Source organism: Pithys albifrons, chromosome 7, assembly GCF_047495875.1.
Source record: "Pithys albifrons albifrons isolate INPA30051 chromosome 7, PitAlb_v1, whole genome shotgun sequence".
Classification (NCBI taxonomy): Eukaryota; Metazoa; Chordata; class Aves; order Passeriformes; family Thamnophilidae; genus Pithys; species Pithys albifrons.
In genome coordinates this window covers 13,610,746-13,754,924 of record NC_092464.1, presented here as the reverse complement: position 1 = coordinate 13,754,924, position 144,179 = coordinate 13,610,746, and the positions used below count along the sequence as shown (strand labels likewise).

Sequence of the window (144,179 nt, the reverse complement as noted above, 5' to 3'; positions counted from 1 at the left end):
AAAACATTCACTCTTTACCATTTACAAGAACATGTGTCCAGATATCTAAGAGGACTTTCATTTCACTGTGTTCATTAGCTTGTGTCCTTTATTTCCATGTCATACAGTGTGCTATGACAAGTTGTCTGAATATATCCAGTTCAGAAAGAAAATGAAGGGTCAGATTTACCAGTGGACTAGAAGATATGTATTCAATAGAAGCAGCACCTGTCAAATGCATGGTTTTAACTGCCATGCTAATCTCTGTGGAAAGTTGAAGCAGAACATTAAATTCATTGGTGTTAATATCTCCTTACTGTAAAACATACAGGGTTTTAAGCTGATTCATTGTGTTACAGAATTTAGGAGGCGAGAAGGTGAAAAGAGAAGACACATGACAGAGATATTAAAAACAGAAAAAAAATGTGTTATCTGCAAAACTTCAATCACAGAGTATATGAGAATAAAAAATATTTAGGATGCTTCAAAAGGACTGATAAATTATGAACCTCTTGGAGTATCTAGAGAACTTGTAAAAACATCTTAAAAGGTAGGCTGGAAAGAGCGAGGAATGCATACATAATCATAGGGGAATCATGCAACCTTCTGGCAAGAATCTCTTGTTTGGTTGGAAAATATCACAGAATTCAAATAAAAGTAAAATAAATTCTATCAAACTGAAGTTTAATTTAACAACAACAACTAAAAAGTTTGAGTTACTAGAGAGGTAGTGGGCTGCTTTAACCAACACACATTACAAATTACAGAATTATACTATATCCATAGAAAAATGTTCAATATTACACCATTTTTTATAAATATGAAAATTCTTTTCTGTCTTACCAGATCTGTAGTTGGGTGAAAGTTATGGTTCCATACTTTGTGCAATATTCATCCTTAGGCTTACAAACCTGTTCTTTAAAGGAAATCTAACCTATAAGAAGAGGAATGTGATAATGAAAACAGTGGAAAGAAGGGTGGTCCATGAAAAAATGGAAAGAGAAAAAGAATATAAAAAATAAAAAGAAAAGAAAAAGTCATTAATATTAGAATTCAATTAACAATCAGGAGAGTAATCAGTGACACTATATATTTCTAGGAACTATTTGCCAGTGATTTAAAAGAGGTAAGTGATAAGTCCTTTTAAATCAATAAGACTGACAAATGTCAGTAACACATAATCTTATGAGAACAGGCAGCCTCTTCAGAAATAGGACATAACTGAAAAGCCATCCAGGACACATGTTCTTCTTCCCTGTCTGCCAAGCATGTACCAGGTTTGCCAAAAGGGATGATAAACTTTAGAGACTTTTCACTTCTGTAAATAAATTTGACAGTAGATACCTCCTAGGTATTTTTATAGTGCATTTTCTGAAGGATTGTACAATTAAAATTTTGTAAATTGTTTGTATTTAGAATGCAACAAAAAGGTTTATATATACATTCAGACAAAATTCCTCCCATCTGAGGAATTGGAGGGCTTGAACGACTGACAAGCCGATTGTGATTCAGCTCATATTGGCACTAGGAGACAGAAAAACTAAGGAAATTTTGTATATTGGGAGGTACAGCCTCAGTGGCAATGGGACTGTGAACTTGGCAACAGCTGATTCAAGCATCCGTAGTGGATTATGTTCGCTCCTAGGCTGTTGTGAGAGGGAGAGGAACCAAGAGCATAGGCAGTCATCTGAGTCAGCCAGTAACACCAAGTGGCATCTGTAACAATATCTATCCAAAGCTCATAAAGATGGACACTAGAGGTGGGCTGAGTGCACCATATTGGCTTCTATGTGTAGCCTTCAGGACAATGGCTCAGGTTACTCACCCATCCTTCTATGCAGCTGCTTCCATGGGCAAGAGCTCTGTCTGGGAATAGTAAGTGCATGCACTGATGTTGCTTGGAAAAGCAGCAAAGCAGTTCTTGGAGGGTATTGCTCTGGGGGTCACCCTTGGCAGAGAACAGGAATCCTCTCTTAACACCCCTGCCCCTCCAGGCAGGCCTCATTCCTTGTTGCTGGGAAGGAACTCAGCCTCTGGTGTAAAGATGTTTAGGATGGGGATGTGTGATGTAAGTAATGCTTCTCTGGGGTTCAGGTTTCTGTTTTGCCCCTTTAAAGAATAAACATCTTCCTCCAATTAAAAATAAAGATGTCAACTCCTTTCTGATAAAAATAGCTTTTTATTCTTACAGTGCACACAGAGCCTTTGCTAACTGATCCACCTGCAGTTCAAGGAATTTATCAGGTAGAGGACTGTACAGGCAGAGGACTTTATAGGACTTCACAGGATCATGATCATACAATTCTGTTTAACTGTCTGAAGATCACTCATCTGAACTTGGTTCCTGTCATAGCCACTAGGGAGATAGAATGACTTTGGGAGGGTCACCATATAAATGGCATAAATCATTCTTTCCCATGGCTAACTTTCTCCATTGAGTAGGGATGACAGGTTTACACTTGGCACTGAACTTTAACCCTTGCATTTTAGCTGACAGAAAAAAAGGGAGTGAAACTATGATCATTTACAATTGCAGACTAAATAACATTTATCAAATTTACGTGAGAATGATCCAGCATCTGTGACTTAGCAAGTGATATTAGCCAGGTTCCTTCTGAACACATTAATAGATCTTACTCCCAACAACTGAGCTTTAGAAAAGACTTAGCTTATAATAATACCATTGTTTTTTCACATTGTCAATAGAATGTTGCCTATACTCCCTTCAGTGATTTATCTCGTGATGGTGAATATTCCCTGCTTATAGAAACTTTCTCTTCAAAGCATCAGAATCTCTTATGCAAATGCTGAATCCTGTTTTTCTCAGATCCTTTTTATTGCTGAATTTTTTAGATTGGTCCTTTATAATTTCACTGGCTTTGGTTTAGTTTGGTCAGTACAATTTGTCTTCCAGTCATAATCTTTTTCACTGCATATGCATGCAGGCAAGAAAGTCTTTTCTTCCCTTGCAAAGAAAGAAAATTCATAGTCAGTTTTTACAATTTCAAACTGGTTTTGGACTACAGAAATTAACACTGGTTTATTTATTCCCTCTTCTCTCCTCCCCCAAAAAAAAAAAAAAAAAACAAAACCAAAAAAATCTCAGACCTAGTTCACGTTACCAGGGTCATTTTCAGGGAAGTTGGGGCCATTGGATTCAAGGTAAAGTTGTAAAATATGTATGATGTAAGGAAGTTCTCTACTAAACCATAGTCACATAGTTTATAAATTTCTTGATGACGTGCCTCCATAAATCACAGTTATTATTAATGTGATGTAAAAAATTGTGTCTTAGAAAATCACAAGAATTTTTGTCATGAGATGAGAAATATTTCACCCACTCTGAAAGAATTCCCCAAGCTGTTTTAGTTCATAGCGACATGAATGCAAAGCAACATGGGTGGTGCTTCCAGCATACCTTACTGTAGAGCTCAGCATTGTTTGTATGATTATGGCAAAGTACTTTTCATCTATTGGAGATTGGAGATGGTTAATTTGGAACAAACCATACAGATATTTGCTTTCACTACCCATTTGCAAGATTTTAGAGTCAGGGTACCTGTAAAACACTGTCTCATGAGCTGGACTATTTGATCTGTTTCTCACTAGATGAATGTCTCAGACGTATATATTCAATATATTTGCTCCAATTTCTCTAATTCTCCTTCCTTTACTGTCAGTGTCACCATTAAGTTCTGTTTCTCTCTCTATAACCTCTATATATCCTCTCTATAGCTCTATACCTCTGAGCAACATCATCTGTATCTAGATCTGTAGGTATCCCATGGATCATTACTGGTAGTTTGTAGTCACCTGCTGGTCTGCAATGACTTGTGGGATCCCTGCAGTGCTGATTTAGCACCACTCTAAGTAGCACTGCCATTACTCAGTAGGGATTTTGTACAGTACAAGAACATATAGACTGGTTGAACCAAAGTATTACAAGAGAGTTTTAAATAGAGTACAGTCAGTGGGTGCCTGTGGCCTCATTTATTTTTGAAAGACTGTATTGATGTATCTCCTCCCCAGAATTCAAATGGAAATCTGGGAGAAGATCCCTTGAAAGACAAGCCAGAGAATGAGGGAGACCCTCTTTACCCCCTGCATTAACATTTCAACCTAGCCTCAAGTGCTTAGTACTGAGTTTGAGAACAAGGGAAATGGTGTCCTGAGGCTTCAAGGCACTGCTTCGCCTTTGTTCAGACTTAGGCCATCCTGTCGATATAGATTACTGTGCTTTAGCAGGAAAGGCTCCCTCATGTCCTAAGAAGGTAATAACTTCACATCATCACTGTCTCACCTCAGCAGTTGTATTGCTAATTGACCTTTGGTCTCTCTGATTGAGGAGACCATGTTAAAAAAGCCATCAGCAGTTAACCTCTGAGTGCCTACCTATTCATCAGGGCTAACTGTAGGTTAATGAATCCTCAAATCTGGTGTGTAATGACCAGTGGATAGTGGATAGTGGATTATAAAACCAAGGTTAATAAAGTCCAGCTTGTGATGGATAGTGATAGGTTTTGGTTTTGGTTTTTTTTTCCATAGTTCTGTGCAATATTTCATAAAACAACAAACAGGAAAAACCTGAGTGATTTGCAGCATTCACAAAAGTGAAACTCACAGGAAATTGATAATGGGTAAAGTTTGCAGTTCATCTCCACATGATGACTTGGCAATTCAAACCTGAGAAGTTTCAGAATCTGAATGTTTGTAGTGTTTCAGTGGGAGTTTTTCCACCCAGGCAGACAATGACTGAGCTGATACTAAAAATGCTGAGGCAGTTGTCTAGATGTGAACCAAATATACTGACTGCTATTGAGGACAGACTTACATGTAAGACTTTCTGAAAATCAGGGAGGAGGGAGAAGTCGCTCAAGGATGCTCCAGAAATATCTGTGTGTCCCAGATCACATGTAAAGGAAGTGCAAGTAACTTTCAAGATATACCTTGGTAGATTGCTTCCTAGATATGAACGATCCTAATTTTTTGGTTTTAGTGGATGTTAAAGATGGCAACCCTTAGGATTCTCAGTTTAGTAAACCAAAGAGTTAGATGGACATGAGTATGTCAGTAGCATATGTTAAATGGTACGCAGGTGCAGTCACACAGGGAAGGTGTTGGGCAGGAACACATGCACAAGAGGAGTGGTAGATCGGGCATGAGCATGGATTGGCTTCACATTTCTTAAATAACTCTGTGCTAACTCCTCTGCTCTGCTAACACTAATCAATACCCTGAGACTAGAGCATCTTACACTAATCACCCAGACTCATAATGTAACTCTAACAGTAGTGTTCAACTCCACATTAGAGAATGATAACTCTGTCTGATTGGAATCCACAAGTTTGGGCCCTGTCTTGTAGTTGGTTGCTTATTTTGGCAAGCATATTCACTGAGAGAGAAGACAAGGAGATACAATTATCAGTGGTTAGAGCAAACACCTATATCATGGTGGTCTCAAACTGAGCACCTTCCTTTAACACAGTACAACAGAAAACAAATTAGAAAGCTGGTTGTCTACAGATAGTTTTGCAATCTCCAAGAAACAGTCAATTTAAAAATGAAATAAAACTTGATATTATTTGTTATAATAAATATGGATTTTGTTACTTTAAAGACTTGAATTCTCCAGCTAAGTGACTAGATGCTGCAGAGATTCTTTAGATTTCTGCAGTTTGATATCTACAGTTCTGTCATCTGATTTATGAAATTTAAAAGTGACTTTGGTTTTGCTCATGTTGCATAAATCAGCAAGTTTTGGCTTGCCCATTAACTATGATGAGGCACTAGACCACAGATTTGATGAAACACATTCACTTTTTAAATTTTTTTATTTACCCTCAAGATATTTCAAACCATTTCAAAGTTGAGTAAAATAACAGACTCTAATCCACTGTTTTATTTCCCTTTTTTAAACTAGATTTGGTTAAATGTACTTCATATTTAGGATTATCTGGATTATAATACTGCACTGAGACCAGAATATAGGATTGGATCAAAATATCAGATATTTCTTTTAAAAGATAGCACATTTCTCAGTAGGAAATGATAGCCTGGATGCCTAACAGACTTCTTAGTGATTATCACTCCACCTCAGATATACTTTCAATATGCTGACATTTCTTAGTGTTCCTGTAAGAGTGAGTGAGTAATATCGGGGAACTAGAAGAATGAAACTTATTTTTAGTTCTTTGTCCATTTTATTTTTCACTTTACATCCAGGTACACAGTAAAGTGAAAGGGTAGAAGGTACTATAAAAAGCAGAACCCAAGAAATAGTTTCCCATATGGAATAACTGTGATATCTTCCCTCGTAATAGTATTTTTAATGATGTTAGTGTAGTATACTGTAGTCTTATTAGTGGCAGATACAGAATTCATATGTGCAAATCACCTGCTTGTATCTTTGCTAAGATACTAGTGCCTTGCTGTAACAAAATACTGCTTGTTCCAATCTTACAGTCTTGATTTCGAACAAATTCAGTCACCAGCCTCTTAGTCAATGGAAGTCAAGGATGTGTTTTCTTTTCAAACTTTCAGTGGCATATATGAAAAGCCCAAATTTTAATCCTTTTCAGAACTCTCTGACAGCAGATCCACATGCAGAAAACCAGTCCTGTTTCAAGTGAAGTGGATCACAGAATAAATTATCTTGGAAAAAGCCTTATAAATTATCGAATCCAACTGTGAAAAGACTCCAAACCCCCATCTCCTCCCCCCCCCCAAAAAAAAAATTGTCCTAATCCCTGTTCATATAGCTGTCCATTTGCTTTTCTTTTTGTTTATATGAGCCAGTAATTGATGACATACATAATGTATGAAATGTCATATTGAGTGATTACTTAGAATTTTATTTTGCAACTCTACAAAAAGATTCCTTTTTAAAGAATAACTGTAAGAAACCAACCCACACTAATCAATTGAAAGATTTCTTAGTTGTTAGGGTTACCTTGAGCAAAGAGTACACCAAGTCCTTTTTGCTTTTTGTGTCCACCATGTATATTACATGTACATATGTGTGTGTGAAAGCTGTTCACTCTTTTTTTTTTTTCATAATGAATAGAAGCTGTGTTGGAAAGGTGGGAGGTCAAAAGTTCACATCTTCCTGAAGAATAATCATGAAAAATGAGTGTATACAGACTGCTGCAGTAAAATGCTTTATGAATGGTAGAGCAGTTGTAGAAAGTAACCTGTTGAAAATCTTGCACCATTTTCAGGATATTTCTGTCATATTAAAAATAAACATGGGATATACAATGCATTATTTTATGTACATAGTTGAAAATCACTTTCTCCCTTCTCTACCTGCTAATCTTGTAGCTATACAAAGCTCTTTGTGTCCCCTCTGGTGGTGATGATAGTTCTGAGGCTGCATAAAGATGCAGGAAATATAGCTCTTGGTATAATTTTAGGTGATCCTAATCAAATGCTGCGAAAGAAACACAAAGCCATGAGCGTGAATTCTCACTCTCATATATGCTTGCTACTAGCTTTTAAATTAAAAAGTCATCTGTGGACACTGAAATAGTAGTGAATATGTAGTAACAATAGTTTTTTAGATGTAAATTTAAGTCAAATACAATATTTCTAATATCTTAAAATCATATATATGTATGTATGTTAAGAGTGAGGAACTGACATTGATTAACTATGAGTTTTGTACACTGTTGTGTATAATCCAGCTTTACCTAAAGATCCCAACTGAGCTATCTTTGTATTAGGTACTTCAAAGGTCTACAGTAAGTCATTAGAGCATCTTTGCAAAGAGGACTTTCACTCTAACCTTATAAATCTGAGAGAATTAGAATGCTGTCCCTTTACTGAACAGATAGGCAGCAAAGGCACAGAAAGAGGAAATGACTTTTTATAGAACACATCACAAAAAAAAAGTATGGCGAATTTTTTTTTAGCCCTGAATATATAAGAGCTTGTCACAGTTTATGTAATTAATTCTCATGGTATTTTGTCATCCATTACTTCTCAAGACACAATGGAATCTTGTTGCTGTTATCCTATTAGATCACAAAAGTGTTAGCAACATCCTCAGGACTGGATCTCTAGGAACCGATTCAAATTCAAAGTGTGACTCTGACCACATTAATGTTACAAGTTTTGCTATTGGTTTCAGTTCATTTCACATCTATCCTGAACAAAGCTTTGGGCTGATGTATATAGAAGTTGTAGGAGGCTTGGCATTAGTGTAAGGCCCTATGATGTGATAGCCTCTGGATTTAAGGCATGTACCCTTTATTTTCCTGACTATACCACGTGTCTCATCATTGACTGGGTTATTCATTTGTCTTAAGTATTAAAATCTATTATGTAGAAAGGCCCATCAGAAATAATCATTTTAGTCCCCCTTTTTGGTCAGAGAGTTAATCTCTATTGTTGTTTTACCCTAATTTTAAAATTGGACAGCAGAATTTCATCCTTAGAGTACCAGCTTCTTTCCATCAATTGCAAATGGCAAACATAGTATCTGACTCAAATGTAGATGTCTGAAATATAAGTGAATTGGATAGTTCCCACCAAAGACCAATGAAATCTATTAAAAGAAAGCTGTTATTATAAATACAATCTCTGTAAGGTCTGAGCCAAAGTGAATTACTTACACTGGGAAGAAATCATCAGTATCTTTTTTCCATTGCAAAATTCTATCTTCTATGGAGTAACTGAGTGGTGACTGTGATGTCTTCAATGGCCATGTTTATATATATATTTAGTATACAAAGGGTTAAACATGTTATTTCCCCCCCCCCCCCCCCATTAAAATGTAACCTGTATGTTATTGATGGATGTTTCATGATGCCATAAGAAGTCTGAAACAGCAACTTTTGCATGGGCTTGAATATTTCAGTACTTGAGTATATTCATAAAATGTTATCCTCTAATAACAGTCTATAATATTCCATAATAACATTCTAACAGCACATTCTATATTCATAAAATATTATTCCTCTAGCTGTTACAATACTATTCTGGCTATCACCTCTTTTCTCTTGTAAAGGTACAAATAAAAAACATGAGGGCCTGAATGAGGCCAACCTGCACCTTCTAACAATTTGGGGTTGATATGCAATGATTCTAGAGTTGTATAACACCAGAACAGGAATTATTGACCATTCGAAAAAGAATAGACCAAACCACAAGAGATCCACATTATGGAAAAGCTGATTTTGTGGGTTTAAAAAGTCCACTAATGAACTTTCTTGAAACAAAAAGAACAGAAAATGTCAACTTTGCCTCTTAGACATTATTGTTAAAGGTCTACTTACTATAGTTTGCATCTCCAAAACAAATATAATAGCCTCTCAGGATAAATATTCTATACACTGCGGAGAATACTGAATGCTGCAGAAAAATGCTGTAAGGGCATGAGAAGGATGCAGACTGGCTGTAGTCCAGCTCCCCATTTGTAGCTTATTGCTGTAAAATTTCCATATACTTCCCCTGAGTACAATGAAAAACTGTGTAAAGTGATACTTCTGGCTTCGAATGAACTAAGAGCACCAGGGAATTCTAACAATAAAATGGAAGAGGGGCAGCTTATACAATTCAATCACTTTTTTCTTGGAAAAATGGATACATAAAAATATTGCTAAGGGTCTGTCTGTAATATTTTCTTGGTATAGTTAAACCTTGTTTCCAGACATTAGGGAACTTTACAAAATGTGGATCTGGGTACTGGCAGGACGGAACATGCCTGAGACATTATTGAAGCTTTTAAAAGGTGTGGTATGCAAGGAGTCCTACAGATCTGCATTTTAGGCTAAGGATTTACTTAATACTAATAATACCTTACTAACACTCAGGCCTTGAAATTGAAAATTAGAGTGTGGTGCTCTGTTTAGAAAGGCACAGTCCTCAGAAAGTCGAAAGAGATAATTAGCTGGGTTAAAAACAAAATGTTTTCCAGAGGCAGTATATACACAGCCTTAAGGTCTATATTCATCAGAGAATGGGAAGTTTTAAGCTCCTGAAACCTCAAAAAACCCCCACTCATTTACTAAACATGTTGCAAACCTTATGTGCAAAAGTATTTAGATCTGGCTTCATTTAATGTATTTGTTATGAGGCAAAATACCTGTATAGACTGGTCCTGGAGGATGTGGGCATGCCCTCTGGTATGAGTTGTGTGAGGTGCAGTTCAGAGCACGTTGTTAGGGTGTGAAAGTCTGCACAGAGCCCATCCACACAGGGCAGCTCAGACATGCCTAGTTGAGTACCTTAGAAATGTAAGCGATGACTGTATTCCTGCAATACAGCTTAAAGGCAAAATGCTTTGTTTAAAAAACTGGTCAATAGAACTGCAAATGGAATGATATTAATTTTCCCTGACAGACAGCAGATTTAATTTATTTTAGTACAGAAAAATGAAGGTCAGATGCATAAGAAAGTCTTCTACTTCCTTAGGTTTTTTGCCTTGGTCTGATGAAGAATTTTCTTTGTCACATATCAGTGCAAATGTCTATATACCCTGAAATACTTAACTACAACTTGAGGTTGTGACTATGTGTCTGTAGGAGAGAGCGCAATGAGGCTGCATCTCTGGTCTGTGTCCACAGCCTGCCCTCTGCCCCGGGGATCCAGAACTCTATGATGATGTTTCTTGCTATGGCTGAGCACAGAAGAACCATGGGAGCCTCTGCTTATCCAGCTGGAGAGGACATTTTAGTTTTGGTTTTTTTTCCTCAGCTTGATGTTATAGTTTTTGCATCCCTAATGAAGTTCTTCCTTTTACACATGGTGTCAAAATATTTATGGGCGAGGAGATTCTTTTAAAGGCACTCAGTGTAAGGGGAATTTAGGACTCTGCCCTTTTTGTTTGTTTGCTTGAGGTTTTTTTGTCAAGTAATAATAAATAAAACAGAGAATATTTGTTGTGAGAGGCAGAATTATTAGCTGAAAAAGGAAATATTCTGCTTATCCAAACTCTTCTTGCAAAATGCTCACACTTGACTTGTCATACTCTGGCTGGAGAGTATTACTAAATTTTTTTAGTTATTATTAATTTTTAAAACTCTAGAATGTTGTTGTTGTTTGCATTTTCCAGATTACATAATTTCATATTGTGCAATTTATTGGAAAAGTATGTGGTTTTGTACATGTATATATTTGTGTGAAAGGGAAATGTAGTCTCTAATTGTTATGTTCAGTGTAGGTCTTGTTTGTGGACCCATTTATTTCTGCATTTAAAGTTACAAAGAAAGAGAAAAATCAAGATACCTTTGCCTTGATTTTAACAATGAATATGAATTGTGACCATCAACGGATATTCATATTTATGTATGAAAGACCAGTGACATTAAAAAATATGATACTTTAAAGCATATATTAAAATCCCAACAAACGAACAATGAGCAGAAGATGCAAGTAAAATTTGATGTCAAGCAAGTAGTTTTCAACCTGATGTGAAAAATGAAAGAAGGTAGGGTTCCTTGCTGTCTTACAAGGCCCTGGAAATTTGCAGCAGCTGGTATCTACCCTGTGAAGCAGCTCCCAACTTCCATGGAGAACAGACACAAGAGAAAACACCGGCATAACACACTTAAGAATCTTACCTTTGTGCAAATCTGTGGCTCTGAAGTTTGCTGTGCGCTTGACTCAGCGGGACCCTGCCAAAGTGGAGGAGCAGCTGCCTGACAGTCGGAACAGAAGCTGACTGTGATCAGGAAGGTGCCTGCTGAGATCCCCCGAAGAGCGCTGTGATGCTTTAGTGGGAGCCATGAGCAACCGCTGGGCACCTCCTGCTCTGAGCATGGCTGGGGACAGACAGCCTTGCGAGGGTGTGGGTGCTCACCCTGATTTGATTTGAAAAGCAACCACTGAGACCGAACAACTAAAAAGATTTAATTTAGGGCCTTCATCTCCAGGTCAGTGGTGCTGGAGTTGAGTACCTGTGTGAAGGTTTGAGTTGAACACCCACATGAATATGGCTCAGGCCATTGGTGTGTGGTGGCCTGGTACCCAGTGCAGTGCCATTGCTGGGAGACTCAGAGAAGCACTGTTTAGGCAAGGACTGCATTTGGTACCATCAGCTAGCCATGCCTTAAATGTAAATTCCTTTTAAAAATTATCGCAGGCACAAAAGCGGTTTGGGACATAAAAGGCTTAATAGTTTAAAAGCATGACACATAATACATATAACTATATTAATGCTATTTTTATTTGCTCTCAGCATAAGCCTTTGTTTTGCTAAATTTCACTCTAAAGTCAAAACTTACAGCTGAATCATAACCTGTCAAAGATGGAGTTGGTTGGTGGAAACTCTGAGACAAGTTTAACTATATTAGTGACTAATGAAGGATGACCAGAGTAAAAGATCTGGCCTACATGCAAGCCAATTTTGGAGGGTTTTTTACAGCATTTCATGGGGTTACACGGTATGGAAGCCAAAAGTAAATTTTTTTACTCAGCAAACTTTATAGTCTTCTAATGAAGGATAACTGTGTAATGTCCTGGAAAAGTTCCCTCAATCTTTCTAACCAGAGTTTCGGACAAAATAAAATGAGTCCCCATAGAATTCATCTCAGTTTCATACAAGAACCACCTGACATTTCTGTGACAGAAATCCAGCTAAGATATCCAGCTTTGTATGGTTAAAATGGGGTTAAAATACTTGGAAGTGGGCTTTCACTAAGATGTAGTTCCTTAGGAGGCCTATTTTCAAAGGAGATAGTGGATGAATTTTTAGGAATCCTTGGCTGAAGTTTTGAAATATTTTCAAAATATGTGCTTTTACTGATATTTTTTTTTTTGGTAATTGTACAATTAGGTACCAACTCTGTGTACAGATTAAGTCCTATCACTGGACCTATCTTATTATGCCATTTTAAGATTTATATTGATACTGAAGTTATGAGTATGGAAAAGGCTGAGCAACACATATGAGAAGGCAATTCTAGTCTTAATTAGTCTCAGGTAAAATTGTTCAGTGTTAATACCTCATGTAGAATCTTGAAGTTTTTGTGTCAAAAGTGCTCTGGGTCAGCAAAGAGGGCTTTTTAGGAGACATTTAGCAAAAGAGAGAAAACTTTTTAACAGGGGAGGGCGAACTAATTAGTAAATGCATTACAAGAAATGAGTGGAATTGCAATCATCTCAACTCAGGCAGTTGCAGCATTGTACAACATACTTTACAGAAGCACTTTCATAATCCCTACGCAATCCAATTATTTTGGATGTAGAGTGATTATATATCTTATTTTCTTTTGGATTCACTAATCATGATTAATGCTCTGAATGTGAGTGCATGTTGGGACTAAAAATGTAGTATTGTTGCTTTATAGGAGGCAATTTTGGTGGGGAAGACCATGATTTGCCTGAGAGGAACACCAGGGTGCTCCAGGATCTTGAGCTTATAAGGAATTTTGAAAAGTTTTGCTCTACGTTTGAATTTGAAATCAAATACCAGGCAGGAAACCCTGCTTTTGGACCACATAGAACTAGTAAGGCCCTGAATAATTTTTATTGGTGACCTCCATAATAATTAGGATGAATATTTGCTACTTCATTTCACATACTTGCTGACCCACCCCTTACCTTTCAGGCAAAAAAGACACAAGACTGATATATTGTGAGACTCGCATTACTGAAATTGCTCTAATTATGCAAAATATCTAAATTTATTACTGACAATGACAGTTTTCAAGTGTCCTTGGGAATTTAGATTTCCATAGTTCAGAAATGCATCATCCTTGCCAGAGCTGAATGTCATAAGTAAATAGACAGCAAAAGAAGTTCTAACTTCCAAACAGTCCAGAAGCCAAACAAAATATTACGGGCAGAAAAAAAACCCGAATCCAAACATAATTATATAGCTGGAGTTCAGGTTGTTTGGACTTGGAATGAAACTGCTTGCCCAATCCTGTCAGGGGTTCTTTACAGTTCCAAACCCACATATGCCTCCCATTTACTATTTCTATTCTATACCAGCCTGCTATTTTCTGCTCAGCTGGTAAGCAAAAGTTACTTTAAAATTTATTCTTTGGTCTGTACTTATCGTCAACGGTCAGACAACAATAACAGTCAGAAGAGTGTGCTAGTCCATCTGCTGTTCAGGCAATCTCTCCACAAGAGGCTTTCTTTATCTAGATGGATATTTCAGTCTGTTCCAGAGACCAACCCAGAAAGAGTGTTTCTCAGTCAGACAGAAATAACAAAGACAGCAATTAAAGTAGCCTAATGCTTCTACAAAATGTTTGCATTCAGACAGTCATGATTAAGGTAGCTTAGAAATAAACATATAATATGTATATAAAAAAATCCTGATTTTAATTTGAGATCATTAAAAAGGGTGTAGAGGTAAGGAAGTTATAATTTGATTTTAATTTTATTTAATCCTCTGATATTGTTAGTATACACTTAAGCTGAGATTATAAAAGTATTTTAGATTTAGAGAGGGACAATAGGATTCACAGCAGTTCTTAGAACTATTCTAACCAATTAAAGAAATGGTTTTTCTAAAGGGGAATCACTACACTTAGTATTTCCTGGGGCAGAGATGCCCCTTTCAACAGTCCTGCACATGGTATGAAGTTGGCACCAACCTTTCCTTCCTTCAAGGAAATATTTATTTATGTAGAAATAGAAAATGCCATTTCCCTGTCTCTTGACCATTCCCTGGGTCCCCAGGAGACACTGCATCTGTGTGTCTGTGGCTTGGCCACGAAGAGTCAAATCCCAGATGCACAATGAGGTCAAGAATTGATTCGGGGGTGAGGGGGTGTATGGGGTGTGTGGAATTTGAAGAAAAGGAATAGCCAGTGAGTTACTATTGGAAAAAGTGAGCATATTAGGCCAGTGACCAGCATCCTAGCTGGGGAGAACTGATGTTCGTCAGTGTGGGCACTTATTTTAGCAGGAGAAACTGTGCAGGCAGATGGCCATAACATAATCAGGACTGGATGGAATTGCTGTACAGATCTGCACTGCACTGTGCACTGGGCAATGGTAAAGGAAGGAGGCTTTAGAGCTTCCATTGTCACCCAGGTCATCTGTTGTGTTTTGCTTTCTTATTAGAAATAGCAGTCTGTATCTCTGTCAAACGGTAATGTGCTAAATCAGAAAGTATTAAAGCACTGTAATCCAACAAATTATTTCTTGTGTAACCTTTGTTTTTAATGACAAATACAAGAGTACTCATGTGAAAAGGTGTGATAGGTATTAATTTAGCAGAATTCTAGATTACATAGACTAATGCTATTGAAAAACACTTTCTCTGACTAAAGTATTATTACCAATCAAGAACAGGTAATGGTTTCAAACAAATAAACTAAATACAAATATACATTTATGAAATTTATGTAATGGCTTCTTCCATATCAGAGAATCAAACAAACAAATAAAGATAAACAAAAAAGTAGTATAATTAAATTTTATAGATTTGCTCTTTGTGCTATACAATTAATGAACATCAGAGATTTTTCTTCTGATAAGTGAAAAAATGGTGGTCCTATCCAAATGCAGAACAGATACAGCTGAAAAAGCAATAGTGAAGTTACTTTTTTCTCAGTTTGCAAGCTTATTTTTCAATCCTCTCCTGTGCCACAAGGTCTTTTTCTTTTGTTTCCACATTGGTGCCCCTCTGTATAAGACTTTTTCCTGTTTTGCACACCTGTCCTTGCTATGAAGCCTCCATGATGTGTATATACAAGCCACAAGAAAAACTTCTGGAATCTGAAGCCTGGCTTTGCTCAGCTTTTACCACTGGGACAGTTGTTTTGTGGAAAAGATTCTGGTTTTCACAATAGTGGATTCCATAAATGCACTGGCTTATGTTTTTCAATTAGCCTGAAAGAGAATGGGAGGGACATCATCCATTACAACCAGGTGTGGAATTAATAGAAGTCACTTGTACCTTTAAGGAGATGATTAGTTGGGGGGTGGTTGGGGTGGGAGGGTGGTGTAGAATGATCTATCTGTTACTGAAGTTGCCTGACAAATTTAATGATAAAATTCCATTTTCAAATGCTGATATGTTCATCATACTTCATTCTTAACTTTTCCATACTCACCGACTGCCTCAGTCTAAATTCTTTAGGAAAAATTAAATGAAATTTTCTCTTAACTGACTGAGCTTGAACTCTTTCCAACTATTAGAAATAGACAAGCTCCCTCTATTTCTGCAATTAAATGTTCCTGTAGTAATATGCTTTTCCCTGGAAATGCTCAACAAATTCCTTACTTGGTGAAAGAAAAGAACACTGGTGATGGTAATAGGGAGGGGTGATTTTGGGCCACTAGGATTTTGACCTACCATATGGACACAGGTCTTTGTAAGAAGTTAAAGACTGCTACCATCACTTCTATGGAACTGCAGGGAATAGAATGCTTGATTATTTTTTTAAATTTTGTTTTCAAAGTGAAGTAATGGGCATTGATCTATGGATACGATTGTATTCTGCCTGACCACAAGGAAAAACTGTTTGATTTCAGTCTGTCATGGACTGAAAACTTTGATGTATTTGCTAGAGATATTTCTAAGAGAAATACATATTAAAAAATAGTTAAATTTTTATTTTTGTATTAATTGATCTCTGAAACCTGATTAGTGAAGATATGAGAGCAGTAAATGTGGCTTTGTTCTGTTTTATCTTGCACCTCTAATAAAAAATTAAAAATCTCTCTGACATTACTCTGCCAGAAGAATGAAAGCGAGAATCTTCCATACTATTAAAATGGGTCTTCTTTCATGTGCAACTTCTACAAACATTCACAGCTTCTGTGATGGTGATACCACTTAACCCTATTTTGAAACCTCATTAACCTCTTTCTTGATGCTTGTGAAATGAGATTTGTTAGATACTCCACTCTTTAAATATTTCTCTTCTGTAAAGCTAAAAGCAAAACAAAATAAAAGCAGAATATAAAGACCTGGAAAACATCTCATCAGCAATGTGCTATTTGTTTTTCAGTAGAGCAAGCATAAAATATAGACCTTCAGATTTGTTGCTAACTTGTGATCCACTGATATATCCTCTGTACCAATTCTTTAGCTCTTTTCCTTCAGATAAATGTAATTTTATAGACCTTCTCCTCAAGTGTACCTTAAAAGACAAACATAAAAAGATGCTATGAGATACAACAAAAACCCACCAATAATCCCCTGATAATGGATAATGTTCTCATATTCTGAGTAGGGGGTTGCTTCCTGAAATGAGACGTTTCCAATATTTTTTTTCATTCCTCAACCTCTTTGCCTTTCTCACTGTATATTTAGTCCTACATCATTTCCTATACTATAGGTCTCCAATGAAAAAAAAAAGGGTTGAATATTAGTCTGAGTAAGTGGAATTTTGAATCTCCATAGAATTCAAGACTCTTTATAACAAAAATATGCCACTTTATGGTGTCACCTAAACAACATGTAATATTCTTGGAGCTGCATAACTAGCTGTGATTACACCTCATGAATTTGTTCAGATGTTTTGACAACCAAGCTCTATTAGATCAGGAGAAATGTCCTATTTCTCGAGTGAGCCTACAACAGTTAAATTTTAAACTGCTTTTCCTTTAAATCTGTCAGTCTTTTTGATTAAAATATTTTGAAATGTGAAGCTTCTCAATTTCCATGTTTCCATGAAAGTTTTTGCTGGCTAAGTGATTATCCAGGTTTCCCGATGTCCTTTTGAGAACAGACCTTTATTAAATGGGTCTAAAGATAACTGAATGTGCAGCTGCTAGATTTATGGAGCTGCTAGATAAGGAATACTATTTTTTCCTAGTGATAATATATATTTGTGTGATATCCTTCTGAAACCTGGCTGAAGTGTGTAGCCTGTACCTCATGCTCTAATAGAAGAGCCCATGATGAATGTACAGTCTAATACCCTTAATATTTTGCAGATGCTGCGAACACCAATTATAGAACACTGACTGCAGTGAAGGGGTTAATGATTAATTAAGTATGATGATATGAATTAAGTATCAGCAGGGTCTAGGGTAATTGATGTCAGGTGAATTGGAAACTCCCCAGGATAATGTCAGTGCCAGAGGGAGTGGTGATTAGTGGGGATAAATGCTGGTGTGATCTGCATCTGATGAAGGCAGAGTTGAAATGTTTGTGGGACTGGGCCCAGCTGAGAATAATAAAGGCTTTTATGTTCCCAACTGAGAATAAAGGAGATTTTGAATCAAAATATGTAAATACAGGTAGAACCCTTTCCATCTTTAGAAAGTGCAACAAGACAATCTGGACAAAGCTTTAGAAAGCAATTCTAAACGTTCATTGTGAACCATGTAATCCCTGATTTTAAATAGTTTCAAGAAAGAAAGAAAAGTAAGGTCTATTATTTTTCTCTGTTTGTTACTAGTCTTCAAAGTACAGGTGAAGACTTTGCTGTGATTCCACTTATTTGTAAACCAGATTCCAAATATTCTTGTAGAACTTTGTATATCTTCTTAAAGATCCCAAATGGAAAACACTATTAAGGGTTGTTGTTATTTGATTTTAGATAATTTTCTATTGTTATTGGATAGGCACTTGTAAGAAGAGCTTCCTCTGACAACTCTAGACAATTTTGATTCATTTCCAGAAAAAAAAGGCTGCTGTGTGCACTGTAAAATGCAATAAAAGATTTGTAGTACATAATTACTTAAGATAGTCTCATAATGTATGTACTTTACTGGGATTAATTAAGGTTGTGCAAGAAAGCTCAATTATTCCATTACCTAACTTAGATGTGCTTAAAAATGTTCTTTATTGAGTAACCTGGTACATTAATCTACAGACAATTGTGTGTCTTGTGCAATCCCTCCACACGACCTACAAGGGCCATGACAAGGAGCTTATTTGTTTACTGTAGGCAAATCCTATGAACTGTTGATGTGAATCTGGTCCATGTAAATTTATTTGACATGCCAAACAAGAAAATCAGGCAGAAATTAGGACTTCCCTGGGGTATCAATAAAGGATTCCTGTGCAGAAACTGGCAGAAGTCTGACCATGGTCTTTGGATGATACAACCTAAACACAGGTCACAAAGAGAGAAAGGAAATTTTTGCTCTGTGGCTTTACAATCATAATTTTAGCATGATTGTGGAATGGCTGGATGGCTCGTTATTTATAGATACTCTATATGTTGACACTGTACTACTTTTGCATAATGTAAAAAGGTAGCTTTAAATGTAAAGGTAATGTAAAACAACGGTAAATGTGTCAAATTGCTACTTCAGCAAAGATTGTTCTAAAAGTACAACTTTACTGCTGTATATTAGAATGGATTCTTGATGGCTGTATGTCTGGATAGTGAGATGTGTAAAATGTATGATTAACAATTATAGCAGACTGTTGATATTTTATAAGTATTTATATTGGACATAAAACTAAGTTGATTTACCCCATTTGAGGGGTTTCATCCTTGGAATGTGCAAAATTTACAGTTATGTTTTGTGAAGAATCTTAGTATGGAAAATGCTTGTTTAATTTTCCAGCAGATTGTTTCTATAACTCCTGAAAATACAAGCTTCATCTGATTATGAATAAATATTAATGACCATGAATAAATTTTTACAAATTTTTTACACCTTTCACTTCACAAATCGTTCAGTTTAGTCACATATATAATACTATAAATGGAACATTTCTGCTTTCATTAGAGGTGTAGATACTCTGCAGTGATGCCAAAATTTGTCACTAAATTAATTTCTTGCCTTACTGTTGAAGTTTTTAAAGAGCTTTATGCAACAGACTAACATTCTTCATTCCTTTACAAAAGGAAAACTCGAGGAAGAGATTGTTCATGGAATGCAATTCTTTGACATGTTTAGTTCAACAGATCCTTCATGATGGTCAGTTGGAACTCCCATTGACTTCTTTGGAGCTACATTCATGTCAACACAAAACAGTTGGTGCACTGTAGAACTAGAGAACTGATCCCTAATTTAAAGCCAGCTTTTGTAGTTTTATATCCCACATGTTAGAACAAGAAGTGTTTGTTTTTCTGACTCTTTTCCTCAACTATGAATACATAACTGTTATGAACTCAGCTTTCTGGATTCTGTGACTGCTCTGAGATTCAAGTCACCTGGCTAGCAACACAGTGCTCCACAGCTGCACCACGAGTTCACCAGGCAGCCCTCTCCAGCAGTGTTTATTGTACTTATGTGTGCAGCAGGTCTTGCTGAGTAATGCACACAGCCTCACTGCTGGCAGACTCTGTGTAGTTCACCATTTTAGTGAGTTCATTACAGCTGTCATTGTCTAATTTTCCTAGAAAAAGAAGGGGAAAAATACTTTTCTGAAATTGTACATCTGATTGTATAGATATTCCCCTCCTGGCAGTAAAGTGCAGGAAACATGGGACAATCTTTGGAAGAGAACGAGAGGTGACTGAATGTGCAGCCATACAGCTAACACATGGAGTGGGCATTCCAGCAGTCTGGGTAACAATTATTTATGTTGTGACTATGTCTAAAATGACCTGGGCACTTTCCAGATACAAGAGAAAAAACAATACTTACACCTAAGAACTGGAGCATAGGAAAACAGGCAGACATGAAGTGAAGGCTGCTTGAGGACAGAGCGGAAAAGCCAGGTGTTAAAACTGGAGACAGTAATAAATAAAAATTTCTTAAGTCTTTCACTTTGTTTAATGTGAACACTGGCAGCTTTACTAATATTAGTAGTATTACTATGAAAATCCCATCTCTGTTACAAGTATCTCCACTGTTTACCTTCTCTCCACAACTAAGATCCCTATATTCTCCCTTTTACCAGGTTGTGTGTTTTTTGGGTTTCTTTTTTTTTTTTTTTTGTTAAAAGACAAAAAAGCAGTTTATATGTGCCTGAACTACAAATAGATGACAATTTGCACTTCTGGGGGCTTGGGCAACTTACAGCTACCCAGGATTTGACAGCTGATTAACCCTGTGCAGCAGAAATGTACCCCATGATCTCAATCCTGATGACTGGAGACAGTCTTTAAAATATGAGGGTAAACTGGCAATGTTATCACAGCATGAGGTTGTGAGAAGTTTGAAATTCTCTGTTTATTATGCCTGGTGCCCTAGGGACTGCAAAACAATACAGCCTTCAAGTGTTCAGCAGAGTCAAAATGTAAGAATTAAAATATCATTTGTGATAGGGGAGTGGAGAAACATAATGAATTGGAATGCCTGGTGAGCTATTACCAGCTGAAATCTGTAAGAAGTGTCACTGATGCCATTTATAAATGCTTAGAAAATAGCCGCATAGATGTTTTTGGTCAGGGCTGGATTTCCTGGATAGATCCTTGGATTAAATTCTTAACTTTTAAACTCTGGACAATACTGGAAAGATGCATCAAAAACAACCAGGGAATGTTTTGCACAGACATACAATTGTAACTTTATAGTCACATGATTCTAGATCAGATTCACTGCTGGAGGCAACAAGGTGCAGTGACACAGCCCTGAGTCAGGCAGGGATGCTCATGGTCACTGTGTATGCTCAGGCATCAGCGGGACACTGAGTTGGGAGCTACCTCTGACATAAAGGACTGCTTTGGCCTTGCCTCTTGGATGTAGGTATATAACTTGCAGCCTGGCAGAGCTCTCTCTCTCCCTTATTCCAGTTTCTTGGCTTCCAGTGCTTCCCTGAGGATAGCTGACCTTTTTTTAATAAGTGGAGATATAACTAAACCTGTTCTTCAAAGAAGAGCCCTAAGGATATTTTCAGAAATTTCCTTAGGTGCTAAAATTGCTTCAGGCAGTTTAGGAGCTCTGACCATTAGAGAAGAGTTGCTTGTGGGTTTTGATAGTCACAAGTTCGGTTTTAATTTCCTAAATTCTGGCAATCTCAACCTTCTTTAGGGCTCAGGATCTCACTCTGGACTATGGCTACAGAATAACTACATGTTGGAGTAACTTCTGTATCAGGTGTCTTGCATTTCTTTTTATGGTTTAGCAAGGATGAAAGAGAGTAAAATTCTTATTGGAATCAAAACTTCTGCTGGTAGGAAGCAGATTTGGAAATCGAACAGGGCTCTGAGGGAGAAGCAGGACAAGGCAGTTTAGAGGATATGGAGGGAGCTAGTGATAGAAGTAATGAGCTGTGCCTGTGAAAAAACGCTGAAAGTTGTAGTTCTTTGGAGCTTATCTGTATGTATAGTTTTCAGGGAAAAGACAGAGAAGGCTGAAGGGTAAGACTGAAGTCTATAAATTTGAGGTGTCAGATTTATTTTCTCAGCCTTTCCTGAGACAGAGGTAACACCCACAAAGTGTCTGAAGTTCATTTGTATGACAGAGAATAAGCTTTAGACAATAGAATGAAAAAATATAATTGGAAAACTAAATGGCATGACCTCATAGAGTATGTGTTGTGATTAATTTATCAGGTTTGTCCCCTATAATGTCCATCTTCGCTCGTCATAATGCATGTTTCTCAATTCATGCAACTCCTGCCTAAATAAGAGATGCCTTATTTTATTGTTTAGGACCAGAATTTTAGAAAATACATTTTTAGGCTGGCATATTTAGTAATTCTCAGAAATAACTATACTCAGAAATTATATTGATTGAAGCTGGAAGTATCTTAAAATGTCTTCCAGCTATTAGAAATTACTTTGGACACTAAGTGAACACCAATCAATTAAAACTCTAAGATTGTTAGTAACTAAAATATTAAGGATGATTCACCATGTGCATAGCACTTACGTTTCTATGATGGTTCCTTAAAATGTTGCTACTGTATAGTTATGACATTGTGATATTATTTCTAGTAAAGTTTTATGTCCTTATGCATTCAAGAAAAGTTTTCAATAAAATATTATATTTTTTTGCATATTAGTATGACTGAGATAAATACACGTTACAGTGAAGTAGGAAAAAAAGAAAAGGGATGCTATTCAGTGTTATATATTAATTCTTATTTACCTGCTTTCTCGCTCTGATGTCAGCACACAGAAATGCCTTAGTACCTTCCAGTTAGCTTCATCCAAAAAAAGATACAGTGACATTGTAGAAAATGTTAAGTATTGAAAGGTGAGGGTTATTCTATGAAGAATACGGTGTATTGAAATATTCATTCTATTAGTTGTCAGTGGTTCAGGATCTTGACTTAGAAAATGGTGAAATTTTCTAGCATTAATCCTGGTTCTCTGTTTCTTAGTGAGTAGGAGGCATTATAACCATTCTTACCTCACATGAATAATGAAAATATTATTTTACACAACTTGGACAGGTTCCAGTAACCTCCTAAGTATTATTCTGATATGGCCAAGGTTCAAGTTAAAATTAATCACAGTTTTATCCATTAAAGGCTTTATACATTTTATATAAGTTAAAGGCTTAGAAAGAATTTAGAAGGTACTTGAATGCATTGTACCAGTACTAAGTACCAGTAAATACCTTGTACTAGTTGAAATATTTTTTATTCTGTTTTTCCCCCCCCGCACTTGACTTCATGGGCTGATACAGCCATCACAATTGCATAAAACAGTATGAAGAAGCATCCAGTGTTGCAATGTAATCTCAGTGATTTAACTTTTCTCTCAGTAACATGAACATTATTTAAACTATCAACATTATTTAAACAAAAAGCAAATTCAAAGCTAGCCATGATTCCACTTACAGGAACCTACTCTGAAATTAAAACAGTATAAATCAATTCTGCTGACCTTTAATTGACAAGAATATATTTTATATGTTAAAATGGTGTCTGTCTTAAAAATTGTAGGGTGCTGTAATCTTATTAAGAAATTGAGAAGCTTTCCTTATATTTCTGGGGAATGAGTTGGTGATAAACATTGTTATAATAAGAATTGAAAGGTTGTTGGACCAAACGTTGACAAGACATGAGAAAATAAACTCTGTATTAATCTAATCTTTATCTAGAACAATGCTTAGAAGGGACGTCATTTGCTGTAATTAAAGAATGTGCTTGTTAAAGAAAATATTTAGAAAATCTTATAATTAAGAGATGAGCTATAGCCTACTTACCTGGATAAGTAGGTAATATTTAATAGATTTTAGAGGTAAATTTTCCAGTGTCCCAGTGGATTGTTTTCTATTTAAACTAAGCTTCCTTTGTTTGGAGTTTGTTCCATTATTTCCTTCAGTTGCAGACCTCACATGGAGCTATTACACAAGCTGCATATGTGGAACAGTTATATTTGCCAAGGCTGTCTATGTAGAGTGATTGAGTAATGTTGTTTTGTGAGCAGTAATTTCATAGCTAAGAGAAGGAAAAGCAAAGTCAAGAAAAACTTTCTTCTTTCCAGAGTGGCTTTATGAAGTACAGAGATGTAGCTGTGAAACTGAAAGCACTGCATTTACTTCCGAGATATGGATATTAAAGGGGTTTTGTTTAATTTGTTATATATAACTCCTTGCTATTGTCATCAGATGGTTTTAGAAAAAAAAAATCGAACATCATAAATATAAAGGAGAGGTCTATAATGGCTCCTTAGCATAAGTGAACACTGATGGTAGAAACAGAATTAGGATTTTGCTGAAGCTAAAGGAGCTCTATTGATAAAGAAGAGAATAGGAGGAGGAGATAAATTTCCAACATTTTTTCATGCCTTTGCAGACATGTGAGGGGTGTTGGGCATGTAGGTGGGCCGGGCCAGACTGTGAGTCCCTGAGTCCTACCCAATAGGAATGGGCAGGGACCTTTCTGGCCAGGAGAGGGTATAAAAAGTTCGGGTTTTTTTTTTTTTTGGTTCTCTGTCTGTCTCCTAAACCAGAGGGACACACCTGATTCAGCTGAATTTGTTAAACAGAGATTTAGTTTTGCTTCGATGACTTTGTCCCCTCTAAATTTTATTGGTAAATGTGAGCATTTCTCACACTGGTGACACTAAACACATCTCATCAAAAGTGTATGTTTTGGTACAAATGTTGGACTAAGCAAAAGAAGGGGAAAAAAGATTCTCCAAATATCATTTCTAAGGACTTCTTTGATCCTCACTTGAGAGTACAGAGCAAACAGCTTTCATCTGTTGTAAACTGAACTATGGCAGAAATGGGAGCACTGAAGCAACTCCAGTGCGGCACAGGACATGAGCCCATTTGCAGGCAGCCTCAGGGATACACAGTGGTCAGGTCCCAGGTCAGCACTTGCACTATGTTGTCTTCAACAGAAGTGCACCAGATCTCTTGGTCTTAGCTCCCTTTTCTCTTTCCGGTGGCTTCAGGTGGTGTTCAGACACACCCCTCCTATGGCTGATAAATCTGTATCACAGTGGAGCTGCTGGCTCTGTCTCCCACCATTTAAGTGCTGGCCCTCTCCCAGCCCTCCTAGACACTGTGGAAGCCCCAGCAAAGTGCTGGTATGTGACCCTGACAGCACAGAGATCTCTGAAAGTAGGGAGAACAATACATTTATTTTAACACATTAATTATGCTGAGAACTATACGTGTGCAGAAATCATTTTGTTGAGAAATCAGCACGTGGTTGCAGGCAGTCCAGAAGTAGACAGATTGATACTCCAGCTGGTAAAATGGTAGATTTCTGCCGAATGGGCTGTGGTTTCCTGAATGGACTTGACACATGCCACTTACAAAATGTGAAGGTTTTGTGTTCTTTCTACAGAATGGATGCTTTTTCTCCCCACCTGGAGGTGAGCAAGCAGAAATAATGAGTGGGAAATGCTCTTGATATCTAAAGAGTCTGCACTAGTGATTTTTTTTTAACTTTTGCTAGTTTTGTTGCTATCTGTCTACAAAAAGGTCATAAACCCTGTCTATTATTAAAGGGTAAGTAATTCTTCTCTCAGTAGTTAAAGTACCACCAATAAGCGATCTAACACAGATATATCTTTATCAAAGTTTGACTATATTGTTAAGTCTTTCCAACTGCATGAAAGACAAAAGAATTCTAAATAGCAGAATAGCACAGAATATGTTTTCGATCATGAAAACCTCCATTAGTAGGATGCCTGTCTAGTCATCTCTAAGTGGCTGAACTGTATAAAACATTTTACTGTGGTACTCATGGATATTAAAACCTCTGTTCAGGGTAATATTTTTCTTAACTGATTTTGGTTCTGAAAGATTTAAATTGTCTGAAGAGATGTTTTGAAAGTGCCTAGGCAAAATGGAAGCTTAATTTTACTTTGTTACTCAAATTAATGATATATATTTTAAGTGTTGTTACATATTTATATAAATATGAAATGACAGAAAAGCATAAATCAAAATATTCAGTTCACTGAAGTTTTGAAACCTAGGAATATTAATTTTCTTCACTTTTTCCAGCCTTAGGGACAGGATAGCACATCTGTATGCACAGCTGCTCATGTCACATTCTAGCTTCCATTCTCCTGTGTTTTTCAGTACCAATATAATGAGGCTCATTTTATAAAAATTTACATTTTTTAAAATGAGATGAATTATTAAATTCATTATTTTGGCTTTCACTTCACTCATTGTTTCAAACTTCAGCCTGTAAGTTATTTATAGAAAGGTTTTTCTATGAGTATTTATAAAACAAACCAAATGAAAAGAATTCAGATCTAAAAAGGTAGGGGTCTAAAGAGTTAGTTATTAAATCCAATTTGATTTAAAGCTTTAGATTTCTGTGGTCCTTGGCGTGCTTTAGAGACTCTTAAGAACCTGTGGTATAACAGATGTCTCAATGGGTAAAAGTGCTGCTCAGAAAACTTCCTCTGAAGTCGGCCTTGATATTGAAACAACATGATGAGTGAATGAGCAGACAGTGTTCTTTAGAATTTGACATTTTAAAGAGGTAGTTATGTGTGAGTAATTTAAGAAAGAACTTTTCATAGGCAGTTGTCTATCAATAAAAAAGGGAGGAGTGTGTGCTGTAGTGAGAAATGATACAGTAGTAAATGTTTGCAGCAAGGCTGGAAATGGCTCAGCCAGTCCCTAACTCATAATTCATAACCATGCATAACTCAGCCCAGCATAACTCATGTGCTGGGCTTTGTAATCAGTTCTGGTGAGATTTTTATCATCACCTTACATACACATCATGTTATGGGAACTTTTTCTCTCTTACCTGGAACTGCTAGGGCTCTTTTGCCCACTCTGGAAGAAATTATACAGATATACCTAGTTACTCTGAGTTCTTTTAAAAGCCAGATATAGCTGCAGTTCCCTGGTATACAAAACTTGGGAGGGAAGAGTGATGAGCCATGGGGTATTGAATCCCCTGGAGGTAGGCAGGTGTTTACAGATGTTTACAGGTGTTTAACAGACATGCCAGATGAAAGGGTTTTCAAAAGTAAGCCTTCACCCCTGATGAATGATATCCTAAGGTGCAGATATTAAATTTTTCAAATGTTTTTCTGTGCCATTCTTTTTGATGGCACTGTCAGAAACTTTAACTTATAAAAATTTGTGCCAGGACTCTGTCAGATCTCTGTGTTTCACTATATCTCTTTCTATGTCATACCGATAATGTATGACATGAATAATGAGACATGTGAACTTGAAAATTTCTCTGGTTATGACTTGAGTGTATACACAGAGCAAGTGTACAGCCAACAGGGTTAAATTTGCATTAGATAAAACTGAAATAATTTTGTTCTTAAAAAATCCTTAATATAGATATGGTTTTCTTTGTACAAATTTCTGTTGCTGAAGATGGAAGTACCTTCATGAACCTAATATATAATTTTGTAGGTACTTTTTGGGTTTGTTTCTTTAACATTGTATAGAACATTTTGGACAGCAAACCTTTGTGAAACACCGCTGCCCACATTTCATATTTCCATTGGTAAATTTTTACACTTAAGTCATTCAATGGGATTAGAAAATTACTGTACAAGCCACAAAACCAGCTCAGAAATCTCCCCTCATTCTTTGAGCTTGTAATTTCTATAGTTAAACCTTTACCCAAGAAGTTATAAATGGAGATTTCAGACTTTTGGACAAAAGCATTTTCATATAAACACATAGACTATTGATTGATTAAGAAATTATGGCAAAACAAATAGAGTCAATTTTTTGAAGTCTTAAGGTTGGTAAACTTGGGGAAGGCTGAAAGAGCAGATTGGTTACCTGACAGAATTGAAAACTAAGCAATCAGCCACCTGGGAAACATTTCACTGGAAACAATTGTTTCTTGAATACTTGTCTGTATTTTGATTTGTTGGAATACAGTTTGTGAAATACATAATGCCCCAGTAAACAAATTTTTGGAATTATTTAGGGCTCATTTTTGCTGAAGGCCATGTGCTGCTTAGCCTTGCACAGTCTGCTACTGCCAGTCTTCTGTGTTTTGCCTACCTAAATGATGGAGCAATCTAGAGTGGCATTTTTCACAAGTTTCTGACAAATTAGTTAATAGAATGTACTTAGAAATGAAGAAGATAATTTCATAAAAGAAACAATGTACAAAAAGCAATTAGCTTTCAAATACAGTGGTTTCTTTTGAAAGCAATGCAGCAAAACACTGAAAAAAGGGCAAAGGTATTTTGTACTTTCAAAGCTACATCACTTATATGTGTCTTGACTTGGAGTGCAAGTAATAGAATATGGTAAAAAGACATTTCTCTTCATGAATCATTGCCATTCTGCTCCTCTCCCTCCTCTGTGTTCTTCTTCTATTTTTTTATTGTATAGATTTCAAAAGAAAATGAGGACAGAAATCAACAAAGAAAAAGGGAGAAGCCAGAAGAGGACACACAATATTACTCATTTCAAGTAAGACTGAAGGAGATTTAAAATTATGTTTAGCTGATTTCCTAATTTTCCTCCACAAAATTTAAAAGAGAACATTCTGAAAAAAAGAAAAACTTTCAGTAAAATGTTGTTCAAAGTTTTAAATCAATTCTAACGTTCAGTTGTTCTGTGAAATGTGGATCTTAAATAAGTTACTCAATAAATCTAGGATTTGCTCTCAGAAGACAGCTGGCGAAGCACTGGTCCAGTTGAAGCCAATGACAGAACTCCCATTCACTTCAGCAACGCTTGGGTTTCTTCCCATCATTTTATACTTAAAGAAGCAGTCAAAGTTTCAGCAGTGCATATTGTCTGATTCTACATATACAGTAGTTCTCATTCCAGGTGGAGGTCGTATTTAGCATATTTTGGTCTCTTTAATGCAAACATTATAGGGGAATGCTAATAAACCCACAAGATTTTCCAAGTCATTCTGCAGAAATTTTCATCTCAGGGAAAAGTTTTTATTTCTGCTCTAATAAAAAGAGATATACAGCTTTTTATATAAATAAAAAGGTGCACTCACTTTGGAAGTCTGTTCATGTATTCCTTTCAAAATTTTCCTTGAATGTCAAGGAATAATTGTGAATACAATTCATAGGGAAGACAATATCAGTTGTTCTGTTGGTGAGAACCAGCATGTAGCCAGGTTATAGCTGAGTCCTTTATGGCTATTGAAGAAACAATCACAGGGCTGACAGCTGGAGTTTACTTGACTGTATAACAAAGCAGCCCTATAGGTATCTTTTGTTGTATTTAAAATGCCAAATGTAATCTTAATGCACTTTTTTCTTTGCCTTCTTTTCTTCTCCCATTGAGTATTATATCCTTAAACACAGAAATGAAAAGAATATAAAGAAGTAAAAGACATCAACATGCACCCCAAATTATAGAAGACACTCTCTGGGGAAATTATATGTTTTTCACATATTTATGTTTTATTCTTGTGTTATTGGTTAGACAGTGAAGAGCAAGTCCAATGGTTACTTAAGTTTTGTGCCTAATGATAGTATAAATGCATAGAAGTCTGTACGACAACCAGATCTCTTGATGCTATTTCGTATTGTCCTTCAAATTCTATGCATTAGCACTGCTTGAGGACAGGCAACAACTACATAATAACTGGAAAATAGGCGTTAAAATATTGAAACTCAAGGAAAAAAAACAAAATCCCAATGAAATCGCAAACCAACTGAATGAACTAATTAAATAGAAATATTTTCTACAGTTTTGAAAAATATAGTACATTTAAATACACTTTGAAAACACTTTTGCTATCATTCTAGAAGGCAAGTGTGTTTGTTAGTTCATATTCCCTATGCAGTTTCCAGTCACAGGACTTGCCATAATGATCGTTCACTTACCATGTTTTGTTAAAAATGTTAACAATGTCTCCAGAATAGAAGGAACTTGTGGCATCTGTATTGCTGTTGAAATGAAACAATCTGTAGATAATCACAATATGTTGTGATGCCCTTATTGTATGACAAGAAGGGAAGATACATATGGATGAAAACAGACATCCATAGTCTGGAAAATCAGTATGTGGACTTCCTAGTCTTTTTGAATGTGTGCTGTCATACCATGTTGTCGTGGATGACAGATATTTTACCATCATATTTCAGAGAATGCAAATCATCAACTGTATGAAGTTTAGTGAAGGCAAGTGCCAGATTCTGCCTCTGGGACTGGACAAACCTGGACGTCTGTACAGACTAGGGAATGAGAGGCTGGAGAGCAGCCCCACAGAAAGGGATCTGCAACAGAAAGGAACAACAAGTTGAATATGAATCAGCAGTGCCCTGGTAGTCAGGAGGGCCAGCCGTGTCCTGGGGTGCAACAAGTAAAGGGCATCACCAGCCAGCTGAGGGAGGTGATTGTTCTGCTCTGCTCTGCGCTGGGGCGGCCTCACCTTCAGTACTCTGTGCAGTTTTGGGCATCACAATATAAGAAGAATATGAAACTTAGAAAGCTTCCAAAGGATGGCTACAAAGATGGTGATGGGGAAGATGCATGAGGAGTGTCTGAATTCACTTGGTCTGTTCATCCTGGAGAAGACTGAGGGGAGACCTCACTGCAGTTATGACTTCTTAATGAAAGGAAGTGAAGGCACAGGCACTGATCTCTTGTTTCTGGAGACCAGAGACAGGGCTCAAGGGAGTGGCCTGAAGCTGAGTCAGGGGAGGTTTAGGTCTGATATCAGGAAAAGGCTCTTCACTCAGAGTGGGCTGGGCACTAGAGCAGGCTTTCCAGGGAAGTGATCATGGCACCAAGCCTACCAGATTTCAAGATTTTGAACACTGCTTTTAGGTCCATGGGGTTTTTCTGTACGGAGTCAACAGTTGCACTTACTGATCCTCGTGTGTTGCCTCCAACTCAGGATATTCTATGATTCCATGATTTATTTTCAGGTGTGTGTTGGAACTTCTTTGTAGATATTAGATAAAAGAACTTCCAATGTACTTTATGCTGACTTGGGATCTTTGTCACAATTTTGCAGGGAGATCACATAGGGCACAACTAAAATTCGTAGTAACATTGTTCTTGTTACCAAATATAGTAAGTATTCATTTTTATTTTTAGATATCAGGAAGCCAAGACTGCCCTTTGACAGTCTTTGGCCTGAAAGAACATATAGAACAAAATGAAGCTTCTTGATGAAATGCAGAATTACATCTTGTGTCAGCTCTTTGTCTTCATTAGCATCAGCTGACAGGGTACCCTTTTGCAGGACGTTAGCCAGCAAATACTCTATTTCTATCAGAGCTGTTTCATGCATGTGAGTGGGTGCTTGTGGATGTACAGGTGTTAATTATGTCCTACTTTATTACTCTATTTTAAGTCATAAAGCAGAGTGGGAGTTCATGGGCCTCATACAGGCAAGGATCTTGCAGAAGTAACTCTGCTAGAGACACAGATGCTGGCCAGGAAAGGTCTTCCACAAGGCCCCTAAATACAAGTGAGTGCCTACTAAGGAAAAACATGTGCTAAAGCATTTCAAAAAGGGTCACATCTTATTGAGTAGGCTTTGTCAATGCTTGAGACAAGTATACCTTGTTTATGTCACTGTTCTTCAGATCAAAAGGTTTTAAATGCAGTTTACTTCTAATAGAAGAGATAAACAAGGTCACTTTGCTTGTTTGTTTCAAAAGCAGAACTGAAAAATAACTTTCACTTCTACACTCACCATTGATAGTTTAGGTTTTGAAGTTTGGCCAGGAAAGATGCTATGTAAGAAGTGGACCTTAATGGTCATTTAAGTGTTTGTTATCCGCAGTAGCTGTTGGGCTTAGGTGAGTATTGTGAAAATCTCATGAGAGTTTTGACTAAACTAACATGCAACCCTTTCATGAGCTGTGAATTGTAAATATTTCACATTTCTTGACAGCTCACAGGCACTTCTTTAGATTTAAATAGGTAGATTTAATTACCTATTCCCCTTGTACCCTTGGCAAATATGGATATAGACAGGTTGTAAAAGGCTACCTTGAAAATTATTATGGCAGCAGGAGTACCCTTGAGTCTCTGGCCTTTTGCATGGACAGGACAGGCTGTGCCATCTGAAGTAAAGGCTTGTGAAGGAGTGGTGCCTTGGAGTCCTTTTACATCTCCACGATATTGCAGCCACTGAAGCTGGCTCTTAGAGTAGAAGAGAACAGATTATAGAAAATTCTGCGTTGATCTAGTATGCAGTGGTCAATCAGGTTGGCAGAAAGTGATAGTCTGGCATAACCTCTTTTACCATCTTGTTCAGTATTTGGCTTAAGACACAATCTATTTTAAAGACATAGTATTCCTGTAACTTTCCTCACAAGATCCCATTTCTATTCAGTACATTTATAGGGTTCAGAAAAAAAGTCCAGAAATTGGCATTGTGGCCAATGTTGTCTGTTATAACCAGAGAGGAATGTCTTGAACTTAATATATTTGGTTTGGGAGATCTGTTTTTGTCCGCTATAGCCAATTGTCCATTATAACCATGGCCATCATAAGTGTGGTGTGCACTATATAATTTAACAGCAGTGGTTAGTACAGCAAAAGCCAACTGTTGAGGCTGGGTGGGAAACCTGAGATATTTTGTTAACCAAATATGTCCTAAAATAATCTTAATTTTTTGAGAAACTATCAATCTCTGCATTCTTGGCTAAGTGCTGTTGTTGAAATTTTAAAATGGTCTATTCATCCTTAAATACAGACTTTACCAAGAAAAGAAAAGGAATTTTTTATATTTTCTAAATTCTTTCAGTTGCTTTATGTACTTAGTAGAACTTGGCACTCTTGAACCTGAGGAAAAAACCTTAAAATGGATGAGGAACAGACCCAATCAGTTTCTGTGGAAGAAAGTGGAACCTTGAAAAATTAGAAATATAAAAATATGTTGTATCTTATGAACAGAGAACAAATATATAAGACTAAACTTTCTCACCAAAGTTAAAATAGGTTTTCTGGACATTTCAGGATCTCACTAAAAGTTCCCATATTGTTAATTTATTAAGCCTTGCAGCATGAAGAGCAAGCAAGAGAATAGGTGTTAATTCACAGCACAACATATATGCCAGTGATCTTTAAAAAATGAAAATCAACTTGGCTTGAGCTAAATCTAAATAAGTATGTCCTTATTTTTGCTTTTTGAAAAAGAAATTAAATTGGTTAGGATTTTGGGGGACAGAACGTTTTTTTTTTTCTTCTATGAAACAAAGCATTTTAATTTTACATAGCAACATTTCCATTAAAAGCAAAGCCAGAGAAATGGCACTCTGGACTTGCACACCATTAATAAAGTCAGCAGGTGATGCAGTCCATCTTGCAGCCAGCAATCCCCTGGCTGTGGAACTCGCCTTAGGAGTGGGGAACAAGGCTCTCCTGCCTTGTGGAGAGCCCCTGCCTCTACCTTTCAAGAAATACCCTGTGGAGGAACAATTTTGTCTGTTTTTTTTTTTTTAATTGACTATTAGAGTGGTCTGAATTTGCACAGGATGCAACTATTGTATTTTAAGGACTTTCCAACCTTATAAATAAGAGCTTAAATCATTCTTTCCTTCCTCTTATCTCTTCCCTGACCTCCTCAGAGCCTTGGTCCTCTGGACTCCAGTGAAGGTCCTTGTTGGACTTCAGGATCTGCGCATGGCCTGATGAGTGTCAGAGAGTGTCATGGATGTGTCCCCATCTGAGGGAGCAGGATGGGAGGAAGGAAGCAACTTGCTCATACTTAGCAGTTTTTGAAACATTCAGACATCTAAATGCACCAAGCAGCTGTGGAACAGAAGAGCAAGCCTCAGGCACAACCCCTCCTTGGGTGGTAGTTTGTGAATTTGGCAGTGAAGAACTGTGACATAGCTTGTAAGAGAGCTCTGCTGTTTGGGGGCCACTAACCAATCCTTATGTAAACTCTATCTGAGAACTTCCTTCTACCAAAATGAGACAACAAGAGTAGTGTCTTTTCTGGTTCTCCAGTAAGCTGCACATAACACTTTTCAGGATTTTTTACCCTGTTTTGCTGCCCTTACTTGTTGCCAGTAAGGTAAAATGGTTTACAGGCAGTTTAGTTCTGGATCCTGACATTTTTCTCTTTTTTTAAGTCTCTGCTGTGAATGGAACAAGACTCCTCTTCTTGCTGCAAAAATGCAGTTTCTTGATGAGAGGTATTATGCAAGTTACTGTAATTACTTGGCCAGAGCACCCCAGGGACCTCTTCTGAACCACAGCTCTTCTGTTCTTGCAGGCAGGATAAAGTCAGACTTGCTCAGCAGTGAAAGCAAAGCTATAGAACTGTGAGTTCTACCCCCATTCTCACTAAAACACCGAAAAATATTCCTCTGCACTAAGCTGCAGCTTGTCTCAGTCCACCCAGATATAAACTAACTCATCTACTGAAAGTTTATGACAAATGAGATGCAGACAGTTCCACCTTGGCCTTTAGGGCTGAGAAGTAAAGGCCTGTCTTTGTCCAGTGATAAATGAGATGCTTATTCCAAAATTTTGCTCTGCCAGTGAATTATAGTTGGAACTGTTGGGAAAGGAAAAATTGTGGTTGGAAAAAGGATTGTATTATGTGTGAGTGACACAATGTTTGTTCATGTATGTGTGTGTTCTGAGCCGATCCTTATGATGCATAAAAGAATAAGGATGAAGAATGCCTAAGTGTTGCCAAGTTGCCAAGTGTTTATCTTTTCAGATATATAGTAATATTGACAGTGCTTCTTACTGGATGGCTTCTACAGTAAGCAGGGAAAAGGAAAAAAATTGATAGAATCCTAACATAATAATGTGAATTTTTTTTGAAATAGAAAATAGTACAAATGAATCAATAATTTGCATATGTATGTAATTTCTTACTTCATAAAAGGAAAAGTTCTAGTTCATGACATGAGAAAAATTTTACAATGGCAAAATTGTAAATGTTTTGAATTAAATCTCTAGCTGAGGTTAACCTATTCAAGCAGATTGGCTCCCTTTTTAAAAGCCATTAACATGTCTTTAAGTTCTTATGGTGCTTGTTTTTCAGAATTTCAGTGCCTTGCAGCCCTAAGGCTTGTCTTGTCATCTATCTTCTGCCCTTGCTAGGTGCAGCCACTCACAAAGTGCTTATCTCTGACAAAAGCAATCATCCTACTTCATGGCTTTACCTTCCTGCTTCACAGTTTCAGGTAATTTTTTTCTTACGCCTTGTTGAAAGAGGTGATTTTGCACCTCTGAAGATCTGCATAGCCTTATGTCTATCCTCCAACCAAGATGAAACAACTGACTTTCCCACCCTAGAATACAAACCACCTGGGTCCACTTGGCCTTTCTGGCTTGTCTGCTCTGTGGATCTCTTTACAGACACGAGAGGGTCTTTCCCTTGTTAAGCAAAGCACTTGTAATACCAATAATTTGATTAAAACCGAAAGGCCTTTATATGGTCTGTCTGACAGGGATCATACTCCTGGTTAAATGCTCCCTGTCATGTCACATATACCCTTATGAGACACCCCTTGGGCTCTCCTACACAACTCTCAGTTTGTCAAAGAATCGTTGTCCTCCTTATCGGAATTTGGAAACTTAGGTATGGCCAGTCTGCACATCCACACGGGAAGACTTCTGAGCATTCTAGGGTGGTGATTTGGGCAAATTTTAAACATTGTATGACTAATATCTAGTATATTATTTATAAACCGAGCACCTGTGATGCTCTGTCCTCTTAGTACACTGAGCAGAACTCATCTCATATTTTGCAGTAGGTGTGTGTATGTACATAGGCACAGGCACCAAGTATGAAAGCTTCTGCCTGCTGTATTATTCCATGACACTGTACAGATGGTCTTCTGGATTACAAAGGAAATGCCTCTGGCAAGCAGTGCTCTTCAGTGTGATTGATGCTACGAGGTATAAGCTTAGGGTTTCTGCAAAATGTCTCCTTTTCTCATGTCTCTCTCTTTTTTTTTTTTGTTTTGTCTGCTAATAGAATGATGTAGCACAGGAAACTTCTAAACAATTAGGAAATATTTGTAAACTTTTTTAGAGGGTCACCTATGATATTTACAGTTTGTAAAGACTTCTTTAACTGTGACTTGAAAGGGACATCCTGAGACCATTAAGCACTGTATCTTCAGCAATGACTAGTGACTATTTTGTAGTAAAACAACAATACATAATCCTCTGCTCCTAGCTTCTCCGTTTGTTCTCCTAACCAGCAAAACATATATTTTTCCAGTTTATTCTCTTTTCTTGAAATAGATTTCAGAGAATGGTGAAGTATCTTCTCTGAACAAGAGATAAAAAGCTGCCTGCTTCATATTTGGGACTAGCTTTTATATGTTTCATATATTTTTCCTTATCATTTTCATCAGTTTCCAAAATGTCAAACATAGATTCCTCACCTTTTCCTTCATACAAATTTTCAATTTGGAATGACACTTTAGTCATCATTCAACTTCAAACAATATTGAAATTCCTGACTGCAGTAGACATATGAAGGGTTAAAAAAATCAGATTATGTTAGCTTTAGAATTCAGGTTTTAGTGTAAAGTTTTAGCTTTTAGACTGGAAGAAAAAGGGTATATTTTTCCTTTTATAAAATTGAAGAGAAATGTGCTGAAACATCTTATTAATTTAGTGCTTTTTTAGACCTTTGTATGCCAAATTATCTCATCCCCTGAATGTCATGTTAACAGTTAATGAATGCCAGTTGAGACCACAACTTTGATATCTGACAACTGATGTCCATGAATTTCATTATGAAGATTCTAAAATTTCACTAATTAAGCATATTCCTACAAAGGAAAGTCCAAGAAATGGAAGTGGAACTTTTAAGCATGTTATTCTCTGACTACTTCATCTCCGCTCCCACTGATCTGTGTGGAAATTTTTAAAAGAGTATATGGGAGATAGGTACCAGGCAGTCCAGCTTTATAAACTCCATCTTGCACTTGTTTACTGTTATTTGAATGATGTTACAGGCATGGCATTCATAGAACTGCAGGTCAAATCTGAGACAGAGTAAAGAATATGATTATTTTTTGAAATTACAGGTGGCAAAGTTCTTTGTCTTCAGGTAGTAGAGTAATCCAAATTCCAAGCATTCTTTCCAGGTGAACTCTTAAGTCAAGGACTTATTTGGGAATAGGAAGGGCTGGGTTTTTTTTTTTTTTGGTATTGATCTTTTATTTCAGAGAGAGTTAAATGGGCTGATTTTTATATTTGATCAAAGTCTCGGTTTTTCATCTATTGAAGTTAATGGCTATGGTCATATTGATTTCTTAGAATGCTGGATATTCTTCCAAATTAATTCTGTGCTAAAATGGGGCAATCTGTTTTTTTATATAAAGTGAGATTTGTGGTCAGGCCTGGCTCAGTATATGTTGTTGAATACTATGCAGGGCTTCAACAATCAATCCAAAAACAATAAAAAATTGAAAGGTAGAAGCACTCTGTCAATAGCACTCCCATAACAAAGGGAATGCTTGTTTTATATTGATTAGCTTCTGTTAAATAATGCATCATGGCTTCACAGCCATGTAGGCTCTTGCAGGGTTGTTTATTGCAAGCAGTGGCAGTACAGAAATGCTCTTACTGAGTAAGGAAATCAATACTGTATCTGTAAACACACTTGCAAATGCAGTCCCATGGCTCACCCTCCAATCTGCAGCTCCCCATTAAACCAGAATAGTGTGAAATAAGCCTGAATCTTACATTCTATATTTCTTTCTGCACCTCTCTGGACAGAAATAAGCTGTTAAGGCACTTCAGTTACAATCCATAAGTAACTTGTACGGTGTACTTCTACTGACCTATTGAATGTATGAGAGTACAAATCAGCTAAGTCATTTTCAACATGCTAGATTTGCAAATTTGAACATACTTTTAGCAGCTTCCATTTGTTCAGACACCAAAAGGTTCTGACAACAATTTATTTGTAAATCTACCAAACAATCCTGGTTAAATTTGGAGCACTCTCAATTTAGTTAAGAACCCTCTCCAAGTAGTTAGATACTCAACAGTCATCGATTTAAGATCCCAAACCAGTGATATCTGTCTGTAAATTTTCGAAGGAAATTCCTTAGCATGGCTAAAGAAAATGACTCCATTCTTTAAAAAAGTGGTGTGAATGCCAACTGAAGAGCCAGGGACAGTAGGGACCAGTGAAGCACACATATTCTTGGGCACCTGATGCTATATCATGTATTTAGTGGCAGCTGGTTTAACACACCCCGGTGAGGCTCACTGTGGCTCGGTCTGGCCCTGTCCACTGCACATTGCGCTAAGGTCAGTACTCCAGGACTGAGTCAAGCTGAGTTTTCTTTTTAGGGAGCGGTTGTTCATTTATTTACAATTCATCACAATTTGAGGTCCTTTCAATTACCACAATCCAATCCCTCTGAGCCAAATTCCCAGAATTTAGGAGGGCTATGATGCTTTTTCCATCATGACTTTGATTACCCTTGATAGGATATGACTAGTCCAGTGAATAATACAAAAATTTCCTGGTATAGCTTTGTGCATATTAAATTCAAGACAAAATAAGTACGGTTTCAGATATGGGCACTCACAGTTCCCCCAATATAACCAGAAATATGTGAACCTTTGAAGCACTGGACACCTGTAAGAAATGATAAACAATAAATAATACTGCTAAACTTATGTAATCATTTCAGACAAGCTGTATTACAGTGAAGTTCGGTTTATTTTCACAACTGATTCTGTGAAAATGCATATTCTGTATCTGCATAGTTTTAGGTTATGATCATTATTTTATAATACCTTATCTGGACACAAAGAATGAGATTTATCTATATGAATTTTAGCCATCTACAAGTCAGATGTGTAGCCTAGGCTGATAGTCTGAATTTTCCTTGTAGCTGATTGAGATATATAGTAAGACAGCAATATAATAAGGTGGAATACCTAAATTTATACATTTATTTGCACCTGCCTTTCTTCATTGGCTCTACAGGGAGCCTTGGCAGCTAACCTATACTAGATGACACATTTTAAAGCATTAGTCAAACTGTGGGAATCCTATTATATGAAAAATAATGACCAGCAAAGATATGAGGAGAGCTGGAGGTGAGGGATTTCAAGTTAAAAATAGATGTTATGCAATAATTAGTAACATTTGGAAACACTAATACTGAACAGTGCTGGTTCATTGGTCTCATTTTGAATTCTTCCAAAAATGAAAGATTATTTTTGAGGTTAACTGGTCTTTCAGAGCCAAATTTCAGTTAGGGAAGTACAACTCATTTTGCAATTACATTAATAATATTGCTTCAGAGGAAACTGCGTGGCTATTTAATAGACAATACTTTACAGAAAACTGTGGTGACTGAGAACTGGAGTCCAGAACACTTTACTGAGGTCCATTACTTTTCACTACCTATATAAAGGTTTATTGGAAGTCACTGATATTGCTCCTTAAATTCTAGTGGAGTCCACATGACATTAGTAGAAGAAGTAAGGGAAGAAGGGTAACTTCTAGAGTTCTGAGATCCATCCTAAATCTTTTGGAAAAGGTATACTTGGAAGATCTGGCCCCAAGCCTGGTGGAACAGTATCTGGAATAACATCTTGATGGCTGCAAGCCATGGACAGAGAAAGGGAATGACATCCATCTTCTGACCACATAGACATGCTCTATATTTTCTTCTCTCCCTTAGGAATTTTTCCAGACAGTGTCACTGATATTTAAATGGATAACCAGCAGGCCATGGCTGAGTGTACAGTCAGTTTGGGACATATTTTTTTACTTTAAACATTCCTAAGAAGGTATCTTCCTTTAAACCCAGTAATATACATAATTACCGTGTTGCACTTTGCTGTCATGACCAGACCTGTTTGTGCTCCTGAGGGAGTTTAGCTCTAGTTTGTCTATTGACACATCACACTGCAGAATACAGAACCTTTGAAACATGGGGTAATCTGAAACTGCAATATCACCACTATGATGAACATAAGAGTAGATTCTGCTTAGGAGAAACAGTATCTTCATAAGAATGGTTTCAGCTTATCTCTGTTCTGAAAACTATGAATAATAAGGGCCAGATTTCACCCACCTTTGGGTTGCAGTCTTATCCAGGCCATCCAAAAGGCAAATGTATTGAGCTGGAGAAAGGGAAAACATTTAGCACTGAATACATACCTCCTCTGAAGTTATTTTTCCATAACCCAACACATGGATCTATGTATATAGCTTAGCGTGTAACTTTCAGGGACTTTTACAACTATTTAATGCACAAGTGAAAAATGGTTTATTACATCTGTAATAATAACTTTAGATAAACCTCACTGTGAGTGATATGTTTGCAAAAGTCTATCCATGTTAAAGTTTCATAATTTTAAACATTAGCCATTAAAATACCAGTTACTTGTATGGTTTATTGCAAATCCGTGAGCTAATCTTTTGCCTTGGTCCTGCAGCAAAAAACATTTTTGATAGCTCTTTGCAAAGAGCTAGTCATGGGATTTCATCAGAGGGAAAGAAAATAAGCTGTCTTTTGTTAAAGCATTCTATAAGAGAAATGTGTATTGCACATTTATTTCTCAACTCGTGGGTGCAAAAATGAAGTGAATTATTCTTTTCCATCCCTGCCTTCAAATCAAAACATTTCAGCATTCCTTACTTACTAACATCAGTGGATCGTGTGAACCAGAACGCTATGTTATAATAACCTCATGATTTTTAGGCTGAAGGATCCTTGAATAATATTTCAGTCTCTGCTTTTCCCTGGAAACTTCCTTAGTTTCAACAGTCCTCCCCTCCTTGCCAGCAATGACCTAACTCTAAAATTATTTGCTACATTTGAACAGGGAACAAAATTAACTCTTAGGAAAAAGGGTGGCCTATAGCATCAGCCAGAAGGAGCTCAGACATATGTCCCAAAGAGTGCACTAGCAGGGCTTATAGTCTTTGTGAAGTCCCCTTGGTCACTGAAAAACAGCATTGTGCCCAGAGAAGCCACTTTAGCTGCATATTACTATTATGATTTTTTGTCAAGTAATTGGAATACTTTTCACATATTTAAAGAATTGCCAGAATTATTATTTGTCATTAGTTTTCAAATATACATTTTCAGAGTGGGAGTCAGGCTTTAGCATTATACAGCACAGCATGGTCTTGCAGAAAGAAGCTTTACACTGAGGACATGAATTCTAAAATGTCCTTGCTATATACACTTACCTAAGTGTTTGTTTTATTAGTACTGGGAAAACAGATCATTTCAGAGGAAAGAAAGGAGGAGAATTTCTTGCCATAGATTTCAGGGCACATTTCTTAGTTTTGAGAACTGCTCAGACATTCAGTGAACATCATACTCTGAAGGCTCTTAGGTTTTGGCAGGTACATTTATCCATGGAACAACACACAAAAAGAAACCCTGATGGTTTGGAAGGGGTCGGTGAAGGTCTGAAGGTTAACTTAAGCCAAAGATCCTGAGGGAAATTATTCTTAATGAAAACTGACACATGCATGCCCCTGACAGCTTTAGAAAAAACAAACATATATTTCATCTGAATCTCAAAAAGCTCAAATATTTAAGCTCTGCAACAAACCCTGAACAAATTTTGCACTGAATAATGTTAGCTGCCAAGGAAAAATTAATTCACACACTTTTTATTCCTACTGCTCTGGTACCCAGCGGAACAGTTTTACATTTATCTGACCCTATGCAATAGCTTTCTTTCAAAACCATTACATTTAATACATTTTTATAAGGAACAATTTGGAGTGTTGCCCAGTCATTGTCTAAAATGAAGCAAGAACAGAACCTTTAATACAACATGTGCATATACTATCCCCACAATGTGCATGAATGCAAGAGCAGCCATGCTTTAGAAGCAGTAAAAGCTCTGTCTACCTAATGAGCTCCAAATGGCATTTCTTGCTGTCATGGTTTAACCCCATTTGGCAACTAAGTCCCACACAGCTGCTCATTCACTCCCCACCCTGTGGGGATGGGAGAGAGAATCAGAAGAGTAAAAGTGAGAAAACTTGTCGGTTAAGATAAAGACAGTTTAACAGGTAAATCAAAAGCTGAGCACACAAGCAAAGAAAAATTAACCACTTCCCATTACAACCGCACATTCTCCACCCTTTATTCCACACCATTTATATCATGTTCAGGTCCCACGCTATCTAATACATCATTATTCACCACCATCCTCACTCCCATCTTTTGTTGTAATATATGGATATAAATCCCTTAGTTAATGGACCACCCCTGTGAAATGCCTGTAAAATGTCCACTGAGTTAATTTAGTCCATTACTTTGGGCCTTTGTAGTGATCACTCAGGACAGCAGAGATGGTGTGTTGTGGGGAGTTACTGGGCACCAAAGCCAATTCAAGTTGAGTCGCTGCTGCACTTGCAATGCTTCTTTTAAGGCTTCTCCTCCATTTTTTCCAGGCAGTTCCTGCTATAGTGATTCCTAAACTTGCAATTCAAATACCAAGTTAGAACCATATAAAGGTACTTCTGTTATAATCTCTATTCCTGATTCTTTTGGACAGGACCATAGGGTTTAACATTGGAATTAACTCCTTCCATTACCACTTCTATGGCTTGCACTTTCTCACAGACTGCAATTCCTTAGGTGTGTACTTCCTCCAAGAAGAGACTTACCTATTAGCCACCATCTCTTCAGGTGTGTACCTGCTGCAGCATAGGGTTATCTGCAGCCACAATCATTTTAGGGTCACCTTTTCCAAGGGCCACAATTCCTTAACAGATATACCTGCATCAGTGTGGCCTTACCCAAAGCCACAGTCCCTTCAGGAGTGACCCTGTTTCAACATGTTCTTACCCATGACCAGAGTCCCTCAAGGGGAGGGCTTATCTATGGCAGTACACTTTGATGTGCTTCAGCAATGACCTCATGAACAGCCACTTATGCTTCAGGGTGTAGCTGCTGCAATAAGGCCTTACCCACAGCCACAGAGGTGGCTTTGAGGTGTGCTTTTGAGGTGTACCTTCTCCAGCCTGGACTTACTGCCGGGGCACAAACCCTTCAGAGGTACACCAGCTTTGACACAGACATAACCACTGATACAGACATTTTGACATATACCTACTATGATGACTTATCCACAGCCACAGAAGCTTTGGAGGATCCTTCACCCACATGGACTCATCTATAGGCCACATCCCTTCAACTTCTTCATGCTGTAGTTTCAGCCTGTCCAGTACAGCAGCACAGAAACAGCAGCAATGCCCTGGCTGTCTGCCAGCCCAGCCACATCACCATCGCTATTATCAAAATGTTCCCAGGCACAGTAGAGTAAGATGATAAGCAGTACAACAAACACTATAGCAGGCAGTGAAAGCAAAAAGCAGCTACTAACAAGCACAAGTCTCTAATAAACAGTGAGGCAAGCAAGCCCTATGGCAAGTCACAGAAGCCTGTCAATTAATGGCTAAACAGCAATAACAGCTATAAATTCAACTTAGCACATTCCAATCAAATATCTTGTTATCTCAAACCCTTCTAGCCCCACACTGGGTGCCACAAAGAACTGTTGCCATCAGCTGGCAAACAAGCACCATGCAGCTGTTCACTCACTTCCATCAGTGCACAAGGGAGAGAATCAGAAGAGTAAAAGCAAGAAAGCTTATGGGTTGAGATAAATACAGTTTAACAGGCAAAGCAAAAGCCATGTATACAAGCAGAACAAGGAATTCATTCACCAATTCCCATCAGCTGGCAGGTGCTCAGCCATCTCCAGGAAAGCAGGGCTCCCATCATGCACAGTGATGACTTAAGACAAATAGCAAACTCCCAACTGCCCTCCTCTTCCTTCTTTTCCCCCCAGCTGTTATTGAGCATGATGCCATATGGTTTGGGATACACGTCTGGTCGGTTGGGGTCACCTGTCCTGGCTGTGACCCCTTCCGCACACTTGTGCACCTCCATCCTCCTCACTGGTGGGGTGGGACGAGATGCAGAAAAGGTCTTGACTCTGTGTAACTCAGTAGTAGTGTAGCTCAGCAATAACTGAAACATCCCTATGTTATCAACACTGTTTTCAGCACAAATCCAAAGCATGGACCCATACTAGCTACTGTGAAGACAATTAACTCTATCCCACCCAAATCAACTCTATCCCAGACAAATTGATTCCACTCACATCCATATTTGAGTGTACATGCTTGCAGAGTCAAATTTCCCACTGAAATCTATGGGCTTTTTACATGTATAAAATCAGCACAGTACATGTAACTAACTACACGTGCATATATATACTACACTATGCCATCCTATACTGTAGAACTATTTACTGTAATGATAGGAACAACATGGACTTTTAGAGAAATTATTTATAAAGATTTTTTGGGTGTACGCTCCCACTGAACATTAACTGGTACTGTTCTTACAAGTTACTTAATGAGAAGTCTGTGTCTCCTGTAACTGAGTCTTTATTACAAAAACAGATAAGCTAAGACAGGAAATAGCTTGAGAAAGGAATACATGTCTTTCAGTAGGTACCTATGACAGAATCCACTCACTAATTAAAAGAGGTTGAATGCTTCAGGGATGTTACAGTTCATTCCAGACCTTAAAAGATCAGATAGCCTCGTGAGATACCTATCATATTGCTCAATATGCCATTACAGACCTCAGACACATTAAGCAAACCATGCTGCTGATAAAAGCCTCTGGCAGTCAGAAGGCATGTTTTCATAAAGGCGGCAAGAGCTGGTGAGTGTGATGTCTGATAGGAGTTATACAGGTTTGTAGCAGTTGAGATTCTGCCTGTAATCAGCGCAATGCCAATGACTGACAACAGCATCTTGAAGGCTGGGAGCTGCACAGTGTTTGTTCATCCGAGCCTGGGTTAAAAGGGAGCACTTCTAATGTTTGCATCACAAGGATGCCCAGAAACCTATTCTAATATCAGAAGTCCACTTTACTGCCCTACTGAAGAGTTTATTTTCTCAGTTGATTTATCTTTAGGAAGGGTGTGAGAAAAACAGATTGCTCTCTGCAATTGAATCACAATTGGAAGCTGAGAGAGTTTAAAAGGTTTCTACATCTGATTATAGGAGATAAGAAAAGAAACTCTTTCCCAAAAAAATAAAGAACTACTGGAGTAATTTATCAAGGGTCAGCACTTTATTTAAAAGTTTTTTTTAGATTAAAACAAGTTTTTAAAGTTAAAGCTGCAAAAGTGAAATTTATGTGCAACTGTAAGGTAGAAAATCAACTTTTGTATGCATTTCTAATGACAGAAACTAGTTGGTTTGAAATGTGGCAATAAAGGTTTAGGAGAAGCTTTATAACACGGTAAAAGAATGAGCCAGAAAGGTATAAGAAGTATAAACAGTGGTGTAATAAATACAGGTGACAGAAAAATCTCTTAAAAGTGGCTTACAGATTCTCAGGGCAGGATGAAGGACTGTGTTGCCTCCATGTTCCATCTGAGACTCTTTCTGTCCTCTGGTGTCCTATTGCCTGTGTTGCAATGCAGGTCGGACAATATGATTACGGCTATCTTGTTATAAATCTCTATCTGCAAACATTCAAAGAGGTGTGTAGCTGAAGGCAGATCTCTCAGTTCCAGTCCAGGTCATGACCATAGAAATGGTCACCTGTTTTATAGCTGTTTTTACAACAGTGACAAATTACTTTAAAGAAAGAACTTGGCACCTTAAAATGGGACACAAGTGCCTATATTAGCAAATGCAATGGTGTACTTTGCCATTCAACTACTCCTTAGCTATGAAGATGCCTCAGTTCTCTTAGCATTTACTTTCTTATCTTACTGCTATCAGTGTCTTGATTTATCTTACCTTAGTGTCCTAAAAAGCTGCTGGTGCATATGCCCTGAAATGGGCACAGAGTCCATTTGATACTCAAAGGTAAGTGAAGCTCTGCAAGTATTTCTGCACGTGTCCTGGAAGGACAAGATACCCTGTAAGTTGATGCCGAAAGGGTTTTTTTTAATTTTTCAATTTTCATATTTTGTAGATTTTAGGATCACAGTAGATGTAATGCTGTAGATTTTAGTGAATTAATATTTAGCAGCTTGTAGCATAAAGTCCTTCTATCTCTACCCCTGTTCCAGAACAGGCAGCTAAGATCTGCTAGCTATTTAGTCTCTTCCTCAAGGTACCTGATTAAAGCATATCAGAAGAGAACATAAACATGGAGCAGTGTGACCCGAAGCCCTGGAAAGCATCCAGAGAACCTTTGTGTGCTGAAGAAGAGGAGGTGGTTGAAGCCATAGGGTCCCAACGACCCCAGCCCCAATTCAACAGGGGTGGGAACTGGGAGGGGACAGAGGTGGAACTGGACATGTGGACAGTAGTGATTGGATAGGTTATATTATAAAAGCTATAGAACTTAGAGCTTGCTTGCGCGCGTGTCAATGTATTCCTGGATGAGCGGGGTTGCTCATTAAAGTGCCTGCCCATTATCTTATCTCCTACAAAACTTGGCTTGAAGTATTTTTTTTTACAGACTTTTATGGCAACAAGTAAAAAGAACTTACAGGACTTTGGGGGCTTGAACTAGATGATCCTTAAGGTCCCTTCAGGTGCAGGTCATTCTATGGTTCAATATCACACAATATATTCATGCCTATTTCTTATTGTTAAAGGATAGTACTTTAGAAGTTTTAACGTATTACTTCATTTGTTCGTTCCTTCCTTCTTCCCTCCCTCCCTTCCCTCCCTTCCCACTCTTCCCTCCTTTCCCTCCTTTCTCTCCCTTTCTTCCCTCCATTCCCTCCATTTTTTCCCTCCCTTCCCTTCCCTCTTTCCTTCTTCTCTTTCTCTTTCTGTAATTATTAAGATCATTATTAAAGATGTGGCAAAAGAAGGAAGAAAATAATTTGTAGGAAAATAATGACCAGAAGAAAGAACAAGACATACCAGAAACAGTTCTGTAGCATTTGAAGGGAAGAATTAGGGATTCCTTGGCTATGATTATCTTGGATTTAACATAAATTTTCTTTGCCTATGTGATTATTTGTGCATCAAACACATATTAACCAATAAGAGTCCTGAGAATGAAATCCAGGATTATTTGTCCCATGTGGGTTCTCTAATTCTGTAATCAAATCTCTTTCTCTTCTGTATTCCTTTCCACATATCAACACCAATTCAGATGGAGAGGTAGAGAACCTCCTTTACCTATGATGAACGTTGTAACTGCACAGCTACATTTTTTGGATCTAACCTCAGGTCCTCTTGAGGGGATTTGCATTCTTTTCCTGAATATGGAGAAAGAGGAATAGTATTTCACAGCAGCATTGAAAAGACATGGATATTCATTTTACTCACAATGGTCTACTGTAGTGTATATATATGTATGTGACCTATAGCAGATTATACTAATTCCAGATGGCACAGTGTAAATTTCTCAAAAAATTACTATTACTTGGAATCTGACACTGAATTTCCTTAAAAACATCTGGAAATGTATATGTATTTTGTAAGCATGTAGTATGTTTACAGAAGCAGAAATGATTAAAAGAATTTTATTAATTCAAATATCTTTGACTTCTTATTTAATTTTATTCTCAAGATCGCTTTATAGTCTACACACAACTCTTGCTAATTCCAGCCCAATAACAATGAAGGACATCTTCATTTGCTTAGCTGAACATGTTTGTGACAAGGCTTACACTGCTTCCCTGTTCAAGAGCCTCTCCTAATAGTGTGAACATGTGCTGTCCTTTCTCTGGTGTGACTAATCCTGATTCCTTGCATGTAGCAGCTGAATATACAGCTAAGTTCCATCTTGACCCAAAGGCCTACCCATACTTTGTTCTAGTGGTAGCTTGACACAAGTTACAGGATTTTTTTTAAAAATAGTTTTTGAGGAACCGTGGAATATATGTGTGATCGAGGTATTTCAGCTTTCTTGCAGACATAAAGGCTGTCTTCCTTTCAGCTGTGAAACTGGATGATGCCGTTTGCCATTGCAATTAACTTCTCAAACTCTTTTAAACTAAATTGACTTTAAAAGTATTTTCACCTTTGTCTTATTAATATAGTAATAGAAAATAGGGCTGGAAGGTGGTCAGTCTGGCCACCCTGCTTCCTGAAGACAAGATTGTCTGCATTTCAACTGTTGCTGACAGACGTTTGGTAAACCAGCTTTTAACAATGTCAGTGATTGAGTTCCCACAGCTGTTCAAGGTGCTAACGAGGATTTTCTAATTTTAGGTATCTTTATAGTTCAGACAATTGCATATCAACAAATAAGAGATGGTTTAAAAGGAATTTTTTTTGAAAGTGGGATATGGACTCCTCTCAAAAAACAAATCTATGTCCAATCTTGAAATAAAAATTTTAACACCTGGTTTTGGCACCATTAAAATATTATTAGTCTTTAGATTACCCAGTTATGAGGAAACAATTCAGTTTCTTACTGGACAACAGCTCTAAGAAAACTATGAGGCTGCTCTTAGGTTAAAGCTACAAGACAGAACTTGTGGACTGTGCTCTGCCACATTGTTCTGAGTGATTATTTTGCTCTTGTGTAATACAGGGACCACAAGTTTCTTTAGATGTCTAAGTAAAACAACCCAGCTGTTTTTCATTGATACATAAAAATAAGCATCTTCAACTGAACAGCCCCTCACCTGTCTGATATTAGTGAATAAAGCTGATTGCATTTGTAAGCCTCTGATAAACAAGGAAAAAGAACCAGTGCAGTTAAATAGAACATCTAAACAAATATATGTCTGTATTCCCTGAATTATACTTCCCATATAAGATGAATCCTATTTTATCAAAGTTGAAAGAAAATTCTATCCTAAAACATAAAAGGAAGTTATTCTATATTCCTATAGCATGAGAAGCTGTTAATCAACTATACATGACATTAGGGTAAATGAGAAGAGACAGAAAAGTTTTCCAAGAAACTGAGTAGTAGTGGAAATTATCAAATCTATTTCTTGCTCTACACCTTCCCTGAATTTTTGCGCAGCATCTTTACTACAACAAAAGTTTGGTGTGTCTTAATTTTCAATACTAGCAATAGTCTAGGATTTCAGGTTTTCTTTTCAGATCAGCTCCCTGTGAATGAGATCTGTCCTTCAATATTTATTTTAACTTTCAAGGTGGAAAATCAAACTATTGCAGCAAAGCTGAATATCCCCTTATATCTTCTTCATTTGTTTTTGTTTGTCTGTTTGTTTTGTTGTTTTTAGGACAAAAGACATAAATTTTTCAACGACCTCCACTGAAAATTTTCTATGTAAAAGAAATGAATAATATTTTTCAGATGTGTGTAAAATCAGGCACATAACCTGTGCTCCACTGAAGCTGTAATCACCTATAAGAAAATACCCATCCCCCCATACCAGGTTCTTTTGGGTCTCTTCCATTCTTTGGGTTTGTTGTTTTGTTTTATTCCCCCTGTATTTGCTGTTTAAATCACACCTGTACTTTTAAATATATGACAAGCAGAAAAGTTAATGGTGGTAGTTGCAGTAGAATCCAGACCTATAATAGTTTAAAAAACACTGAAATAATTTATTTTGTATGAGACAGGAAAGGTGAGAAAGAGGTGTACACAGTAACATTAAACCTTCTACTTATACCTTCTGTTCAGGTAAGTGGGGACTGAAGTTATACACCATCACCAGTTTTGATGTGCTATTGCTTTTTCTATGTAAAGAACATATCTCTGTACAAAGGAAAGATATAATTATAAGAAAGTGTGTGGTCGGGCTTGTATCTCTTAAAACTCAGTCAGGAACAAAAGATACAGAACTTTGTGAATTCTCGTTCTGTTTCTGTTGTCAGTCTTCTCTTTCATGCCAGGCAATGAGCTACTGGTGTGACCCATGGAGAACAAAGTCAGAGAAACAGTAAGTAGCAGCCAGGTCAGCTGCTAACTTGAGTGAAAATGCAAGCCTACTAGCTAGCGCTGAACATTGCAGCAAGAGAGGTACGTGCCCAACAGCTCCATAAGTATACCAGTGAGAAATACTTGCTCTTGATTACTAGGCAGATGTTAAGGGATTAATATGAAAGGCAACATTTAATTAGGAAAAATGTTTTGCAGAACAAGTTAGGACATATGAATGGATGGAGAAGGAGAAAACAATTCATCTTTAAGGTGTCACTTTTATGTACTGTATGTCTATGATGTTTTAAGTGCAGAACTGTGGAAGAGCGTGAAAGAACCAGTGAAATTAAAACTTAGTTCAGAGAACAAATGTCACTTGAACATCATCACCAAAATAAAATAAGGTTTAACCCTAAAAATTGCAAAATATATGAAAAAGAAATAATGGAACTTACACATTTATTTGTTGAAAGTAAGATGAGTCTTGTTTACAAACACCTCCCTTGGAGAAGCTGTACCTTTATAAATGCCTAGTCCAGCAGATGCTTATCACATATCAACAAAAATAGGCTTTTCTTCTCATGTTCAGGGAAAGTGATAGCTCTCAGTGTCACTAACGCTAGCCACTCCACAAGGAGCAGGCAATGTCAGTTGTTTCATTCACAGTAGGCACCATGTACTTGGATTTTGTCACCTGGGCAACAGTGTACATATTCCTGTTTCCAAAGGCACTTCAGAAAGCAGTGTCTGCTGCTGTTATAAAGGACTGTCCACTGGACTTTCCCCTCCTTCTGTGTTTCACTGACTCATGCAGGTTTTAGTAATTCATATTCTTGTATTTTCAACATTGTTTCACTCATCTTGAAACCTTTTTTAGGAGGTGTAAATCAGTGAATTCTGTGCTGGCCAACTTTAAAGCTGGAACAAGGAACTACAGAGCTAGGTCTGATGTCCTTTATAAATTTTGGTGAGAAGTTCATGCTGAGGTACTGTCTGTTCTAAAAAGTCCTGGGGACCTGTCAGAAATGAAAACAACATGCTTCGATGTAAAGGAGCTTCTATAAGAAATTCCGTACAGTTAAAACTGTTCAGTTCCAATAACTGGATCATGTTCTGATAAAGCCATAAAGCAATGCTGAAGTTGTTTTAGGAGTTATTTAAACAAAATGATTTTGTAGACTAATATAGAAAACCACAGAAAGATTCTCATTCTCTATTACATTTAAGAGAATATTTCCATAAGTGTTTATTATCCAGATGATACAGGGCTTGAGGGTGAACTTTCTATCTCAGCGTAATTTTGCAATTTACTGCAAGGTCCATTCAGTGCCTCCTTACCCGACACTGAATTAAGGCTTGCAGGATTTGGCAGCTCATGCCTCTCTGTCCTCTTTGTGGCTGGTGCATGCAGCTAATTCCTCCTGGGAAAAGAAGCAGGCTATCAGTTTGTTTACCATCCAGTAAAGATATCTGGCAGTTTCCTTGCACAAAATGAGCTGCTCTCTTGTCAGGAAGGTGTTTGATCCTCTCACAAGCTCTGCCATCTGTTGAATAAATACAGGCATGTGAAAGTTCAAAGTGTTACTGTGCGTAATAACAGTCAGTGGAACAGTGCATAGAATTGACTTGTGGAATTAAGACACATACAATCTCCAATTGTGCCATATTTACAGTACTGTTATTAACAAGACAAACTCTTTAAAAACGCCACCCTCTCAGATTTCTTTATTCACTATATTTCTATATTTTCTTCTGGTTATCACACGCCTTTAATACTTAATCACTGATTTATCTCTGCCCACACCAAATTAATTCACAGTCTGTTTCATTTACTTCAGCACTCTGAATTGACCTAAAAAAAAAAGCATTTAAAAATGCAAAGTTAAAGAGACAGAATTACAATGAATAAGGTGGAAACTTTCAATCTATTTCTTAGTCTGAGATAGACTGTTAAATATCTTGCACAAGCTCTTGGGTAGTTTGATAGATTTGGTTTTCTCTCCAATTCAGTGTACAGAGAAAAACCCGCATATTACTCTGCTCAGAATCAAAATGTTCTCTAGTCTATATGTAAGTGGGTTTTTTGCAAATATTCAAATAGACTTTTTTATTGTTGATATAAACTTAATGCTATGTCAAATAATAAGTGGAGCAAACAATTTTGATGATAAATGTTGCATAAGAAACATCATCAGTTTTTAGTATAGCTTTTCAAAATTTCCCTGAAAGATTATGTTATTATATCATCAACCTTTGGTGTTCTAGGAAATGCTCACGATTTGAAGCACTGATTCAGCCAGACTTTTAAACACTTGCTTTCTATACTAAGCTGAGGACATGCAGTTGAAATTTACCATACAGGCTCAGAAGCTTTCACCTTTAGGCCATTATATATGTTTTGTTATTGTTTACAAGTAATAATATTGTAAGTTGAGATAAAAATGAATATTTATTATACCTCTTGTAATTATTAATATAATAATCTGATTTTCTTGTCTTTTTTTGTGGAATTTTGCAGGAATACTCAGTTTTGGGACAGGGTTGTTGAAGAGATTCGTTGAAAGTGGAGTCTCACACTTGGGAAAGGTTACAACCTCATTACTAATCAAGTGGAAGCAGAAAGCAGGGAAAAGCTTATAACAAATGAGGTAGGAAAGTAAAACAGGAGACTATTAATTTAATTATTATTTTAACATGGCGTCTCACACTACTACAAGTAGGATCTATCTGACAATGTAGAAATCTATATGAGTGACACCTAAACAGTCTAGATGATGGAATATTTTAACTAGTGTAAGACTTTTCTTAAAAATTTTAACCATGTGTATTCACATATTTTCTAAATTATTTGCCTCTGTGTCCTCTACGGTCAAGAGACAGAAGTACCTCCAGAGGATGCCACTTTCCATGTTAAAAACATATGTAAACTAGGGATCATGGATTGTCCTCTGCAGTGGCCAATCTCCTTCAGGTGACTGAAGAAGAGCACAGAGGACTTATCTAAATTTATCTAACTTTAGATAAGTTCTAGACAGCTCAGGTTGGCTCATCAGAATCCAACCTTTAACTTGCAGTTTATTTTAATGATCTGCTGATTGAAATATCAGTGACTACTCTGTTCTCCAACTATTTCATTGTCAGAGTAGGGGGAGATCTGGTTCTTTCCCCCAGCAGTGAGCTTTAAGGAATAACTCTGCCATAGCTCACATGTATGTTCTCCTGATGAAAAGATATATGTTGTGACCTGTGGAGCTTTATCAGTTATTTGCTAAGGGATGAGATTAGCAGACAATAAGAACTAGTGATATATTCAACCAAGAAAAAAGACTTTATTGCAGTATAAATCCAGAACAAGTGATTGCTTTAGCTCAGTACAAATTTATAAAGTTTATCCTCCAAGCTATTCAACACAAATAGATATCTACAGGCATCAGAAATCCTTGGATGTCATTTGAGTTCTGTCCATGCTCAAAGAACCACTCATGAGGAGTTTGTGATCCTAATTTAAGCATTAATTTGCTAAATGACTTCAGCTAGTCAGTCTCCACTGCATTTTTTATTTTCCCATATGTACAGAGGACTGGAGTCATAATTTCTGTAACATTCCTTAAGATTTTGAGCTAAAAGGTGCTTTTTAATGCACCACTAGTATAAGACAAACAGCAAAACCAAATAGAAAATAAAAGATTTTCTCCTCTAATGTCATCAAAGCGTTAGGGTGATGCCTTCATTCTATGACTCAGGCATAAAATATAGATAGCTGTTTTCTGACATAATTTGGTTGGATAGGATTTTTTTCTCTTTTTCAAATTAAAAAAAGTGGACAATCCTAAGGAAAATTTTATTCCTTAGTGGCCTGGATATATTATACAAATTTTATTTATCTGCTTATGGGACACACTTAAGAAAAAAAGATTATGATGTTGGCATTCTTGCATTAAAATCTTGCACGCTGTTAACACTTGACTAAAGGAGACAAAGAGCTGGGAAAACAAGGTTAGTGTGAAGTGAAATATGATATAATATTAACCTGTTGTTTTCTGTAGCAATTTTTTTTTTTAGTTCATACAACTGACAATACAACTGACCATTCTTATACTTTTATAGCCCAGATTGTTCAAAATGGTTTCCTGGTTTGTGGCTATTATTTTGAATCTGCACTTCATTATACTCAAAATTTGCATATGCAATTCACTTAGGTACTTATACTGACTCCGGGGAAATGCCCCATGAACATTAACTGTGACAGAGTTTGAATGAATAATGAAATGCTAATGGGAAAATATGGGCCCAACTGATAACAACGAAACCTTGTGCACCATAAAATGGGCTGGATCAAAGATCTCCATAAAAAATTCTTTCCTATACCGTAATCAGAACACATTAAGATTTGAGTGTAATTTTACATAGGTATTTCAAGTGAGTCTTCTAAAACTGCTTCCTTCAAATTTTATGATTTGATTCTTATTCATAGATAATGAGGGTGATGTACAAATGACTGGATTTCCTTCTCCTTTTAACTACAGCAGAGTAGAAGGGGAAGTGTAGTGCCACCCTTCCCTTTCCTTATTTCTTCAAGATTTGTGATCTGATAATAATTCAAAATTACTATATTAAAATTCAATTTATTCAAGAAGTATAGAATCTAACCATTTCCCAAGTGAATTTCTGCCTGAAATGGGCACTGCTTATTTTGTAATTATCAGTGATATACTATTTAGACTTTTGCATTACTTTAAAATAAATAAATAATAAGTATGTCTACACATTCTTTTGCAACCAGACCATTGGTTCATACATACGGGCTTGCTTTTCTCCCATTCTAAGCTTGCCAAAGAGTTGTACTGGTACCATAGAGCTGCATCATTTGAGAACTGCAGCCAGGCTAGTAAATCCTACTGTATGACCTGCCTTACTTTAGTGCACCAGCATGACAGCATGACTGCTGTTTTCACATATCCTGAGTATCCCATTCAAAGAATAAGAACAAAAAAATCTCTTGAAAAACAATAAATTACCTTCAGCAAGCATGACATGAAAGGAAGAATGTGTTATAGCTGCCCTGACCTCATTCAACTGTATCTCCCACAGGCTGTGGCTAGAGATGACAATCCTCACACTTTGGTGGGAATCCTGAGAAGGTGTCTATTGAAATATTGTTTAGTTCTGGTAGGAAAAAGCCTTGGAGTGGCACAACATGAGAACAAAAACTTTTCAGGATGATTACAAAGAAACAAGAAAGGGAATATATCTTTCTCTAAAGGGAAATTAAATTATATACAAAAACATAAAGCACAAGGGAATTTGTTGCATGTGCCAACTGCAGGCATAAGACATGGATTGTAAAAGCACAGGTGAACACAGCTTGGGGAAGAATTTGGAGGTGTGGCTTTAGTTTCAGGCATGCCAGAGACTGCTCTGCAGACTCTCTCAGAGGCCAAACAGGAGAGGGACAGTAGTGATGCAGGTAGCCCTACAACCCCCAGGGTCAGTAGAAGTGACCTGCCATGAAAGGAGCTAAAATAATATCTGTTAGTGGCTCTTATTTGTCTTTGCCATATGTTACTTATATAGTATTTTCTTTAACTGTCTAAATAGCATCTCAATGAGCATCAAGAATCTCTGGAACTCTTGGGAGAAAGCTAAACTCTGCCCTTTCTCCTCTCCTGACCCACTGGTATCTGAACTGCTGAGCCACTCTGCTCTCTGTAGAGACACTTTCAGTAGCTCCAGGCAAGGCACAATTCAATATTCAATTTACAGGAGAGAATAGATAAGAGGATCACTCAGCCCCGGTAACACAAAACTGGCAGTGGACTGTCAGCCCTCTGGAAGTTGTGCTTAGTCAATTCAAAGTATTCGGACAATCACTTTAAACTACTGTGCCTCAGTCATGCATGGGCTAAAGTTTCCTACCCTATAATTATTTATAAGGCAACTTTTTCTATGAACACTGTTTATAAAAAAGACAATTACATTCATATATTTTTTTCCTCCCAATTATCACAAAAAGACAAGCTTCATTCTCAAACCTCCAGATTATGAATATCAAATACAGAATATGCTGAGTTGAAAAGCACCCACAAGGGCCATTGAGTCCCTGCACGGGATCATCCCCAAGAGTCACTCCATCTGCCTCAGAGTATCACCCAAATGCTTCTTGAACTGTGTCAGGCTTGGTGCTGTGAACACTTCCCTGTGGAGTCTGTTCCAGTGCCCAACCATCTTCTGGGTAAAGAACCTTTTTTCCAATGTCTGACCTAAGCCTTCTCTGAGACAACTTCAGGCCATTCCCTCAGGTTCTGTCACCGGTCCTCACAGAGAAGAGATCAGTGCCTGGCCCTCCTCTTCCCCTCATGAGGAAGTTGTAACTGAGATGAAATCTCTCCTCAGTCTCCTCCTTTCCCGTTGGAACAGTCTATTTCTGTATCAGTAAATGTTTTTCTACAACTGTCAGAGGTGTGTTATCATGTCCTCCTGATGTCTTTTCCAGAAAGCTGAAAAGGACAGTGGTCCAAACTTACCCTGGACATTATCATAGTCAACATATGACAGCTACCACACGGGTTGAGTCAGTGACTCCTTGTGGTGATTTTTGAGTAATTTTTCTTCACAGGGAGAATTAAACAGACTGCAGCAGCTAAGCACATAATCCAATGGTCTTCATGAGGTATTTTTTAATTCACAAAACTCAGGGAATACAAAACCAAAACTAAGCTACAGCTGTTCTTAACTAAGTGGAATTCAGGCATTGCATTACAATAGCATAGTCCATTTTACAAGAATAATATTTCAATCCTCTGCTAAAAGTGTGCATTTCTGCAGTACAAAAGACCTCTTCCTCTATCAGGTTTAGCATATTTCTTTCTAAAGTAGTACATTTCCTTTGAGCAAGAAATGGTATCAGGCCCAGATTCTCTCTTGTGTGTGCTCTAGACTTTGTATTTTCCCTCACTATACCTAATAATATCAAACACCTCATTACACTTGAGATAAGGAATTCTCTTAACCTAGGATTCCTTATGCTCTACCTACATTTTTCTGAACTTAAGATTTGTAAATTTACTCCTTACCTGTAAATGGTTCTTTTATTGTCCTACAAATAGTTATAAATGTTGAAGATATCATTAGTCACCCTCTGAGTAATTTTGAGTCATGCCCAAATATGTTCTGGTTTGTCAATGTACTTCTGTCTGCTGATGTGTCCAGAAGCATACATCATATTCTTGCCAGTAATTTTTAGCCATCTATGGTCATCTCTGAGCTATCTGCAAAAGCATGCTAATCAGCACTGGCTAGCCTTCCTGCTAAGGCATCAAGGAGACACTCATCTCAATATCCCATTTGTTTGAGATTTGGGGGGTTTTTTGTTTTGTTTTGTTTTGTTTTGTTTTTTTGGGGTTTTTTTGGTTTTTTTTTTTTTTGTTTTTTTTTTTTTTTTTTGTGTGGGTTTGGGTTTGGGCTTGGGTTTGGGTTTTTGTGTGTGTGTTTTAGATTTTTATGTTTTGATTTTGCTTTTTAATCAAAACTAGGTTACCTAGCACTTTCTTAGTAGGCTGGTACAGCTGATAAAGGAGATGCAGTCACTTAGTGGAAAGACTATTCCCTTGTAAGACTTCATATTTTTTTTTTTTACTCAGACCATTGTTGGAGGCTCCAGGATTGCAGGTCAAGCAATAATTTCAGCACCTCCTTGTTGTCTGCCTCTGCCCTCTGTAAAATGTTGGTATGTCATTACTTTTAATTTACAGATTTTCAGACTCTATAGTCAGTGATCAAATCAAATTACTTTAATTTTTCAATTATGATTTTATGCAGGCATTTTATTAACTCAGGGTGCATCTGGAACTCTTGGTAGAAAGTGAGATGTGACTTGAAGTATCCTGAGATTAAGGAAGATGTATGACAATATGATTTGATCTACCACAGCAGAACAGTGCAGATCATCAATTATATAACACTCTTTATATAATAACCCCATAATGATAACTTTTACAACAGGACTCCTGCCTTTCCATTTTTAGATTGCCCTTTTAGCTTTGAGGATAATGCTGTTAAGGCATCTGTCAGAAAGTAGTTACTCCATTGAAGATGAAGAAAGAATGAACTTTTTCTGTTTCTAGTTTCTACATTGAAATGTGAACAGATGTAATCCGAATGGGCATCAAAAAATGACAAGTTTTTAGGTCCTTTAGGAGAGGATGAATTCACACCATAAAGACAGCTCCATACATTTCAAGTGGTGGAATAATTTTTTATCTGCAATAATAATTTTGAATATTTTTGGTAATCAGACAATTTTTTCCATCCTATATTTTGCTATAATTGAAGAATAACAGTTACAGAGTTTGCTACCAGCATAAAAAGGAGAGAACTTTTTTGAATTTCTAAAAGCTCAGAAACTTGTGTTCCTTCCATTTTGGGCTTCATTTTTCTTATCTGGATATTATTGTGTATTGCATTGTGTAAGACAGATGGTGTGAGATGTTGTTGTTATTTGTAAGCAATGTTGTGATCCTCATAAAAGAGCAAGAGCAATTTCTATTATATGCAGTAGCAGTCCAGAATGACTGACTAATGTCTTTTCCTCACTTCTCCAGCCATTTGAATTACTGGAGTTTTGTGTTTATAAGTCAGGAAGTAAAAGAAGAATCTGACCCTCCTTCTGCTTTAGAAAGCATTTTATATAATGGAAATTAATGTTCTCAAAGTGTAATTCTACCTGAGTGACAGGTTTTTTGCTTCCAAACTAAATGAAATGCATGGTCTGTTGCCTAACATCTGGTTACAAAATGCAGTTCTCTGCTAACACCTATCTACATACAAACCATATTAAGTTTAACCTAGTTTTCTCTCTGGGACAAAGGACAAGATCTAAGAAGCACATTGTTGTGTAACAAATACATTATGTTCTCTAAAAGCTGCCAGTCTCCAATCAAGCTTTACAGCTATGGAGAGTGTCATGCAATATTTTCTCTTGAAGAGTAATAGGGCTGAGTAACCTTGATCTTCCTAATTTTTAAATATATATGACAAAACCCCCACAGATATAAAATAGGTACATCATCATACAAGAGGTATATAGACACACTCCTCAAATTTTTCAATATATTATATACAAAAATAAATATAAATACTTTGGGGTTTGGCCAAGATATATTTTTCCTTACACCTATTGCTAAGAAAAGTATCTCTGTTGTTATTAAAAAAATAAAATAAAGAGAAAGAGAATGAAAGAGAAATTTGCAGCCTTCTAGCTGAAAGAAAAGTTTGCAGGCATGTAAGCCATCCTTGAAAACCAGAACACAACTCTTCACATACACAGCACATGTGAAGAGTTAGGGTTATTCATATCCCAAACTAAACAAGAACCTGAGTAAGGTACTGCCTGAATACAGGCAACAAAAATGTTGAAAAGAGCTCTCATGGCCTCTGTGGAGTGTACATAATCCATCCCATGGTGCAAGAAAATGCTGCCATATGCTTCTAATCCTATTTTAGTGGGTCAGAATCTATCTTTCAAGAAAATGAGCAGACTATGCTTTATTTCCTTTGGAAAAGTGTCACCAGAATTTCTGCAGTTGAAAATATATTCCATCCAAATTCCCTTTTAATTCCTTTGGCAATAAAAAGCCTGAAGAAAATTTCACAGATCATGTAATACATACATCCATAATTTTAGATTATTATACAATTTGGAGAGCTATTAAAATGCTTACTTACTGGTTCAGTGAAATATTAAGAAATGTGGCCCGTTTGCTGCAGATAAGGAGGCTAATTTCAAGGCAAACTGAAAAATGTAAATAAGCAGTAACTGAGGCATTCATTTACTCTTTATGTTGTTTTTTTCTGTCATCTCCAGTTTTTTAAATCACATTTATTTCCTCAGATGCTACAATGCTTTTAATGTAAATATTCCATTGCCTGTACATTGTTTTCATAAATCAATATATACCTTGACATATGTAAGAGTGGATCTCAGGGACTTAGCTGGAATTCTGTGTATATCCAGACTCATTCTATCCTTTTACAAATATTTTGTAATTGTTTTAGTGGGGTATTTTCATGGTATAAAAGTATGGTATTTCAGCATTTAAAGAGAAAACCGTGTTGAAACACTAGTGTACCCTTTACAAAGTAAGGGTACCCACAGATTTTAGGGAGATCATTTCTTTACATCTAATTGAAATTTTCTGTTTTCCTAGTTTTGTTTGTTGCCCCTTGTCATATCACTGGGAACTACAAAGATGAGTGTGCTCTGTGTTACCTACATTCTTGCATTAGGTATTTTACTGAAAGAAATGACATCTCCCCTCAGCCCCCTTATTCTTGACTTCTAAATAATGACCAGATCCCTTTCTTCTTTTCTTTGAAGACCTCTGTGTCCTAACCATCTCTTGAGCCTTCAGAATTCTTGCTGGGGTAATCACCAGAGGTTTTGCCACACTTCTTCCATATAAGCTGTTCAAACTCTGAGCACACAAATTTTCCCTGCACCTCTGTTACACGTGGCCTATTAATTTTTCCATTCATAAAATAACAAATGCTTGACTTTTGTACAGGTGGAAGGATTTTCTGTGCTGCAGAGTCCCTTCTCCATCATCTCCTTTGCCGAACATGGAATAGATTTAGGGTCAGATATAAAATTTCTAAAATGAAAAGTTAGTAAGAAATTTAGTGAGACTTGCTCAACCCAGGGAAGATAAAAAGAGTCTTGAGTATCTAAAATATGGAGTGTTTTTTGTGAATACTATGAGGTATTTGATAATAACCGTGCCTGTAATATCCACAGTAAGATGAAAGTCCTGGGCTTCTTGTACCTTCTTTACATGGTGTTTACATTAGACAAGTTTATTGAATTTGGTTTCATAATGAATTGAAATAAGTTTCTTTTTATTCCCTGTTTTTTTTCTTTCTGTTATCTTCATACTGCTATTAATCTACTCATTGGGATCATAAAGCCATAACCTCCCATCTTAACAACAACAGGTGTAGTAATTGTTAATATAGAACACTGACAGGCATCATTACACAACTGAGTTCACATTTTAATCCCTTAACACATAATTTATCTTACTTGCAAATACACATTTCATAGGGCTACTTAGACATACTTCTGTCAGTCAGTTATTTCTTTGGGCATGAACTTTTTGGTTATTTACTATAACAGATACCTGGCATTTAATAAGATTTACATATCCTTATCACCATCCATAACAAGTATGATGGTACAGTCTTTTACTAGGATACTACTCTTGCCAGGCTGCATTTGCGGTGTGAAATTTAGTCTGTAAATCAAGCACCTATAATAGCAGCACTGACAGTGCCAGAGCAGACAGAGGATAAGCATCCTGTTGACTCCCTGAACTGAATCCCTGAAGAAAGGGAATAAGTAAGCACTATGAAGTATCCAAAATTACTTTTTACCTTTTGTTGCATTTCTTCACCATCTTTGAATAGTTGTCCCAAATAATGCACAAGAAATTGTTCCAGATCTTGTACTGGAACGAACGAGACAAGTAGGAACTCGAGGAATTCAAGGTCAAGCCCAAGGCAAAGATTAAAGTAGAAGCTTTGTTTTTCGTTTACATTCTAACTCCACCTTGACTGAATCAGGTGAAGCAATCAAGGCAATCATCTACTTTACAAAATTAATAGTCAGAGAGAATCTGGCTCACTCAGATGTGAGAATAAATATTTCCACACCTGATTTAACAGAGAATATATTTTGGACAGGGAAGCCAACCAAATGCTTACTTTAAAAGACAGAAGAAAAAAAATTCTTTTTCAGAATGTGACATTAACTCTTTAGCTTTATATTATGAAAACTGGAAGACATAATGAAGCATATATTGCATTACAATGTGGTTTGTACCTACATTCTGAAATTTCCTGCTCACCTCTAGCACAGACTGGTGTCACTTACTATTACATTAAAATGTAAAGACTTGGGAAATTTGAGTGAAATTTTTGCTGCTTGCTACTCTGAAAGCTAAAAATTTCAGTCTCTAGTTTGGAGCTTACTAAAACAAAGTAATTGGCTCTTTCCCTGCACACAGATCCTACACACACTCAGCTGCTGTACATACTGGCTTCATGAATCTTTTCTTAATATTCCCTTGTAAAGAGAAATATACTGACATACCTGCAGGGTGTAACTGAGGAGAGTGGGACACTCACAACCTGTTTCTTTGTGCCTTGACCTCCTTAGTGTTTTGGCTATCAGGACTCATCTTTGTATCTGGAAGTAAGAGAAGTAAGGCAGCACTAAAGCTTTGTATGTTACTGTCACCCAGACTTTAGATCTGGGCTTAAATCAGGCCAGAGAAGAAGAAACCAATAGGTTTGTGGTTCTGGTTTCTGAGTAGATTTGAAATATCCAGCGTATGGTTATGTTTTTGCAAAGGCATTTTGGTTTGGATAATCTTCTAGTAATTCTCATCAATGAGGAGAGATCCAAGAAAAAAAATCCTGGGCCAAGATATTTTAAATGCAATTCACCATGACTGGCCATATGATTTACACTATTAACTGCATCTTCCATCATTGTAAGGACACGTAATCTGAAGTTGTCAGCACTGGGCAAAAATAGCACATAGGTATAGCCAAGTCATTGGGTACAGAGTTATTGGCAAAGTTAGAGGAGCACACAGCCCATTCTAGGATCTTGATTCATGTAAATATATCTGTTGGTAAGAAAGTATATAATTTTAACTAAGAATTATATGTCTATAGTAGAGATATGACTTTAATTCTGTGTAATCCAATTTTTCTTTTCAATAGGTAGGATGCCAAAAAAGGCTTATTAATGATAGAGAATGGATCCAAGATTTCATTCCTAATATTTGTGGACACAAGGATGCTAAAAGAAAGCTAATAGTGAACAGAATAATCTAAAAGCCAATATTATCATGAGCCAGCACTAGCACTTGCTGAGTTATGTAGAGTTCCCAGATGAAAGCATCTTTAATCTTATGATTCTAGTGAGAAACAGTTATGAATGGGTAAATCGCACAGGAGATACTCTGCAAGATTCAGAATACTTCCACATGGTCTTAGACATGAAAAAAAATACATAGAATATAGTGATTTTAAATTATGAATGTTCTTTTAAAACTTCCCCAAAACTGACAAGACATTTTTTGAGACAAAAATGGTGGCATGAGTATGAATGACTTATCATTTCAGAACACAAAATATTCTTTATTCTTTCTTTTTTGCCATTGATAACCAGATACTGTTGCACTCGCTTTTTGCTTTGCCAACGAGTTTCTGAATATCCATCTGCATTTCTACCTCTGGGACATTACTTGCACAGTGGCAGAAACTGTACTCAATCCTGAGATGGATGTTTTGTATAGGTATAAGATTCCACTTCCTGGGAAAACTTCACACATATATTTAAATGATAGTATTGTTTACAGTCATGCAATCTTAGTCTCTCAGAATCTCTCTCACGTATAGATTTTTATTCACACAGTTCAATTAAAGACTGAACCAGCTATTATCACAATTTCAAATTTCCCCTGTGTCTCTACTAAGTAAAATACAATGTGCTAGACTTAAATGTGCATTCTGAAAGGAATCCAAGCAAAGTTCAACATCTCACAGCATCTCCAAATAAGTTGATTCATTAATTAAGCAATTTTTATGTTGGAAAAGTGTCCTTCATTTCCACCTTTCATTCCTCAGGTTGCTTACATTTAGTCCTTGCTAAGCATGATGATAGAGAGGTAAAAGGAAAAGTAATAAGTCTTAAAGATAATATCAGCATTGCTAGTCAGAGTGCAGAAGGAAATTTTAGTGAAAGAAGAATTTGTAAGTAATAGTGGTTATTAGTCAGACCATAAAATTTAGGTTGCTTTACTTATTTTATTCACCAAATTCTCAGGTAAAATTGAGAATACAATTTTACTATTTTTTGGTTTGCCTTTAACACTTTAAGGCAATCTCCTTTCTATAAAATGATAGCAAGTGTTTCTGACTCTTTCATGTAAATAATATAATAAATACCAGCATTTTATTCCCTACTTGTAAGTAGGGAAAATTACTGCACATACTGTTTTGTTTTTTGGTTGGTTTCTTTTTTTTTTCCTGGGATATGTGTCAGTCTTAAATCTGTTTTTTACACAAGATATTGAAGAACTGATTCATATAATGATTTGCAGATAAAGAATTTATAACATTGTGTTAATTTGTCACTCTTTTTCATTTTGATAATCTAACCAGCATTGTAAAACTAAACTAGATATGGAATTGAGACAGAAGTGCAGGATGTTATCTACTCACACAACACAGCTATGAAACAGTTGCAAAACTTCTAAAATCCCTGATCAAGGCTTTGTTATACTCTTTTCTTCTGTAATGGTAAAATTAATGCACTATTGTAGCACAACTGAGATGAGAAATAGCACAATTTTCGGCATCACCAATATGACTCTCTTTAGTGTAACATTTTTTCGATTGAATTGTGAACTAAGACCTCATTGGATTTATAAAAAAACAAGTTCCTGGAAGGGGAGATGAAGCATGTAGTCATGTCTGCATAACCATGAGTTATAGAGTAAATGAACACATTTGCCTCTGAAAGTAACAACTGACTGCATTTTACAGGGACTATTTGACTGCTGCCTTCTTCAGTGTTTGCTTTGCAAAGAGTTGCAACACATGACCTACAGATTCAAAGAGGAAGTTAAATTAATAACATTATTAAATAGTTTCTGATTTTTATTTCTCAAACAAAAATCAAGTTGCTTGTTCTTTGAACTTCCATCAATTGTCAATGTTTTACTAAGAGTTTTCCCGGACAGTCAAAAAGGAAACCAGACCAGAACAATGGGTAATGTAAGCATTTATCTCCACCACCATGCATGCTGATAAGAAAAAACCCAAGTAACTGTTCTCTCTCATCTTTTTAATTTTCTGTTTATTACCTCCTGAAGTAATTTACTCCATCTAACACAGAAAATTAGATATTTTGATCTGCAAATTTCCCCTTGTTCTCATCTTATTATGCCATCTGCTTTTTCTTTGTCATGTACAGAAGAACCAAATGCATTTTTAATTGGTAAAAATTTTCTTTAGATATTTTATACCTTTATATCCAAATTTTTTTTTCTAACACAGGTGGCAATGGAAATTACCTTACACAAAAGACAATAAAACTGCTTGCAGCAGAGAGCACCTCTTGAGTTCTAAAGATATTTCATGGGTGAACAGACACAGTGTTTGGACACTTTTTTGGTTTACTGAACCAGAATACTGTTGTCCTAATTTTTTAATGAGTTTTGACATCTAATAATAGCTCTGTGTGCTTTAACTTTTAGATTTACAGTGCCAGATATAATAAATGGACTTGGGTCTCAGGAAGTGGACATGCAGCACAATCTGGACAGCGGCCTCTGCAATGCCACCCAGGCACTGGTTATACTGAAATTCCACTGGTGAAGTGTAAGAACACATCTCTGCATATCTGCTTTGTCCTTTTGGTGTTCTTAGAGCATGCTTGCTTGACAGTCTCAAGCTTGGTTTAAAGTACCCCTGAGTGCCTGCTGTCTTTTGGTTATAGTTGCCCAGAGGAAACCTAATACACCCATCTTCAGGATGTGTGTGTCTAAAGCATGCGGACTTGACAGGAGTGGCAAATTTCAGTTCTCTTGAAATAATCTTAAATTCATAATCTTAATTTAGATATTCAACATTCAGATGTTTTTTTGAAATCTATGTCAAAGAAACCAAAAGTGCAACTTTAACTCCAGATCATTCTTCCTACTAAGTATATAGTTGATGTAATTTTTGAAACTAGTTTAATTACTGTTTCTAAGTAAACTATTACTAAAACTCAATTGATTTCATAGGAGTCTTGTGTCTGTGACCATGCAGTCTTGAAGAAAATGTGGTGTGACAATGGGCTCCTCTTTGCTGCTGAGTGCCTCTTTTGCAGTTTTTCTGTCTTAATCCAGTCCAGTGCATAAAAGACATGAGAGGTGGTGTTTGGACATGAAAAGTTCATTTAACATAATCAGTACTGGAATTTCTAAACACCTTTTTTTTTTTAAAGGAGTGAGGGCTGTCTAAATGAACCTGGAAGTGTGTCTAAATCAAAACCACTGTTAGAATATAAAACTATGTAGCATGTCAGCATCACATTGGTATTTGCCACATAAAGCAGTGGAACTAAGTTATTAAAAATGTCACAAAATTTGTTTCCTGTGTACCTCTGAAATAATTCTAATTATGTAAAGACTAAGCAGAGCTGACAACATAGCACACAATGGGAGCATCTTATGCTTTCAGCTCCAAAATAATAGAGAAACTTTAAATAGTGGCTTTTTATGCTGGATGGCTCTGTTCCATAGCAAAGGAGGATATATGTTTGCAGAAATTCTCAAGACATCCTGTCATCCAACACAGTTGGATGCTGTTTTTCTCCCTTTCATGAGTACTAAAGAAGGTTAAACAGTCATTCATTAAGGTCATGAAGGAAAGCCACCATTTATGTAGACTAAGTTGTTCTGAGGTCCACTGAGAACTACCTTTTAAAACAGCTGTGACCACATTACATGTGATGTGGGCCACAGGACACTTCTCCACTGAAAAGAAACCCAAATAAGAGTTTCATTAGAAAGCTATAAACTTAACACAGCTAGCTTAATAAAACAGCAGGCCATTTAAAACAAATGCATAAGGTTCTTGAGGGTATATTTGGTATGCAATAAAATTCTGACACTGGCAAAATATTAATGAAGAATTCTTTATAGTTTTGAGAGTCACCTTAAAATACCCAAAGAGTGTTTCAGGAATTCATCCCATTTGTGCAATAAAGAATGAAGGACCTCAGGACAGGCAGGGAAAAATGGTGATACCCAAAGACAGCTTCTGCTTTTGATGAAGTTGATATAAACAATTGCTAAGTTTGGTTGGAACCCCTTGCTCATGTTGACTTCATTTCACTCCATGATGAAGAAAAACACCCCACCCACACAGGCACCTCATTCATTGTCAGAGGTACATCTGAAACAATAAACTCAGGGTTGCAGTACAGTTTTAAGCAGTCTCCCACTTTGTTGACTCATTAATTGTTAGTCTTCTGCCTGGCACAAAACCTGGGCTAAGACTTTCCCAGACATACTGGCGTGTGCTTCAGGGCATAGCACAGGCTACATACTATTTGCAACACACAGTGTAGGTGAAGGTGAGAGAAAAGTCTTTACCTGTAGAGATGTGAGCAATGCCATCTTATTTTGAGTGAGGGAACAACCTTTCATCTGTTTTATTTACTGAACCCCTGCCATCCTTGCATGCAGACCTGATCTTGCAGTGCTCTCATACACAGTGGTGAACTTGGAATTCAACATCTTCTGTTAGCATGGTGCATTCTTTAGCCAAGAAGTCCTGTTGAGACACTGTAAGAGTGAAACAGATAGTCCTCAAAGGCTTTTAAGATGCTACTTTCTATACCTCAAATGTGAGACACAGCAATGATGCGAAAATAAAAGGCTAAGCAGAGGAAGTATTAAGGAACCAGCCCCACCTTATTCTTTGGCTACAGAATGAGCAATTGTTGAACAAAAGTAAACACACTGTGCTTGCCCCATCTTGCTATAATGCAGATTGTACTATGCAAATTGTCTTTAGGTCCACACATAGATACACTAATAAGAACACGGGAACTATCATCTAGGACAATCTAATTTACTGTTACTGAGTTATCCTAAAACTTTCACAACTTTTAAAGAGTTTCTCAGCTGGAAAGTGTTCTTGAGATATAAATCAATATCTAATGATGTGATGTTACTTTTACCCATATTTACTATTCCATTTCCAAATTTGCTTTCAAAGAGATTTTGATTTTAAAGGTTACATGAGAAAATTTAGAAACTTAGCAATTTCTTAGTTGTATGAATCTGTATATTTTTTCTTACTAATAGCATAGTCGGTGAATTCCCTGAAACATTTTAGTTTTCAAAAATTACTTTGGTCACACTAGTGTAGACTCACTGAAACATTTTTACCTTTCCCTGTAAATTCACTCATGCTCTTAAAAGTTCTCTGAGGACTTGTTGAGGCACATTTGACCATCATTAACTCTGACTGTGGGTTTTATTGCCCACTATCCATGCATCCCTGGAGCATGGATTTTGGTGCACACAAGGGAGCAAGTGCAGCTTGGCAGGGAGTGGTAAGGTGGGTGGAAGATCTTGCCTACATGGCAGGTCAGAAATGATGTAATTTTGGGTGTGTGAAATTTGCTAAGTAGGTTTATTCCAGCATTAACCTCGTACTCAGGTACCCAAATGGCAATTTAGACACCTTGATTCAGGAGAGTTATCAACCCTTCTCCTCCTCCAATCTGTTTAGGAATGACAAAGGTATTATTTTGAATCTCATGATCTCATGCTAAATTCCTAACTTTCAGACTAAGGCAAAGGCACAGAGGAAATGCAACCCAGTGCTGTGCAGCAACTCAGAGAGTTATCTCAGAGGTAAAGCTGAATGTTTTATACCAAAGTCACAAACTAGAACCTGCAAATAAGAAATGGATGAATTTCCTTTCTTGTTTGTGGTCATAGCCTCCTTCTCTGGCACCCATTCTGTGGTAGGAAGTTTGAGAGACATTTTTCTCACACATTTGGCTTAAATATTCCTCCTCTATCATTCATTCCAGTGCATGAATGAACTTCCTCCAATTTCTACAGATCTTTCTACATGTGGAGCACAAGGACCCAAATGCTTACTTCCTGGTATTGGCTTAGTGGGAAAAACCATTAATCCCATCATCAGGTGATCGTCATAAAATAAATCCCCTTTTGTGATGGAAAAATAATCAGTAACTACCTGCAGAAATCAAAATACACAGGGCTCAAATTAAAACATAGCTCTGGACCACTCTGCAGTTAAAAGAGATGATAGAAAGATAATTATGTCAGAGAGGAATGCTTCCTCATAGAATTATATTTGATGGACTAAGTTCTACAACCTAAAATTAGGACACAGCTACAGCTGGAGGAGAAAGAAGAAAATTATATTAAAGACAAAATTAGTGTGTGGAGAGTATTCAAAGGCATTGTATTTCTGCAGGAAGATTACTTTTCCATACTACAAAAAATAAAAATAGTCACCAGATCTGTAACATAAATGGAGATCTGGGAATGGAAACTGTCATGGAGGGATTTTGGATGCATGAAAAAGGAAGATTATTCCTGTATTTCATGATGAAAAAAACGAGGGAAAATTGCTCAAAATTTAAAGCCAGAAAACTAAACCAACATGTGTTGGGTTGTTTTGAGGAGCATTTAGGTCAGATGGCACATTCAGAGGAAAGAAAGAAAGGAAATGATCTATCTTTTGCTGCAGACACTATGTTCAGTTCTGGGCAGTACATAGAAAAAGTGACGAGATTTCAGGGACAAGTGTGTCTTTGTATGTTTAGCTGCATGATACTTTTGCTATTATTTGACAGTGCAAACTAATACACATATTTCATCCTGCTCCATATGCACAACATGTGTGTATATGCACTGAACAATGTATATATTCACACATATGTACACATACATGTGGGCACATATAAATATAATGTGCTTTCTCTCCAGAAGATTCTTTTTGTAGTTTAGAAGCATTTCCATGCATATATATTCTACCTCATAATTCTTGATATTTTAAGCCCATATAGAAGAATTGGATTTTTTTCATTTTTTTTTATTCATTTCTTGTCAGTAATCTAATGAGATTTGTTCTATTCCCCATTTGCTCTATCTCTACTTACTTTTATACAATTGCTCACACTTTAACATATTTCAGCAACAGTAATTAATCAATTCAGAAATTCTTGATGAGCAGAGACAGATTTTGGCCTTAAGGCAAACAGAAAATTTAAGGTAGCTATGACCAGCATGGGAAAGTAAGAGACACTAAAACAGAGGGTGGGGTCTGTGGAGTTAGGAGTATCTAACTGTGTATAACCTATCTGTGTGAGAAAATTTCTTACACTGGATGTATGTAGGTTTGCATGAAAAAACTGAGATGATGAGAAAATTTTGGAATGGGTTTTACAGGTGCACATCAATTATAAGAGAAAGACCCAAGAAAAGAAGGATTCACTCTGTATGACTAAGATGTTACAGATATGGGAAGTGTTGCACACTCTGGTGATACCAATTCTACTCTGTAATGAAAAGACTAGGAAATAGAAATCCTGGACTAGATAGCTATGGTGAAGGTGGCTAAAACTAGTCAAGAAGAAAACTGTTCTTAGTCCATCTCTTTAAAAAACAGTCTCTAGTTCATAAGATCAATATTCTGAGAATATAGTGTCATACAAAAATTGTGAATTTTCATATTTTTTCACTTGTCTTTCCATGAGAAAAGAAAAATAAGATCGTTCTGGGAGTCACTTCCTAAGGCTTGCAACACACTTTACTCTTGTTGTTACAATATTACTGCAGAGATCATGGGAATGTATGCATAAAATGTTCCAGGCAGTAAAGTCAACAAATGTCTTTGACAGTGTCAATGCTTCATTATAAATCCTTCTCCACTCTTCAGGACAGGAATTCACCTTTGGTGAACAAATATAGAAATATTCTCAGGAAATTTTTCCGTTGCTTTTTTAAAAAAATAATTTGGTTCAATTTAAGCTATAAGATTTTTTATGCTGAAGAAAATATTCTTCCATTACTGTAACTAAAACTTTAAAATTAATTAAGAAATTATTCACTGGATTACCAGAGTTTGAGTCAACTTCACCTTCTCTTGGTTGAGTCTATGACCTGTGCCATCACTGGACATAAGGAGGCTGATAGAAAAGGCTTTTGAAAAAAGCACACATATTACTTTTTGATGCACAACATCAGACTGACATAACACTGGATTTGGAAACTCTGCAGTGGTTATAGGTAGGCAGAGGTGGAACACTGGACTGATCAAATTCCATACTTCATGTGATGCAGTGGCATTAGGTAAAATACAGATATCTGCTGTGTTACATGGAGTCATGCTGCCACTAGATGTAGAGATTGTCGTGGTTCCAGGGTGGACTTCTGTGCAGACCTCCATATATGGCAGAGATTGTTCATCTTTGGCATGAGAATTCAAGGAAATCTTGTCACATGAATACTGTAAGTGACACAAGCAGTCCTCTGATGACACTGCACCATAGATAATGGTGCCTAAATTTAGCAGTGATGTCAGACAATTGTCCTTCAAGGTACACAAATGGAAATACCCACAGTAATAAGAACTTCTCTTGCATGAGTGAGGAATCCATAGCATGGCCTCATATTGTATACAATTAAAATAATAATAATAAAAAAACTGCCCAAACCAGCCAAACAAAAAGCCTGCCTTTTTTTTTTTTTTTTTTTTTTTTGGTCAAAGTGTTACGATACAAAAATACAAACCCTTTTAAAAATATACCTCACTTAAGACACATTCATTTTTGGGGGGAGTAAAAAGCATCTGTGTAAAGAAAAAAATAGACCTTTGGCTAGTTTAGTTAACAAATATTTAAATGTAATCATTACTTTTTTCAGGAAAAGGTTTGTTTTTCAACAGGCAAGGACTTCCCTCCACTGCAGTTTTGTTTTTAGTGGAATGCTAACATTGTTTCTATTCATACAGTTAATTAGGAGAAACCCTGTTTGTATTTTCACTGCAGTAACTTGTTCTTCAATAAGAACTCCACAGGACTCTTTGCTTGGCAGCCTCTTGGGCTTTTTAGTTAATGCACAAGTAAGATAAGAATAATCAATTTAAATATTTACATTGGACATTTCCAATGGCTTGTTCCAATTTACAGTTTTCCAAGGGGCTGGAAAAGACTCTGGACTGTGGACTAAAGTGTGTATCTTGAAAGTCTTTCAGTTGTTAATGTTCCCATTGAAATCGTGATACTGAAAACCCTTAAGTACTTAACGACATACCCCCAAAGGCAGGCAGACTTGTGGATTTCTACTTATTGCTACTAAGATAGCATTACTGGGAACAGAAGTGCTGGCAGCTCAGCTGCTCAGTGCAGCACATCTCTCTCTATTTCTGTATTATTTTCTTCCTGTGAAGGTTATTACCCACATATACTAGATCTTCCTCGCAAGCACTTTAAATTAGTTCACTAGCAGCAGACTTTACATCAAGCACACACAGACTTTCAAATTGCTTAGACTTAGACCAAAAAGACCAAGGGTTCCTTCTTTTTTAGAGTTTCCTTATTAAGGAAGAGATCGTATAACAGACACTTTATGGTACCTTTCAAATACTCTCTATGTAAAGAAATCATTTTGTATTGCAGTAAGTGGAGAACAGTGAGTGCTTGGCACCTAGATATTTTTGAAAAAAATAAGGGTATTTTCAGTAAACTGCACAACATCTGAAATATTTGAGCTTTTAAACATTTTTACTGTTACATACAGAACATTTTCTCAAGGTAAAAGCTATTAATAAAGAAAGGGATTTAATTATTGGGTAAATAGACACTGGACACACATTACTAGATGGTGCATTCAGGTCCATCTGTTGTTAAATGTCTATGAACAATTTAAGGTGGGGACATAACCTACCCCAACTCAGAAGCAGTCTGTAGACAACTCTGCAGTGGAATAATTTTGTCTTTTCTCAGGGTGCTAATTCTTAATACCCTTATTCATTCTGACTGCAGGAAGGATCTGTGAGTGTTTAGCAATTCTTGAATTATTTTTCCATAATTCCCATTGCAAATTTTGTAAAATCTGGCAGAGGATGAAGTAAATGAGGGGTATTGCTGCAGCAGAAATAAATATCTCAATAATTACTCCCAAAATGGTGTTGGGTTCCATTAAACTCAAACCCTTCTGTGCATTCATTAATATCTTTGCCATCCTTGAAATGAACAAGTTCAAAGCTACTATCTGACAGTCAGCTATTTTCTTGTGTTATATTTTTGTCCCCTGAAAAATTAAATTTATTCTTGTTTGCAGCACCCCTGCTCTCATTGCCTTACAACATGCAATATATTGTTCAATCATTTGAGAGTAAATTTGTCTATATTCCTTTGAAAGCTGCTTCATACTCATTCCTCCAAAATTATGACAAACAATACAGTATGTCAGTTCCAGATTATGCCTTCAAACAAGACCCAAATTGGCCCATCACAGCAACATTGGAGCCATTTATAATATTCTGACTGAATTCTGACTTGAATATCCCAACTTGTAGTGGGTCAGGTTGCACTTTGTGAGGGAGATGCTGGTTAGAATTTTGTGTGCCAGCATGCCCTTTGGTAAGGTATCTCCCATACTCCTCAGGATTTAGTCTGTCCTACAAAAGTTTAACTTTTGGTTCTTATTTCATTATAGGTTTCTTAGGCCTCTTTCTGGGGATCATCTATTATTCAAGTTGTTTCTCTCTGCTCCCATAAAACAGATTCTTAGAATTGCTTTTTTTGTTGTTTTTTTTCTTTATTTTTTTTTTTAATTATCTTCAGAAAAAAAAATTGAGTAAAGGTAGTGAAACTTCCTTTTTATCACCATTTCCACAGAACTTTTGATTTATCAGATTCCTTGGTTTAATCTTATTATTTAGGTGTTGAAATCTGACAATGATAATGATCATTATAGAAGTCAGAGAGAATGACAGTATCTAAGCAATAATTACACTAGAAAAATATATTTTAATTTTAAAGGACAGATACAAAAGAAAATAAGTGTCTGGAACAAGCTTGGTTATTGTGGATATGATGCAAATGAGAAACCAAACATTGGACACCTGTTTCAAAACGAAGACTTGCTCAAGCAATGAAAGTGATTGCTTTTGTTCATAAAGGAAAATGCCATGTAAAACAAGGAACAAAGCTAATTTTTAAGCAACACCCCTCCATAAGAGTTTTTCAAAACAAAACTTTTTGGTCTGAGATGTTTCTGTGTCTGTTGGATATCATATACTGCATACACTGGGAATGGCTGCTTACCAGGCTTCTAACAAAGAATAAGGCCAAACTTGGGCAGAGGTGACGACAGAATATTATACCTTTTTTCTTTTTTTCCTTATAACTTAGTCTTTTTTATTTTGGCAGAATATATACAGATGATAATGAAATCATGCAGTAACCCAAATTTAGATATGGATGTTTAATACTGTGTGGAACTTTAAAGCACGAAGCTGACTATATTCAGAAAATCTAACCAGTCAACTAATGAACCAAATATTTTGTAAGAGTCAAAATTTTGTCTGTCATATTGTCTATGAATACAGTGTTCTCTTTGCTCAAATCACTGTGGGACAGTCCTTCTCCGTTTCAGAAGCTGTGATGCAGAACAGGTGCTGAGACATAATATATCCACCCATAAATCCTTCAGCTAAGAGCTGTGACCAGCTATACTCTCTCTGAAGGAGTCTGTGCTCATATATAACTTCCTTATGCAGACACCAAAATCTGTGTTCCTTTGTGACTGAGAGGTAAAATGGAAACCTGAACTACTAAGTTCTGAAGGAGTTATATAGTACCCCTAGATGCCTTCTTCATAGCTTGCTTCTATCCTGAAGTAGTGAAATCATGATAATTCAGCTCATTTCTGGAGATGTGGACAGTTGTGCAAGAATTACAATTGTGTGAAGTTTGTCCCCATTTGAAAATAAAGCTCTACAAATTAGGTCTATTCCCTAAGCTCAAATTCCAGTATTAAAATAAGTGAGCTGGAACAGGATTCAGTGTATCAATATTAACATGAGAACACCAGGCATTCTGTGTTGTATCCATATTCCCAGAGGTGCAGTCTGTACTCTCAGCACAACTGACAGCTAAATAAAGTCCCTCCTCCCCATTTGTTTCAACTGGCTCAGAAATAAGAAAAATGATTGATGTATTTAAGGATGAGCTTACATAGCTGGTTAGTGCTGACACTCCCATCTTAGATTGTGATCTCAATGTGAAGGACTGTAATAGAAAAGGGGATCAAGACATACACAATTAACTGGATGACTGATGACAGGTTCACTTGCATCAGAATGGTATTGGAACTCTCATATAAGTGAGTCTCTGAAAGCCTAATATTATGGCTGCTTTGAAAAAAAAATCATAATATGAAGTTTTGCTCCAAGTTGCTATTAGTATATGGTTTCTGCAATGGACCCAGATGAAAATGGTATTAAAAAATCCAATTGGTTTAAGGCAGAACACTAATGCTGCTGAGAATTAATGTTGATGATGACTTAAATGAATAATCCATTGTGACAGAGATGAGAAAATAAAGAGGAAACTGCTAAAACTCAGTGAGATCCCATTTGAAAAAGCTATAAAATTAATTTGAGCACATTTTCGTCCAAAACAAAAGCAAATGTGATTTTCTTTTTTTTTTTTTTTCAGGAATTCAGTATGTGTGTATGGAGACAGATAATTCTTTAGAAGATTGGAGAAATATAACGCAGTGGGAAAGGCAGGACAGAACAGCATTGCATGGGCCCCTTTCACACAACACACAGTTTTGCGTGCTAAGTTGTAGCATGTATTTGCTCAAATTCATGGTACCTATAATGATTGTGTTAGGAGAAAGACATTAAGGTTAAATGCTGTTGAAGAAATGTTTGCAAGGATACTTGAAGTGCACAGCTAAATATAAAGAATCAAGAGCAAGGGTAGTAGTGTCTGACCATTATTTTTCCTGCTTTACACACTCTGCACTAAATCCTTCTTTTAATATAGTTTTATGTGGTGTCTGTGAATTTGGCCTAATACTTACCTGTTTAAGTCCTGTTTTGATTTATGCCTTAGGACCAACCTTACAAGTATCTAGCAAACATCCACTAAGTATTAAAGCTCTTACTAACTATTTCACCTCTTCCACACATACACAAAATTAATTTGTCATAATCATCCAGTCTTGTTCAAGGGAAAAAGGTCAGAGTTGAAAAGTTGTTCTCCAGATCATCCAAAAAATAATTTCAAGTCCCTCAGTCTTTAGCATGGCCTCATTTTACACTAAATCTTTTTTAGAAGAGACTGTTTTCAAACTGTCTTGAAATATCGTGACCATATTTTTCAAATGCTGTAAACAGTGCAGTGTTAACATAAATATGGCCTTATCTAGGACTGCTGAGGTTGTATGTGGCTTCCTGAGCATATCCTAAACTTGTATCTGCTCACTCACCAACTGTTAAATAACATGGCACTTTTGAAATGAAAATAGCAGCATTTAAATAGACCTCTTTAAAATAAGAGTACTATGATAAAATATATATTTGAGATTTTTGTACAATATCTGATTTTCATCTGTGTCAAAAGCAATCCTGGTTGTATGGGAGAATTAGAATAAAAAGAAAATGCTCACAGAGTAGGAAAAATTCATAGAATGAGCTGAAATATCTGTTTCTGGGCTAAAGGACCAGCAGCGACAGAGTAACTGTACAAAAACCTGTGTAAACATTAAAAGTGGAGAGGACAAAGCTAATACAGGAAGAGATGTCACAGTTGGGGAGAACAGGCAAAAAAATTAAGAAAAAGATATATGGAACAAAATACCAATAAGAACTTTCTGCTCATCATACCGAAGCAAGTAGTTGATTTTACTACTTTTTTAATGAATATTTCATTAAGATCAAGGGACAACAGTATATTTGTGTTAGGTACTGTGTTTACCACCCATTATTTTGTTGAAATTCTTACATGGAGGCACAGAGGAATAGTCTGATAACCATGCATGTTAAAAAATGCAAATCAAATATAAGTGTACATATCTAATTCTAATAGGAGTATAAATCACCACTTGTCTCCGGATCATTAATGTTCTGCAAAGACTTTCATGCTGGCTGTCCAGTTAGGCAGACTATTCAGATGTGTGTTAGCATTTTCCTACCTTGGTGGCTGAAGCTTAGACAGATCTGTACATAGACTTTAGAGGAAACTTTGAATACAATTACAAATCATTCTTCAAACATCAGTAAACACAAACATAAGCACCATATGATGAGCTGCTGCTATTTATGAAGGCATATGATGCATGTAATTTCACCTGCTCGCACTCAATATCTTGCTTGTTAGGAGCCCTTGTGGGACAGAGCCAAGCAGAACCAGCTGTGGATGTTTTAAAATTCAACATATGGAGGTAAGATTGGGAACACCTGAAATGGAAATCAGAGTCTTACCTTTGCAAAGAAGTTAATCTGGAAGCTGACACCAGCTTCTTTGCTGATTTACATGTCAAATTCCCAGTTAGCCTCTCTGCACAGGAAAATAATTCTGTTTCTGTTTAAAGGGCCCTTGAAGTATTCACACCTTCTGTTTTCAAGTATTTCTGATTATTTCATGTTAGGATGGAGAGAGATATGATATGACAAATTATACCTGAAACATGAATTTAAGGTATGTTTTTGGCTGCATGATACTACATATGCTACAGAGTAAAATATCCCTAATAAATCTTTTGGATGAGTAAATTAAATAAGTATAGCAACTCATTAATATAGCCAAGCACATAACAACTGGATTTGTTTTTAGCTTACTCTGAAAGCTATGAATCATATTTGTATTTGAAGCATGTTTCATTTTATCATATTTGCTTAGCATGTTATTTTACATTTAATAATTTCTCATTTTACTGTTTTGTACATATCACATTTCACAAATGCACAGGATGACAAGTTCTCTGCTTAGGTGAGTGTGCAATAAGCATCATCAGACCCTTCTCTCAAAAAAGAGTCTTACTGCAAAAGAAGAGAGAAAACACAATTACAGTGAGATAGTATTAGGCTGAGAGACAAATCAGACAGAGATATTCTGAGGTAAAAGCACTGAAGAGCCATCAGGAAAGAATCTGGGATCTAATACATAAAGAATGCAGCTCAGTGTCTCGATGACAAGAAACCATTTAGGGAAAAAATTCATGCAAGAGACAGACTTTTATATCTCATAATCAGTAACCTCTGGAAAGGAAGTTTAGAAAACTAGCTGAGAGAAACAGATCACTTAGTGCAAATAATAAATTCAGCCCTAGAGAAGCACTGATTGTTAGAATATGATTGACACTGGCTCTGGAGACAGATGTCCTCCTGCCCTCTCAGCTGGAAAGGCTGACTGGGTGGAGCTTCTTTAGAAAATTGGCTGCTGCCATTGCACAGCTAAAAAAAGAGTGGACACGCAGAGGTAAATTTTCAGAGTGGTGTGTTTATTAACTACCCATTGACAAACACAGGTAATTGTTAGTGAGCCTTCTGCACATCCCTTTGAAAACCTATGTGGTTTGTCTGAGGTGATATCACAATTTATGCCAGAAAAGGTGGCTTCCAAGATATAGGTGGGCCTTTCTTTACAATGGATAAAATGGGTAATCTCAGGAACTCTTTGCCTTTTCAAAAAGCCGTGTGAGTTCTCCCATACTACAATTCATGTTCAATTTAGAGTTTTTGCTCTTCTCACTAGATCAAAGAATTTGTTGTTATGTCATCACATATGACATGGGTAGTGAAAGCTTTGAGAAGCTAGAACTGACAGTTTCCAGCATGGCCTCTAATTCTGTAGCTTTTCAATATTTTCATTTATATGGGGTCAACACGGGGGAAATGGTTAAAAATACTTCACCTGGCAATTCTTGAATGCTCAGAACAAGCAGAGCCTCACTATTATTTTCCCTTACCCATGTGTACTTACAATGAATAGATCAGCACTCTTAAGTGTCTCTTTGTTATAGCCATGGTTTGCTTTGCAAAGTGCTGCAGCATGTATGAGCTAGTTATAAATCAAGTGAGAAGTTTTGTATCCAATGCAAAAATCGCTGTGAAGTAGAAGTCACACAACAAGAAAGGGAAAAATTCAAATTTTTTAGTAATTCCATTGGCATGTGTTTGAACGCATTGCTGTCCGAACATGTCTTGACTGTCTGGCTGAAACTTAGTAATATCAGATCATGGCTATATCTCACATGAAACAAGGATGGATATTATTTATTGTGGCTGTTTTGGGGTTTCCCCCCCACTCCCCCACCCAACCTCCCCCCTCCTTTTTTTTCTTTGGTTCCTGGCAGTGTCTCTAAGGTGTGCCAGCAATTATACAACAACTTGTAAAGTAAAGCCACAGTCGTCACGGAGTGAAGGTGTTAAAATTGTGCACTACACTGCCACACTTGGTGAAAGCAATTCTCTTGCCCCTGCGTACATTCTTCTTGTTCTCACTGTCAGAGGAGGAAAAAATTATGAGATATAAATTTTCACAGCATCCATCAGTTTAGATGTGATTCAATCAATAACATTTTGGTTGTGGTTTTGAGGTGTGTGTGAAATATCTGCTAATATATATTCTGAGGTTTGTAGTGGCACAAGTGCTGCTTGAATTTTCTATGTGCAATGTTAAATTTTTCTGGGCATATCTCCAGAAAAAATGGTTTTGCCTTTGTATTCTGTGGAACTGAGCCAATATGAGGCAGTGTATGAGATGCAACTAAAAAAAAGAGACCGGATACATTATGTAAATACAGTAATAAGAATTCTATACTGGATGGAATATGTAATCAGTATTGGTATGTCAAATAGGTATCTGCATTTCTCTTAAAATGACTACAAATGTTTGCAAATCTTTTTCTTTCATACAAAGATAGGAAATCAAATATCAAAATATTTTTTTGAAATAAATGCAAATAATTTGGGCATTGGAGTGGAAACAAACTGGGAATTTGAGTTCCATGACACTCAATATTGATTTTAGTACAAAATATTCGATTATTATGTACTGATATTCTGCAAGAAAAAGCTTTTGTTTTGTCTCAATTTGATATTCTGTCCTTCACAGCTGTTGCAACATTATGGGAATAGGGTTTCATTCCTTCATTGCCCTGTTTTTACCTCCACAAGTAGCATCAAGTTGCCATAATATAAACTTCTTGAAATTCTGTGAAAGCAGCATGTAGGAAATTTGACACCACTATGGGAAGAGTAACAGGAAACATATATAGATCTTGAAACAGATGAGTTATACCCGTTATGAGTACCAAGTTTGCTTAACTTTGCTTGCTTATATATTTTTTAAAAGGAAAAAAACCATCCTAATTTTATATATTTAAAAGTTTGATCTGGAAAAATATCATCTTTGATAAGTAATATTTGAACAGAGACTCCTAGGTTCCTTGCAATAAGATGCAAGTGCCCAAAGAATGCAAATTAAAGCTTCATTTCAAGCCAAACACAACCTGTCTTTTACAAAAGTTATGTCCTAGGTATTTTGAAAACATAAAATAGGAATCCTGGAAATATGAATCCAAAATTGCGTTTTCAAATTAGTTTTTCTCTTCAATGAAGTCCTTCAGTGTCACAAGATAGTTGACTTGACATTGTTAGCAATATGAAAGGTTCTTTTGAGGTGTAAGGCACCCTGTTCAGTTAAGGATGTTAAAAAAATATCCTATCATTACACTGAAGAAAGGGATTGTTTTATTGCAGGTTCATAGCTGAAAAGACATTGAGGGTGTTGTTCCTCAAGAAACGGGGAAAACGCTCATGGAAGAATAGTTGCAGAGCTGCTAAGGAAGTGGGGTGTGTATGAAAAATTTGTTTCTCGTATAGTGTTGCCTTCTGTGATGTGAACACAGAAAATATGAAGAGAGAATACTTGGTTTCTCATATTATATTGTTTAAAAATAGTATTATTAGTTTGGGGAATGAACATAACATAAGATTCTTAATTATCGCTTTACCACTTTTCATCCATAAAGTTGCTTCCAACAACCTTTTTCTAGAAGCTTTAGTTTCTTTTACAGAAGCTAAATCGAGAATCCTTGAAGAGCTCCCAAGTCCATGTTTTTTAATGCCAGTTCCTCTGTGGAAACAGATTAGCTGCATAATTTGACATAGCCTGAATGTCAGTGCAAACATCCCACAAATACCGAGTGACTGTTTAACAACAAAAAAAAAATAGGATGTACTTCAAAAAATTTATTAGCATTCTTTCACTCCTAAGTATTGCTATAAACTGTTTCCCAGTGAAAATGAGATAGTCCCTTAAACTGAAAAATGATTAATTATACAGACTATGTGACAAATATGTTTATTGTTATATATATATATGAAACACAGAGCAATTTCAGTAGTTTATAATAAGAAAAGATAATTAGTAGTTTGTTGCTATTCTATGATTTTTCAGTGAGATAATCCATAGCTCGTGGCTTGGGCAATAGTTTCTCTCTCTCAACTCACCAAACACAAGAGACCTCCTCTGAGTGATTTATCTTAAAAGCAGACATCTGTCTGTTTTTCTTTATTCACATGGTAAAGAAGAAAGATCTTTGTGCTCTGTAGGATAGTCTTATTGTAGCATATAGTCTTAAAGTAACAGCAGATGCAGCAGGGAGCTTTTACACTACTCTTATTTTCCACTTAATGCACACAGAGTTTTTGAAAAATTCCTTGTAATCACGATAAGTTTTGTGAAGAAGGTCTTTGTAGAAAACAGCACTGTGCTCTGAAAGCCTCAGAGGGCAGGACTGTCTTGGAAGGGACAGATCCCAGCAAGTAGTGTTCCCTGTACTCCTAATACCTTAGTGTCTTCCAGACAGCCATGGATGAGAAGCCAGGTGTCCTTGTCCCTGTGCTGAGGAGCAAATGCCTGACCATGTTCTGGTACTGCATGTCAAATTAACTGTAAAATTCAAGTCCTTGCACTCCAATTATTCACAATCCAGTTTGAGTGCTTTTTCAGGAGTGGAATGTCTATGAGGACCCTTTCCTCACCAAAGTAGAAATGGAAAAATTGCTTTTAGTGAAAAATATAAATTATTTGTCTATATGTGTCTCAGCATTTATCCTTGCTGGCACCTTAAGCAGGGCAGCAGTTGCAGGTTGCCTCCCGTCTTCCTTTTCCCTCCTCTAGAAATGTTGTTGTGCAGTGTGACGTGATGATGTGACTTTTGATCTCCTGAGAGAAGAGGAATCTTATTGCTATCTCATCTTCACTATCTCCTTTCCCAACTGTGCCTGAATTTACTCCTACTATGATTTCAGGTTAAACAAACCTGAAGGGAATTGGGTAAAACCCCTTTGAAGACTGGCTTACCTATTCTAGTGGAATAGGTAATCTCATAATGAAAGGATCTGCCTACAGGTCCAGGTGCACACCAAAACTTTGAGGGTATATCCATTAGTATAAAACAATGAACAAAAATGCCTTGATGTTAGAGGGAAGGGGCACACAGAACAGTACAAAACACATCAGTGTTCTGCTTTCAACTAGATAACTATCTGCAGTGCTGGCAACATTTTGCATGCAGAAATGGGTAGGAAAATAGAGTTCAGAAATGAACACCAAAAAAGTTCAGAGGTTCAGAGGCTTTCTGCAGGGGCAGGTATGAAAACATTGGAGCTTATAAAAAGATGACCAGATAAAGGTGACTTATGTAATGAATGATATTGAGAAAATAAGTCAGGAGCTCTCATTTAGTCTTTGCAATAATGTCACTTGACGTAAGAGAATAAGGAGCATTTAATGAAAGACACCAGTTCTAACACCTATTAAAGTACATTTTCTTTATTACCTTGTAAAAACCATTGCAACAAAATGTTCTTGAGGTTAAGGGCTTAGCAGGATTCCAAGCAGAAGTAGATTTCATATGGGAACATTTGCAGTAATGCAGCGAGGCCTGATTTTGAAGGAAGATAAACCTTCAATCCTCTCCTTCCACTCCTCATGACTTAAATAAAGGCTTTGGAAGAAATTTTCACTTTGTGATGACAATTATTTAATTGAAATACCACTTACAATTTCTGCCAAAGGACTCTATGTGTCTCATTATGGCCTGAAGTGGGGCAGTACTCCTTTTTTTGGTGGAACAAATTTGCCATGGGGTTTAGCTGTTCACTGAGCGATCAGGCCACTGTGTCTTATGAAGTTATCAGCTCTCAGAGGGGAGTTACTGACCTTTAGGTTTCATTCAGGAACTAAACATTTTTTGCTCCTAATCTAGCACAAAATGTGGTTTAAGAGAAACAATTTTCATTTTACATTTCAGCAAACCTAGGGACAGCGTGTCTTCCTTGAAAGTTGTCAACAACTTTCCCACCCTGACAGAGATGTGCAAAACTGTTTGACCCTCCTCTTCTCCTTTCAAAAACACTTTTTTCCTCCAATGGTTTATTAATTTAAAAGTATAAATTCCTAACTCTGAATTATTAGTTAAATAATCAAATGCAGACTTGTTAATAATGTATTTATATTCTCACAGGTATGTATGTAGTTATGTATATACAAATGTGTATTCATATATATATGTGTTCATTGGAATATATTTACACACATATTTACACAGAAATTTACTTTCTCTCTAGTTTCTTGCATGCCATTAATCAATACAAAGAGTTTATATTATATTTCAATATCATCAATATGAAAAGTCACCTTATGATGCATGGACTTTGTAAGTATCACCTCTGAACACAGGACTGGAGATGCCCAGTGTGGTTCTACAAAGATGGGGTGTGCAACATGAATTCAGTAATCTTTTTAAAAAATAAGTCTGTCCCAGAGGAAGAAATTATTTCTTTTGCAAAATCATCAGTGTCAAGAAACAAATGTTGTAAGTTGACAGTGACATAGATTATTTGTTATGTGGTTTATTTTGAATGCCTGTCTTTTTCTATTTCTCTACATGCCAACTGAGATGGGAAAACTGGTCTTTTTGGAGTAACAGAATATAAATAAACCTAATTTTTCCCATTTTTTTAAAAGCTACACACAATTACCTACAGAATTTGTACAACCTATAATACTCAGAAAAAATTACACACTTATGGAGTCATAAATACATGGAAGGAGCATCCATGTTTTGAGTTAATTTGGGGTTCAAGTCCTTGTTTCCCAGGTGGATGAAAGTCTCAAGAAGCAAAACATTTTAACATTTGATATCTCCATAGCAAAAACACATGCCTAGAGTGGCTATGTCTCCTTTCTAACAATGCAATGAGGTTTCAAAGTATGCTTACCATTCTCAGAAATAGAGAGCAAGAAAAGATGTTGTGTTTTCTCTCTGATCAGAGATATTATGACCTGAGACTGCAGTAATGACTATTTGGTTAGCTGGGAAGGAAAATGTGAGCAGGGAGAGCCTACAGATACAGGCAAGTATATCACTCAACCTCTTTCTGGAGCCCAGAGAGAGAACATTGGATAGGGCAAGTGAGTGGTGGAACAGAGCAGTCTCAGAGGATTGTTTGTGGAGAAGCAACTGTGACTCCTGGCAGGGCTGTAGGACCTGTGGGCAGCTGGGAGGCCAAGGATCAGGGAGGCAGAGGAGCAGGGGTAACTGAGGAGCAGGAGGGCAGAGGAGCAGGGGTGTCTGAGGAGCAGGAGGCTTGACGGGTGACTACCTTGCAGAAGGCTGGTGGTCCCATGTTCTCTGCCTTCTTTGACAACAGAAGCCGAGTGAGGGCCAGGAACAAACCACTGGGACCCAGCGTGTCACCTTTCAACTCCATGTAATCAAACGTGGCTTGCTGGTGCTGGGGTGATGCTTGGCACAGACTGAGGGGACTACTTCCCCATCTCCTGCCCAGGCAGTGAGGGTGTCCCAACACAGGCTGGGCTGGGTGGCCTGACTGCCCCCAGCCCTGTGCATCCTCTAGGAGACAGCTCCTGCTGCTGCGGAACACCCTCAGTCCTTTTGGGCCAGGAGCCAGGCAGGTGTCAAGTCTGTCCCCATGCCCTGCTCTGGCCATGTCCCCACCTTACCCACCTAGCAGGAGAGACTATACTTTGGTTCTTCTCTTCACACAGCCACTCTCCCCTCCTCAGGTAGAACCTCATATATCAGATGCGGTCTGGGCTGTTGGTATTTTAGTTTTAGTTTTTTTTCATTTTTTATTTAAAAAAATCCCCAAACCTGCTCAATGCATTCTATTCCATCTTTCTGCTTCCTTTTATAAAATATGACTTTCTGAATTGGTGTGGGCTATTTTTCAAAAATCACCTTTATTTTCTCTGCGCCCACATCCCTCCATTTTCTCTCAAACTGAAAAAAAAAAAGTCATGCCAACCTCTTCTCTCCTTTCATTTCTTTTATGAATTTCAAGAGAATAACTGAGTGGCCATGTGATTTGCTACCTGAAATTTACATGTGTGCAGGGAGTGCATCATGCCAAACACCCAACAGCATTACCTCCTACACAGCCACCCTGAAGCCTGATTTTTAGTGGGCAGAAGTTACTTCAAAAGCTTTCCAAAAATATTTCTGAGCATGAGCAGTCCATCTAGAAGGCTGGATTTTCATAAAGCTCTGAAATTTAACTCAGTGCTGAATTTAATAATTTGTACGCATGGAATGACCATGTGTTGGGGTTTTGGAAGACCAAAAGCAGAGACAACTGTGATGATTACCCTCAGCCCCAGCAGGGCTGGATGCTTCTGAAGCAAAACAAAATATTTGAACAGGACACAACAGATTTGAACTATTGAAGTTCCTGATCTTGTTTACCCTCAAATTCATGATGTAATAGCTAGACAATACAGGAGAGAAAAGATTAGGAACTAGAGAGTGGAAAGAAAAAGAAGAAAAAATAATGATTGGCACAATCCTGTCTGCTTTATCAGCACCTGAGTCAATGAGGACTGAGGATGTTCTTGGCTGTTTTATTTTTTCAAGAGCTTCAGGGTTTCCCAGGTTCAGTAATATGAAAATTACCAGGTTAGAGCTGATTTTGTGCTTTTCTGTGCCCAGTGATGAACAGTGATGATGAAAAAGGATGCATACAAATCCACAGGTGTTCAGACCCTTTGATACATCAGAAAATACTTTTTACTGTATTTTTAGAATTTTTAAATTTTAATACCAGCATTTCTTACTGGTTTGTGACTCAGAACATAAAGGTTTACAGTTTTCCCCCTTTACTTATTTTTTTAATAATTTTGCACATTTTTATTTAGACAAAGGCCACATCAGTGAAATGCATGATGATATAGTGTGAGCTAAGTTTATCCTGACAAAAGATGCATCAATTTGATGTATTAAACCAGCACTATCTTGAAGGCAGTGAATAATTAGTTTAACCTGGCAATGAATAATATAAACTGAACCACAGAGCTGGTTGGTGTTATCATCTTATGTTTCTGTAATGCAGTAAGGACACCAGGTTATCATGATTATAGCAGCAGGAGAGTTTGTAGAATGAGCTCATGTGTGAATAGTTGCTCAAAAACACTGTGAACATTTATGAGGCTCATTATTTTTCATTAATTATTTAACTGCAGGCTCCCATGTGGGCAGTGAAATCCTGCTGATTTACTACTTATCAGGAATAAATTGCCACATATCTTGGGGTTTTCATCCTTTTCCTTTTGTCATTATAAATAAACTAAACTAATAAGACTGTTTCCTTCTGCATATTCAACTGACTGTTGGCAAGAGGCTTTTTGGCTAGTGACCTAACAAGAGACAAAATATAGGATAAGTGAAAAATTGTGTATTTTTATGGAGGCTCAGATTGTTTGCAATAGATCTGAGAACTCAGCAAGGGATCAGTATTTGCTTATAATTACAATGTATTTCTACAGCACCAGATTTTTGAAACTGCTCAGCAGCCACAATTAATGCCAGATTTTTTCTGAGGAGCAGTTTCAAATTTTCCAGATAACTGATGTTATTTTAGTACCTAAATGAGGACCAATAGCTAAATCCCCATTTTGGCACCACTCTCATTCTCAAAACTGCAGCTCAGCTGCTGTCTAATCCTTCCTCTGCTACTTCCAGCAAGTCACTAAAGATGTCAATATTTCTACTGGGGACCACATATAGAAGTAAATCTTAATATTCTGATATGGCTTTCAGCCCTTTTTTATGCTTCATCCTCAGAAGAATTCAAACCCCAGAGTCTTCAGCACACCTTTGGCAGGTTTCCCGACAAGGCAGGCATAACCTTAAGGATGACAGTACTGTACAATACTGTCACCACAGACAATTGGCACCCAGAGTTACATAGATTATCTGCTCATTTTACACATGTATGCTGCATGCATGTGCACAGAAATTTGGGTTATCCCAAAGCCCAGAAGCTGGTATGATCTGCAGCCAAGAAGGCAGGTTTGATTTACTTTATTTGGTCTGAGTGCTTCAGTATTCAGCTCACGGATGAACCCTGTCATGACTTGCATCCCACCCTGTGAGCACACCAGTGTTGTAGAAACACTGCTATGGTTGTTAGTGTAGCTATATAATTGGCTGCAAGCCTCTGCTAACCCAGAAGGTTGGTTGAAAAACTAAAACTCACCTAAATCTCTGACCCTTTTCAGACAGACTCCTCTGGTATGATGACAACACCCTGTGATGGGCTCTTTGATACATGAAGTAGGCAGGTTTTACAAAAAGGCTGAATTTTGTTTCTGTAGAATAAAGTCTTTTTTATTTAAGCAAAGATTGTGTTTGAGAATGTAGAAGCACATACAGTTATTTTCTTATGTATATATACAGATGAAAAATGTGTATACACACCATACACACAGTATGCATATATTGTTACACATACATACATTGTATATGTCTCATAGTGAATATTGACAGTATTGTCTCAAAAGAAAATTATGTTGCCAGAGTGTACTGGAAGACAAGACTTTTACAAGCACCCTTTAAACAACATTTGTGATATTTCTGTTGTTGAATTTAATCTATTTTCTTGTTGTTGATCAGGAAGATTAGGGGCTCTGCTTTCTTCTGCTAGATTCAAAATGCATATACCGCTATGGGGAAGCATATATGTGTCTTTAGCCACTTGCCAATGCAGAGGTTTAAGCCCATTCTGTACTCACATGCATGCTGATGTGGATACCACTTTCTTATTAAGTGTGAATACACACAGGCCATCCCTGTAGAGTTTCTCCTCCCACTAGAGTCAAATTGATGTGAAAGGTCTTGCCAGTGGGTTATTTAAATCTTGATATTCTGTTCTGACTTGTCAAGAATGCAGGGTATAAATCTCTTGGCACTTACCTTTCTACACTGTCCACTAACATTTTCTACTACTTCTGTCTGTCCTCATGACATTTCCTGGAGAGCTTAAGCTGAAAGTGCTAATTATTAATTTAGGGCTAGATTCTGGCTTCTACAGCCAGAGGCATGCTGGAGGGAATGCAAAGGGACTCCGAATTGTTATATGCATGTTCCCTACCACTGAGATCTCCACACATCCACTGCTTGGTTCATATTAGGAAACCCTCATGATCCTTTATAATCACAACTTTCCACATTATTTATTAGTTTGAATTACAAATAAAAAAATCAGACCATTAAAGTTTGTAATTATTTTTTCCAAATATGTAAGTACATTTGCTCTGTTTGAACAATGGATGGGATTAATCACTGTTGAGGTTTTGTTGTTTTGGTTTTTTTCACATCACAGAGAGGATTTAGCTCTAGGAAAGAAATGTTTCATCATCTTGAAGCCCAGTAAGGCTCAGTGTTATTATGTCAGTATAACAGGTTAACTGAGGCATAAAGGTGAAGTGACTTGCCTAAGGTCATGCAATAGATCAGTGGCAGAACTGTAAATCATAGAATCGTGTACAGAGTCATTAAAATCCCTGAAAAATGCCTTGTTCCATAAGATTTTCTTACTCCCTCCTGTCAAATACAAATAGTTTAGGCTTTCTTTGGCAGGCAGAACCCCCTCTACTCTTTCACTTAATGGATTCCCAAGATAAAGTGTATTCACTAACCTGGCTCTAACAGGAAAACTTTCAGTCAAAATGGAAAGAGAATGTTTTGTTCAAAACACTGCTTGAATTCCCTGCAACTTCACTATGGATTGACTTACAAATTTTTCCAAATCTACTTATTTGTTAGGTAGTCAGTTGTTCATATTTCCCTTGCCTTCTAGTCTCTTCCTCCAGCAGTGTCCCTTCCTATATTTCTGCTGTATGAATTACTCTTTCCATTGACAATTTTTCCTATAATAATCTCTTATCTTAATTTACAGCCACACTCATAACGCATGTTATGTCAACAGAGGTTCTGGTTATGCACAGCTTAACAATTGTGAGAAAATAACCCCCCAGACATTTAAAAAAGCTCTCTGGCTTTTATCATCTCGTCCTTTATGTCCTTCTCAAGAGCTTCCTCTGAAAATGTGCCTGCTCAAGAGTTGTTTGAGAGAGTGAAGAATCTACAGCTGAATATTGTAGATTTTATAATAGCTAAAATGCCAAATATTTATACAGTTGTATATATTTCACTCTATTCTCTTTTCTCCCTGCCTTATGAATGAACCAGCTACCTGCATAGGACTCACCAATTTCTTTTTAAATTTAAGACAAATATGTAAAAAATTATATTATAGTTTAGGGACAAACAAGAGAAAGTGCTTTTGCTCAGAAGTTGATACCATAAAGTGGAACACTATGTGAACATGTCAGCTCTCAGCAAGAACAGTTCTTCACATGGCAGAGAGAAGAAAGACCCAGGAGTCTCCTCTAGCAGGTAGTCATCACTATGAATGGCATCCTGATGTTTTGTTGGGTTTTTTTCTCACTAGTAAAGAAAGGTGTATAAACAAAGACTCTAGGAGGTCAAACAAATAAAAAGTAGGTATCAGAGATGACCATTCCTCTCTTAGTCTCCCCATTTCCATGCAAGATGAGGCTGATGGATCAGAACTACCTGAGAATGTCAGGCTCCACCAGAGCAGTTTTAATGAAGAGGTCCAGGTTATTTGGCTGGTCTATATCTGTGTTGGGGGAGATTAGTAGATAGCAGGAAGGAGCTAGGAGAAATATTTGATTACCTCTTTACCAAAATTCAATTTTGGTTCAGAATTTGGAGATCATATTATTTGATTTGTTTGCTGAGTGCTCCAGTAGGACCTTTGAGTGAAATATTCTGGTTTTGTTCTTTGTCAGCACAATCTAATATTTGATTTTTACCCTGTTGAATTATCAGACATGTATTTATCTCTCCAGGACTAGTCTATCATAATGATTATATCTTAGACCACTTGGAAAATGAAAGCATTGCCAAATGCTGCTACTTGGAACTTACCCTGATAACAATAAAGCAAATGGTTTGTATTTAGTGGTGTTGACTTGAAACAATGCAGTCCTTAGAATTTTGAAGTCTGCTTCACAGACTACATCATTTCTATTGAGATAAAGCCAAAGTTATGGACAGCAAAACTCTTCCAACTGCCATTCCTCTGGTATTCATATAGATGGGCATTTTCACAGATAATTTTTATAGGGAATTATTGATTATAGAAATTTGTCAAAGCGGGTGAAGCACAGAATGTATTTCTTTATACACAGGTAAAAAAAGAAAAGAAAAGGATGTCTATGGAAAAGAGCTGGTTATTCTGTTTGTTTCTCCATGTGTGATTTGTGTACATATAGTAGAGAGAAAGAGAATACTGGAAAAGAACAGGAAGTATTTTTCAGGTGTTTAATACACCACAGAAATAACAAATTCAGGACATTACTCACATTAGTAAGCTTGGTGCCACATGTTTAACTATGCTTAATGTTGTTTATTCTCAAACAACGAAAGAATGAAGTTCATACTCCTTCTCTTGATAATATTACAAAGGTGACCTTCATTCCCTTCTTGCAGCCAAAGTCTTACACAGTTGTTTATTGTCAATGAAGCCCTAATGAAACTATAATCCTTTAATCTGTGTGTTTGGTTTGTATCAAAAGCTATTAGTTATGGAAGGTGTTTAGAAATGTTTATACTTTCTGAATAAGGTAGCATGAAAATGCCATGTTCAGAAGAAAAAGGTAAAGAAATTGGACCATTTTCCAAGAGTTTCAGCCTTGGGTGAAACACAGATTAGATTCCATCATTGAGAAATTTCTCTGGGTATGGATACAGTCAACAGTCTTACAAGTCCCATATAAAAAAGTGTGCTATTGTACAAAAGGTGCACTCATTTGTTGTTTTGAAAGAAGTTTTATTTTTCCTGAGCTGTACCAATAAATCCAGGGATTCAGAGGTCAACTAATCCATTTTTTAAATGTTTTTGAGGATCCTGGGTGTCAATATCTTCTTATTCTAATGTTTAATATTTACCCATGTTGTTTAAAGAGTGATGAAATTCCCATTAGAGGCAAAAAACCGAGTTGGGTCATTTTTGTTTAAACATCAACACTTTTAGAATCATTTGCAAAGCTAGTAGCCTATAAGGAGGAGTTGTCTGATGTGATATGTTCAACTCCATGAGCATTTTAAGAAATACTTACGCATTGACCAAATTATCATTACATCTTATGTAGGGGGCACAGGATAAAACTATCTGTGTTTTTAGGGTCCATAATGAGCCAGAAAAGATATTTTGAAAAAATTAGCTTCTTTTGAAAATTCAAGCTGAATTAGAAAATATAACATCTTCCAGAAATATATGAAAAAAGCTCAAATTTCTACTCTTCCATAGCTTCTCGCTCCTTTCCCCTCCCACCCTTCAAAGGGAAATACTTTTTTTCAAACAAGAAAATTTAATCAAATTAAAATTTGTCTTGACCTAAGACAGATATTCTGTTTTTATTTAGCAATTTAAGCATCAAAGGAAAAATAATAATTTATTCTGATGGCTTTAAAACCTCTAAAGTTTTCAGTGTTCTACAATTTGCTTTAAAATAGTCTTTTGCCTCATGTGAGATACCTGATATCATAACAAACAAATAAAAAATTAATGCTCAAATTCATGCATAATGATAAAGTTATCCAATTGTGAAATGCAGAAGAACCACTATTTGTACCAGAACTTCAGTTTCTCATACAGAGGGACTGACAAGTCTCTATGCCTGAAATCCCAGATGTTCTCTCTGGAGCCATGACTTGCACTAAGCTTTAGCAAGAGGAAAGCGGAAAAAAAAACAACAACGAAACAACTAAAAATTGCAGGGCTTTTTTATTCCCAGTGGAATAAGTGTAATAGAAATAGCAACAATAATAAATTAGATTCTCTTAGTGCCTTGTTGAGCACTGAGTGAACATATCCTCTCTAGATGCAGTATGGTATTTGCATCATGTTGTAGTGCATCAAGAAGTTGGTACATTTTCTTGAGAAACTAAATTCTTTTCTATGTACCTATATATGAACTTGATATCTTTGTCTCAGACATCTTCCCAGATCAGTTGTTGTTGAGGCTTAACTTTAACTCATTGTTAAAGATTCATTACTGGTATGCCTGGAACCCTCTCTCCAGTCTCTCCTTACCATAACGTTTCTATTCATCATGTGAGAATTTAAGATTATTTCCAAGCCAGAGCTTTACATATGTCAGATAGAGCCACTTGAGGTTAGACCTCACCCTCTATCAGCCTTCCTCAGTTCCAGCTTCACTTTTTCTTCATTCTTGTTATTATGTCACTGATGAGTGTCTTTGTAACTCACTCTTCTATATGGCCTGAGAGGTAAATTCAGAAGCATCCTCCATTATACTGCTCTGAAGAATGGTAGATGGTGTTGCTTATGATGGTTTAGTAGGTCTTCCTTAACTTTCAGAACAGGAAGAAGAGTTGTGGCCTTCATATGAACTTAAGTCAAGCGTTGACTCCTCCTTACAGATTCCCACACTATTTGGCTGCCATTTTAGAAATTTCACCTTGTGGTTTCTATCATAGAGGAAAACTGTTCCAAAAGGATTAGTAAAGGATTTGTGTGGGATAGGAAGAGGGGAAGAATAAACTGGTTTCCTTATCTTACAAAGCAGGTCAGCTGCACCGAAGCAATAGTCTGGAATTTCCAAAAGGGAGGTAGAGTAAGGTGTAGACCTTTTCTGTGCCTTGAAGCTCCAGAGCAATTTTATCTTGTCAAAGCATGATAATCTCAGTGTGCCTACACAGCATGACTGAGCCCTGACATTCAAAGTTGCTCTAAGCAGGGAATCTGTCCTTGTTTGATATGTTAAATGTCATGCCCTCTGTATTCTTCTATAAATAATTGCCCAAGTTTTAAAAGGAAATACCTTGTGAACCAGTGGGGGAAAAAAAAGATGGGAAAATATGAGAAAGAAATAAGGAGGCGTTTAGACTGAAATCTGCACAGCTAAGATTTATGAAATGCAGTTAATAATACTACATCTTGCATAAACATGTTTTTGACTGACTGGCCTCCCCGGATCTGAGCTGGGAGCCAGAGAGAGTGCCTTTCTGGTGTGAAAAATAAAACATGCCAAATAATTACAGCAATGATGCAAAGAGCTGGGGATGCAATGTAAAATTTCATATTAAATCAAAATCAAAAGTGCCTCTTGGCTTGGCCTCTTAATGCTTTCTGCAACCGTAAAATTTGGCTGCACATGTGCAATACAATACTGGTGAGAAAACACTAAGATTATTACCATGCTCTCTTAAAAGACAAATCCTAAAGCTGGACAGTGAAGGTATGAAAAGCATTGACAATTTATTTTCCTAACTAGCAGAGAAACACAAAATAATAGAAAAAGCCACACTCCCAGTCTCCTATGATTAAGAAACAAAAGAGACATGTTTATGTAAATGGTAGAGAAACCCTAAAATGTTTCACCTGGCAAATGTCCCAAAGAGGAAGGCGCAGAAACCATTTCTCCCTATCCTTTCTTTTTTTGGCAGGAGGTTTGCTGGCTTTTCCTTTGCCTCATGGAGATTATACTTCTTGATTTTAGTGGAGGGCACAAGCAACCCTGCTAATAAAAACAAACAAATGCCAACCTCATCCTCTTGATGTACCCCACAAGATGCACACAAATTAGAAGTCAGAGTAATGAGTTCAAGCACCCCAAATTCCCTCTGACCTTTCTATCACCTTTCTCTGGCCTCTTCTATGGTTCATGAAGGTAGAGTCCAAGTTTTCTCTCCTCCCTCATCCACTCACTTTTTAACACATAAAAAAAAAAATCTCAAAATGTTATAGTTATGTTTCTTTCCAAAGCCAATGAATTTATAAAATTAGCTCAAATATATAGAAAGGTTGCCTATTGCTGATCTTATTTAGCCTTTTCTAATCCTATGCTTGTGCTCATAAAGGCACACATAGTTCTTTCTGTATGACAGAGTGATCCTGAAGTACACACAGGTTTTCAGAAAGAACTTGGTAGCTTTAGACAGAAACAACTGACAGCTGTACTCCCTCCGTAACCTCTTCTCTACTTTGCCTTCAATGACTGTGTTACTGTTTCAGTACATCTAGACAGCTGATGTAAGTTAAAAAAATGAAAAAGTCGTTTCTTTTTTGTTTTTTAATACAGTGGAGTAAATTAAAGTTGGTACTTTTCTGAACAGTGTAAAGTTACAGAAGTCTTAGAGATCTTGTTGCTGGTGTGAATGCTGTCTAAAGACTGTCCCTCTTAAAAGTCATGTTTTTAGCTTAAATGTGCCATAACTTTGAAGGAAAATACTTGCCTGTTATCTTGAAGATCCACTCCCTTGAGTCCAGAAGTGCTTGTCAACATCCCAGTAAAACACTGTAATTCAGTTCCTTCAACTGGCCTGATTGAAACATAATGGAGTTGAAACACACAGAGTGGAGGGCACGGGAACGTACTGTGAAGTACTGTATCAGTTAAATGCAAGTGTGTCAAAATAATGTAATTTTGTATAGCTTGTTATTGGTGATATGAGAACTGAAAGGTGCAACTTGTGAATCTCCTCCCTGCTTTACTCTGCAACTCTCACTTAAGCAATATTTGCTGATGTAAACTTCCTTTCCGGATCCATTAGGAATTTGACATGAAAGTTTCTGTAATGAGCTGATAATGACAGGCTTAGCAGAACTGAAGTATAAACTGAAGTAATTGGATCATCAGCATTTTGGTTTTGTATAATTATTGATAAAGACTGATTAGAAGAGAAATGTGCTTTTAGTTATTCACATACACTACATATAGAGACAAATACTGACTCTTTTTAGTGTGTATACTTGGTTGCCTAACTGTTCACAGACACGACCAACCATACTTTATTTTTTCTTATAAGAATAGAAATGGGCTTTGAGGGGAAAAAAATGAGAGGACAAAGTGTACCTGGTCATATCCAGAGAGCCGTGCTCAGTGATGTCCCTCATGGAGTTGTGTTGGGACCAGCACTGTTTTATATCTTCATCAGTGACAAAGAGAGTGGGATTGAATGCACCCTCAGCCAGTTTGCAGACACTAAGCTGAGTGGTGTGGCTGACACACCTGAGGGATGCAATGCCATTCAGAGCAACCTGGGCAAGGTCAAGAGGTGGGTATACACATACCTGAGGTGCAGCAAGGCCAGATGCATGTCTCTAAACATAGTCAGGGCAAGCTCCAGTGCAAATACAGGCTGGGGAATGAAGGGGTTGAGGGCAGCCCTGTGGAGAAGGATTTGTGGGTACTGGTGGATGAAAAATGACTTGAACCTGGCAAAGCACATTTGCAGTCCAGAAAACCATCTGTTACCTGGACTACACCAAAAGAAGCATAGCCAGCAGGCTGAGGGAAGTGACGTTCCCCTCCTCTTTTTTGCTCTGGGGAATCCCTGGAGTCCTCCCTTGGAGTCCTCCCTTTGGAGTCCTCAGCACAAGAAAGACATAGACCTCTTGGATCAGGTCTGGAGAAGGGCCATGAAGATGATTGGGTGTAAGAGCACCTCTTCTGTGAGAGAAGACTCTGAGAGTTGGGTCTGTTTAGTCTGGAGAAGAGAAGGTTCTGGGGAGACCTTATAGAAGTCTTCTAGTACCTAAGGAGGACTTATAAGAAAGATGGGGACAGACTTTTTTAGCAGAGCCTGTTGTGATAGGGCAAGGGGTAAAGGTTTACCTAAAACCTTTAAGTTTACCTAAAAGACGATAGATTCAGACCAGATAAAGGATGAGATCTTTGCAATTATTAGGGTGGTGAAACACTGGAACAGGTTGTCCAGAGAAGTGGTAGATGCTCCATTCTTAGAAACATTCAAGGTCAGTTTGGACGGGGTTCTGAGCAACCTGATCTAGTTACACTTGTCCCCTGTTGGAGAGGGCTTGGAAAAGATGGCCTTTAAAAGTCCCTTCCAACACAAACCATTCTATGATTCTAGTTCAAAAAGGCATTTCTGACTTAGTCACTGGCTGTTTAGTTTTGACTGTAATGTGGCCTTATTAGAAAAGATCCCTAAAGTGAAATACAGGGTGCAAAACATCCATGTCCACACCATGGATTTCAGGAAGATGTTTTTCAAGCCAGTTGCAATCCAAACTGGTGAACTGAATTCCCTTCAGGGGATTAAGTATGATTAGGTGTGATTTTGGAGCATACTTTCTCATTTAGTTTTATCTCCAAAGAATCCAGATGAGTCTCGATGATATGATAATTCACTGAAATTAATCAGTTTAGATAGATTTTACCTATTTTCTTTAAAACCACACTATTCATCTGAACTAATAAAATAGTTGGACACACCTATGAAGAGGTGCATATAATATATCCACATATGCACACATAATGTATATATAATAACAAATGTATATTTTGTGTATGTGGCAACACACAGTGTGTTCATATTACATATTTATGCTGTGCTTTACCTTGATCTCATATCCTAATCTTCTCCGGGGACAACCCCTTGTCGCGGGGGAGAAGCTTGCGTGCCCTCATGAGGTTGAGAGCTATGCTGGAGGTGGTTTGTGCTGCCAGTAGGGTCTCCCATGCCAGACAGGTCTCAGCTGAAGGGTCAGACAAAGTGTGTCCACGGGCAGGATGGGCTCGCTAGCCGTCTGGCAACCATCCTAGGAGAAGGACAACTCCAACCCCAAACCCAGGCAGATGGAGCTCGTTCAGCCCTGTAAGGCCATCCATCTAAGAGAAGGATACTCTAACCAAACCTACGGCCTGAGGTATTCGCTGTCACCGTCCAAGCTCGCTAGGCTGTGGCAGATGAACCTTAGGAGTAAAGGGTGGGGACAGTTCTGCACACGCTGTGCCTCACCTAAAAAATCCATTGCGCAGGCTCGAAGGGTTCACCCACATTGCAAAGCCCTGTAGCGACAGGTGAGGGTCGAAAACAGCAGGTGATAGGAAGCAGCTGGAAGCCGCAGACCCAAACCTGCATGCAGGCAGTTCAGGATATGGGTCATTAGAGACCTGACCCCGGAGATGACAGTCTCTTGTGGCAGCATCCTGAATGACCAAGCAGCCTTTTCTAGGGACAGCGCTGCTTGCTCCACGTGGAGAGGGGCCTAGCAAAGGTGGCCTAAACAAAGCTCATCTCCACACCCGGTTGGATAACCGTGGCCAACTGGCATCTTCCATGCAGTCAAACAAAAACAAAGAGATTTCAAAGGCATACACCTGCCTGCAAAGGTGTGCTCAAACTAACACTCGCATGTTGGAACATCAGAACCATGCTTGATACTGGGGATAGTGGACGTCCTGAGCATTGTTCTGCTCTAATTGCCCATGAACTGTCACGGCTCAACATTGACATTGCTGCTCTCAGTGAAGTTCGTCTTCATGAGGAAGGCAGCCTTAAAGAACATGGTGCTGGCTACACACTTTACTGGTCAGGCAAACCCAAACCCGAAAGACACCTTTCAGGAGTTGGCTTCATGATTAAAAACTCCATTGCCTCCAAACTTGAAAATCTGCCGACAGGTCACTCCAATCGCATTATGTCCTTACGCCTCCCTCTACACAACAAGCAACATGTTGTTCTTTTTAGCGTATATGCCCCAACTCTCCAAGCTGACCCAGCGGAAAAAGACAAATTCTACACTGACCTGCGCCGCCTCACCCAAAATGTTTCTGCAGATGATAAGATCATAATCCTTGGTGACTTCAACGCCAGAGTAGGTAAGAATTCTGAAGCCTGGAAAGGAGTCCTGGGCAAGCATGGCATTGGAAACTGCGACAACGGACGCCTCCTGCTAGAATTTTGTGCAGAATGGCAGCTCACCATCACCAACACTATCTTTCAACAGAAAGACAGCCTGAAGACAACCTGGATGCATCCTCGATCCAAGCACTGGCACCTCATTGACTATATCTTAGTACAACAGAGAAATGATGTCTGTCATACTCGAGTGATGCCGAGTGCAGAATGTCAAACGGACCACCGCCTTGTGCGCTGCAAACTTAACCTCCACTCAAGTCCAAACCTAAGAGGGGCGGCATTCCAAGGAGGAAGCTCCAAGTCAGCAATCTTCAAACAGCCACAGTGAGAGACAGCTTCCAGGGAAACCTTCAAACTAGACTTAAAGATAATCCCATAGATCCCTCTCCTGAAGCGCTTTGGCAACATATTAAAAGTTGCATCCTGCAGTCCTCTGAAGAGTCCCTAGGGTTCTCCTCCAAGAAAAAACAAAGACTGGTTTGATGAGAACAATCAAGAGATCCAGGAATTGCTGAAGAAGAAAACTGCTCAGCAAGCACACCTTGCTCAGCCGTCTTGCCATATAAAAAAAGCCGCCTTTCGTCTTGCATGCAGTAAGCTCCAACAGAAACTTCGAGACATCCAGAACAAATGGTGGCTCGACCTAGCAGAAAAGACACAACTATGCGCAGATTTGGGTGACCAAAGAGGATTCTATGAGGCCCTGAAAGCAGTGTATGGACCCGCACACCAGGTTCAAAGCCCCCTACTCAGTGCAGATGGTCAACTGCTTCTAACAGATAAAACCTCCATCCTGAACCGATGGTCTGAGCACTTTCAGACTCTCTTCAGTGCCAACCGTGTAGTCCAAGGCTCAGCAATTCAGCACATTACACAACAACCGGTGAAACATGAATTGGACGCAGCCCCTACTATGGGAGAGATACTCAAGGCCATACAACAGGTGAAACCTAGCAAGGCAGCTGGGGTTGATGGAATTCCACCTGAAATCTGGAAGCATGGAGGTCAAGCACTCCATGCCAAATTCCACGAACTTGTTGTGCGTTGCTGGGAACAAGGGGAACTACCACCAGATCTCTGTGATGCAGTCATTATCACCCTGTACAAGAAGAAAGGAGAAAAATCAGACTGCTCAAATTACCGAGGTATTACTTTGCTCTCCATTGCTGGTAAAATCCTTGCAAGAATACTTCTGAACAGATTAGTAGCCACTATTGCAGAAGATCTTCTACCTGAAAGCCAGTGTGGTTTCAGAGCCAATAGGAGCACCGCAGACATGGTGTTTGTTCTCAGACAACTGCAAGAGAAGTGTAGGGAACAGAACAAAGGGCTCTATGTAACCTTCGTTGACCTCACCAAAGCTTTCGACACTGTGAGCAGAAAAGGCCTGTGGCAGATCTTGGAATGTTTAGGATGTTCCCCCAAGTTCCTCAAAATGATCATCCTGCTACATGAGGATCAGCGTGGACAAGTCAGATATGGCGATGCACTCTCTGAGCCCTTTCCAATAACCAATGGTGTGAAACAAGGTTGCGTTCTTGCACCAACTCTATTCACAATCTTCTTCAGCATGATGCTCCAAAGAGCCACAGCAGACCTCGATGAAGAAAACGGCATCTACATCCAATATCGTACTGATGGAAGCCTCTTCAACCTAAGGCGACTGAAGGCCCACACCAAGACCCTGAATTACCTTGTCCGTGAGCTGCTTTTTGCTGGTGATGCCGCCCTCGTTGCTCACACAGTAGCAGCTCTGCAGCGCTTAACATCCTGCTTTGCAGAGGCTGCTGAGCTTTTTGGGCTGGAAGTCAGCCCGAAGAAGACGGAAGTTCTGTACTAACCTGCATCTCAAGAAGTCTTCCATTATCCTCACATCACCATAGGCAATTCAGAGCTTAAGTCAGTCCAGCAGTTCACCTATCTGGGAAGTATCATTTCCTCAGACAGTAAGATCGACAAAGAGATAGACAACAGGCTGGCAAAGGCATACAGAGCCTTCGGAAAACTCCATAAAAGAGTCTGGTCCAATAAACACCTGAAGAAAAGTACAAAGATTAGTGTCTACAGAGCCATTGTACTGTCTACTCTTTTATATGGGTCTGAATCCTGGGTCATCTACCGCCACCACCTGCGACTTCTCGAACGCTTCCATCAGCGCTGCCTCCATTCAATCCTAAACATCCACTGGTCTGATTATGTGACCAACGTGTCTGTTCTTGAACAGGCAGGGGTCAGCAGTATCGAGGCCATGCTGATGAGAACGCAGCTGCGCTGGGCAGGGCACATCTCCAGGATGGAGGATCACCGCCTTCCGAAGATTGTGCTCTATGGTGAACTCGCCACTGGCTGCCGCAAGAGAGGAGCCCCGAAGAAGAGATACAAGGACTCCCTGAAACAACACCTCAGCCTTGGCCATATTGACTGCCACCAATGGTCCACTCTGGCCTCCAATCGGGATTCATGGAGACACACCATTCACGACGCTGCTGCTTCCTTTGAGAATGCACGGAGAGTCAGTCTTGAGGAGAAAAGACAATGCAGAAAGAACCGTTCCTTGCCAATGTCACCTAGGGAGGCATTTCGCTGTGCCTTTTGTGACCGGACCTGCCTATCCCATATCGGCCTTTTTAGCCACCAGCACACTTGCAGCAAGCGTGGGTAGTGCCCTTCTCAAATCTTTGTTCGCGAAGCCTGGCCATGATGATCCTAATGAGCCTTGTGGCCCACTGTCTTTGGATTAGGACACTGATTTTATTTGCTGTCTTTTTGTAGAGACTGAATTTGGTTTGTGGAGGACCCATGCAATCATTGCTGCAGGAGAGCAGGATGACATCTACCAAATATATTTCAACCAAAGGTTGAAAGACAACTTACCCAACTGAGCAGACACCCATTTCTTCTGACAGGCAGCAATTAGCACCACAGCCTCTTCACAGTCAGCTGGTTGCATATTTTGTGTGGTTCACTGTTTTGCTCCAGGTGGGAGGAAGATCACGTTTACTGGAGGGAATGGCTGCCTTCTGAGAACTGTTTTTGCAGGGATGTCCAAGGAGAGTCAGAGGAAGCACTATAGCAAAAGCAAATGATTAAGTTAACATTTACTTTTCATTCCAAACTTTTGTCGGCACTGGTTAGTCAGTTAAAACTGGGAAGGCTTCAGTAACTAAAAGGAAAAGCACTCAAATTTAGGGTGTATTTGCAATAATTTTGATCTTTGACAGATTATGTCAGCTTGCTTCTGCTATTACTATTCTATCTATTAAATTCAAAATTATAACATACCAAACTTTGCTACTCTCCAGCAGAAAATGTTTATGATACAGACTATATGACATCAGGTATTTCACGTATATATGTATGTATGTATGTGTATATATATATATAAAATATATATATAAATATATCAAAATATATATATCCAGATCTTTTTGTTGCCTACAGAATTTCCCTCTAAAGCTGGAAAATTGCCCCTCAAATACCGATTGTGTAATGGACACAAAAGTTAAAACTCCATTGTTGATAAATATATCAAAATCCCACTAAACCTTTGAAGCTGTGCCTTATCACAAACTTGTTGTGAATTGCTATTATGGAAATTTTTAATATAGCAGATGTGGTTACTTACTACAGGAAGCTGCAGGAAAGTTTTTGTGGCCTCCTAATAAAATTAATGTTTTCCTGATTAGCTTGTTGCAATTAACCAATTGGATAAAACTTCTGGGAGTCTATAAAAGAAATTGGATTTGTGAGGTTTTGTATGAATCATGATGGGACAATGCAGTTGCTGCTCATTTATTTTTTTAAGAGAATGTGTTTGACAATTCAGAATTTGGTTGCTGAAATTGAGAGAGAAAACATGAGCTTATGTCTATTATATGATTACCTGAATTAAAACTACCTTCAAAAGTGCCAATTAAAAAAAAACTTTTAGAAAAAGTCATGTTTATTTAACGTTCCAATTATTTTTCATGAAGATGGACGCAATACTTTCAACAATACGCAGAATATTATCCAAAAGATTGATCCTGCATCTAAACACTGAAACTCACACAAATGTCCTTTTATTTCTGTTTTATGTTCAATTTTTTTTTTCCCAGGACTGACGCAAGTTTGTATTTTAAGTCTTTAACATAATTTTTCTAAACTAACTGAAAAGTTTTTCTATAAAACTACATCTAATAGAACACTGTTGCCTTCACAAAGCATTGTACTTCAAGATTGCAACACATGTACAATGAAATGCACTCCTCCCATCATAAATCTTGATTACCAAGACATTTTATTTTAAGTTTGTCCCCAAAGACTGAAGCAATAGGATTTATGTCCTTATGTAGAAGGTAAGCTGTGTTGTGAGGGGACTGACCCTTTGTGGGTATTTGTATAATGCTTGTCCAAGGGACAGATTTGGTTTCCATTAAATGAAAAAAAGTCCTTTAGTCCTCATTCCAATGCCTCTTTCACAACTTATGCAGCATCTTTGTATCACTGTGCTTAGGTTCTTGATGGTGATGTGTTATTCCACCTTTTGCATTAATTAGCCCAGCTCCAGTTAACTTGGTGAGCTACTTGGTGATAACACGAAGATTGTCTCTATAGTCATAAGATGGAGTCAAACCATTTAAATAGGTCAGTGCTTTATTACAGACTCTGTTTCAGGCTAAGGAACATCTCATTAGTACATTAGTGCTAATTATCAGGATTGAACTGGAGAATGTAAATCATGAGTGCTGAGGTAAGGGCAGTCAGTGGTTTATCTGGTTCCATGTTACGAGTTACAGGATTCACTAAGTGTTACTGCTGTGCATCAAAATGTTCCTGTAGCCAAAAGTGTTAGAGCAAAAGTTCAAAATTAACTAGAAAACAATAAGGGAAGGTTGGTTTTTTCCATTTTTCTGTTGGAAAAAAAGATAGTAATTATTGCATAGAACTCAAAAGCTTGCAAAACAATAGTTAATTTTTATATCAGTCCAAATATGAGGAAAATCCTGTGGACAGATCTGGAAAATAATATTATTGTGCTCATAATGAAGAGATAAATGGTCTGACTTTTCCAGGTTCAATGAGTCTAGTACATAGGATACAATTTAACTAGCAAAGAACAAAGAGGGTGAATCAGCCCTTTTGCAACTTAAAATATAAACATTACCATCTGATTGCTATTCCTGAGAGTAATATATACCTTCAAGTTAAGAAGCAAAACATAACAATTGATGTACTAGATCTACACAAAACACAATGTTCGCTTTTTTAATTTCACAGGAAAAAAGGATGTAACCTGTGGTGAGCCAGAAAAAGTTCCAGCTCAATCATGGACCTTGTGGCAGTACAAAACTCTTGTAGGATTTCAGTTAAACAGGAGTGAAAAAGGCAATTGTTTTTCACATAGACATGCCTTCCTGGCATCCTCAATTAACTTTATTTTGTGCTGTTAATATTTTGTTTTTTAATATTCCTGTTGTGATCTGAGTCACTGGCAGGCATTGGGAAAAGCTGAATGGGACACAGGATTTTTTTTGACAGTTATTTTAGCATAGAATCATCTTCTGTTCAATCCAGACATCAGTTCTTTCTGCTACTGCAGACTTCCCTTGTAAGAACAAAAATCTCACCTTGACTCCTTCTGCCCCCCACTGAAGCTGGAGGCCCAGTTGTCTTACAAGGCATTTAAAGGTATAAATTTGGAATTACTGTCAGTTGCTGAATGCTACAGCAAGGAGGACTTAAGATGTAGACAGTAAACCACAGCTATTTTGTGCTAGAATGAAGAAAATCTGGAATCAGTTTCTCGGCATCTACTACAAGAGAAAAAAATCACCTCCTCTGATTGCTAAAGAAAGACATGTCCTTTTGTCATTGGAGGATGTGACCTACTGAGTCAGGGATGTATATGGATCCCATGTAACAGGACAGGTGACCAGAATATATATCCTGGACAAAATAATTACATCCTAGAGAAAGCCTGTGAGCATCTCATCACCAAAACCAATATTGCCTCCTGATTAGAACCTCCACATTGGCCAGCAATGAACATTGACTTCTACTGCCTACCTCAAGAGTGGGTACTCTAATGCTGAACTAGTGGAGAGGGAACCATTTTATTTTGCTGATTGTGAAAATACACTCAGAAACACATCCTCAATGAACCTGGTAGGTACAAGTTTGTGAGTTGACAAGCTTTGGCAGGTGCCCTGTGTTCAAGAGCATTACATTTAGTGGTGAACTTGTCCAGAAAAGTTATATTTGTTGTTAAAGATAACGTTTTAGATGTTATATATGAGGACATAGATATAGATTTACATGTATAGGTATAGAAGCCAAAAAAGAAGGAGATTCAAACATGGTAGTCAAGCACTTCTGCTCAAATAGTTTGACAAATTTAGGTAAGCATAGTGGAAATAATCAAAACAATTTATGTGTATGTCAGATCATAGCTGCACTTGAAACAGCTCGTATATAGGACAACTGAACTCCAACATTACCCTTTGTTTCTACAGAGTAATTGCTTGTTTCAAATCAATCATATTTAACCACTGAAGAAGTATTAGTATGAACAGATTGAAATGTGTGATTAATAGACTAGCCAAAAGGCTTGAAACAGGGAGCTGATTATTCTTCTAGTGAATAAATGAGAGTTAACAGTGTTCAAGCCACTTTTATAGTCAGACAGAGTGGATTGTATTACAATAACATTAACATGGAAAGGACAGAAGAATTCTTCTTTGTTTCTTTCCCAGAGAGGAAATCAACTATGTTCACAAACTAGCAAAGGAAATACTGGGCCATTCATATTTTCATGTTAAAAAAAAAGAAAAAAAATAGGCTGGATCTTTCCCTCATGTTGCCTTTAATCAAAGAGAAAAAACTGGGTCTCTACTACAGGGTAACGTCATACAGCAGTCTTGGTGTGATGCTCCTCCCTGGCCTTAGAAGTCCTCGAATTTACCATATACTGGGTTTTTTTCTTCTTTCTTGTATTCCCTAATAAGCTAGAACTTCTCATTCTTTAATGAAAAGGGAGAAAGCCTGCAGAAACTGTGGTCTTTGGACATGAAATTAACACACAAGCTTATTCCTGCAGCTTCTGTATGAGATAATTCTTTTTTTATCTACAGTTTTGAGAAAAAATGCTCTCTTGTCTAATAGCTAGTGCTTTTACCCTAGAGCTGCTGGTTCTGATTCCCTCATGTAAAATTGAAGATAACCTGTTTTGCAGTGCAAGGAAGAGTACAGGTCACTACACCAGAAAAATAAAAAAGGAGAATTCACATTCCCAGTTTATATGAGGCAACATTGACCAGCCTTACTAAGTCTTGGTGAATCCATGTGAAGTCAAAATCATGTCTTCAGCTCCAGAAAATAACACCTCTTTTCCAAAGATCACTCTGTTTTTATAATTATTCTAAGATTATTACTGTTTTTTAAGTCAGCTATTATTAATCACATTTTTAGGGCAAATCTCCATGCCTGGAGAGATACAGAGAACCTTCTTTTCTCAGATCTCATTTTTGACTAGACATTTGCTAGGCCTAGGACATGATGTGAACATCAGAAAGACAGGAATGAGGGGTGCAGCTGGTGTACTATCCCTCTCAGAGTGAGAGGAGGCTTTTTTCTATGTGGATATATTCACATATGCATCTGCTTAGATATCTGACTGTTCTCATCCACAACATATGGAAAACTTGTATGTATTTGGCATGGTAGAGTCCATTCTACCCTGATGGTAAGACTTCTGAAAGTTAAATCTTAAATTGTTCTCTATTAAATAGCTGGAATTCTTTTGAAGAAGGAGGTTTAGCACAGTTTCCTCTCAGAAGCAGGATTCTGATGAGCAGTTGTGTTTGAGGTCATAGGTGAATGCTTTTCTCGGAATAATAATGGTGAGATGTCTGCTACTTCATGAAAAATTAGGTGTACAGCACAGGCTGGAACTGGTTCAGTAAAATTCCAGCCTAGTGTATGTCAGAAAAGAGGAAAGAACAGATCTCAGCAGGGTTTCTGCAACTTAACCTGATTTCATTAAATTATTTGATGGATAACTTTTAAGTGATCAGTTTAGACAGTTTGCTAAATAAATTGATTACCAGCAGAAAGCCTATAATGTCAAAATTTCTACAGAAAATTTAGATGAAATTCTTTACCAGTGTGCAGTCATGCATAAATTGGTCTTGCAGAGACACAAACTCAGAGGTGTGTGCCACAGCAGGGTCTCCAGATGGACAGCAGAAAGACCTTTTCCACCTGGAGCACAGAAGGGAAAGTGAACATCTTGTTGTTTAGGACTCCTGATAAGGGTTCACCTGGGGGACTACAACTACATGTTATTCTGGATTCTAGAGTGAGCTTAAAAATTTGTTCCACACATATATTTCTTTTCCTGGGATTCCAGACTAACTAGTGTTTTCAAAGCCTTCTTTCTGCTTTAAATCCTTTCCTTCTGAATTTAAGGTATCAGGAAAGGAAGGTAGTCAGGTTAAAATAGAATATAATTTATTATTCTGTGGTATTTTTCAAAGAAGGAACATAATTTCATAGCACTCTTCTTGGACATATCGCTCCTCCAAAATGCATGTAGAAAAAACAAGTCTTAGTCTTGTAAAACACTGATCAGTCTTCCCTGTGAGGTGGATACAACCATCTGTTTGAATAAGAACTGCTTGTAGTGTCCATTCCTGCATATGTGTATTCTCTATTCTGAGTTCTCGGTTGGACTGAAGAGTAATGGCTACTTCTTGAGTAAAAGGATTGAAATTTCTCAGCACAGAAAAGACCATTTAGAATCCCTGAGCTTGTTGAGCAAAGAAACCATTTTTACTTGCCTTTCTTTTTTTTTTTTTTCCAGCTTTGAGCATGTCTTTCTTCTTAGTGGTAACTTTTTCCAGCAAGCTGTGTTTCCTACCTGAGAGAAATCCTCTCTCTGTTACTAGGGTTACCAGAGGAATATTTAAAAAAAAAAAAAAAGTAGCAAGCAGCAGACCAGACCAGTACTCAGAAGTTTCCAGATCTATTTTGCAATACGGAACCCAAGGGGTTTTGATAGGGTCTAAATTTGGCAAAATCAGCTTTCCCATCTCTCCCTAACTTTATTTTTTTGTCCTCTAACTATTTTTACTCCAAGTTTCCCTCTGTCTCTGTGGATATAGAGAAAAGATCTATGGATAGGAGTCTGGGAATAGGATAAGAAAAGTAAAAATTTCTGCAAAAATTTAATGTTATTTTTCTGAAAGCAAAGCCAAGAACCTAGTACTGAACATGAAAGTATATCAGCAAAAATGTATGGGGACTATATAATCCTCTAATTCATGTTAATGAATAGGTCTAGTGTATTGTCTAATTCACAGATAAAACAAAAGCCTGTTATCTCACCTGCATTTCTTTAGTGCCAGCAATGTTTTGCTGTCACGCACAAGTTCATTAGGAAATGAGCAAAGACTTTGTTCCAGAGTGAAATAATAAAGCTGATGTCAGCTATCTCAGGTTGCTTCAGGTAGAGGTGTTAGTCTGGACGAGTTTTATGTGTACCACATCCAACTCAAAGTAAGCATATGAAGTTGAGGAAGGCAGTCACATCTCTCCTTTAAGAACTTAGCTGCAGAAGTCACATGGTTAGACTTCCCTGTTCCCTGTGACAGTGGTGGAAAGCACAAAGAAGCAGCTCAGTGCAAACAGACTAATGCTCAATTTAAACAGCTTTGTTATAATTCCTGGAGGCACTCACCTGTCTTCTGTTATCTTAAGGGAAAACTGGGGATCTAAATCTCTTCATTAAGGTGTAAAACTGAAGTTAGACAGGAGCAATAGTCCCCTTTTCCACTAGATTAGACTTTGGAGATGCATTTTTTGCTGGGTGTTGTGGCTTCCTACAGCACTGCAGCTTGCAAGCTAGTATGCAGCAACAGCTGATTTGTTTAAAAATGTTGTATTTTATATAAAAAAATGATTATTAGCTCTTATAGTTAAGAAATCCACCAAGTCTCCTGAGACAATAAAAAAAGATGATGAAAATCAGAGTGGATGGTTACTTGCCCGATGTTTCTTTGTCCAGCTGGACCATACTTTGATTTGATTGAACATAAAAATCTGCAAGGCCTTAAACTCCTCAATGTAATTCTAAATGTAAATTAAAATCTTCTTTGTGTGTTATCTTATTATTTTATTGAAAGGATACATTCTACATTTATAACAAATTAATGGTTTTCAGATAAAGTTGGAGAAGTACTTTGTCTCTTCTTAGAAATATGCTGAAGTTATATTTTCTGTGTTATTTCTACCAAAGTTTGAAAGCATGAAGTAGAAGAAATACATGCATTTATTTTGCAATTTTGATTTACTATGTGACAGTTTTTAGACTTCAAAAGAAAGGTTATCAACAATTTTTTCCTTCATACAAATTTAAAAATAGTTTCAACAGATGATGTAGATTTATTTTAGAAGCTTTGCTGACATTATGACATCTTTAAAAAAATCTTAAGTTTCTTTCACTGAAAGATATACAGGAAATCCATCACTACTCAATATCTCTGTAGAATTCTTGCTTGACTGGAGTCAAGTCTCCAGCTGCTGTGAGATTTAATAACACCCTGGTTGTGATATCATCCAATAGAAAAACCTTCTGGACAGCTGGAAGAATTCTTACACTAATGCTGTAATGAGATACATAGAATTGTCTTGGTACAGAAAATTATTTAAGGTCAGACAAAATACAATACACCACTTACCAGCCAAAGGTCAAAGAACTTGTTTCCAAATCTACCAGCCAGCTTTCTAGAAGAATTTTCTGGGAACCCTGGGTCCTGGACAGTTTGACTAAAGAGCTCATAGAGAAAGACAAAACTACAGCTTCCTGAAATTATTTGTCTTATTGTGCCACCATATTTATACCTTAAGTCAGTAATTCAATGTTTTTCTCCTGGATGGAAATCATTATCTTAGTTTGGATCCCTCTGATAAAGGACACTATAAGATGCTATTTTATTTTATTTTCTGAAAATACTTTTAAATACTTCACAAGAAAGTGCATGCAGAAACACACATTTGTGACCAGAAATATTGAAGGCACACCTACACACCTGGGTTGATTATACACATTTGATACCCAAACCTGGTCATTCCACAAGCTCCATAACAAGTGAGTGCAAGAAGAGGCCCTTGCAAGTATGTCACACTTCTCAAAGATTGAAATTTGGACAATTTGATTCATTAGATATTGAATTATTGATAGTTCTTTGCATACTTTTGATAAAAGTGTATTGATTTAGACTAATGGAAGGTGCCATTTGGAATGTGAAGTCTTTTAAGACCAAAATAGTGTTACATAGCAATATTATTGACAAAACTGAATTTGGCACATGGATAAAAAATTGAATCAGAAGTCTTTGAATGATTGGAAAAACTGAAGCTGTAAACTTGTCAAAGTTGTATTTCTTTTTAGGAATTCAGTCTATAAGTGTTTGATAAAAGAGTGGGATCTAACTTTTTTTCTTTAAATTCAGAAGAACAGAGCTGCCTATGATGTTAGTCTGAGATTTTAACTACCACACTAATCAGAAAGGAAGTTATTCAAGCTTTTTATGCACTGCAGTATTATTTTTACTTAGTCAATATCTACTTGAATGAATGTGAAATGAGTTAAAATGATTTGGCTGTGATTCAGTAATGCATGGGAAATACTTAAGATGCAGTCAAGAAGGCTGAAATCAAAATTAATACAAGTAAAAAAATACCTATCCCCATAAATGGCAGAAAATAGTAGAATAGTGAAGAAAAGTATCAGAGTAAAAGATTAACAGGGGAGCCTTGAAGCAGGTAGCAATTTTCTTTTGTACAAGATGTTGTAGTCAGACTGAGGAATAAAGACTAAAATACAGCAGCATTTTAAAACTAATTTTTCTTTCTCTCTATAGAAAAAAAATAACTTCCTCAGAGCTGAGGACAGAAAGCCAAGATTGAAGTGACAATGGTTGATTTCACAGAAGATGAATTGAAGAATTGTACCAAGAGAGGAGATTAAGTAAAGAAGGTAGTTAAGTATGTTTCAGAAATATTGCACTGAGAATCAAAGTGAAATGTCAGTGTTAAGTACAGAAAACACAAAAAAGTTTTGATGCATAGCCAGAATAATAGCCTGGTGAATTTGTTACATTGTTCATAATACGGTGTGCAACATTTGGGGGTTGAGAAGATTCATCCAGATTTCATTAATTTTTCACCAACCGCTTGTATGCACCCTATCTCATGTGTCATGTCCTTTCACTGAGATCATGACAGATTCCTGAGCAAACCCTGCCTTATTTGTGCTCCAGGTGCCATAGAAAATGCTTCTGAGAGTTTGACTGAGTGGGAAGAGATGGTGACCCTGGACATTACAGGGAAAGTTATGGATATAAAGCTGGACATTCTGTGTGGAAAACTTAGTGCTATAAACCCCAAATATCATGGTTTCGTTTCTGACAGCTGCATAACATTGCAGCAGTTTTTTTCTTTTCCAGTTTAAAAGCTGTCCAACTAAAAATGGAAATGATTTATGTTCTCCAAAAACTAGATGATTGACAGGCACTGCAGGAAGGAGCAGTAGGGCCCCAGTGTGCTATGGCACCTCTAAAGTGATGGGAAAGAAAGGGGTGAGGTCACAGAAAGGCTCCCTCAGGAGGGATCAGGTAGATTTACCTAAAAAGTTGAGCTGTGCATGCTCAGACATGGAAGGGAGCTGGCCTGTGAATTTTGTTGAAATTAAAGAAGAAATGCACTAGCCCAAAGGGTATATATTTTCCTGATTTGTAACCCAGAGGTACGTGATATAATGGATTATATATGCTCACCATACAGCAAGAAATCCAATATCTCTTTGTCACAGTGTACATGTATACTAGTTTCAGGAGTGTAAAATTATGAACTCACTGGAGTCCCTGATTTCCCCAGGTAATAGAGTTATTCAGAGAATATTAGTTGACAGCTACACCCACTTGCAGTCATCAATTCTGTAAGGGCTGGTATAGAAGTTTAAAATGCCAGTCTTCATCTCTTTCTCTCCCCTAAGTCTTCATTATAATGTATCTCACTATTTTCCAGAAACTTTCAGTCTACTTTTTGGCAGATGTGACAGGCGGCTGTAACATTGATACCATCAGTGCTGTTCATCCTACTTCTTTTCACAATGATTCTTAGCACATATTAATTAACAGAAATAGGAAAGGTGCAATCAATTTATTTAATGTAGTTAATTAAAAAGAACTTGTGAGCGGCTATCAGATAAAATTTGGCTTGTGCAATTGCAATTCAAAAAATTTTAATCAAAATCTTTTTTTTTTCTTTCTTAAATATAAATGTGCTTTTCAAAGGTTTCTTTCGTTAACAAAATATTTAATGGCACCTAGGAGGGAGACTTGAACAAATCTTATACAATTTATCAAAATATAAAGACACTGTAAATGTAGGACTTAATTTTTTTCAAAGCTCATTGTTTAGACAGGAGGAGGAGCAAGGAGGGAGAAAAGGCTTTTAATGCTTGTAAGAACTGGAATACCTTACCCTTATGTTTGCTTTCCTATTAGTAGCTACTATTAACATTTTAAAATATGGTTCATAAGATGAAATTTTGAAATGTGGCTTGCCATATGTACAAATATACCACAAGTTAATTAAATTACATAAATAATTTTAGACAATTTAGCTAAGTACAGCTGCAGAGTTCAGTGGGACTCAATGAAATCCTTAGCATAGTAATTGTTTACATCTCTGTGTGATACAACAGTAAAAAATTGGCTTTAAAAAGTGATCTAAAGATCAGGCAATTCAACCTGCATTAGATCAAAGACAGTGCTAGGCAGATCAAGAAATACAGCTAAAATAAGAAGGTAGTTTATGAAAATGAATGCTTTAGCTAATCTTATGTGGTAGTGCTAGAAGAAGGAGGTAGATGTTTGCTAATGATATCAGGGACCATTTCAGGACTTTGTAGTTTACCTGAAAACAAACAGAGGTGGGAAATATATACTTTTATCCACCTCAAAGGAGGTCATAAGAGCTCCTTGGGATTTCAGTGCAATTCTCTGTTAGGAAAAATATTTGGAAAAAGCCTTCATTCTGGAAAAAAAAGATGCTTGTTTTAAAATTTAAGCTTTTTTTTTTTTATCATTAGAATGGCCAGAATTGAAGTGACACATTACAAGTTAGGAAAAAGAATCTTCATTGATTGAATTAGGAGGAGAAAACAAGAGCAGTAGCAAATCCCAAATTAATGGAGATTGTCACAAATTTAAGAAAAATATTGAGTGCTTGCTGATTTTTGAAGAGACAACAGCTTCCTAGGTTCCTACCCATTTGCAGAGCACCACATTAATGCTTCTTATTGGATCACAGACATTTGTTTTTCCAGTTGGGAGAACTTCTCTATTCTTTGAGAGATAGCCCATAAATTCCTCAATGTCAGTGAAGGAGCAATGTCTTGTCTGAAGACACGAATCATAGAAACTGGAAAGGATCCACAAGAAACACTGAGACTGATTCCTGACTCTGCGCAGGACAACCCCAAAAATCACACCTTTTAATGCTTCTTGAATTCTGTCAGGCTTGGTGCTGTGACCACTTACTTGGAGACCCTGTTCCAATGCCCAACCACCTTCTGGATGAAGAATCATGAATTAATGAATTACATGTTATCCAATGGAGATTCCATGTAATGTTACAAATCAGAGGACAATAACTTTTTCAAGGAAATATATCCTGTAGCATATGTTCTACTCTGTTTGTTACCTCCTCTCTACCATGATCTTTGTTTTGCTTATTCCAAGTTTCAGCCTGTTGATGGTCAACTCCAGTACAGTGGGAGTGGGTAGCAGGGCTGAAAGATGAGCCTCATAGAAAAGTTACGAGCAAGGATAGTCCTCACTTCAAAGTGATATGTTTTTCCATTTCACTGTTATAAGCAGGCAAAACTAAGAAAAATAAACTTCTCTCTCCTGTGTAATTCCACAGATTCATAGAAGGTAAAAACTGTGTAATGGAAATTTTGCTTGTATTGTCCAGTGGAGAAGAGAACAGAGGCACTTACACATTGTTAAACCTCTACTAGTGTCTCTACCTGCTGATAGCTCAGTAGCTTCAAAACATACTAAATTTGAAACCATCAGAAAAAAATTTCCATATACTTGAATAGTACTTAATTATAAATACATTTTTTCATATTAAAATAACAAAGTAAAAGCAATGAATGCTTTATGGTACAACATAGAAATATTCTTCAGTTCATGCCAATTAATTGTGCCCAGTTTGTACCAGGAGAACAGTTCAGGAAGGATTTCAGTAACAATACTAAAGACAGTAAATTTATTTATTCTCCCATTAAAATGTACTGTCTATGAAAAAAATTAAGAGAAATCTGAAAGGAAATTATAAATTTTTTATGGCAGAAGTAGAACAAAATCATGGATACAGAGGAAAATTTTGAATTTTTCCAGGAAGAAGTATGAGAAGTTAATTGAGATGAAGATGTACACTAGGTGTTTGAGAAGTGAGGAAATACTGCTTTTCAATAGAATAATGCTGAAAAGTGGAAGGCAAGCAAGAAGGTAGAGATGGCAAAGTAGAAATTAAGAAATCATAAGCAGGGAGGGAAAAGGGGAAAATAAGATTAAATGATAGTAGATTTGTTTCCTTCTCTACATTTTTAAAGGTGAAATTACTACTGAAATGGATTTTTAAAGTATATCCTCGTTTTTCCTGGGTGGTTATTTCTACTTGTATGAAATGGAAGTTATTAAAATTAGCAGTGTCAACAGTTTCTTAGGAAGTGCTTGATATAACCACATTTGTGTAAGGGAGTTCATGTGGGATGAATGTGTTTGCACACATGTATGTGGCTACTACATGGCCATATTGTGCACCAGGGTCCCTGGTCTGCAATTAGCAGAGCTAACCTGGTCTATAACAACTAAGAATGTGGTCCATATATATATAGGGTACATTTATGATGTCTGTAATAACATAGTCTGCTTTAGGCAAGTTTTAGCTTAATAAAGCTATGAAAGGAAATGCGAAAGTGTACTGCCATCACAGGCTTGGAACTACTGAAGGACTGTTATATTCCTTGCATCATAAATATCTCTCATATACTAAGCTAATCCCTTTGGACTGGTGCAGTATAGAAAAATAAAAGGACCTTTTTGCATTTAGTTTGAAAACATTAAATACCATGAAAAAATACAGCATTAGTGCTGAATTTTCTGTTTTTAGAGTCAACAAGTGAATTCTGTTTCTTAGAATCTATCTTGCTACTTTATTGCCTTTAGAAGCAATTTGGAAGTGTTAGGTGCATAATAGTCAATAAATCATGTAAGGAAAGAAGAAAAGCATCTTTGTTCTTTAACAAAAATGGTAAAGGCTGTAAAACGAGGGCATTTAAAAAAAAAAAAAGAAGAAAACACCAGAAAATAATTACAGATTTAAGATCTGATAGTGTCAAACCGCAATAATGTTAAAGAAGAGAAAAATTATTCAAGTATGACTACCATAAACTGTTGATTTCAGAAACAGACCAAGGCTGTATTCACAATAGACTTCTTTCCACTTAAGTCTTATCTTCACATTTCACTATGTCACTGATGAAATACAGCAGCTTATGCAACAGTCATCAGGAAAGCAACATTTTAATTGCAAGTAAATGCAAGTACGTTAAATCTAATCTCCAAAGAGCAAATATTTACCAGGAGTTTATGATCACAGATAGACTTGTAGAATAAACAAAGTGTACAGTATCAGCTTGTCTACATATGTATTTGACTATTTTTTTTATTTAAAAAGCATTAGACTACTGAATTCAAGTACAGCACTGGCTCAATACAAAACTTCATTGCTCTCCTGCAATGCTAAGGACCACACACACAAAAATGTATTATAAGAGAGAAACATTTGTAAAAGAGCCTTCAGGATTTGAAGACTTTATGGGTTGTTGTAACATTTTAAATAAACTGCATATGTATTTTGAGCTTTATTTCATTAGATGTGATCTATGGTTTGCTCTGTCTTTGCAGATGGCTATATCAATGTCATACTACTAAAACAATTAACAGTTATTTTAGTCATTCAAATAAGAAACAAAAAAAAATCTCCTTTTCAAGTTTGTTGAAAATTATATGACAAATTATTAGTATTTTGCAGATAGATTTCAGTACTGACTAACATGTATCATACCCCAGATGTTATACAGCACCTAACTTGAGAAAAAAGTGACTATAAAAGCAGCATAAAGAGGATTAAGTTGTATATTTTAAGAAGTTAGGCTTAAATGTCTTGAACAATCATAAACACAACACAGATTAAAATGACAGGTATTTGTCTTTCTGTATTTAAAATATTTGTAATAGAAGAAGCTCTTGAGACAGCAGAAACTACATTTATCCCTAATAATGATCTCATAGGGTAATCACATGTTTTGGGAAAGAAAACTAGCTTTATAGACCCTTCTGATTTACTGGATAATATTGACAATGTGCTATTAGAGGAATCAGCTTGAAAAATTAAGAACTTAATGTTAACTGCTACGATGTATCTCAGTGCTTTGTCTGAACACTTAAGGTAAACTCTTCTTCCAGGATGGAAAATTACAATTAAAAAGTTACAGTTATCTCTTTGGAAAAATATCTAAAATCTTATCAATCTGCTATAATTAAGACTACCATCAGACTGAATTCTTTCTAATCCAATTTGACATCTGAAGGATAGATGAGTTAGGTTCCTACTACCATATTGTAAGGGAAATAACCTAAAATGCTAAATTAACTGAAAAACAGATATCTGGTAAGTGATGTAAGGAAAACACTGTGTCCTAAGATTTGGAAATGTAAAGTCACAGTATTTATGTGGCCTCATTTTCTTTGCTCCTTGTACCTAAAAACCAATTATAGATGAGAATAAGTAAGTTTGAGAAAGAAACTGGTATAATTTGCATTTTCTTTGTTCTATCAGCATGTCATTATTAATTTTCTTTCTCATTGGACTGATATTTTCCTTAATGCTAAAAAATCTAAAACTGAGGCACAGGGAGTAAAAAACAACACCTCTTAACAGCTTTTAACATCCACCCTCAGTATAAAAGAGTTGGATACTAATTTGCATGATGAAAGAAGTTTTAAAAATAAATTATTGCAAAGTAACAGCATCCCAAGGTGACTATCCCCCTCTCTTGGATATGTTATATGATGACTATGCTGAATAGTGCTCCTTTCATTCAAAAGAACACAAGACCTTTTAACTCTAAATTTTCCTTTCACTACCGAATCTCAAGTTGTGCTCCTCCATTATAACAGTGACAATTCTCCCTTTAGCAAGATGCAGTTCCAGCCACCTCTCAAGTACTGTCTCCAACATAGGAGCTGGTGCTGTTTTGCACAATTAAGTCCATAGTCATTGTGTGATACAGTCACTGGCAGTGTCCAGAGGCTTTGTTAGAGCATGGAAGATCAATAAAACAGGAACAGGACTAAAAGCCCAAAATACAAGGACATTTCCATTTTGAAAGGACATTGATATTTGAGATCCATCTCTTGACTATGGGCAGTCATACTTCAAAGACCACACTGTAACACACACATATTTTGCACACATCTTGCTAAAAGAGTTAAAAACACCTGCCAGTTTCTTCACATTTGCCTCATCAGATTATCTGTTCCTAGTGATGAAAAACGGGGGTAAATAGCTTTTTCAGGACATAGAGGGAAGGTATATACCCTGCTAGTAATGCTGCTGCTGTGTGTAATGTGTCTTCTAGATCCCATTATGAAAGACTCCAGGTTGTGCTTATAATCCAGAAAGTGGTTTTAGGAAAAAGAAGTCAATAATGAATGTGTCAGGATCTCAGAACCTATGGTTTTGCTGCAGGGCAATAGTTTCATGATGATGTTCTCACAGTCAGTCAACAAATTGTGTTATTACACAATAGGCAGTTATCATAATTGAGAAGATGTCTTTTGTTACACAATCTGTTGACTATCCTGACTCAATGCCTGTGAGAGTTAATTTTTCACATTGTCTTCTTCTGCAATGAATTACTGTAAGCAGCAAGAAATGGGACCGTGAGATTTCTGCTTCTATCTGAATTATGGCAAGATACAAATATAACCGAAAAACCCTCTCTGTTCTTAACTTACCTATTTCTAGATAAGATTCCTGTTCCATCTCATTAAAAATGCTGCTCCCTCCAGAAAACTGCCGTACCTGCTCTGCGTAATCAGGCTGTCATGCTGGTCAATTGGCAAGAAGAAACAAATGCTAAATAGACACTGGTGGAAACAGGAGATTTTAGGGAGCTTCATTACTGCTAGTCCTTATTCTCCTGCATCGTTAGTCACTTCCCACACTTCAGGTCCAGAGAGTGAATCAGTGGAGTTGGCTCTGAGGTGGAGTGTCTTGCAGCCAGCTGCTGGCATGGGATTCACCAAAGGCATTGCCAGCATAGAGGCACCAGGCAGTCTGCTGGAGTCTCAGACTAAGGGTGGCAGTGGTTGTAGCACTGAATCAGTCATCCTTCTCTGTCAAGCGGTGTCACTTAAACCACACAAACTCCCAGATGATGAAAACCAGACTGCACTGTTTGAAGGCAGGTTCTGTTTGTCACTACTCTTTATCTCCACCTGCTGGGGTTATTCCAAACATTCCCAACACCAACCTGTTTCCCAGAGCTGGAAGTACAAAAGCCATAGGCATGATAAAAAAGTGTCAGTGATGATTTAACCAGAGATGCACAGAAAATTGTGGTTATGGGCAAAAAATTTGAAATGTTAGAATGCTACAAACAGACTTTTTCTGAATCAATATATCATCTTGCACTTTAAAAGAAGTTTTGGTTTCTATCTTTATGTTTTTCTGTTGCATAGTAACAGAAATTGTAAGGATTTATAAAATGAATAAACTAATTCAAAGAAAAACATACTCAAAAGGCAAATTTATTTTTTTACACATTTGAGAAAGATTCCAGTTTCTGTTTAAACACATCAAGACATAGCATTGTTAATTTTTAATTCAAACAATAAAAGATAATACTCATTTATGGAGATGTACAACATTTAAAAACAAATAGTGGAATCATAGAATGTTTTGGGGGAGGGACCTTAAAGCTCATCTGATTCCAAGCCCTCTGCCATAGCAGGGACACCATCCACTAGATGAGATTGCTCAGAGCTGGTCTTGAACACTTCCAGGGATGGGATGTCAAAAACTTCCCTGGGAAATGATATGTTAAGAAGCTAATATGTTTAAAATCAATATTTTCTTAACAATATGAAATTTTTGTCTATATTTAAATAGATCTCCAAGCTTGGAAAATTGGATGTACAGGAGTTTCAGCAACACTATTTAAATATAAGTAGGAGAAAGACTTTAATTTATTTATAGAATTTCTTTATTTCTTTAATGCATTAATAGGGGACGTTGTGTGAAAAATAAAACAAACTGAAAGAGTAAATTTTTCACATACTTTGACAGTGAGATATCTGTGGTTTATTCATCTCTTATACAAAAGTATGTTCCATTGCATAGGCTCAGTGCTTTTGAATTTTCCATCTCCTTTGCTCCTGCATTTTTAAAAATATTGTTGTATCATTGCAGTAGAAGATAGCTGTTATGAGACATGATGTTCACAGAAGAACTGATTAGTTTTGAGGGTGGGAGTGAAGAATATTCTTCATTCCAAGCTGTTATGGGTTTAGCCAAGTAGGCCAAAAAGTTAAGCTTTAAATTTCAGATTAAGCCTGAAATTGTCAGCTGACTTGACCTGGGCTAAGCTAGCTGGCAGCTGACTTCTTCTAGCCAATAATACTGTATTCCATACCATATTGCATCATCTCAAAAGGGTAAGAGCTGGTGTGTGGGTGTGGCTTGGGGAGTTGCTTCTCAGCTGTGGTCCCAGCAAGACACTCTGCCCTACCAGGAGGGATGGGGAGGCCCAAGCTCGGAGCACCAGCTTACCATCATGTTATCTTAGGGAAGTAAAATGTTTGTTCTTAGCTTTTCTCTCTGCTTAAGTCTGTCTCTGAAGAATTGACTTCTCTAGAATGATTTGTAGTTAAAATAGTAGAATTTGTTTTTACCGGGAAGTGGGAAATTATTTCTTGTTATACATAACTTGTGTAAGTGTGTGTTATATTGTAGTTTTCTCTTAATTTTCTCTTTTCTGTATAAATACATGTAGTTAGTTTCAGTATAAACCTGGTTTAGAAGGTTTTTTTTTCTTCTCCCTCCTCTTTCTCCCTTTACTGGCTGGGTGAAGGAGGAACCCTTTTCACTCTGTCCTGGACAGTTGGTGTTTTGCCAGCTCAACCCAAGACACAAGCTTCATATTTGCAATTAGTTTATTGCTGTGGGATTAACACCAATACGTTCAATACTGCTTGCTGGCTGGAGAGGTCCAAGTTTTCTACTTAATGGACCCAAGCCCTAAGCACTAGGCTGTTGTACAGAATCACTGCAGGCAATATCATATTGTCTCTATTGTGCTTTCAGCTTGACAGGATGTGAGTGGCAAGTATGAGAAGTGCTCTAACTACACAATGAAGGTCTCTCATCCTTGTTGGTTCTCCCATCTGCTGGGGTATTTAGGGGCAGCACAGCTGGAATTATGATTTAGGATGTAGATAAGTCCAGAGCTGGAAAAATGATGGCAGGACTAAATGTATGGATTTCCAAAGTCTAGAAACATTGCAAAACAACTATTGTGAATAACATGTTTTTGTCACATAAATACTATTGGTTATATGTGGTCTCAGTCCCATAGGAAGTGACCTGAGTTTGGCTCCCAGACTCTTGTAGTGTGTTGACATTGGTTTGGGGTTTGGTTTTCTTTTTTTTGTTTGTTTGTTTTTTTAAATCTTGCTTAATAGGAGAGATGTGATCCTACAAGCTGAAATAAAATAAGTTTGCTTAAGTGCTATGTCTTTGCTAAGGAGGCAGAAAGTTCAGAACATGGAACCTGGTTAAGATATCAGCATTAATGAAGAGATGAATATAGATTTTTAGGAAAGAAAGAAGGAAAATTTTGTCAACCTTTTCATCTTGTCAAAAAACCCAAGAAAAACTTGCATAGCTGGAGAGACTAGAAATTAGCAGGAAGTGGAAGATATTTTTTTCTCTAGAGTTACAATATGGATTCACTCAGACATTAGGGTTCAGGAGTGCTTATCAAAATTTTTTATCTCTCGATCTGAATCCATACTGAATTAAACTCTTTAAAGAACCTGTTCAGCTAATCAATCAGTCAAGTTTCTGAGCTCAGGAAATGCATAATGCTATAGCATTCATGTATGAGATATGTAAGTGTATTTTTCATAGCACATCATTAATACACTACAGAACATTTCATTTTGTTATGATGTATCATTTAAAAAAGGGAATCTGGAATGTGATGCTACAGAAATTCTATTAACTTAGATGTATTCACAACTATACAATGCTTGGAATCTTCAGAAAGACATGTTCAAGTGCAAAATTTTCCATTTAAACCACTTTATCTTATATAAAATAAGATCGTAATTATATAAAAATAAAGAAGGCATATTTAAATATATAGATATTTAGAATTTATAATAAAATCTGCTGTTATAGACTTCTTTTATGGGGCACTATAAGGTACATATTTTGTTTAAAAACTTATTCAGCTACCATAGGAATTTTAGTAATATTATTAGTTTGAACATATGGCCTCTGTAGTTTAGACCTTCCTTTTTTACAAAGTTGGACATTCAATGTGTCAATTTTTTTTCATAACTGAAAATTGGATGCATACTTGATTAAAAATCAGAGGATGTGTTTGGTTTCCTGAACTTAGGCATCTCTGCTTACTTAAGTTTTATGCTGTGTCATGCCTGGTCTCCATTTGACACTCTAGATATGTTGTTGTGTCCCTGGTGTCTTGCACCCTGCCAGAAGATCAGATCCTACAGATGATTTAGAGACTCTTTAATGGTGCTGGGTGCTCATATTTAGGCAGATGAAGTCACTGCTGAGTGCATTGTTAGGCCATCAAACAAGGAAGGATTCAGTTTAATATAGCTACACTTAGGGGATTATTTGTAATCTAAGCTCCTTATACAGTCCACAGAGATCATTCACTCAGTTCAGTTGCCTAGAAATAGTCACCTAGTGTCAGCATGAAATGCTTTAGGATATCTCACCTGACTTCCACATTTTGTTCTAGAAGAACATGGGTTCTCTGGGAATCTTATCTATCAGTCACCCACGGAAAGAAAGAAAGAAAGAAAGAAAGAAAGAAAGAAAGAAAGAAAGAAAGAAAGAAAGAAAGAAAGAAAGAAAGAAAGAAAGAAAGAAAGAAAGAAAGAAAGAAAGAAAGAAAGAAAGAAAGAAAGAAAGAAAGAAAGAAAGAAAGAAAGAAAGAAAGAAAGAAAGAAAGAAAGAAAGAAAGAAAGAAAGAAAGAAAGAAAGAAAGAAAGAAAGAAAAAGAAAGAAAAGGCAAGAACAGACTTCTGACTGTGCTAGACATGTACACACACATGAACACTCATGCACGCTTGCATGTGTAAACCTATAGATATGTGTGCATGTATGTTTGTGCGAGCATTTGAAATCATCATTAATACAGGAAAGCATCTACTGTTTAGAAACATAAATAAACACTGTCAAATCATTCAGGATATGTGGAAGCATTGACCCTGTGTTAGTGTTGTGCAGCTATTTATTTTGCCTCTATCCTAAGCTCTGTGTTGAATAAATGTCTTCTGTTTCTACAAGGAACTAAAGACCACTTAGCTAACTGAGATCTACAACATTTCTGTATTTTTCTGTACTGTGTTTATTAGAAGCATTTTAGTGACAGGAATAAGTTTATCACTTGCTGCTCATACTATAGTACTCATTAATGTTTGTACTAGTATTTTTGTGCTTCATTGTAACTTATATTTGGAAAAAAAGGAAATTTGTTTCTGTCACTGTGCAGATCTAAAACTGCAGATAAGAACATCTGGCATGTCTGAAGAAGATAGATACTGACTAGACCTAAGGTTTGCAGTATTGAAGCAGAAATGAGAGTAACTGCGCTGAAAAGTAATCCAGAAAAGGCAGATGCAGCAAGACTTATAACCTATCCTTAAACTATGCACATACACAAGTTTACAAGAGGAAGGTTTTGCTGCCCCATTTGTGTACAGGTAGTATTGACATAATTTTTATGTCCAGACCAGAAAACTTTAGAGAGAAATAGAAAAAAAATTATGACATTTTGGATCAATATGTGACAAATGGAAATTGCCTGCAGCTTAGCAACCTTGTATTCTTTCCTTTATCAAATATAGGCAAATATTCTTTTCCGTTATTAGGTTATTGTCTGTACTTCCTTGCTTTTCTACAGTGCAATCTTGCTGTGGATATCAAAGGTGACAGGAAAAAAAGAAACCTACAACATATCTTGGAGAGTTGCTGAGAACTAAAATTTATCTCTCTACTGAAAATCACAGGCTCTATAGACAGATACTGATTTTATGTCAGAGTAAATTCTCTATCCCTTTCCCTCTCAACACCTCCATGTTTCACAGGATACTTTTCTTTCTCGTTTCCCTGGGCTGAAAGTACCTTACCTTCTCTCTGCCTCTCTTTTGCCTTCCTCTAATTACATCTCCTCTACTCCACTGTCACTAAGTTTTCTTTCAAAGTTGATCTAATTGATACATATCTAACTAAACTCTGAGTCATTGGTCTCTACTAGTATCTAGTTTTTAAAGTTATTTCAGACCTAAAAAAGGGGCTGTGTGTCTGAAAGCATGTCTAATTTCCCCAGCCACACCAGGTGGTAGAATAAAAGGTACTGTGTCTGCCAGCAGACCTTCTCTTGCTTTGTTAGAGGCCTCCTATGGAGCACCGGTGTGAGTTCAGAATTCCCTCTACTTGAACCTGAAGTGCTGGGGAGCAATTTTTTGACAAAGTATTATGACTCATTAGTGACTCAGAAACTGAGCTGGCTCAGGCAATCCCTGGGGGATTTATATCAAGGCATTCAATATGACTGATTCACCTAGTAAAAAGCAAGAAGTTCCTTATGGTACCTCACAACCCTAAGAATGGCTTCTGAACTTGTCATCTCATATGGCTCTGTTATGACTCTCTTGCTAGAGGTTGTTGGTGTTCCCTTATATACCAGCTTCTCATTCTTAAATTGTTTTTGAGGTATAGAAACTGCAGAGAGAATAAAAACAAACAAACAAATAAACAAAAACAAAAAAAAGAAAACCAAAACCCAAAACCCCACCCCAACAACAAAAAACCAACAGCAATAAAATCCAAGCCTTTGAAATTGTGTCAAAAGTACAGATGTTACAGTTCTTTGGGACCTACTGTAGAACCTCTTAAGAAAAAAAAAAAAGAAAAATGGTAAGGAATTTAAATTAAAAAATAAAACAAAATAAGGACTGCACAATGTTCTTACTCTTCTTCCACAGCATTAGGGAAGAAAAGAGTTGTCAAAACCTAAATATTTTTGAGGGTTTTTTTAGATTCCTTCTGAATATCATAACTTATTTAGGAAAGTGCTTATTTAGCAGGGAAAAAAACCTGAACAACCAGCTATAAACCAGGCAAATAGTTTTACTTTACCTTAATAATGACTGTTTTTAGGTTGCTAGTAAAAAAGAAAAAAAAATGTATATTTGCGCTAAAGAGGTAGAATAATACTCATCCATTTCTACTTAAAGGAAAATTATTAGTCTAGAGGCCCAAGCTAAAGGTTTTTGCATTTCCACAATATTTACACCACATCGAGACCAGACTGTCTGCAAGTCTAGGGCCTCTTGTGAATCCTCTCAATCGTCATAAACTGGTGGTGGATTGTCTGTAGAACTCTACTGTATATCCAATCTGTGTTCCTGAGAAAGGCAGGAACAGAAATACTGCTAAATAAGCTCTAAAGACTCACCAAAAGAAAAAGAAACATGATCACCATTCCACAATTTCGTTCCGTCTGTGAATTCCACCTCTGCAATATATAGGCTGACTTTTTGGAAAGACTTTTCAACTACAGATAGTTGAAAGGGCTTCAAACATAGAATTTCTTCTCTTATTTTGACAATAGTAAGTGGAGTTATAGCTAGACTTCAAAATAGATGAGTGTCAATTTGTCTATACAACTATGTATATTTAATGCATTTGTCCATGCAAATGAGAAAATATGAATAAAAATCATAAGTCTTCATAGGGCTCAATGGAAATTGGAGAGCCATTGAATGAGTATGAATCCTATGAAAGTACACACACACACACACACACACATATATATATATATTTTATATGGGTCCTGCTGTAACTTTAGCGGTAGATAGGCACCAAGGTTTTCAGCAGAACTTAAAATCAGACAGATCTAGTGGAGACTAAAGCTATAGCAAAATAAGATAAAATAATAAGATGTTGAAATTGTTGACAAAACTGGCACTGATTTCAACACAATCTGTTATATTATTGTTTTTTATTGCTGTGCCTTTTTAAAGTAAATTTTAATTTAGAAAACAGTAATGAAAATATTAGCATTTTCTATGTAAAAAATGTACAAAAAAATTTTCTTACTCAGGTTGCTCCAAGGTTAACTTAATTGTGTTGGTCTTATGCCTTCTTGAGAGTACCCTGTGTTTTCATGCTAAAGTGTTCCTTTTCAGAGATTGTCCTTATTTCTATGCACTATATCATTGCCCTAATTCCCCATGCCAAAGCTAAATTTGATGTTTCAGGTGCTGAACACTCCATTTAAAGCAAACATTTTAATCCCTTGGCACCTCTGAAATTCAGATCATAATTTTAGTTTTAGCAAATTCAATTAGTAATAACAAAAGAAAAAATAGCTATAAAATAATGAAGATTTTGACAATATTGTTTGAAGACTGAGATGTTTGAAAATATGTTTATGCTCTATCCATGTATGTGTGCGTTAATGAAATAATGTGCTGATTATCTGCATAGTGAGAACTCCTGTGAGGATGGAGAGAGAAAATAAAATCACACACTTTCATAGACTTTTGAAACGAAGTCTGCAGCTTTTGGCTCAGCATTTATTTTTCAAACAAATCTGCAATAGTAATTTCCATTCAGAATGACCTCCCAAAGCAATGTCATTATTGGCAGCATTTCAATATGTATTGAACACTGATGTTTAATTAATATTTTATTATTTTTTTATACTCAAAACCAGAATCTGGAAGATTATTTTACTGTGGTTTCTGCAGAAAATATTACACATGTCTGAGTTTTTGAGGTCATATGATACAGACTCAGACACCATAGTGACCTGTTGTTTTGGAATGTAGAAATGAACTGTGTCATTATTTTACAAGTGGTAAATGGTGGGAAACTTTACTGAAATGATCCAAAAAAATATAATCAGACATACAGGCAGACAAGCAGTGAAGGGAGGGCAGTTACTCACCCAAATATAATGGTTCTGTATTCAAAAATATTCAGACTATAGTAAGTGTGTAAATGAATTGCCATAATATGTGATTTGCTGTAAGAGTACTTAATTTCCTCCTATGAAATGGAGAGATTTATTTTTACAACTTCAACTTAATTCCAATATGGAAAGTTTTTACTTAAAGACAGTTACATTTTTCAGCAAATTGTAATTTTTTGGGGGGGTTTTTTGTCCATACTCTCTCCTCCTAGTAAAAATTTCTGCTTCTCAGATTCTACATGGCATAAATAATGAAATACAGCCTATTCTTGTGTTCATATGCAAACACACACTTAAGGAAGTCTTGAACTTTTTACTTCTACATGCTACCACAGAGTAAATGCTACAGTGTATTTAAATTACTTGCTTAACTTTTGCTTAGGTACTCTTTGGATTCTCTTACCTAAATCATGAGATGCAGAGTTACATTTCAGGGTTTTTTTCTCCTGCCACTGACAAGGGAAAAAGTAATGCTATAAAATACCAGCAGTTACACATTTTGATTTATTATAGTTCACTGAGAAACGAGAAAGATGATCATGTGCAGGGGCTTCACCATAAATGTGTTTCTCCTTCTTCCTGTCATCTTTCTGCTGAATTTCACTGATTTAGATTTCTGAATTCCATTTCATTTTCAATATAAGAAAATTTGAACAGTTGGACTTGATTTTAGCACAAACCCCAAGTTTCATATCAAACATTTGTAAGGCTTTATCTTTGGTGTCAAATGTCAGGCAATCTGGCATTAGATTACACACTGGGCTGTGCTCCATACATATACACATTCACTACAAATAATACTATTCCCTCTACTTTATAGGAAATTGTAGAATTTCCCTTTTTTATAAAATAGCTGAATTTTGCAGTGACAAACCCAGAATTAGCAGGGGCTAGAATGCAGCCAGGTTACAAGAATTTATTTTTTTCAATAGTTTTTAAAGCAAATTAAATAAATGTGTTCAGGTATTTCTATGAATCTGAGAGATTCTTTGAGAAACAATTTTCACTTTGAGTTTATTAGTAAAGATCCAGATTAGGAAATTTATTTTGTATACCCAGCAATTTGAACAGCTGCTGAGCAGTGCATTCAGAAGTAAGAATAATGATCTCTGCCACTTTTTAAAACTGTTTTATTTCTTACTCCTTCTTCTTTGTTTTAATAAGTAAACCTTGTCCACCATAATTCAGAGTCTAGGTTACATAGACTGGGATTCTAAAATATTTCACAGGTCTGGAGGGAGAAAAGAAAGTTATTTTTTTAATAATGCTTCACATGCCAGAGAAGATTAGAACATGAGGAAGAATGGAAAGGAATGGAAAATTAAATTAATGGCATTACAGTAGTTTTGAAGAAGAGGTTAGGGAAAATGTACATTGATTTTTTAAAACAAAGCATTCCTTCACATGTTGCAAAATGCCTTCTCGTACTTTGGGCTTCACATATAAGTTACAAATTGACTTTGTCTGCTGTGTAGTTTTTAGTGTTAGAAAAATTTCTCTGTTCCCCACTCTATCGTTTTCTAATAAAATATTAAGAAAATTAGACATCACTGTTGCAGATTTGACAGTTTTAACCAGGAAACGTTTCTTGCCTGAGAGCTCTAATTACAGCAAATTGCACTTTTATATATGGTAAAAAAAAATTGAACAAGTTGCCTAGAGAGGTAGTGGATTTCCCATCCCTGGAAATTTTAAAGGTCAGGTTGGACCAGGCTTTGAACAACCTGATCCAGTTGAAGATGTCACTGCTCGTTGCAGGGTGGGTTGGACTAGACCACCTTTAAAGGTCCCTTCTAACCCAAACTATTCTGTGATCTGGTGACATATATATTTTTACTGTTATGCTTTGCATTTCTCCATGTTAGCCTATTTTGCTTACCCTCAAAAATTACCCCTAAAAGTGACAATTGAGAATGAATTGCCAGAAATACATGATGCTTTAAATGCTTGCTCTGAATAATGTGCTGTGTTATTGGTGAACTGGTCACAACAATGCTTATAGTTTTGACATTATGAAATGTTTTACAAAATATGAAAATATGAATATCAAGATTTCTTTTTTCTTTACCTGAAAATAAATAATAGGTTGATTAATTTGAAAAAATATTCATTACAAATGATTTAAAAATAGCAATATTGTTTTTGAAAAAAGCCCCAACATGTTATTTTGGTTATACTTGCTTGCTTTCTGTGTATGGTCTGGACATGTACATGTGAAGGTCCAGAAGCCACTGTTGTGTTCTATGTAAAACACAGATACTGTCACAGGCTTTAGTTCATAGTGCTCCTCACTTAGAATTCATAGAGGGGTACTAACAGCCTTGGTATGTGCTCTGAGCCTTGGCCTTAGTGATATAATCAGCAAAACCACTTTTTCCTAGGACTTCTTTAAATGTGGGGAAAAAAATCCAATTGTTATCAATATTGATACATTCATTTGTTGAGAGTAAATTACCTGTCACCATTACTATTAATTTAACATGCATATCTACCTTTACCAATATCTAAGGCCTATAGGATCTCAGCATTTATTCCACTTTGCTCCTTTAAAAGAGAATAATTTAAATCTTTGTGTGTGTGTGTGTGTGTGTGTGTGTGTGTGTGTGTGTGTGTTAGCTTGGTCTTCCTGGTATTGTAATGTAGTGCTTCCTAGTGCAAGCAACTTAATATTGTCATGTGCCAGAAAAAAACAAAACACAAAACCAAAATATTGGCAATAGCATCATCATCAGCTGGAAAGGGAGCTAAAAATAAGTTTATTAGTGCATAAGTAAATAGTCTACGCACAGAGGCTGTGCTGATAGTGGTTCTGACAAAATTCTTCCTCAGATAGATACCACTTAACCTGTTTTGTTCTGTTTAACATCCTTTTTGTTCTTATTTGGACATATTCTTGTTCTAATAAATGTTTTTGAGGTGCATATCAAGCACATTGCATTTTGTTTTGTTCTCTGTGTCTTTTCTAATATTTTAAAATATTTTTCTTTTGAGTACTACATTGATATTTTTATGGGATGATCTGCCATACAAACAGGCTTTACTCCTGAACTGCAATGATCTGCTTAGTAAAAATAATTTTTTGTTGCAGTTACAATTTTTATTTTTATGTGCATCATTTCCTGTTTATCTGCATTACATTTCACCTGTAATATCTGCATTCCATTTCCTCTGTAACTCAGGTGCCCTGTCACTTAGCATTTCTATGGATTTCTTCATAGTTTGGCCTCATTCTTACTACTTTACTACCTTCTTGGTGTCATCACCAAACCGTAACTTTGCAGGTCAGGTCATTTTTCCAGACCTTTTAGGAGTATGGTCAACAACAAAGTGATAGTGGCATTTCCCCTCAAGGGAGGAAAATAACTTTTATTAATGTTTTACTCTTGTCACACAGCCCAAACGCTCTTCACAATGGAAGATTTCTTTGAGCCTCTTTTGTCACTAAGAGTCTTAAACATGTTCACAATAAAAAAGGCAAGAAATCCTACCACTGTCTTTTACCTTCCCCAGTTTTAAGCCATATCTAGTTTAGGATCCTTTAATTCCTTTTCCAGCTCCCTACAGATTCCTATTTGCTCAATGGCCAAGAATTCTGGTGTAGGTCATCTGCCAGATTGAACACAACTCTCATCTCTATATGTCCCCCTCAATTGCTGAATTAGGCTGGGTTTGCTTAGCTGGAGTTGTGACAGCAGGGCAAGGACACATTGTTTTATGGCCACTTGACCTTTCCTGTACATTATTTGCAAAACCAAAAGCGTACAGAAGGAAATCAGCTTCTATCTTTGTAAATTACTGTACAGGACAGGAAACTCTAGATAATTCCTGTTTCCCACCTTTTTTTTACAGTTCCTTGCCACTAGCCTCCCTTTCCATATCTCCTTCTCAGACCAGTCACTTTCATTTCCAGAATACCATTCTGGTGTTCATTTTCCCTCTACATTTCTATTGCTAAAAGCTTTTAAACTGCTGTTATGTTAAACTAACACAACTTCCCCAAAGCCTCTTCATTCACTTCATTTCTATTTTATTACCTTTTTTGTGTTCATAGATGTTAGCACCTCTGCAGCAGTCTGTCTTTTGGAACTTTTTTGTAGTTTCTTTTGCTCTAAGGAAGAGGGGGACTGAAGAACTCCCTTATTACCAAGACAAATACGAGAAGTTATTATGTATGACCAAGTTGACTGACATATTGGCTGTCTGGGGAGTTGGAAAGGAAAAAGCCAATTTGAAGTTATATTAAAGATTAAATTAATTTCAAGATTCCAGTATGGATTAGAAGTAAAGACTGGAAAATTAATTTACTTGGATTAGAAGTAATTGTTGTAAAAAAGAAGGTATTTCTGAGAGGAAACCTTTGTTTACTTTTGGCTAATGAGTTTAAAACTTCATTAAAACTTTATTATGATTAATTTTTAAACAGAGATTAGAAATTCTTGGCTAAAGAAAAACATACCACACCAGAAAATATCAAGTAATATCTGAAAAGGCACTAAGTTCCTATTCCATCCACTCAGTGAAATCACAATTGGCAATCAGATTCTGCTCCAGATAGGAGACACTTGAAATTAGAAACTGCACGGGGACATTGCCCTCTGACAGCATTACTTTTGCAAACAAAGGTGGGAATTTGGTCTGTAAGTGAATAAAGAATCCTTATGAACATACACTGTTATATGATTTCTCTGCAAAATACACTGCTTAAAAGATTCTCATACTTACAGCCTTGTCAAAGTATGGAAATAAAAAACACCAAAAGAACATCCAGTAAGGACCTCTGCAATGGACTGCTGAATTGGTGAGATGGGACACTCAGCACTTCTTTGATGAAACTTTCTGTAGATGTAATGAAATTTTAACATGCAACTGCATAGGCTGTGGAATCATCCAAGTGTGAAACTACTTGCAATTAGTGATCTGTGTGGAAAAGAGAGTTTGTTCCTGTCAGGAAGCAACAGTCACACAAGGCAAACTGCATCACTCCTTGGGGAGAAATTATTGGGCAAAAGTCGCTGATGAACAATTTAGATCAGCTGAAGACATTTTAGAAGATGGAATAACAACATGACTTTCTGAAAAAAAAAAGAACTTTAAAGATTTAAAGTTGATTAAATCACTTTATATTTGCATATGATGATTTTAACATGTATATATACATGTTTATATTGATCTTACATATATCTTTGTGTGCTATGTCTGAGTATACCAACACAGGATAAGTGCATGTGTGTGCACACAGTTCTAACTCTTTTAATATGATTCATGGTAAAGTGACAGCAGATCTCACAATTACTGTGATGAAGCAATATGAAAGAAAGAAAAAAACCCGCAATCTTTGTCACCAGCTTTGATGAAATCTTTGGCTCATTTGCTACATGTAGAATTGACCACTTGTAAAGCCAAAGTCCATCTGTTGGTCCAGAATGGTGCAGGTCTGCACCAAAATCTTAACATTATATCTCCCAGCTGGGATTTGTGTTTGTGATATCCCAGCCAAGTCAAACATATCTGTATTTAAGCATCTGACAGCAATGTGTTAACCTGGAATAGCCATGAGAACAATGCAGAGAAGCATAAAGTAGACACCTGTGCTTTAAGTACCACTAGCTATAATGTGAGCTTAGATATGTAATAGGTCAGTAGAAATGTCCATGGTGTCGCAGCACAACCAATTCCATTCAAAATACCTGCTTGGTTAGTTCAAGATAATGTTTTACATTTCTGTAAAACCTAAAGGATAACTATTATGACTTTCCAAAAATTTTGAAGAGGAGATTTTTAAGATACTCAGGGTTCAACATATAGCATAAAATTTACCCTTCAATAGTACTCATTTAAAAACAATGAGCCCTACCCATGTACGCCAAAGTGTATGATTTGTTGTTGCTGCAAATCCTGAGCAAAATGAAGTAGCTAGAGCAGAACAATTCCCAGAAACTAGTTGACATCTTGATAATGGTGGTAGCTGAAGGGGAAAGAAAACCAGTGCTATTGCTCGTTTCCTGGAGGGAGAAAAAAAGAAAACAAAAGAATACTAAAATAGTGTGATGAGTATTAAAAAGTAAGCCATGTTGTGATGAAGCATCTAAAGGACTGTGTCAAGGAATGGAATGTTAAAAAAGTTAATTCAGTGAGGCACTTGGCAATTTTTTTTTTGAGGTGAGAAACTTGTAGAGCAAATAGAATTTAACATATTCTGCTGCTCACATAAAGCCTTGCCTTATGGCATCTGTTAACAAGTTGCAGATACAACCCCACCTGCTACTAGAATAGAAATTTGTATGAACTGTTTTTTCAGTTAGAACAAGGCTTTCTCAGAAGCAGAAGAAACAACCGAATGCAACTTTAACGGGACAGGGTTTAGCCTGAGAACACCATGGGATATGAAGTTTCCTTCTGTAGCTTTGAGTTAATTGCACACAAAAGACTGCAGGAGATGGTATTTGTTTAAGATTGTTGCTGGCATTGCAGTAAGAGATGCCACTCCTAATTAAACTGGAACATGTAATTCTGCATGGAAAACTGGTGATGCCAACACAGATCCTGACACATCTCGGGGGGATAAATGTTAGAAACAAGAAGACACAAGCAAAAGCAGCAAATACATGAAAGAATTCTAATTCATATAAAAGAGATTTCCAAGAATTCATTTTCTGAAATAGCTACAATTTTGCTTACATTTAAGTAGATCTGAACACTTTTGGCTAGATTCAGCTTTGGTGAAATGACATAGATTTCATAAGAAATCAATAAAGGAAGTAATGTGTGTCCTGTAGGCATCTGTGAATAAATGTCCAAAATCATCATCAAAATTTACTTGTGCAAACCGAACAACCAGTAATGTTATTTTAAGGAAAATTTACATGTTTTTCAACCTACAGCATATACAGAAGGACCTTTGCTAATTAATATTAAATCAAAGGGCAAAATTGAGAATTAAGCTAGGTTGAATCTAATCTGAAAGCAACACATTAACTTTCACATTAAAATGTTTTCTTTTGGAAATAGAGGAAAGGAAAAGGATGAACATAAAATTTCTTCTACAATTCTATGACCATTATGCCATATATTTTTAAGAGAAAATACATTCCTTCACCCAAGAAAAATTACCCTCCTCCTCCTGAAAAATTTAGCAGATCAGAAGTTGCCCTTGTACATCAATCAATGACTTGAGTGTAAAAAGTGCAGTATAAAGGAAACATAAACATAGAACTTATTTCATAAAATTACTTCAACACATCAGTGGAGAGTTTTGTTTCTCACAAGAGTTCAGAAACTAGTCTCCAAATTTTATCAAGTTTGGATCAAATTCACTCTGTCATGAAAAACTTTCATGATTTCCTAAAACATGCAGGAAAATTATTTAGCAATATAGAAAGGTACAAATAAAAAATTCACAAGAAGAACCATTTAGATATAAGAAAAAACAATCCTTATTTTTCCCTAGAGGGAAAATTGCTCCGATATGTCATCTCAGAATGTCATCTGCTCCTGGAACCTGTTTAACTGCTAAATTTAGTAAATGAACAACAAACTTCAATCTAAGCTTTCCTCCTGCAACTCAGTCCTTCCTTCACAGTCTCTCTGTACCAGATATTTCCCTCTTACACCTGGTGTAAGCTCCTCAGAATAAAGTCACTGTGCTCCTAGACTCTAATCTGTTTGGTTTCCATTAAGTGACATTTTCATTAACTAAAAGATCTCAATTAACATAATCCAAGTTGCCATTCCATGTTTACAAGTTGACAATCCACTTTAAGGATTAGTAAAAGAAAATACAGTGCTAAATTCACATCAACTCTAAAAAAACATCAAATCATTGTTTTCTCTGTAATTCGCAAGTGGTGGTTACCTATTTCACCACTTTCCATATTAACACCACTATAATTTAAAAGAAAAGGGAAATTATCCCTTATGGGTTGTTGAAACTGCTTGTGTATTCTTCGTACGGTGTGTGCTACTCTTCTAAAAGGCTAATCATGAAACAGTATTAATTCCAGCTAAACTTTTTGATAGGGCATACTTTTAAGTGGGTATTAAATCTTGTAGGTTTTCCTCATCCCCCACGTCCCCACCATTAGCCAGTACTGTGCACTGTGCCATCATAAAGTCAGGGTAAAATGTGCCTTATAAACCATTTCACCTCAACAAATGACAAATGCATTTCAATAATGTTCCATTTAGAATCGAAGATTTTCTACTTTCTTAATTTCCAGCTCCTATTACATGACAGTGACCTAGAGTTCAGTCCCACAGACACTTTGTCCCTTTATGCAGCTGCCATCATCCCAGTTGGGGTCCGCATGCCTTGCAGATCCAACTTTATTTAGCTTCATTCATTAGTATATGGTGAACAGAGCTTTCTGTGATGAGGTGGATCTTGTCCTTTTCTATCAGTATTATTTGTTGCTCTTCCACATCTTGCCTATATTTATTGAGCACTAAACTTCTGAAACAAAGAGACTTGAGAGTTCTGAAAATCCTTTACAAAATACAGAATTTAGCAAGATAACTCTGCACACAGCTTTGAAAGTTCCAGGTTTGACCTGCCAAGAATCCTGAAATTCTACTAGTCCTTTCAGTAAGAACTGCTCAAATTACTTTGTTCTGTGGGTCAGTATCTTATCACCATTCTTCTCCTCACAAAAATCTGTGAGAAAAAATACATCAGAAAGCATGTTTTTAAAGTATTTTTAAAGTATGTTTTAATCTACTCCCTGACCAGCCACACTGAGAAGGGAATTCTGGAGCTGTTTACCTCCATTTTGAGAATGTCCTATGAAAAACCTGTTCCCATTTCTATGCAAACCTAGGTAGACTTATAAAAAAAACAACAAAAAAACCACCAAACCTCTGTAAAGTGTCAAAAAAAGAATGAGAAAAACTTCACTGTCATAACACTCATTATGAAATCAGTGGGGCCCTTACCATTTCATCGGCCCTGCCAGGGTGCCTTTGCTTCCTTCAGTGCCCATTAAAAATAAGTGATAGCCAAATGAATTCACTCATTATTGTGCTTGTAATAGGTGGAAAAAGGGAGAAGAAATAAAAATAACAGGCCCATTTTGTAAAAAAATTAGAAGTTTTCAGCTCTGCTACTATATGGCTCTCAGAATATGGTGGCAATACACAAGAATCCCAATTCTTTAAACATGTAATATTGCTAAAATAAATAACCATGCAGTACAATCTAACTAACAGTGGTAAAAAAGAGCAACAAATACAAACGTGTGTACATGTGTGCAATTAATGTCTCTGCCAGTTTCACAAGAATTGCAATGTGAAATTTCATGTTATAAATAAGAATAAATTTTCCCTATGGACAAACAAATTTACCACAATCTAAGTTTACAAATTAAAATATGCTGTAAGATTGCCTTCTACAGGACTCATCACTGGCAAAATTAAATCACAAGCCTGTATCTCTTGAAAATATTGTTTCTGTGGCAAAATACAATTGTTATTTAACTTATATTGTTTTGAGATTTCTCTTGAAAACAACTTCCATATTCCTCAAGAGTTTATGTGCATTTCCTAAATAAATAAATGCATGTAATCAGAAAGTATCTTTTCTCATGAACCAATCACCATGTTTTTAAGAGTGGTCAAAGACAGAGAAAGGAAAGGGTAGAGTTGAATCACCACACACTAACAGCAGACACGAAAAAATTTGTGCAAACAGATGACTGGTTAAAATTCACTCTTTGGAGCTTTGCAGAATATATTATAGTCAGCATTTTAATGGCTTCTGCTTTAGGTACTTTACAATACAGCACAATATATATCAGTGAGGCAGGAAAAATGTTAATAATGGACACAAATATACAGAATTAATTTCTCAAGGGACAAGTCTGTTCAGCCCAGCATACTCAGACATTATTCCTTCTAGACTTCAGCTAATTAATGTAGTGCAATTTAAGAAAAGGTGGAAGGGATCATATTGATAAGTGTCAATAGTGTACATTCAAAACATCTATTATTTCTCCTCTGTGTCCTTGGAGGCCTGAAAAAAAACCCAAGTCCAGCAATCACTTATAGTTAATTGCCAAGCAGAAGGCAATGAAAAAAATATTAAAATCCCTCCTCTAGTGTTATTTTATCTGTATTCCCTTCCCCCACTCTCAATCTATCAGAAACATGTAGAGAACCATGACTTACTCTTTTTAATCTATTAATTACAAAATTGTTTCTTCAGGCATTGGATCATCATCTAATCCATTTATACATTGGAAGAATTACTATTTTTAAGTGAGTGCTTTGTTGTCTGATTGAAGGATGCCACTGAATGCCTGGATTGCATTAAGCATCCTTCGTTCTCAATGGTTTCAAGTAGAAAACACTACAAAACTGGGACATCTGGGAACAAAGAACTGCATAGTTGTTCAAAATCTTTCTACAAATTCAAATACAATGAAAACAGAAACTTTACTTGAGATCTAACATCTAGATTTGTTTTTTCCAAGGTTAAAGAGTCTCCTTTTGTCCTTTGCTCTTACTGTGGAGATTTGTAATGCTTTTTGTTTAATTAAGTGACAGAATAAATTGACCAAGGCGATCAGGAAGTGTTTTGATCCAGATTATTGGAATGGAAACTATATTCAGCTTTCCCAGTAACTTGTACGCCAGCATCCTTCTCCATTAGATCTGACAACTACAATTTGCTCTGGACCTCCTGATGCAGCTTGTCACTACCAACAGGCCAGTATGTACATGGCCAGAGGTTACAACATACTGATTCATTAGGCTACAACCACAAATCTGCCACTTCAGAGAAAAGGCCCATCCATCTCTCTACATTTAGCTGTCATTCCTACCATGAATGTAATGCTATTACTGAGACAGCCAAGTCCATTGCTCATGCCAGATGTTGTTAGGAATTCAATCCATCCTATCTCTGAACACTAGTCCCTTCAAACAACAAGAGGTTCAGTGAATTACATATTGAGTGGTGAGGTTTTTTGGCATTTAATTATCCAGCTGAAAGGAACATGCTTAATTGTTACTGCAGTTACTGGTCAGTGACTAAATAGAATTTTTTGAAGCGATGGTGGAGCACTGGCAGCTGATAAATGCTTCACAGCACTGCAATGGCTACAATAAAAAATCTATAGGTCTTTACTGAATAATGCCTCTCATTGGGTAAAATGAATGTGTGTTATTTCATTTTTAAGTGAAAAAAACATGTCAATATTTCAATAGCGCAAATTCATGCTGTTCAACCTCCTGCTATCCAGTTTTGGCCCTTCAAGGAGGATCATTACCATGGTGTACAAGGGTAGAAGCACAGTGCCAGTTATTCATACTCTCAGATATCTGTGCCTGGGTATCCAGGGAAATGTCTGTGGGACTGCTGTGTTCAACAAAAGGGGTTCATAACAACCTTGGAGATGAGCTGGTTCTACAGAAGTCCAGAGACAGAAGTCATCTCTGCTTAGGTCTGTAAGGCAGGAAACTCCAAGACCATCTCTTCATATACCACTTCGAAGCAGAACTCTGAAACTGAAATGAAGTTAAGCCTCATCCTTTCATTAGGCTGATTAAAACTGTCCACTTTGCAGAAATAGTCTGTTCCTTCTGTAGCTGGCTTAAGCTGAAGAAAGAAATATTATGAATATATGTGATATTTTCAGTCTAGCTAATAACACTGTGTAATCTCCATGAATGTGCAATCCTGTAGTATGCCTAGCTACATTTTAACAATAAAGGCTTGAGAGAATTGCACAAGGGCTTAATTTCCCTATGTGAAGGTTCCTTCTTATTGTTAAATGCAATGCAGCTGAAAAGTCAAGAGTTTATTCCCCTAGATTTCAACTGGGAAAAAAGATACATTCAGTAGGAGAGAAACAGAATAAAGCTGATATTTTCTGAGAGTAAACATAGACACTGCCTTTGGTTTGGTTTTGTCATTTTTTCTTTTTTAATCTGTCTTAATGATATAGTCTGGAATATAAGAAGTCCTCATCCCATTCATTCACTAACAAGTAAGTGATGTTTTGTTCATTTACCAACTTTACTTTGCTTCCACATAGAAAAAAATTATTGGTGATCTTTGTATTCCTTTGATGAGGCCAGTTTGTCTAACATTGTTGAATTAACTGTATTTAAAGGAGAAAAACAAATGCTCAAACTGACTACCACTGAAGCTTTTTTGAAAGTATTTGAACTAACCTAATACTATATTTAGTGATAATTTATCACATCTTATCAGAGATTAGACTGAAGAGGGCCAAGAAGCTTGTGCAAAATTTTTTTTCGCAGTTATGTATAATTACTCACAAGGACAATGTCTTATAACTTGGTCTGGTCTAGGAAAGTCCTTTTTCTGCTCCTGCTCTTTATTTGTTGAGATTAATGGCCTTCAAAACTGAAGGATCCCAATTAACAGCAATATGTGGCTCCACTAGATTGGCACTCTTACACATTCAGACCTAGACTTGAATAATTTCACAGATTCCAGTGGATGTCACTCACATTAGCACAGAGAATGCTATTCTTTCTTCAACCTTAACGCTTTCAAAATCTTTATACAAACAATATCATTGCAGTCAGCTGTGTCTGCTACACTTTTCCTAATTTTACTCTCCTAATTTTTCTCATCCTAAAGCCAAAGCAATAACTGTTTGAGGCTGGCCACATCTGGGGGCTCTGGTTGCTGTATGTCAGTTCACTACAGCTTTGTAAATACTAAAACTTGACAACTGAGTCACAAGTCCCCTGCTAAGTATTAAGAGGTAATCTGATGACAGCCTGATACCTGAGAAAGAGTGGGAACAGGTATTAATATAGTCAACTATTTGGGGTTAATAATCCATTTATACAGTGCCTTTTGCAAGGCCTGATTTTGCAGGCTGGAAAGCAGCCTTAAACTCCTTTGACTTTAATGAGGTTTAGACCCATCAGGTGCTGAGCCATGACAGCTTTGTGCTCTACATAATACAATCTGCAGTGCTAAATTTTATATTTTGGTTTTAAAACTCCCTACCAAACATCACAGCACCTTAAAATATTTTGTATAAATTACATAACCACAACTCCAGAATGAAGTGCACACAACAATCTTCACTGCTTCCTCAGTTTATGAAGTACAGTAATGATATCCAGTATGATCTGACCTAGAGTTTGACTTCACTGAAGCTCACATAGAGATATTTGCACATTTGATATTTAAGGTAGAGACAGAGTCACAGTAAGAATTCCAGCTCACAGCAAAAAAAAAAAAAAAAAATGGAATGCAGGAGCCTAAAAATTGTGTTATTGCTTACAGTCCCTATGAATCTATCTACAAGATTTCAGCTTTTCTTTTTTCCAGTTGTTATTATCCAGTCACTAGATCTGGTTGGAATTTAACGTGCAATGTTGTATTACTTACTGCTTTGTAATGCAGATAATTAATATAATTACCTTTATGGTTTTCCCATATAAATATATATTCTTATATATAAGTATATATAAATATAATTTATATATCTATTTATTTATCATCTTTAGCTGATTTAAGTGAAATAGGAATTGTAAGACCTTTCATTGCAAGGCAATGTAAATGCTCCACAGAGCTCTCCTGTTTGTATGCAGCTTGGTTTGCTTGGTTTACTACAATTTGAGGCCTAAGTATTGGACAAAGTACTGCATATCTAAGAAGTACCACTAATAAGTGGTTACCTGTTGTGAAAGGTATATTTGAAGAATTATCAATGTTACATTTCTTATAATACCAGAATCATGATATGTTTTCCATTAAATGTTTCATTTCTCCCTCAGTACTTTTCATGCAGGATGATTTTAAACAAAGCCTATTATTGACTGTTTCTTCAATTTCTGGTCTTAGTAGCTCTCTTCGAGTGTGTAATTTTTGTGTAAAATCTGTGTTCTGTCTAGTACCCTATCAAGTATTCTGTTAGCAATTCACAAACAATTAGAAATAATAATTTTCACAATAAGCAGATATCTATTCAAGTCCCTTCAATATAATATGGCAAATACTGACAAAAATGTCCCACAAGCAAAAACTAAAGTAGAATGGGAGAGATATATAGGCAAATCAGGTAACAAGCCATAGCTAGAATCTAAATATGATTTATGAAAATTATAATACTGAAGGGAGAGGGGATTTCCTTAACCTGTGAACAGATTTAAGAATATAGGTCTTATTAGTTTTCACAGGGACAAAAGTTTCTATGTTTCATATGTGTTTTAGGTATTCTCACATCCAATAAACTATCTACAAATTATCCACTTTATTTCCAAATATATGTATAAATTAACTGATAATAGTGTCATTTGCAACTGGTTTCAGGAGGCGTGAAATTTTAATTTTAAAATAAAAAAAAATTGATGATTAGCCATACAGTTTTTTATTGCTGGGATATTTTCTGTAAACTTTTCTAAAAAACATTGGACTAATGTGATCAACACTGAGTAGCTTTCAAGATATATATAGATTTTTTTTTTTAAGGCAACATCAAGTATTTACTCATTCAGTCTTTTCTTATTCCTTGTAAAACTTCACTTGCTGGCTACCAGGAAAAAACACTTGACTTTTATTGATTCTTGAAGATGAGGCTATAGAGAAATTTATCCTGTCATATCTGTAGTTGATACTAAGGAATGATTTCTGAGGAAACTGAGGAGCACTTTGGCTTATTTCTTAGAACCAGTATGGAAACCAACATTATGTCTGAAATATAACAAAAGACTTTGCCTATTGTGGGATGTGTGGATGAATGTCACCGCTGTAGGAACACATGGCAATCTAGATCCAGCAGAACTCCAAATCATGCCTTGAACTTTGGTCATTCAATAGGTTTTGTGAAACGCTTGCACTCTTTCAGGATCAAGGCTGTGGTCTGATACAAAGCTCTGCAGTGAGCCAATTTAATTGGCTTTGAAGATTCAGATTGTTCTGTAAGCACAGTCAACACTGGTATTATGCGTACTGAATAATCTGAATATTCTTTGGGTACTTGGGACTTACTGAATGAAATCTGTCCCTGTTCATGACTGCTAGGGTAAGTAACAGAGGGAAGACATATTTTGTGAAACAGTGCTCCATCATAAATCATTTCTCCTGGCCATCTACCAGGTCTCTGTGTAACTAATAGAAAAAAAATCTATTTAATCAAGCATTGAAATTTGCACCTCAAATCACATCAAAAGTAGAATGTGTCTGTGCAGTAAACCTGTTTTAGCTGTTTAACTTTTGAATATTTGGTTTATTTTCTTTTTATTGCAAAGTGTAGGGGCTAATCTTTTGGTATTATTTAGAAATAGGTCAGTGCATGAAGACATGAGTGAGAAAAATAGGTGGGTGCTTAACCTCAGTCCAATAGTTATGAGTTAAGGTGGGAAAATTGCATGTGTATACTCCATAATAATACCACTTGGTGTTAACCATGATGTCAGTTTAATACTAAGCCACTTGTCACTTCATTAAGGCTGCAGTAGGAATATAAGTATTGTTTTTCCATAGCCTGACAGCAGCAGTGTGGCAATTAAAACACACTTGTGGTGGAAAAAGTCTGTATTTTCTTTTTGCTAGAGAGTCCATATTAGCAAGAAATTGTGGAAAAAAGAGAAGGAGGGTGTGTGGGTAACAAGTGAGACTGAGGGCACAAAGGAAAGAAACCTTTCAGAGAATTTGCAAGGAGTGAGAAAATATATTCAAATATATTCAAGGTACCAGTGGCTAAATGGCTACAGCCCAGATGACAGGACTGCAAATGGTTCCCTTGGAAACATCCTTCTATTCAGAGAAGTAGAAGAGTGTAACAGGCTTTTAGGTCATGCAGACCATCTTTCCACTAATGCAAAACTGTAGCTGAAAAACATGAAATAATTAATATAACCTAAAAATAATGAACAGATAAACATAAACATTTCCCACTTTAAATCCCAAAGTTTTGTATCATAGGATGCAGCTTATTCTGCCCTCCCTGCTTGGTGCTGTACGTCACATAAAATTAGAACATAAAGGCTGTTTTGAGTTAGGACCTCCTTTGTATATCTGGGGGTTCATATTAACACAGGCTCACAAACTCTCTGTCTTCCTCTGATTTGTGGACTGTACCAAATACATTCTTTTTCTGACTACCAGCTACAGTGCTTAGGTATTCATAATAGAGAAATCTAAAATACATCTCAGATTGTATGTTTCTCAATTTGGCCCTGTACATATATTTAAAAGAGGATTTTAACACTTCCTAGAGGAAATTGCAAGCTGAGAGAGCAGAAAACCCCTTGCACTTGCTGGGGTAGGTTTGCTTTGAGCAATGTTTCAACTTTCTCTTCAGGGTTCTACAAGTTCACATCAGTTCTGAATGAAATGCTACTCACTGAAGAGGATATTTATGAAAATTAATTATATCCTCTTCAGTCAAACATTATTAATAACCAAAATAATTCCTACATAATATATACCTTTTTTTCTGACAAGTCACTGTTATTGGATTAGTTTTATTGTTTCTGAAATAGAACAATTATGACTGTCAGACCGATTTATAGTCACTGAGAAAACTGCAGAAAAAGAACTTTTCTGACTTATAGATCACATAAGAACCATTCTCTGAGTCCAACAGAAGGAAGAAAAAATAGATTTGACTCTCTCATATGCTGGATGTATAGCATAAGTTTTTCTAGACAGGAGAAGGTATCTGAGGAATAGGCTAAGTTAGCGACTATGGAATTATTTGTGGATGTGGCTGGACAGTTGCAGCAGATACCCAGATTGGGTCAGGCACCTACCAGCGTCATTGCTGGGTGAGATCTTATTCTTCAGAACCCGTAACTTCATTATATTTTTTCATTTTGAATTTTTATATCCTATTGTAGCTATGTAGACTGAAGGAAGATTGTTTTCCACTGCATTATATGACTTTGCTGAAATCTCACTTGACTTCCTAAAATTTTTTTTTTCATATTCAAATTATCATCAAACCAGGCCTCACTTCTGCTACCTTTACTATATGTATTCATGAGCAGATGGTTGACCAAGAACAGAAAACACCTGTGCTTCTTTCGGAGTGCTATGACTTTGATTTTTCTTGCTTAAGTACATTGACTTGAGCGATTATTTATCTTGCCTCAGCAAAGCTCTCCATTGATACAAAATTCATCCAGAGCATATTGCAAAGCAGAAAGGAAAATTCCAATTTTAGTATCTCTTTCACCAGTTTCTTCTCCCCATCACCACTTGACAACCACTACCTTCCAGATCTAATTATTTTTCATGAGCAGTGAATGGTGTATGGGTAGCCAAACACAACATCAATAAAGCCAGTGATACAATTGCTGCTGTCTTCTATGAAGGCCAAACATTCATTATTTTGTGGATATTTATGAGGCAAAGATCCCATCAAAAGCTAAACGTGGTTTAAGTTAAACAGTATGGTTGGTACAAGATACTTACCACAATTCAGCAAAAAGTGACAGCTTCATTCATGTTTCAAATGTGTTAAGATGGTAAATTAGCAGTTCAGAAATGACAAATAAAGGTAAATATAATACCTGGAAGAGAAGAAGGTTACCAGTGGCTGTCCCAGGGTGAAACAGAAAGGCCTTATGCTGATATTTCTCTTGCCATAGTCCATGAGAAATGTGCGGTGTCCACAGTGACCTAAGATTTCCTGGCCTGTCTTCTCCACAGCTACTTGTGTCCAGTCTTCATCTTGGTTTGCTCAGCTGCTTTAATGCAACTTTGTGGCACCACTTTGTAGACTGAATAAATTATCTGATCTGAGATTGTTTTTTTTGAGGGACAAAGTACAGGTTAGAAGGGAAGAAAAGTAACCAAGGAGTGGAATACCTAAGTGGAGCCCTCCTATAAAATGGAATTTCATCCTGACACAAAAGCAGCATTCTGTAAATATATGACAAGCTAAAAAAGGGAGAATCACTTGCTAATGAAGTTGCCGGATTGCACAGCTGAATAATGCTCATGATCTAGAAAGGTCTTTCCAGTGCTGGCAATGAAAAAGGTCAAATGTGGTGCCATTTAAATTTAAGATGGCTTCACAGTGAAAAAAAGATGATTTTAATACTGAGCCAGCTAAAAGAGAACAGATTTTCTTTTCTCAGACTGTGACTTAATATAAGCATTTGTAGATTCTTGCTGGGTGAAATCTTAAATTCCATCTAAATGAAACATTCATCTACTTGACAGTTTGTGGTGAATAGCAGCTTCTGTTTTCTGTCAGTATGAATTATGCATGTTTGGAAAAAAGCTTCCAAATTTCAATTAGTGAATCTTAATTTTCTTTCTTAGACCAGATGGACTTTGTTAACAAAAGGATTGTATCTATATCTAATGGAACCTCAAATTGTTTTAATCAATTTCAATTGAGATAAATATTTGAAGCATTAAACCTGTCTCCACTATTTTTTTAACAAAGTCATTCTGGATATCAACAGCACACTGCTCAGTTTATTACTTTTTTATCCAATTAGAAAGCAGAATCCCCATCCACTAATTGGCAAGTACATAAAAGAATCTACATGTTGCTTAAGCAGCAGAGACGCAAGGAAGTTTAATTAACTTGTAACAGGCAATTTGTAACTAATTACATTTAGTGTTAGATGGGTGCTGGTTTACTGGCTTAGAGGGGGGGAGATTCTTGTACGACTTAGAATAAGTCCCCAAATAGATAAACTATTTTTCCTACAGTAATGCCATAAGTCTTAACACTAAATATTTTACAGCCTTTTTGACCTGGTTAATGTCTTTGAAAAACAACAGTACTGTACATGTTGGGGACTCTAGGCGTGCACCAATTCTCATTTCACTGAACAGGAATCAAATACTTTTTCTCAGACTATGCATTTTTAACTATACAATTCTGTTACTTCAACTTGTTCAGCAACCTCAATTCCTTCAGCAGTTCTTCCTCTTGCATGTGAAATACCATTTAGCAAAGGTGTATGAAGTCATTAAACATGCTTATATTAGCAAAGAATATGATTATGCTTTCCTTAAAAACAGGGACAATTTTGAAGGATCTGTCATATGTAACTTGTTGAAATTTTGTTCAATCACAGAATTTTAATTTTTTTTTTATTTTCCAGAATTCATTCAGCAGATACTTGTGATGATTTTGCATGTTCTTCAATAGCCAGAATAAAGAAGCATTTGCTTTGATTGGATATGTACTTTTAACCTATAGCTTGATGGTC

General features: G+C 36.8%; 1 long non-coding RNA gene across 2 annotated transcripts; it reads left to right on the top strand.

Annotated features, from left to right (window-relative positions):
* Positions 1 to 27,604: 27,604 nt before the first annotated feature.
* On the top strand, positions 27,605 to 109,609 carry LOC139674041 (uncharacterized). 2 transcript variants are annotated; one of them, XR_011698256.1, is made up of 4 exons: positions 27,605 to 28,572; positions 52,384 to 52,513; positions 57,506 to 57,591; positions 109,495 to 109,609. It is a non-coding gene; the product is annotated as an uncharacterized lncRNA (long non-coding RNA). The 2 variants fall into 2 exon arrangements; XR_011698255.1 differs by lacking the exon at positions 27,605 to 28,572 and adding an exon at positions 35,155 to 35,237.
* The last annotated feature ends 34,570 nt before the right edge of the window (positions 109,610 to 144,179 follow it).